The 121896-nt window shown below is 39.4% G+C and overlaps 1 protein-coding gene across 2 annotated transcripts; it reads right to left on the bottom strand.

Moving 5' to 3' along the window:
- Positions 1-327: 327 nt before the first annotated feature.
- DAB2 (DAB adaptor protein 2) lies at positions 328-50508 on the bottom strand. Of its 2 annotated transcripts, XM_058564184.1 has the most exons (15): positions 50227-50508; positions 21405-21594; positions 19971-20110; positions 19187-19285; positions 17370-17501; positions 16776-16856; positions 16301-16327; positions 15210-15263; positions 14750-14812; positions 9708-10361; positions 8566-8725; positions 4175-4795; positions 3511-3620; positions 2858-2928; positions 329-2083 (listed from the first exon to the last, which is right to left on the bottom strand). In XM_058564184.1, the coding sequence occupies exons 2-14, from the start codon at positions 21493-21495 to the stop codon at positions 2863-2865; spliced, it is 2298 nt and encodes a 765-aa protein (XP_058420167.1). In that variant the 5' UTR covers positions 21496-21594; positions 50227-50508; the 3' UTR covers positions 329-2083; positions 2858-2862. The 2 variants fall into 2 exon arrangements, with proteins under 2 accessions (XP_058420168.1, XP_058420167.1); XM_058564185.1 differs by lacking the exon at positions 14750-14812 and having other exon boundaries at positions 328-2083.
- Between the last annotated feature and the right edge of the window lie 71388 nt (positions 50509-121896).

The raw sequence follows: 121896 nt of genomic DNA, 5'->3' as shown, positions 1-121896 counted from the left end.
AAAATGGATGAACCAAGAGTTTACTAATAAATGTGTTTTATACTAGAGATCAGTTGAGGTTGTTCTGGTACAGGTCTTAACCACTGGACTCCCATTAAACTCCCAGGAAGGGAGTATGTGTAGGTCTGAGAAAGGAGACTAAGGCATTGAAAGATATGAGATAATAATTTAATCATGACCCTATTTCATAGATTTCCACTTTCTCTTCATCTTTGCGACAAAACAGAATGTATTATAAGTAACATTTGCTCACCTTAGACTGGTATATTTTATACCTTGACCCTAAAACATCAACCCAAAGCTGGGGTCAAATATTAGAATAAACTGAGGGTAAAACACGAGATTCTGTCATTCCAGTTTATTGAAATGAGTAAATTTATAGCTTTATTTGCATACAGAAAAGTGCACAAGAAAATAAGTATGTACAAAACAGTTGTGTGGCTGATCATTACTTTCAAAATTTTTTCTACTTTCAAAAATTCAACTACCTAGAAATAATTACCTCCAGTTTAGCACGTTTAGGTATTCAAACTTATAAAATACTACTTCAAGTCTGTGTTTATGATGACTGAGTAGGAAGTCTGATGGAAAATTATGCCATCCATGATCAGCTATTACCATGAAACATAAAACCACAGGAATTTAGCTAGGACTTCTTGGGGCTAATCAATAGAGGTTCATGAGGCCACCATCTTGTTTAGATCCTGAGCAGTAATCCTCTTCTACGTAAAGGTAACATTGTATGTGGTTGATTAACATCTACAAAAACCTGAGCATTAGGGGTCAAGAGACAACATTAAAAAACCCAACATAAAACAAAACAAAACTCATTTTGGCAAGAACAAACCCTTCAGAACTGTGCTAACAATAGGACTGAAAATGAACTGGGAAAGTTTCCAAGGTTATGAGGAGAAAAATATTGCAGATGATAGGTTTTCAATGGTAACACCAAATACTTGTTCTACAGCTTTTTTTTTTACATTGATCTTCCTACTAACTATGAGACTGGCTTCAAGAAAGTTTTCCAGTTACTTGATAAAGGTCTAGCATGACCTCAAATAAGCACCTAATATGTTTGGCACAATCACATTTAACTTTGTGATGTGTTGCTCTTCAGAATACAGTCCTTCATTGCTGAGTTGAGTTCCGTTTTTCTTCAACATGTACTGCTCTTCTGGAAGTTCAGCTCAAGAGGATGGCCTCCTAGTCCATAGAAAGGATAAAAGTTGTGCCCATTTGCAATTCTAGTTACTGGGATTAGCCATTACTGAGAAGGCGGAGAGGTTTCAGATCTGTGAATCATTAGAACTTTTTGCTCCATAAAACTCTGTTGCTTGTAAAAGGGAGGTCATGTAACATCAACCTGGGAGCAAAACTGACTGAAAAAAGAATCAGAGGGAGAAGGAGAGGAGAGACGAATAATGCTTTTCCTCATTTCAATAGCTAGCAAGAGATTGGAAAATGACAGTCTTGTCCTTAAGAGAAAACTAATCTTCAGAAAGAGAAGTTACATCTTTAAAAAGGTTCTTAAGTGTGTCAGATTCCAAAATGCCTAAGAAGAAGTTGGATTTGCTTCAGTTTTACTGTAAAAATTCTCTCTAAGTGATGGTCTGAAACAAGATTTAAGGAGGTGCCTTGTTCTACTAAATCTTCAGGTTTTATGCTCTAAAACAGAATCCCCAAACAATTTTGAACAGTAAGGATTTTAAAATTTATTCAGAACAGTATCATCTGAAGGGTTGTGGTGGCTGCATCTCCCAACCAGAGGGTACATGGTAGAGTGTTCTAGAAGGTTCTAGGGACACAATAGGCAAGGATTCAAGTAGGAAAACTACTTCATTTACATTTAAACTAGAGAGTTTAGGTTCTTAATTTATTTAAAGCCATAGATTCAGTTTAGCTTTAATCTAAACAGAAAGTGAAAGGCATTTTACAAGTAGAAGAAGCGGCAAGAAATAAGGCAACAGATAATATGTCAAAGCTATGACAAGGGCAGAGGTCAAGACTTGTCTGGCTATTAGCTTTGTCCTTGACTACTAAGGCCAACCTTTTTGTTCCTTTGGATAGTCAGCATGCCAAGTTCCTAGGGAAGTATGAAGAAGAAAAAATCCGTGGTTAGAATTTTTGGATTGAATATCAATGTATTAAATATTAAGTCATTATTTAAAATATCAGTAATAAGATCTCCTAGGGCTGATGCGAGAAAGCTGAATAAAATAATAAATGTAGACTCTGTATTAAAGTGATTAACACAAGTGCTCAATAATGTCGGCTATTTTCTCCTGTGAGAGCTCCCTTGCCCCACCCCAATCTATAAGTTTAGCAGATTGACGAAAATTATTCTTCCTTCATGATTTAAAGAAGAAAAGGCCTCCAAAGAGAACTCCAGTCAATTCAATTCAGTGCAAACAATCTTTCTAGGCTCCTAGCGTAGTTTATTCCTTTCTATTCCTTTGCATATGCCTCCCCTGGAGAGGAGGGTGACAATGAGTCTCTGTTAAGACTTCTAGCCCTTCAATAGATTACACTGCTTTATTAGCATTAGAAATCACCTGGGTGCTTGTTAAAATGAAGCTTTTCCTCAGCACCGAGGGGGATTCCTTATGGGCTGGAGTGGGGCCCAGGAATGTGCCCTTTCATTAATCTCACCCAGTTCTCTGAAGCAGAGTTATGTATAAGAATTCTATTCTTAAATGCTCAGCCTAGTCATTATTGAATTAAAGTATAGATTTCCATGTCTATTACTTCTAAATTACAGAGCTTTAACCTCTTCCCAATTCTAAAATTAAAATTTCACCCTCACCCACTGTGCTACCCTTTCTCACTAAAACTAAGCTTAATAGGATCTTCTACTCACAGAAGTTAGGCAAAAGGATTTCCAAAAGGATCCTTATAAACATCAGGAGGTATGGGTTGAGGAGAAGCCATCTACGGAAATAAAACCATCCAGTCAATAAGTATAATTACAGTTATAAGAAAAAAACCTATAATTAAGATTTCTCAAATTCCTTTAAAAATCACTTAGGTCACAGACGAATCAGATATTGTATGGGTCTATAATGATTTGTGTTTGCCTCCTTGTAATTGGTGATGTATATTTATTATTTACATCAAAACCAAGGTTCAGGTGAATTATGTTTGCCTCCCCAAAATGGGAAGTATTATTTTTATGAACTAAAGAATCATGGGTGGGAAATCAGGAACTTAAATCATTGAAAGATTTTTTAAGATAGTATTTCGGCTCAATTTTCTCCCAGACTGCTTTCACGAGCCAAGTTAGGTGAGACACAAAGGACTTTTTCTATATGACATTCATTTCTCAAGTTCAGGATAGCAGTCCTTGCAAAAATACTCTTGCCCCAGTTTGAGTTGATGTTTTACACTGTGATAGTTCTTAACGATAAATCTTATTCAAATGTTCTTTATTGTCAAAGAGTTATTATACAAACAAGGTTAATTCAGGAAGCGGCATGTACTTTGGAGCAACAGCATCTAGTAGGTGATACTTACAGAGGCCTGTGATGAACTGAAAGAATCTTTAGAGAAAGGATTCTCAAACGCATTGTCAGCAGATTTGGTAACTGGCAGGGCACCTTGTCTAGGAGCTGGCTTTGGTGGTTCTAGAAGGTGAAAAACCCCGCACAGTCAGTAGACAAGCTTCCCCCAAATATAGGCACACGTCCTCCAGTCAGGCTTATCTTAGATATTAAATGCCATACTTGTGAAATTTACATCAATGGAACAAAAATCACCACCAAATACTAGGACTTCCAATGATTATTACAGGAAATTCATCCCTTCTCAAAAGAGGAAGCCATGCATATTTACCTGAAGTGGAAGAGATTCAGAATTCCCTCACTTAAGGCCATGGAGTTTGGCTGAGGTTTTATCACACAGCCCTCCAGGGCCATGACCCATGGAATTCAATAGCTCTTGGCAGCCCTTTTAAGAATTGTCACAAGAGGGCAGCATTGGGCCAGCCCCTAGAAACAGCTAACGAAGATAAATAGCTCCATAGGGTAAATGGTTAAGTTGTCTCCATAACCTCTGATTATCAAAAAAAGCAGAGTAAGGCTATTGGTGGGTGGAAGAGGGTACTTCTGAGGGACTCTGTGGGCCCATATGATAGTGGAAATACTTGTTGATACAGTAGACAGAGGAGTGGGTAGCTTACCATTGATCTTTTTCAACAGTTGATTGGCATCAAAGTCATCATGGTCCGCATTCTCCTGAGGAATGCCAACTTTGCTGTTGAAATAACTGGAGAAGGCACTTGAAGTCCCAGAGGCAGTCTGCTCTCCCTTCCTAGCGGGCACAGCAGGTGGCTGCCGCAGTTGGAAGTCCTTAAACATTTCTTTCACTTCCTTGACTTCTTTATCCCCAAGTGGGTCCAAGGCAGTGAAGGCGTCACTGGAGATATCCTTTGGAGGGCCAGTTCTGGGAGGTGGTTGAGGAGGAGTGTCCAGGAGAGAGGAGAGCTGGCCAGAAGAAGCAGAAGCTGGAAAGATATTGCTCTGAAAAGGATTCCCCAAAGGGCTTGCTGATGACCAAGTATTGGGTGCTACAGATGCTGAGGGGCCCCAAACAACAGGAGCTGGAGGGGCAGTTGAGGCTGCAAAGGAGGAAGGCTGGTTCCAACTCGCAACAGGCGGGCTTGTGGTAAAAATGACTGGCGGACAGAATCCTGAAAGCTGACCACCCATGATGGCTCCCGGGACCATTGAAGTGGACTGATTGAAGACTAAAGATGTTGGGCTCCACGGTCCCGCCTGAGAGGGTGTAACTGATACACCACCTGAAGGAAGCAGGAGAGAGGACTTATCAGGTGACAAGCTTGAAGAAGATTCTTGAGTTTCAGAAAGCACAACTCTTTGGGGAGCATTTATAGAATATCTACTCACGTAGAGGCTTCATTAAGCCTTGAAGCTGACATGGAAATAAAGGCTCTGAGAGATCAAATCACTCTAAAGGTTAACTAGCTAACACAGTATAGCTAGCATTCCCATGCTAGTTGCATTTTGAAGCCCTTTCTTTCTACTATACCTTTTTTAACTTACCTCATTAGAAGGATAATACAGTCCATAAGTACCTAGTCATGGAAAAAATGAGCCCTTATCATACAAACCTGATGTATTTCAAACCGCTAGAACAGAGACTGTCAATAGCATGAACTTATTTGTTGAGTGAATACATTTACATGTACAAACCATGCTGATTATGAAGTAGTTAATTAAGATAATCCATTGGGCACTCTCAATCATTGATTTGATCTTTTCATTTGGCAGCTGGCTCACGTCTGGAGTCTTACGGAGACCAACTATTGCGCATGTGCATTAGCTCTCAACATGCTCGCATCATGAAGAAACCGTTTCAAAGTTTCCTTGCTTTTAAATGCTGCCAACGTTGACACAGCTATATAAAAGGATGATAAAATTTGGTCGATGCCAAGATAGTTTTAGACTTTTCTATATAAAAATGGAGGAAAGGCTGGTTATACTGGAGAGCTGTTTCAATAAAAGGGCTTCCTGCCATGTGTCACTCACTAAACCTTGCCAGAAGTTGGAACAGATTATTTAAGAAGAAGGGAAGGAGAGAAGACAACATCAAGCACAAAAACCTTCCAAGGTAACTAATTGCCTGTGTCCGGACATCTGATCTTTGTGGAGGAATGTCTGCATCTCCTGCATCTTTGCCATGTTGACTGGGAATTAGCTAAATCACTAAAATCAAGGTCCCTCCACTGTTTGCCCCTCTCTTCTTGAAGAAGCTCATTCCCTACATCTTGTTCTAATATGCAGGGCGTTGTCTCTCCTGCCTCTTCCCAAGTGTATTAATGATCCAGTCAAACTGTCACCACCGACAGAAAACCTCAATGCAGCCTCAAACCTATTCATGAATGATGCTCTGCTCTCAAAACCTACTTGCTTTGAGCTTTGCAGCAGAGCGTTCTTTAGTTATAAAAGTTTTCTAACCAACTGAAAATGGCCTTCAAACTTGGCTTAGGAATGTTTTTGTTTTCAGAGTGAGAAATATTTTGAAAACATTGTTCAGGGGCTGATGTAGCAAGATATTCTATCTTGAATTTTCTTTGTATTGGAGATTGATGTTATTTGCTTCAACTTTGTCATCGAGAATGATAGCCACCTGGCCAGAGTGGTAGGTTTCAGAAAAGGTCATCTTACTAAATTAACATGCTATTTTTGAGGTGAGGGAACTAGGTACAAGAATACTAATTATTAAAATTGGGGAGGTCACAGTCTGTGACAGTAGAGACTAAAACTCAGGCATACCGGCTCTGAATCTAGCACCCTATCCTCCTGTTCTACCTCCTTGGACAGAACTATTTTTTTTTTGTTGTTGTTGTTAATGGAATGTTAATTCAAATACTTATTTTACAGATACAGAAATCAGACTTCATTTACACTAAAAAATATACATATTCATTTCACAACTAATCAAGGGAAAAATTCTTTTAGATTCTATAATACAGGCTTCTAAAAGTGGGTTAGTCTGAACGAAGTTATTGCTAGCATTTTAAGACAAATTTATTTAAATTTTAACTGATGCCGGAGTCACTGACTAATAATTTACACCAACTGGATGTGCAAATTGGGTAGAATTTTATCATCTTTCGTGTTGGATGACTTGCCTTCTCTCAGGAAAATGTGTGGCTTTAGTCATAGATAGTATTAGCGGGAGTGGTGGTAAAAGAGAAAAATATATTTGCCAGGAGTTAAAGGCTTTCCCAGTATATACCTATGCCAGCCTGCATTCTCACCTACCAGATTCCATGCATTGTGTTTCCAAGATTTAAGGCCCCGCTGGAGAAAGTAGAGGCAAGAGGTAAGGAAAAAGAGAGCGTGGGTACAAAAAGTTAATTTTATTACCTTCTGATGCTACATTAAAACACAGGGTAGCTAGTCAAAGCTGAAGGTTCAGCTTTCTACAAACACCCTTTCCCCACCCCCAGTTCTCCAGAGGAGACAGTCTCCCAGCTGGGTCTAGCGGAAGCCAGACCTACAACCTTCCTTGGTTTGGCCGAGGATCCCTGCTAGTGGACAGGGGCTATACTGTAGGGCTCAATTTGAGTCCCATGTCCAAACTTGGAAGAATCATCAGTATTCTGCAGTTGTATAACCCAAGGCCTCAACAGGGGCACCTTGCCAAAAAGCTTCACTTCGTCTGAATAAATTAACAGTTATAGGGTCCAGCTGTATTTTCGGGCTGACTTGTTAAATATTGGCTGTAAAAATTCTTCGGGGCATTGATATTAGACTACAAAGCTCTGTAATGTGATCTAGTCACAGGCACTGCATGGAAGCTCTCTGCCCTTCTGCAAGGAAAAGCACCCACTAGCTCCACTTGGGAGAGCAGGAAAAAGGGCCAAGTGGAAAGGGCGAGCCCCCGAGTGACACAAAGTGCTCAAGAGAGTCTCTTGATGGTGTAGATGCAAGCAGAGACCTGGAACAACTTGGCTTCTCACACCCGCATGGATTTCAGTGACTCAGCAGTTGGGTAACAACCCCTCTCTTGCCACCATACTCCAGATCCGATTAATAGGACAGAACCAAAATATTTTCCTTTGCAGGATAACCGCAAAGAAAAAAAAAATAGAGTCCTGATAACTGACTCTGCAGGGGAGAGGGAAAGCCAAGATCCCTGGTTAAATTTTATAAAATGGGGAAGAGAGTCTCTCTTCATTTATAGCCCCACCCCCAACTTCCTCCCAAGACAGAGACTATTTGGAGCTTGTAGAGGTGCCAAGAAGCAGAAAAACAAAGAGACTCCCCAGCAGGACAGAAAGACCGTTTTCGGGGTTTCTGAAGACTATACCATGGAGGCAGAAAAGAAGTGGAGGCAGTGGGTGAGGAGTGGCAGGGCCAGCCCTCAGCCAGTGGCCTTGCCCACTGTCCTACCACAGAGTCGCTCAGTGGTCCACATGAGCTAATGACACATTTATGAATGACAGCACCAGCACATCCCAGGTATCTGATAAAATTTCTCTCTTCCCTTATCTCTCTACTCTTTTCAACTTCAGGTTTCTAGTTCTTATCTTCTAACCTATTAAGACACTCAGGTAGCCAAAATATTGGCAAGGAGCTGCTAAGGCTAAAACATTCAGAGACTGATCAGGATGCCTGTCCCACACCCACCACATGCCTAGGAACAGAGCTGGGCTCAGAACCTAGGACTTTCATTCTATGACTTACACTTGCTTCAGACTTAACTTATATCCCTTTTGGTGTATATATCCCTTCCAAGAGGGATATCAGTTTAAAAGAGGATAGAGCTTCAATCTGGTAATGGCAAATTACATGGAAGACCTGCATATTGCTACTTTCTCCAATAGAGATGATAGACAAGGCTCTCTCATCTCAACCCCGTTTCTCTAATAAAGCTGGTCTGAGCTTCAGAATTGCTTACAATTGTTTTCAGTAAGCCGTGACCAGTTGTTTCAGGTAAGTGCAATATTGAAAATGGACTTCAAGTGCCTTCCTCCTATGCATTAGCATCTTATGAGTGAAAGTAGCAGAACCAAACCTAACTTGATCTCTAGGTACCTACCTACACCCCCAAGGGGCCCCACTGGGGCAGAAGCACTTCTTTTGAAGAGATCCAGAGGATTGGTCTGGGTTGCAGATTGTCCAGTAGGTGATGTCTGGCCTGGAGGTTCTGAGACGGAAGGAGCAAAGATGTCTGATGCAAGCAAATCTTTTGCTGGAGACTGACAGGGCAGAGAGGGAGGCGGATCAGTTACTGAGGAACAGTGAAATCCAGCTTTATTCTGTGTCCTACTCTGTATCTCAAATTTGGGAACCACAGAAAGAAAGACTTTTTCCTATTACTGATAAACTACTACAAAAAAACAAAAACACACACCCAAAAAGATACAGATCCCTGCAATGGAAAGAACTTTGGGTCTTGATGACGGATGCAACAGAGGACTCACAAAATGAAATCTATTTTGCTTTTTTTGCACATTTGTATTTGTCTGGTCTCCTTATCAGCTAAAAGCTTGAAGCTGGGAAAGAAAGGACAGCTATAAATAAGTAGCCTAAATATTTTGTTCATTCTACTGGATTTAAATCAGTCTGCATAAAGAGGATATAGTAATCTAATCATTAGGTTAGCCTGCATATTCCAATGAGATTTTTAAAAAAGATACTTACAGAAACTACAGTTTAAATTACTTTCGAGCAAAGTGGTAATAGTAAATAGATAAGTTTCTTTTAAGACAATGGATTATTCAGTCAGCATTTAATAGAGGTGACAAACTCAAGAATTTTACACCACCACCTTGGACATTAACACAATATGAGGGGTGTGTGGGGGTGTGTGTTAGTGGGGGGAAGGTACAAAAGGAATCATAAGAACCCTTGCCCTCCCCTCCCAGAACATGACGATCAAACTTACCAGAGGTACAGAAGCATAGCAGCATTAAAAATGGAAAAACTTGGGTTTAGTTAATAGTAAGTGACAAGACATGCAAATGGAAAGCAGAGTGTGACAAACACTAATAAGCGAGAAGCTTAAAAAGAGTGGTGATCAGAGAAAAGTATTCCTGGAGGATGATGTGCCTTATCCCACCTTCTATTTTACAGCCACACGGGAAACTACAATAGCAGCAGGAAAGAGAGCTTGCATCACACCACCCTTTGGTACCGAACATGCATTCTGCCAATGGATATGTGGAGAAGACAATTCACCTTAGCAGTCCTTCTGCCTCTTCCTGGTTTGGTACTTTGTGGAGGTGGGATAATGGCTATGGAGTCATGTGGTGAGGACTGGACAGAGCTTTCCAAGTCCTGCTTTACGCCATTCGGTACGGACAGTCCTTTGGGAGGGCTCCCCACAAAAGGGTTCGGGGAGGATTTGATATGAAAGCCATTCTGTTCTCTTTCAGAAACCCCATTTTGAGTTCTCACTGCTGGCTGTGTTTGCGTACTTGAAAGGGGCCACGGGTCTGCCTGAGCTTCCTGTTTGCCAGTCCGGTTAGAGATTTGGTCAAACTGCTGACCAAAGTAATCAACATCCCCATTCAGGGACCCGTTACTCAGTGGAGTAGACATGCTACTCAAATTCTCTTTCTTCTGATCTGGAGATTTGAGAGAATCAAACGAAGAAGGTGTCGATTGGTCTGGCTGTGCAAAAGGATCATCACGGAAAGGATCAGGATTAGGGGTGGGAAAGAAGTTGAGATTGGCAGAAAAGGCATTTTCAGGCAAGAAAGATGCCTGAGGCTTTGGTCGAGGAAGAGAGCAGGAGGTGATGCCATTTGTTAAGAATGAATCATCTCTTAAAGATTTCTGATTGTTGTCGATTTCAGAGTTTAGATCCACTAACAGGATATCTTTGCTTTCCTATCACATTTGGAAAGAAAAAAAAAAAAGAAAGTGTTAGTCCATGTTGTGACTTCAAATGAGAAAGCTATATCAAATGACCAGGATAATCAAAATTCCCATCAGATTTTGGTCTTGGCAAACTGGTTGACCGTTACCTCCTCCCGTCACCTCCCTGAGTGCATTTACCAGTTGTAGAATAGGTCTTCCCTGCCCCTCCCCTACCCCACACCCTTTTGTTTAAGTGTCAACTTTATTGGCCCTTCATTAAATGAAATCTTACTGTCATTTACTGTTTACTGTATTCATGTGTCCACTCACACTTACAGACTGAGTTCATGATCTTCTTGTTTCACTTTATGCCTTTGAAAGTCTTAATGGGAATTGATTGTGAGTCATTAGAAGTGATTATCTAAGTATATTGAGCTCAAAAGTAAGAAATGACCTAACTCAGCTTCCTACCTAACTGATGTACAGTCCTTTCTGCTGTGCCCCAGAGTCACGCAGCATCACCTCTTTAAATAAGTGAATTCATTGGCTAATACTTTCATATTTTATAGTTCTGGTTGTAATGAAGTTTAAGGTCAGATATATTTCCCTATAACTGGTCTTCTCTCGGAGGGGGGTGGATTTTCCCCTTACATCACAGCCTGTCAGGTATGCCTCTTTAAATATTTAAGGACCTTGTTGAAGATGCTAGCCAAGTTGGATCTCTCAACCTCACCATCCTAGTCTCTCCTTTGGACATATCCTTTTGTCTATGTTCTTCTAAGAAAGTGATACTCAAAACACTGATATAACCTAACATGATATATCACATTAACCTCTCATTTTTGTACATTTTTTCATAACACAGCTTAGAGTTGTGTGTGTTGTGACAGTAATCTCATCTATTTAGAGGATAAAGTCAACTAATCTTTAATTTATATACAAATCTAATCTTTAATTTATGTGTAAGGTGAAGATGTGGATTTAAGAGTCAATTTGAAAGACATACCGAATGCATAACTCTACAAATTCTATTCCCTCTCTATCATTTTTCTGGTATGTTAATTATTTGGGTTCTTAATTGTTAAATAAGATTTCCTTCTCAGCATAAAAGCAGCAAATTTGATAAATCTGACATGTCTTTATTCAGGTCAATGACATAACTAACAAGGATTCCCCCTGGGATAGAGCTATCATACTGACAGACCTTCCTTCTGGCTGCTTTGATTCATTAATTACTTAACTATGCTAGCCATAAAAGAATAGAAACAATAAGAAATGCCTAGCTGAAATGGAAGTTTAGAGGTGTAGCATTATCTTGAGCAGATTGCTAAATATTTTGACCATTGGGAGGAAGCAACCTCAAGGGAATATGAAATTCTCAACCTAGTGAGTAAAAAAGAGGACTGAATAGGCCTCCTTGGCTTTAAGAAAAAAGAACAAATTTTTAGAAAATTTACGTTCTAAATCAGACCTAAATAGCATTCTATCTTTTGGCTTCCTTTACAATCAGGTATTGTACTTTTAATTTGTAGTTTTTAAAAGCTAGGTTTTCTCTTTATAACCAGAAGAATTTGTCAGAAGAAAGAGCTTGTAATTTAAACAAAAAAATTTTTTTAAATCAAAGAAACGGATTGGAAGATCTCTTAATGTATGGATCTTTAACAATCAAAAGGCAGGACAAAATGTATTACGAGAGCTTGTGATTTCAATATTTATTTATTATGAGCCACCTCTGGGTTAGAATAGTTGGGTGTTCACAGCTGGTAGTGTTCTCCTTTTCAAATACTTCAGAAGAAGTTCTTAAGACACGGAACAGGAGCCACAATGTTAGACTTCTGAATAGTCACCCTATAAGTAAAATGTATAAGGCTCTCCTCAGGTTGGGTTTGTTGTTAATCCAAAATTAAGAGTCTAGTTCATAGACTACAATCGAAAGATGTAAGACTCCTCATTCACCCCCTAGGTCAGAGCTTCATCAATTCTCTTTCGGACTCTCAACACTGCATCCACTCGATCATCATCTGAGCACCTGAGAGACAAAGCACTGGGGACTGGAAAGTGAAACACAGTCCCAGCTCTTAGGAGCTCCAGGAAGAGTGGCAGGTAGGCAACGAAAGAGATGTCTGTACAAAGGCGAGGTTTAAATACTGAGTCCCACAGCCTAGCTCTTCTCCAGGGAGCTAATCTCATCTGGCCATTCCAGCCTGCCAAATCCTGGACCCCCCATCCAAACCTTCCGGTGGCTTCCTGCTACTCCGTATATTAAAATAAGCTTCATTAGCCAGACTTTCAAAATGACCCACAACAGGACCCAGTTTATTTCTATCCTAACTACTCTGTATTTTCCTACACACTGCAAAGACCCAACTCAAGTTCAGATTCTTTACAAAGCCTTTTCTCAAAGATCCTTCTATTTCAGTCACCTGTGCCCACTCATGGCATCCTATGTATTCATGACACTGTGCTTTGTGCCCTGCTCCCATCCCTGTATCAGATATCACCTCCTTGAAGAGGGGCCACAGCTTATGTTCTTCTCATAATGACTGTGCTTTCAAGTGGTCAAGTTTTTAAAGTTAGAGGGCATGTCTTTTTGTTTGTTTTTTTCTTTTTTGGAGATACAGAATAGAAGAATATTGTTCAAGTGCTTTTCCAATAAAAATTCCATTCTAAGGGATGCCACTTAATTTGCAACATGAGCTTTATCTGAAATGCATAAAACTATTTTGTATAAATGTTGGGGAAGGGGCAGATACTTCAGGGAACCACTAATAAAGTCTAGATAATTTAGATTTCTTCCTCTCTTCATCTCTTCCAGAGCAGCTGTTGTAAGATTTGAATATTGTTAAACAAGTAGAAATAAATCTATTTTGTGACCTATGAATATAGAGTCAATATGTAAGAATACATTGGCAGTCTAACCAGCACAGGATTAGCACCATTAGCATTCTTTTACTTATCAGACATCATCTACTTTGATGGTATTTATTACTTTAGTTTACTGTTTAACTAAAACTTAGAATCCATGAAATCTAACATAAATGAGACTCAGGATTACTCATGTTGTTTTCATTTCCTTTTTCAGAGCTTTCTAGAAGTCTACAGAGCAGATTAAACAGTCAGTGCTTCCTTGCCTATCCCACTGGGAGTCTCCTTCATAGCTTGAGTGCTTTGATCTCTTTCAATATACTTGTTTGAATGTCAGTTAAAATTTTAAAGTAGGTGGTTCAGATATCAATTTGGGAAGGGGGCTAGTATGGAGGCAGGGCAAAGTTGTCTAGGAATCAAAAGGACCTCAGAGCTAGGATGGACATTTCAGGATTATACGGACTCGTACCCAGTCCTCGATCTGCTGCTGCTTCAATTCCTATGACCTTCTTGGTCCTATAGGCTTGCTTGATAATTCCTTGATACAAGAGACTCCTAGATAGACATTCTCCCCATTATTCTAGACTTATGCCTTTTTTGTCTAGTTATTGCCTTCTCATCTTTTATGTTCAAGTCCAGAAACTCACTTACTCAGAGGCATTATCTGAACCTCTAAATGAGATGAATATTCCATAATTAACATCAACTAATAGGCTTTGTGATTAGTTTTAAAGCTGGTCTCCCAGCTAGACAGTAAACTCCATGATGCCATTGACACTGTGCATCTCACTTGCTTCCGTGCCCTGCAGATAGTAGGTACTCAAGAAACTGTTAACCAAATAATAGAAGTTGTAAGAAGTCATTCAAAATTACATGGTTAATTTCACTTGTTTTGGAAGGTCTGAGACCTAGGCTTAAGCCTTGAATCTGGACCTCTTTCTTCGGTAAATGAGTTTTTTTTTCCGAATCACCATTTCCTTATCTGTAAAAGAAAATATTGCTCCATTCTCACAGAGTTGTTACAATCAACCAATATTAAGATGACTTGATATACTATAATATCCTGTAAAGAATAAGCAACTTTTTTAACAACAGGCCTTGGTTAAACATAACTGAGCCTCTTGTTTGTTTTAAGTCTTACTTCACACCAATCATGCTGGTAAATTGCAATAGAAAGACTAGGAAAAAAAAATGAAAAGGCCAGGAGGCTTTATAATTAATCTTCTAACAAACACACTTTCTTCAAGTAGGCCTATGCCAAGGATTATTTTTCAGCTCCTCCTGATCCTAAGTAATACCAAGAAGGACTACATTGCCTGACCCATTGCTCAGATTTAACCTCTAAGCAATGTTAATATACCTAAATTTGTGTCGACAGGTGCCCATGATGACTTAGAATGCAAATTTGCTCTAGTAGCCACTTACACTTTATGCAGAAAAATCAGCAGTCACCTTCCAAGTTTTAATGCGATGCTCAAGATTTCTGATTAATTGCCAATTTGATTTATAGATGTTATTTCCATTACATTGCAAATTTAAAAACAGACACTTACTGTTGGACTATTTAGGTCAGGAGGTGTAGACATGTCCCCAAACAAATCCATCTGGTCAACACCCTTAAAAAAGTATTTGAATTAGATTCAGATGTGTCTTCTAAAAAAGATCACTTTGTATATTGTTGTAATTGTTTCCTAAACTAAAGTTTAGGAAAACATTTGTCACAATTGGATTTTCATTTAACTAATACAGATCTGATATTAGGCTATTTAGGTCAGGAAGTGTAGACATATTCCCAAACAAATCCATCTGGTCCACACTCTTATAAAGAATTTGGATTGGAGTCAGATGTGTTTACTAAAAAGATCACTTTGTATATTGACATAAATGTTATACTAATGTTTAGGGACATAGTTGCTGCAATTGGATTTTCATACAGATTTAGTATTAGCAACATCTATAAGAAGTAAAACCCGTGTTTATATACGTAAGAATCATAACAAATCACATACATACCAATTTCAGTTTGTTAGCTTGGTCATCAAGACTCATTAGGGACTCGCTCCCATTCTGAAAAGATGGCAAATATTTGAGTTTAGTTGGTGAGTTGTTTTTTTTTAATCTAGTTTTATTTATTTATTTATTTATTTATTTGTGAGGAAGATCAGCCCTGAGCTAACATCCATGCTAATCCTCTTCTTTTTGCTGAGGACGACCGGCTCTGAGCTAACATCTATTGCCTATCCTCTTCTTTTTTTTTTTCCCCCCCCAAAGCCCCAGTAGATAGTTGTATGTCATAGTTGCACATCCTTCTAATTGCTGTATGTGGGACGCGGCCTCAGCATGGCTGGAGAAGTGGTGCTTTAGTGCGCCCCTGGGATCCGAACTTGGGCCGCCAGTAGCAGAGCACGTGCACTTAACCGCTAAGCCACGGGGCCGGCCCAAGTAGTTGATGAGTTTTCCCTACAGAATTTAATTTCCTAGTGTGTTGGTTGGCTCAGCAGTTATGATTTTGGCACAGATCATTCAACTGTACACTTTCTATGACCAGAGGGGTCATGAACACATAGTAATAAGTTAGGAGGGGAGTATGCTTGGGCAGGTAGCAAACAAGGGCTTATACACATCACGCATGCAATTCACGAGAAGTAAAGATACAGTTTTAGACAACCTAGATGTCCATCGACAGATGAACGGATAAAGAAGATGTGGTATATATACACAATGGAATACTACTTAGCCATAAAAAAGATGACATCCATTTGCAACAACATGGATGGACCTTGAGGGTATTATGCTAAGTGAAATAGATAGAGAAAGACAAATACCACATGATTTCACTCACATGGAAGATAAACAACCAACCAGACAAATACATAGATACAGAAAACGGATTGGTGGTTACCAGAGGGGAAGGGGGGCAAGGGGAGAGAGGGTTAATGGGGTACAGGTATACAGTGATGGATGGACACTAGACTCTTGGTGAGAAACACGCTGTAGCCTATACAGAAGTGAAATGTGATGACGTACACCCGAAACTTTTACAATGTTATAAATCAATGTTACTTCAATAAAAATAAATAATAATAAAAAAGATGCAGTTTTACCTCTACTGCTTTGTTGGCTTCTTCCATCTAAAAAGAAAGGCACAAATTCAGTAATCTTAGCAATTATACTTAAAAGGAGTTAAATGAAAGAACAAATATACCTACGGGTTCATAGGCATAAAGCAAGAGAGAGTCCTGTATATTATTTCTGCCCTACATTCCCCTCTCCTTTACATACTGATACTGGATTTGAATAGAGTTACTAGACTTAAATTGGTAGTCCTGTGTAGTCTTTGGAATCAACGTAAACTTTGTAGGGAGAAAAGACAAGAGTCAGGGACTAGAAATCAGAAGTGCCTAACGATAACATCCATCCATCGCCCACTGGGAAGAACAGACAATACATTTATCTACCTTCTGTACTTTGAAGAGCCACAAAGAAGTCAACTCCTCAGACCATATGTTTACATAATGTTCAAACATGGTGCTGAATATAGTCTTAAGTTGAATAGAGCCTGTATTGGGCAGTACTTGCCTTTTTCTTTTCTTCTTCCTTTTTCTTTACATTATAGATAACTTGAAAAAGGTCTTTAAGATCAATGACTAATGGCTCGGCCTGAAGCAAAAGAAAGCATCTTTATCAGTGTTCTAATCTTACTCTTTTCTTCCCTTTTTGCCCATCAGTTCTGATTAGTACCATTTTCCTCCTTTCTCTTAAAGCTCTTTACTATCCTCCCCTGGTTTACAGGGGATCACCACCAACTCTATCCCCACCCCCAGATACATAAAGGACAGTAGGGTTAATAAGTATTTAGACAAAACAAGAAATATCATGATAATTTTCCAAGTCTTTTCAGGATTTCTGGAAATAATTCAATATTGCTCTAAAATCAGCATTGACCTTATGAGAAAGTCCATTCTAACAATCCTTGCACCACATACTACATGGGTATGAGTGACACTTTAAAAAGCTTCCTTAGACCAATAAAGATAGTCATCTTTTGAATCATTGTATAGTCCTCCTACAACCAATTGTTTCCATCAAGCTCTCTAGTTGAGTAACAGATACTCCTATGCTCAACTCAGGACAAGTCCCCCCTCCAGGTATGGCTCAAGGCTTAGAGCTTACCTGTTGCCCTGTTTTTATGGCAAAAAACTGATGCTGGCCTTCTCCTCCACACACATAACCGAACGCCCGGTTGTCTGTCACATCACGGGCAATGAAAGAAATCTTATTTACTGGATGTTCATGCTCTATTACCTGCAAAATGAACATACAAAATGATTTATTGAGAAAACTGGAATCTATTTGTAGGCTAGCAAAACTAAGCATCGGATACCCCCACAAACACAAAAAGGCTAAAACATTTGAAGAAAGAATTTTTTGCCTCTGGTTGAAGGCTAGAGCTACATTTATTCTTGCTTCCTAGGAAGGGCTCCAAAAGGAACAAAGAGTAGATGACAAAATTATTAAAATATTCATACTTGATTCTCTCTATCCCAAAGATGAGATGCCACATAGCAAGGAAGGACTGAGGATTAGGAGACCAATAATTTCCAAAGCAAAGATGGGGCATACAACCCCTAAACCATTCCAAGTAGGTCTACTTTCCCAATTCAAAGACAAACTCAAGTGAACAGCATAACTAAGCTAGAGGAGTGTTCACAGGGATCCTTTGACAGTGGCTCAGAGTGGCCAGAGAACCGCCCAAAGTATTATTGGAACAAGTGTCCCCAGTACATTCTGGAAGTTTTTCACCAAATGTTGTCATCAGTCCTCCTCTGCCTCACATAGATGTCCACGTCATTATCAGGAGCTCCATGTGGCAGGGGGTTTACTGGTCTAGTCATGCCTTCCCTCTGCCTCTGCCCCTCTTCTCTTGGTCCTTTCAAGCAGATAGCAGGGCTCAACTCTTCATGGATATTTGTAGGTGGTCAAAATGTGTCTTGGCTTTTGTTTCCAAGTGCCTAAGTCCACTGAAAAGTTTATATCAGGTATCTTAGAAGGTTCGGGGAGTGAGAGCATGCTTGTGAGGGAAACTATCATTCTCTGGTGGGTTTGGGAAAATAAGACTTGAGAGATGAGGGAGAATGGAGATAGCAGTGCACGAGGACTAGCAGGGTGAGTGAGCATGTACCGGGGATCCAGGGCCCTAAGTTTGACCAATGGATGTTGCATATTAGATAATGGGTATGTCTAGGAAGGGGTGAATAGTAATGGAAGTCTCCCCACAGTACCTTGATAAAATAGAGTATTCAACAGCAACAAAAATGAGCTACAAACAACATTGCAAGTGGATGAACCTTATGATGTTATGTTGAGTAAAGAAAAAAACGTCCCAGAAGACTTGAAGTATGATAGCTTTTGATAAGGCTCAACCCACCCCCCCCCCCACCCTGTAAAAAAAACAAGCAAAACTGTTCATATGTGATAGAACAACAGCAAACACAAAAAATGAGCAAGATTACGTCTGTGGGGTGAGGAGGAAAGGAAAGAGAGAAGAAAAAAAAAGAGTAGATGTGTTACAGGTAATATTCTAGCTTTAGGTTAGCCAGTAAGTTTGCATATGACTAATACATTAAAATGAGACGAACAATAGCATCACGATGTGTGGACCTACAATAGCATCACAAGCCAGGGGTTAGGATTAATCTAGTTCTGTGTACCTGGGGTCCAAAAAGATACCCAAGTGATATTTATAGCATACTTGTGTTTATAGACTTGAGGTTCACATCTATCATAGGAAATGAATTTCAAAATGAAGTATCCTGACTCTTCACCTCCTACCCTATCTGATTTCTGCATGTTACTTCTGGAAAAGTAATATATACCCGTTTTTTTTCCTACAGAATTTTGAAAAAGAAAAAAGGGAGCTGAAATTTAAGTCACAAATTGTTTGTCAGACTCAGGTGGCCAGAAAGGTGTCAGTGAAAGGGAATTCTTACCCCAGTTTTCTCGTCAATTATTTTTATCCCAGAAAGGGAAATGTTGACCCAGATCCTTTGTTTGTGCTGTCCCTGAGACCGACCAGCTGCCGCCATTCCCTGATGATGTTAGGAAAACAAGAAAAATCGAGTTAAAAGTACCCTAAGATACTTCTAATACTAAAAATTTAAAAGACAGTCAGCTGCGTTTTCAGCTTGGTTTACCATCCCTGAAAGGATTAGGCACCTTGCAGAAGAGACAACAGGATGGACTAGAAGACACTGAGCCAGGACATCACTAGTCAGCTGTGAACTTGGACAAATTCTAATTCTCTTGGCCTCAGAATAGTCATTGGTAAACACAAGAAGACTAGACTAGAAGATCTTCAAAGACATTCGTTCTAGGCCTTGCCTTATTTAACAAGTATTATTTTTAAAATTAGTTTCACAGAGGCAGTGCTAGAATTTAAAAATTGAAAAAACCAAAGGGCCAACATTAAAGAACACCAGTTTCCAACTAGAGTCCTGAATTTTCCCTGAATACTTCCAGGGTCTAAAATTTCATCTGCTCCAAGGGAAAGGCTTCTAGAATCTTGCTATGCTTAACTAAATCAGGTCTCCAGAACAGCACTCAAAATACGCAACTCATGGCTTCTCATAAAACGAGGCACTGCTGGATCAATTATGTGATTAGAAAAGTTTTTCTTTCAAATAATTGAGAAATAGGGAAACACCAGCTTCTAATATAATTCCCTCTGTTGGACATTTGCCTAAGATACAGACAAAGTGTGCTGTCTCCTTTTACCTTTAGTTTCATCATGGAATCTTGGCTCATTTTATCCCCTCTTGCATCTGGCACATCATCAATGCCAATTAGCTTGGCCTTGTATTTTACACCATCACCTTTGAATCTGGCCAAGAGATACTCATCCGTCTTTTCAGAGCCTGAGAAAAGAAAGAAATATAGGATAAAGTTTATAAATGTATTTAAATATCAGCCCAAATGACCAAATATGCTCCAGAATCTCCAAATCTGAGTAGTATAAATCTTTTTTTTTTTTTTTTTTTGGTGAGGGAGATCAGCCCTGAGCTAACATCCGTGCTAATCCTCCTCTTTTTGCTGAGGAAGACCAGCTCTGAGCTAACATCTATTGCCAATCCTCCTCCTTATTTTCTTCCCCAAAGCCCCAGTAGATAGTTGTATGTCATAGTTGCACATCCTTCTAGTTGCTGTATGTGGGACGTGGCCTCAGCATGGCCGGAGAAGCGGTGCATCGGTGCGCGCCTGGGATCCGAACCCGGGCCGCCAGTAGCGGAGCGCGCACCCTTAACTGCTAAGCCACAGGGCCAGTCCTGAGTAGTATAAATCTTGATTATACTACAATTGATCAAACATGCAATATTCTACCTTTATTCTTACTTCCTTTGAGTAAAATCAGGCTCTGTACTACTGTGTATGCTGTTGGGTTGGAGAAAAAATGAACTCTTCAAAGTGCAAAATGGACTGAACTATTGGAAACTTATGCGAGATTTGGGGATATTCTTGATCATAGTTTTAAAAATATTTTTTAACAGAATATAAGGAGGATAATACTTTTTTTAATGAAAGAAAAATAAGCCACTGCACAATTTACTAACATTTTGAACTGTCAATAAGGCAGAAGAGAATTTCGAGTAAATTCTTTTGAAAACCATTAAGATAATTATCCCATCCTTGTAACTTCTTTTGCTTTGCTTAAAAAGCCTGTGCAGCCTCATTCTCATGGCTAAAATGTAGTAGTGAAAGACAAGCAAGGCATGGCATAGTCTCAATTATGAATGATTAAGGACTCTGGCACTTTCCAGTGGTACTTCAGGTCGAGAGAAGAGAGTCTAGTAAAATAAAGACCTTGATTTTTTGAAAAACAGCTACTTCAGTGAAGCAAAGTGGTAAATAGATTACTAAAATATAACCATATAGTAACTGATAGTTGCATTTATCAATTGCACAAGATGCTATGAAAGCTTCCCGGCAGGACCTGAGTTGGTGCGATCACAAGATTCAGAGACCTGTCTCATGATACATGCAGTGAACTCATCTCCTCTGCCAAAGTCCAACTTTCCTGTTTAGGAGAACTTGAGATTAGGCTGAGGTTAAAGCAAGGCAAGGGCCAGCTCTTCCATTATCCTGAACTTCACATTTCTTCAGAGGTAACCACCTCCAGCTCCCCTGCTTGGCCTCAAGAGGATTTCTCCATACCTTTCTTCTTCTCCTTCTTCGATGGTGCTTTTGGTGCGGCCTGTTGGTCAGGCTGACCATTAGTGGTGCTCGTTTCTACTTCGTTAGACATGGCAAGAGGGCAGACAGCAAACTCCACCACCAGCAGACACAGTACACCAGGCAATCACCGATGGAGAAGTCTCAAATGAACATAACCTACCACAGACACCTGTAGGCAGAGTTAGAGGCATAATGAGATCATAACACAGCAAACCCAGACTTTATGCTATAACAGACCTGCAACAACCGATTTGAGAGTGTAGTTCTTCAGACTCATTTTGTTCTTTCTCCTCTATTAGACTGAACTCTGAAAGCAGGGGAGTGAGTGGGTAGGACTGTTTCCTTTGTAGTTTCCAAAATGGACAGAGGGTGTTTACTAGATTTTTCTTCAAGCAATTGATATTGGGTGCATTTAATGATTATCTAGCTGAGTAGCTTGTGTTAGAAATTTGGCATAAAAATATAGTATTAGGGCTGGCCCCGTGGCTTAGTGGTTAAGTGCGTGCGCTCCGATGCTGGAGGGCCGGGTTCGGATCCCGGGCACACGCTGATGCACTGCTTCTCCAGCCATGCTGAGGCCACGTCCCACATACAGCAACTAGAAGGATGTGCAGTTATGACATACAACTATCTACTGGGGCTTTGGGGGAAAATAAATAAATAAATAAATAAAATTATAAAAAAATATATATAGTATTAAAGATGGGGATCAGAATATGTCACACATGGAAAAACAAGTTTTCGTTGCAAAATAGAAGTAAATTGAATGCTGAGCCTGAGAAGATTGCAACTGGCACCTGAAATTGGGCATTATAAATTTTGGTTCTTCAAAAAATCATTTAACTATAAAAGCAGTATTAAGAGTAGAGTTATAAATTTTATCTTATTCATATTTATAAATATTTTTTAAAATTTGAGGATTCTTCATATGCTCTCCATGGCTATCTTAGCACTATGCTTCAAAAGATGTCCATTTTTCACTTTAATGTGTTAGGGAAACAATGAATTTATGGAGTGTCTATTGTGCAATTCCTTGAGTGTAAATACTTTTATGACATTATTTAGCATTACTGTCCTCAAAACACTTGTGGTATGTGCTCTCATAAAGCTCCCCCATGTAACACAGTAGGTAAAACAGAAAAGCCCAGAGTCACTGTCAGCACACATAAGTAAACTAGCATTTCAAAAGGTTTTTTCATGTCCCAGGAGTCAAAGTTTCTACACAGCTCCTGAGAGAGCTAGAGAAAGGTTAACTTTCTACATGGACTGAAGACCAAAGGCAAAGAAAAGCTGTTCATAGTTTTGTAATCCTGTTAAGACCACCCACGGGCTGGTACTCTCTTCCTCCCCTAAAAAGCCCTCTTAATTCTGTGCCTACAGCACCCACTTAGCCAGCCCTGGTGGTCTAGTGGTTTAGATTTGGTGCTCTCACTGCTACGGCCTGGGTTCATTTCCCGGTCAGGGAACCACACCAACCATCTGTTGTTGTCATGTTGTGGCAGCTACGTGTTACTATGATGCTGAAAGCTATGCTACAGGTATTTCAAATACCAGCAGGGTCACCCATGGTAGACAGGTTTCAGCAGAGCTTCCAGACTAAGACAGGCCAGGAAGAAAGACCTGGTCACTCACTTCTGAAAAAATTGGCCATGAAAACCCTATGAATAGCAATGGAGCATTGTCTGATACAGCGCTGGAAGGTGAGAGGATGGAGCAAAAAGACCAGGCAGGGTTCTGCTCTGCTATTTACAGGGTCGCTAGGAGTTGGAATTGACTTGACAGCACTAACAAAGTGCCCATTTATTTGAGTTTATAATTCAAGGACCAAGTCCACCACATGGGAATATATGCTATTTGCTAGATACTTAAAGGAAAAAAAAGTAAGTCTCAAGGTTTTGCTCAGTCAGCTTAAATGGCACTTAGCTTGCTTCGTAAATGTCAACACGTTTTCCAGAAAGTCAGTACATAATCTCTTCCCCCATAAGTGTTTAAAGAGTCTTTATAGTCTTAATCGTCATAAAAAAAACCACATACATATATAAATACATAAAACTAGGTATGATTAATGTTTTCTGAATTATTTCATTTGGAAATTTAGTAGCTAATTTTGCTCAGACACTTGACTCATAGGCAACCAGGGAGACAGTCTCTTTACAAGTGAACATCTTACATAGTAGAAGATTCAAAGCCCTATTTACTCAAGACTTAGTTGGGGCCAGGCACTAGTAGCTTTTTACCTGTATTAACTCCAAAAAGTTCACAGTAACCCTCTGAGTGTTAAGATATAGTATTATTTCACTTTTCCAGAAGGAACGCCAAAGCACAGAGATTTTAAACTACACAGCTGCTAAGCGGTAGAACCTGGATCTAACCCAGGGTATCTGGGCCCAAGCCAGAGTTCTTCAAACATTATACTTATGGATCTCATCTGAGAAGCCTCATACTAGCTACAGAGATGCTCTGTTATACACCTGTAGTGGCCCCCAGAAAGATATGTCCAAGTTCTAAACCCCAAAACTTCGAATGTGGCCTTCTTTGGGAAACAGTATTTGCAGATGAAATTTAGGATCTTGAGTTGGGATCATCTTGAATTTAGGGAGAGCCTTAAATTTCATAACAAATGTCCGTATAAAAGAAAGGCAAAGGGAGATTTGAGACATAGGAGATTTGATGCAAATGAGAAGGTGACATGAAGACAGAGGAGGAGATTTGATCGATGCATCTACAAACCAGGAATATCAAGGATTGCCAATTTGCCTTGCTGACATCTTGATTTTGGGTTTCTGGACTCCAGGACTGTGAGAAAATAAATTTCGGTGGTTTTAAGCCACCCAGTTTTTGGTAATTTGTTGTGGCAGCCCTAGGAAACCAATACAATGCCTCTATTTTGTATGCCTTGATTGGTTTCAGTGGTTCCCAAGATTTGTTTCCTGGTGACATGACAAATCTCCTAGTCATAGGCACACTCTTCCAACTCCAGGAAGCCAGTAATCATTTTCTTAATTTCAGAGAATCTATTCCAATTCAGGAGGATATTTACCCACCTTAACAACATCAGGAGGTGAGACTAAGCTCTGATCTAAGGAGGTATATTGACAGTCATCCTCCTGCATCCTCACCTTCTCCCCAGTAGGCCCTTTCCTTTATAAGTTGCTCAGATCTCATCATAGAAATAAGGAAAACAATTCCCTGTGACCCTATAGTCCACTGATCATCATCTCACGATCTTTTCACGATTAAACTGGTCTCCTACTCTCTGCCTTTTCATATTCCCTTCCCTTCAAAGGACTGTTCATCTCAACTCTAGTCTTAGAAAGTCAATTTGAACTGCTAATGGGTCTCCTGACCAAATCCAATTACTTTGCTTTTCATCCTTTGGGGTATCTGACTGCATGCACTAGACACCTTCACCCTTTCCTGAGCCTTTTTTACCCCTGCTTTTTGCTCCTGTGACAACCTTGAAGCTCCAGTCCATGGTGTGTGTTTGCTGAATTGGGATGATCTAGATTTTTTTTTTTCAAACGATGAAGTTCCTCTAAATTTTAAGATAACGTTGGAAGCTTTCCTGCTTAGTCGTGTGGTGGCCCCCCTTGCTTTTAGAATAAAGATTTAGACTTTTTTTGTTGTGTTTGTGAGACTCAAATATTTTGCCCCTTCTTATCTTCAGTGTCCTTTCCTTTCACTCTTGTATACCAATCCCACATTCCTCATTTGCTTTAGAGCACCTTTTTTTTTTGACCCCTTACCTTTTCAAATTTGCCAAGCTCCTCTACCCCCACACCCTGCCCATCTCTATTACTCTTTGTCCCTGAAGACAGTTGGTAAGACATCTCCCTGAAGCTTCCCCCTCCTCCTCTCCAGTTCTAGTTGAAAAGTAACCTGAGTATAGGAGTACGTTGGCCATCTTTGAAGCCTGATATTGTACTTTTCTACAGAATATTATTTCTGACAAGACAAGATTTAGCTTATTAACTTTGGAAAATTTTATTCTAAAGAGAGAATATTTTAAAGAAATTTGAGAAGTGGCACAAGGCACTTTGAGGGGCTTGGGAGAAGGAATGGCAGTGTGTGGTTTAGCCACAAAAGCGACACAAGACATAACCTCACAACTCCAGACCAGGTATCAAATCTTGTGTTGGCAGACTGGGCCTAAATGGAAGGGTTCTATAGTGAGTTGTGCTATGTTGATTTTACAGCAAAAACTTTTCTTTTCAAACACTTAAGTACAACTTTTCACAGCAATGAAATTGTTTTAAAGGTATTTGGGATCCTCTGACTATTCTTTTCACTCTTTGGGGATGAGCAGATACAAGGGGCAAGGGAGAAAAAGTTACTTCAGGATAAATTCCCTGAAGAAAAGGTATGTGCATGTTGGGGTTGCAATAGCCAAGGGTAGGTCTCTGTTGTAGGCTATATGATTTAAAATATATCTATGCTCCTTGAAATGATCAGAAAGTAGAATAGGTTCATAGACCCATAGGCCCCAAGATACAAAGATAAACTCCTTTATAAAGAAATAAAGATTTCTTTAAACATTTTAACAAAAGTGTACATTCATATACCACAGTGATATGCATTCACCTATCTCCCAAGATTTAAAGAGAAAATCCCTCATCACGGACTTTCCAAATGCCCATATTACCATCCGACAGGTAGTAGATGGAAGAAGTCTTGCTTCCAGACTTACATCCCTCTGTAGAAAATAATCAACTTAAATTGAATATTTAAAATTCAAATGCATAATCCTTCCAACAATGTTACAGAGTGGTCACTTGTGCTCATAAAACTTTCAGCAGCTTTTATAATGAATTGATTTTTGGAAAGGATTTGGGCCTGGAAAAGTGATCTGAGGGCCAAAAGATGCCTTAGTTATTTCCTTTGATCACTTCCCCAAACTAGGGCATTGTTAAAAAAAATTATCTAGATTGTATTAAGCTATAGAGTCTGTTCCCAAGTTCTAGTAAGGTCAAAGGTTTTTTATAAAGACGAGCAAGTGGGTGTAGGACAACCAGGAAGAGTACAGTCTTCTCATTCACTGGGGTTAGTCCCAGGGACCCTTCTGACCAAAGAGCACAAAATTAATCAGGAAACACACACGAGGGGTATCGTCATAAGGCAGGGATTACAAATTAAAAGCTCAAAAACATATACACAGGGTCATATGAACAGCTCCCCATCTAAACCTAGCTGGCTCTAGTTCTTAGGGATGGGCTGTTTCCTTCATTAGAAGCTTGAGAAGAGAAATGAGAAGATATATCTGGAAACAGATGCAGATCCAAAGTTATTGTATATTCTTGACTCCTTCTTAAGGCCTAATATAGAACAGAAAGTTGTAAAGGAAACTTTCCTAAGTCAATAGAATTAGATTCCATTTGAGTGAAGATATCTAACTTGGATTGTGGACTTAATACAAACCTCCCTAAAAGAATGTGGGGATTTCCCCTTTCCATGGCACAAGAATCAGATGACGAGGAGAGATTCTGGAGCTTGCCACATCTTTTTTGGTTTCTGAGAAGGCTCTGAGAAACGTATACCAGAAGACTGTGTGAGTCATCTTAGGATGACTATGTCCTTTGCACTAGAAAAAAATCTGCTCTAGTTTGTTTAGCCCTTAAAGTGATTCATGCAAGACGTGTAGTATTTAGAACCCTGGAACACTCAGCGTAGGGACAAATTTGTGTAGGGAGAAATTTGGCTTGCACCGTCTTATTCTTGTTTACCCTTTCCATCAGTAGGAATGCATCGGTATCAGCAATGATACTACTTAATGATTCCAGGGTTCTAATGCAATATCATGACACAAGTTTGCCACCTTCCTCCCAGTCTACCTTCTTACCCGAATTATACAGAGCAGAGAGGAATTTGCTTGGTCAGTCACCAAATGCTGGTAAAAGGAATACCTTGAGTTAAGGATTTATTTAATGGTAGCTCCATTCCACAAATGGTAGAGAATCTGTTTTTAATGTTAAGGGGAATGGGACCAACATCTAACCCACCAAGCACTTAAAACATTTATCCTGACAGCCCTACGAAATAGAATGTGTCTCTATTTTATGAATCATGAAATGGATTCGGTAACACAAGATTAATCACTAATAAGTCGCTAGGCTCAAAATTGAATATGATCTGTGATCTCTTTTGTACTATACATGCTGCTATTTTTTTTTAAAATCCCACCGATTTTAACCTGTATTTCATAAGCTGCTTTCAAAGTCATAATCCCGTTGACTTTAACATGCCAGTTAACTTTTCAGAAAGAGTCACATAAAATAGACACAGGAAAGGGAGTTAAGGAGAGTCAAGAACAAAGCAATACAAACATCTTTGCTAGAGGGTCCGGTACTTTGTACTGGTCAGAGAATGTGCTTCCTTGTCCTTTGGAGCTTTATGCCTGTCTCAGCTGAGGGACTGAATTAGGACACGTGAAATATTAACCTCTAAGGCAGATCTTGGGGTCCAAGAGGGCAGCAAACAGTCTTCACCACTATCTTCAAAGTAGCCTTTTGAGAATAAGGTACATTGCCAGAAATAATGCAGTGAAGTTAGGCTATTGCTGATACTTAATGCAAAGCCTTTCTCCCTTAACTGCTTGGATTCTTATACTTTTAAGAAGGCTTACTCTACTCTGCAAAGGCCAAGTTGAGCAGACAGTACGATTTTTGCAGACTGTTTAATTGAGGAAATGAGACTATGTTAATGAACCCTGGAAAGGAGTCCTTAGAAGACTTTCTTGTCAATGCTGACATTGCTGTAGGAGCCTCAGTAACAAAACACGCCTGAGTCAAGGAGGTATACACAAGTTAAGCATTTACAGAGAGCATGTATCATTGCTTTTAACCCTTGGAAAGGATGCTGCACGACTTAGAGGACACATAAAGCCCTGAACCAAGAAGCTTTTCCCTGTTTTTGGAACCAAATCAGATCAGAGTGAAGAGTTCCCTGTTCAGTTAATTTTGGGTAGACGTGAGGCAGCACAGCAGCTAAGAGTTCAGGCTTCGGAGTCTTACACAGTTTCACCATTTCTAGCTCTGTGGCTCGAGGCAACTTATCTAATAGTCATTTCTTCACCTGTAGAATGGGAATATAGTTTGCAGAGTTGTTATGAGAAATCAGTAAGAACTTATGTAGAGACCACAATACCTAGTATGCAGAAAGTGCCCAACAAATGGTAGCTACGATTAAATCAAAGCTAGGTTTCACAGACACTATGTGTTGTGTAGTCTTGTGTTACATCTAGCACTGTTTTTCTGCAGGAAGTATTTAAACAATTTTAGAACAACTGGGACCAATAAGTAAACAGCTAGTAAGTAGAAACATGGAGGGATGTAGTGCTTTAATTAGTAAGGCCCAGGTGAAAAAATAAGAGAGTTTGCCAATGTTTGAGTCATCTCCTGTTCAGCTCTAGCTTCTGAGCCTACAGAAGGTAGGTTCTGATGGGAACAGGACTCTGGGAACAAAATCTACTCTAAGTTACCCAGAGAGGCCTGTTCTAATGGATCCTGAGTTAAATCCAAGTCTACACCATTACCACTGGCAGTTTTGAAGGTCTGCCTCACATCACCTGGGAAACTTTTACTGGGGAGCTCCTAAAACATCAATGTCCATGCCACAGCCAGATCAATTAAATCAGAATCTCTGAGGGAAGAGAGGCAGGTGCCAATATATTTTAAAGATTCCCAGATAATTCTAATATACTGACAAGTTTGAGATCCAATGGTCTATTTCTACAATTCTTTGTCCCCTTAAAGAGATACCAAGTGGGTTAGACTATTGAGCTAGAAGAAACCTAGGGAATAATTGGTCATACTCTTTCATTATTAAGAGTAGGAAAATGAGGGCAAGAAAGAGTGTATGATTTGTCTAATTATTAAACAGCTGGTTGGGGATAGAGCTGGAGAAATCTAGATCCTAACATGAGACATTACCGTCCTATTCCTAGAGATTATACGTGTCAGGTTTTTTTAAATTATTTTTTAAAAAGGCTGTACCAACCCATTACATAGTGACTGAACCAAGAATACCTTCCATTTAGTAGATATACCAAGGAAAGAACAAGAAGATAGCTTAGCAGAATAGTTTGAACATGGAATTTCATAGATGTTTTCCGAACCAAGTCAGAGAAAGGATTTTAGGTGGTCTAATTATACAAGGTTGCTGGATTTTTTTTTTTGCCTGGGTAGCTGGAGTCCTGCTTGCTCAAACTGGCTCATTAATGTTGATTTGGCTGCTTGGAAGAAAGTATTTGGCTAGGTTTGAGACGCAACTCGCAGATCAAAGAATTCAAATTTATTTCAGTACATTCTCTACTATTCAGTGCTTGGCCTTTTAGGTTTGTTTGTTTTTTAAAAGCATGATAAGAAGTTTGAGTTCTTGAGTTGGCAACTTTCAATATCCTTGACTCATTATGACCTCTGCTAATTTTGTACCCACTCCCACTCATTTTGTTTTTAAAATAAGTTTTTATTAGGAATATTTCCTACTAGATCCTAAAGAATAGTCATCATAACAAAGAATGTTTAGGAAAGTTTAAGCTTTAAAAAGGAGCTTAATACTTTCCAAATGAGGGCCCATTCTCTAGACTGGGCAATGCAATCAATTCACTAGAAATGTCTGAAAATTGTTGACAAGTTGAACGGAAGTATTAAGTTTATGATCAATTTTACAATCATATTTCTCAGTTGTTTCAGTCCAATGACTATTAGTTTGAATGCTTAACTCTACTTGGGTTAGAAAAAAGCAGAAAGTGTAGATTCACAATCAGAGTATGCTCTAGCCTGTTGGCAAAGCTGGGCACAAGTTAATAGGCTTATATGAACAAAGACATGCATAGAGCATTGAGTCTAGAATCCCTTCTTACACTTATTCAGACTCTAAGAAAGAAAGTGTTGGTGGAATATCCCTGTGGTCTTCTGACCAGGTGGGATTTTTGTGAAGACGGACACATGAGGCTTAGGGTTAGATTAATCGACATTAGAGAGTATAACTATCTCAGCTTGAACATCCCAGCCAATCATTCTCCCTCGGTTCTCGGGTATGACCTCCTCTAGCTTAGACTTACCAGAACAGGAAAACGGGAATCCAACCTTATCATTTGGCTCACTTCTACAAAGGGAAGGAAGTAACATTGAAATTTTGGAGGTTCAAAAATCATGTTTCCATCATTGCTTTACATTGCTGGCATTGGATCACTTGGGCTATGTTCTGCCATGGTACCCCGGACACCAGGGACCATCTGGATGTGGCTCAACCATCCTATGGCACGTGTGCTCTGTATATCTCAAGTGAGCTGGGCAGGGCAATGCAGCAGGCACAACTTAATATGGAAAAGAGAATGGGGGGTTTCTGGTCTAGCATACAGTGTGCTTCAACCAGACTTACCAGAGCTCTGCATGTGCGGGTTATTGGGCCCTGATCCCCCTAATGATGTGGTTTTTGTTTCCTTATCTGCTGCTGTCCCTTTTGTACTTGTCCCTCAGGAGTCATGTGGGGAAGAGAGATTGGCAAGGTAACGACTGCATCCTTGAGTGAAGTTCATAATATTAAGTACCGTCCTGAACCACCTTACTGATGCTTCTCTTTCTATTAGAGAGATATCAAGTCACCTGTGGAAGGAACCATGAGTGATTCCCATTAATTCTGAGGAAAGGCTACTAGGAACCATTGCTCTGGGAGAAAGGGTAATATGGCTTTTTGGGGGGTGGGAGGGGCTTGGCAAAGGCTACCGTTCCCCATACACGTTGGGTTTTAGACTCAAAGGTAGTTGGCAACGTGGGGGGTAAATTTGTATTGCAAGCCAAAACATTTCTGGGAAATGGCCAATGGACTGAAGTGGTCCAACACAGGGCAGGTCTGTGTGGAGAGGAGGGGGAACAAGGGAAAACTCCTCATGGCTGAAGAATAGGTAGATGATAAGAAATCTAGACTGAGGACCTGGGCTCAAATGTTAGGGTTCCCATCTAACCCAGGCAAGAAGACACTTTGGCATTTTGTGCAGGTCTCAGTGCAGAGGCTGGTGGGTGGTACATATGAGCACATTGAAAGAGCTGTGACTAAAAGAGAGCCTGTGGGGACATGACAGAATTCTCCTGAACACTTTTCCCCCAACCCTGAGACACTACTGCAGGACTAGTGATGGCACCACCTGCCTTAGTCACCGGAGCACTTGCTTCAGTGGATAAAACTCATCATGTTTTAGTGGTAGCACAATAGCACTGGGATGCTGTCATAAGTCTGGGGACACTGTGCTGCAGCAACAATGACAGAAAGGGGCCCTCACAGGGTTTGGTACTTCTAGTTACAAAGTGATATTAAGCAGAAAGTATACCAAAAAAGCATGAGGAAGGAATAAGATTTTAAAAAGTAAAGTCTTCACAGGTAACTGGAATGGGTGAATGGAATAAACCAGTTTCAAAATTTGCATTTAGAAGAACTCTATTCTGTGCTATTAGATGATAAAGTAGGATACTATACTTCATTCTGCTTCCCTCCCATCCTAAATCAAAGAGAATAAAGAATGAACAATTTACATGAACAATTTTAGGGTTTTAAATAAAAAAATACTACTTCTAACACGGAAGCCTCTAGAATTTTTATATTGGAGGGACTTTGGGGCAGTGATTTGAGAAGAAGCATAGGGAATTGATACAAAAACACAGTAACTATATGATTTTTACTTTGAATTTGACATCTACAATGGATATTATGTTTGAACCTTCCAAAAAAAGGTCAAAAGGCTAATGAATCAGGGTGAGAGAAAAGGAGCGTCCTTGTACCATTTGATTCCGAGGTCAATACGCTGACACTATTCATACCTTTTCAACAATCTTCCCTCATATCTACATATACTTACCCAAATTGACCAGCAAATATTTCATTGTTTTCATGTCCATCTTTCCCAAGTTGTGTTAGATACTTCTACCAAAACTAACTCCTCTTCCTAGTTCCAAGCTAGTTTTTAAATAAATCATATAAATGAATCTCCGCAGTTTGTTTCCTAGAACACACAAGATCAAGTTGTGCTTTCTCGTTCCCACATGAAATAATCTCTAACATGGACATGTAGCATATCTAGCTTGTGGACTTCAGGGTACAATAGTTTATTCATTTGAGCCCCTCTGTGATTTCATCTACTATGCTTGTGCACATAAATCTTAATTGTTAAACATGTCCCACTTCCTACTCACGAGCCATTACAATAGTCATCTTGAAATTCTATGTGAATGTTATGAAAGTTAAAGAAAGCACGATATTTAGAAGTGTCTGCATTTTAAACATTAAGCTATAAACAAAGAGCCACACACACTAGTAGAATTATTTTATGATATACCACATCAGAGTACTTTAAAAGCAGGCAGGTAATCTTAAACTTTTCCTCTTCCAAAAAACTAGTGCAAGAAACACTGCCTGATATTTGGTTTCTTTTTTAATAGCCTGGCTGAGTTATATTAAATCCCAATGTGGTTTCCCTTTCCAGGCAGAGCCCCACATTTATATAATCCTCAAAGCCATTGCTTGAGTGTTTCTGTACCTTTCTGCAACTCATGTTTCAGAGACATGCTGTGTTTTGAAGAGTTTAAAGGAAGAAGAATCCAGCTGCCTTGTAACATCAGCACAAAGTAGTCAAACTGAGGTGTATGTAGTAATTATATACAGACAGGTGGAACTTCTTTTTTGCTACATTTCTGTACATAGACCAAAACCATGAAAAAAAGTTCTTATAATTGTGTAGACTTAACACAAGATCAGTGTTTATCTGATTCTAGCACGTTGTCTCTGGGTTCTAGGTGGCCTTTTCAGTAGAGCATGCCCTGTGTTTTAGTGTTCAATATGAGAACACTAAACATGTAGCACACCCCTTAGAGTTGGCATGTCTTCCATGAGAGACTTGCCATTGGCTCACATTTTCACGTCTGATATGATCTATTCTAGTTGGGCAAGAAATTCACAGCCAACAGGGCATTTTGGCTTCCTCTCAAGAATCATGGTGGCCCTGTTAACCCCCATGGTTAAGAATAATTCTTTTTTTAAAACCACTACTGTTTACTATTATCTGTGTGCTTGATACATCGATTATCACTTTAAGGATGGTTCTTCACGATTTAGCTGATTTCCCTTAGAGAACAGTTGGTTGTTTTTAAATACGATGAAGGAAAAAGAAGTCACTTAAAAACAAAAAGGGATTTACTATTTATTTGTCAAATTTCAGGCTTGCAGAGAACCAGCAACCTGATAACCAGCCCTCTCCCCTTCCAATACCAGTATTCTACCATGCAGAAGGCTAGGAAGTATCCAGAATGCTATCTAAAAGGCCAGCGGGATGCTTCCAGAAGAATAAGAATATAGGGTCACTTGCTTAATTCTTGGTTGCTGGTCAAATTTTATAGGTTAACAGACAAGACATCCCTAGGTAATTTCTGGTTTTGGCATACAAGGAGAAAGGTGAATCTGCCAACTTGTTTTCCTGCTTCTTCAGGTGATGTATTAACAGTACTCAGGTGTTGAAAATTTAAGAGATGGGATCCAAAAAAGGTCCTGAAATAGCTAGCCTACCTGCTTTGAACTTGTGTGTGCACAAATACTCTAAGAAGCTGCTTCAGATGAGTACGAGATGGACAAAGCAGCAGAAATGTACAAGTATCCTGAGCTAAAGGTCACTTAGTCATTATTCTCTCATCTTTTGGGAAATGGTATTGGACCAAATAAGTACGTGGGAATAAATAAACGCATTTTTAAACTGAGGGATGAAAAATACTAAAGGGCAGCACATTAACCTATGCTAAATGAAACAGATTTGGGATTTTAGTTGGTACACAATTGAAGCAACTACATTGAATGATAAAGTGTCCTAATGTATCAAAATATCTGTACACAGTTCATTCACTGTAGAGATAGAGGAGCACAGGAAGTTCTAATTACAATAAAAAGCCTATCACTTAATATCAGAATTTTGCTTATAAAGTATAAGTAGGTGAGACAGGTTTTATTTCATGAATTCTACATATAAATCCAAGTTAACATAACCAGAATTATACGTGTTAGTATCATGTAAGTCATCACCATTAACAGGTCCCCCCCTTCCACAAACACTTCTAGACCTCCACCTTAGGGATCACGAAGCACAATAGGCAGGTTTGGAGGAGTAATTCAAGGAATCTTGGCTTTGAATTACTACTCAAAGGCTCCCATATTTACTAGAGCCTTCAGGAAGAAGCCACCTCCCTGTGATCCCAAACATTAAATATTGTTCCTAATCTAAAGAAGCTTTCAGGAAGTCAATTTCTATACCACCTTTGGCAAGTCATTTAAGTGACAAATAAGGTTAAAATAGATGGTGGTGTTTCGCAGAACTAAGTTAAGAGCTCCTAGAAAATGAAGATACAGCTTACTGGTCATCTTTCTTGGTTGTAATAAACAAAGAACACAAGGAAAGACCTCAAGTATCACCTCAATCTGTACAGATTTCAAAAAGTTTAGGGGGGGGTGACATCAGCATCATGGTGGAGTGAGTTGTTCCCCATGTTTCTCCCCTCTAACTTACAAAAAGTTTATTCTGGGATTTAAAGAGTGACTTTGAAGATTTCCTACTATATGTACTCCACTGGATTGTTTTCTTAAGTCATCTCTTCTAACACTAAAATCATTCTATGGCTGGGGGAAGGGAAAAAAAAAATCAAATTTGTACCAGTTGCATAAAAACAAGATATCTAAGAAAATTGTCCTGGTTATGTCATTAGACAATATTTTCAAAGGTTCAATCTTGAATATTTCATTCCCATTTTTTTTCTTTCTTTTAAGATAAGCTCCTGAAGCGGCATTAATTAACGACTGTGAGGAGCCTAGAAAAATGTTTTTTTCTTCCCCCAGTCCAACATAATTTTGTTTCTTTTTTTTTACTTTTGTCTAGATTTTATTCTACAAGATTGAAGAAGTAGTGTCTTAACTTTATATGAAGTAATGGTCAATGCAACATGCTGTTTCTTATAAACCTCTACTGCCAGTCCAAAAAACAACTCAGCGTGGATATTTTAAAAGGCAATAAATGCATTAATTAAAGAAATTATCAATTCATATGATACTAAAGGAAGTGCAGCTTTCCAAAGGGCTTAATTTATTTGAAATGATAAATCTATATACTAGGACAATCTAATTTTTCTGGTTTTCTAGTCTATAAAGACCGGTTTATTGGATCTATGTCTGTGTCTTTTAAGTGTTATTCAAAATCATCTCCAGCTGCAGACAGCTTTAGTATGAATCTAAGGCTGGGTGACCCTCTGCTCCTTCCGTGTTAAATGAGTTTGACTTAAGTTAAGAGTGAGGTTACTGTATTGTCTAACAGTTGTGTGAAAAACCTATGAAGTATATTCTGTTTTCTATTTCTCAAGACGTTGGCTAGAAGTTGGGTTGAGTATTTGTCCTTTGCATTGTTATTATTTACAAATCTGCCTAGCACTCAGAGTCAGAAAGTGTCACTTAATGGTCAAGGCTTGGCTTTGGGGCAAGAGGTTGGTCAAAAATGTGACTTACCACAGGGAGACTTTCCCAGAATAAGCAGATGGGATGAGAGTTGTTCCTTCTCCCAGGCCTGTTGAATACACACCATCTCTACTGGGTTTTATTACCTTTCTAAGATAACAAATCATGGGGATGCCACATGGGTGTATAGTCCTAGCATGAGATAAACTGGTAGAAATGATTCCTTATCTTATGTCACTTCGCTGGATTTCCACTGAGACCTCCTGGCCCATTATGACATATTCACATTTATAATGAACTACAAAAAAGGCTTCTGGTTAGACTACACAGGAATGTCAACATCAATGACTCACTATAAAGAAGTTTCCTTGGTTCATAAAAAATGTAATATTTAAGCAAGATGTTTCATTAGCTTTTAGAGCAATCTCATCTGTTCTCTGAACCATTAATGACCTGTTGCAAAATTCTGTGCCTGCTGAGTAATTGACACTTAAATACTTAAAAGAAATATGAGATGGATATAAGTGACTAGATAGGGGCTCCATTTGTAGTCTCTCTTTACCACCCCTATTATGGTCGTTAAGTAAAAGCAACTTGAGTTGGTCCTTGAAGCTTTAGACAGATTCACTCCATGGTGGCATCTGCCATTTTCTAGTCTCATTATATAAGCATTTTTAGCATCAAAGAATGCAGTTAGATCATTCATTTCCTTAGCTGAACTCTACAGCCCTGTGCAAAGACAAGTCTTCTCTGAAAGCCACTATTAAGTTCCTAATCCAATCTTTATTAAAAAGACTCAATATTGTAGACAAGGAGGTTAAGACAAATCCTCAAAAAAGTAATGATCGAGCCCTTCTATACCCTAGAGATGCCTTCTAGTGCAGCGAAATTTGAAATTAGGAATATGTTTATTGTTGTAATGTTTTTTAAAACTAGAATGTACTCCTTCACAAACTATAGAAGCATGTAGATAATGGTTCCAGCAAATAAAATAGTAAGGAAAATAACACTAACAAGTTTTCTTAGCCTCTCTAAAATAAGCAAAGTTGTACTCTTAGGGCTAATTATCAGAAGTGGGATGTGGATAAAATTTCTTTCACAGGATCAGTCTCTCCAGTGTCGAGGTTCCCTACCCTAAATTGCATTCTACTTTTGTACCTCCATCTAAGAAATTCCCTTAAGAGAGTAAAAACAAATGCCGTCCCTTTTGACTCTTAAGAGCATGTCATCTATTTCACAGTGTGCCTAGCCAGAGTGACTATGCCAATGGTAAGTCATTGGCTACCCGAGATTTTGCTCTGAATCCACGCTATTAGAAAATTTAAAAGGCCTTCAAATATTGATAGATTTTTTTTTTGTTCAGAGCATATGGGGTTTGGTGATTGATTGATCTCTGCTCAAAGCCATTACGACTTACAGACTGGAAACAAAGTTTGCCACTGAATGTCAGTGATCAGCCTCAGCAAGTTAACTTGTGTATTAAATCTATGTCCCTGTTATGTGCCAGGCACTCTTCTAGAGCTTGAGATATGTTAGTGAGCAAAATAAAGATCTATTCCCTTATAGGGAATATCCCCTAGCAGGGGGAACACATAAATGCATTACAGTCTTTCAGAAGATAATAAATGCCCTGGAAAAGAGAGACCAGAGTAAAGTGGATTGGGACTGTGTGGTTGGGGATGGCTTAAACAGGTTTCTTAGAAACACAGAAGGAACACCACATTTTTCCAAGTTAAATTTATTGAACGTTTGTTCTAGACCAGGTGTGATGCTAAGATCCTGGCATTTAATCCTGTGGGGAAGGTGTCATCATCCCTATTTGACGGGACAGAAGCTCAAGCACAGAAGTTAACCAACCCACTGAAAGTCACACAGATCTAACAGCACGCTCTTAACGTCTTTGTTTTAGAGCAATACAGGCAAAAAGAGAGAGTTAAGCTGGTTCTTCAGATAGGTGGAATGTGTTTTAGCCAGAAAATACTTTTGCGAAAGATGAATTGATAGCAATGCGTAAAGGATATTTATGTCAGCTTGGCTAGAATACAGGACCTATGCTGGGTTATCAGAGGGAAGAGGTTGAAAGGTGGGTCAAACAGGATTAGGGTGAGTTTACAGAACTATATTTTTGTCTAGAAACTATTGGGAAGACTTTGAGGTTTTGAGCAATGGTGTGGAGGTTGGGGTGGTGACAAATCCAAGTATGGAGCCATGGCATCAAAGAGTCAGATAGCTTTGTAGTATGATAGTTGCACGAACTTGCCACTTTGAGTGATTCAACACTGCTGGTTTCTTTCATTTAAATACTTGGCTAATCCTTCTGAAACAAAGCCTTTTAATCGAAAGGTTAAGGTCTAACAATCTCGAATGTCAGATTCAAGGTTATCCCATCTTGCCAAGCTATGATGCTTGGTGACCCTCAAACTTCAAATAAACAAAGTGTCCTAAAGGTGGCTTAAAAAAAAAAATCAAAGGCTATTATGTCTTACAACCTTCATTCTAAGATCCATTTCATCCTTTAAAAAAATTCCATAACATCAGTTTTATAAGCACTTATATAAAAGAAATCATATTTTAAAATATGAGCACCTAGAGGAACATCTTTTGAAAAAGGCAGCTATTGACTAAAATAGTCATGTCATTATAATTCCTCATTTAAAGCAGAATATATAGCATTTTCCCATTTTATATATGTTTCTCTATATAACTATTGAAAGACCAGAAAGATCAGAACGCCAAGGAAATGCTGGTTAAGAAGGGTGGTACTTAGTATGATGAGAGACAGACTTCCGCTTCTTATACATTTGGAATAATGATATTAGAGAGACACATGTCTTTTTGTATTTTTAAAACTAAATTCCTTAGAGACGTGCTAATTTGTCAGATAGCAATATTTAAAATGTAGGTAACTCTATAGTCTAACTTGGGCTAAAGGTAGACTCATGAAGATATCTAGGTTCAGTTACATGAAATTAAACTCAAAAGCTAGGAGAACCTACAAAGTGAACATGGGCACATCTGAAAGTATAAAGGGTGCCCACAGTAAGCTTCCGACACCATCATCTTAGACATCATTAACTGATACTCACCTGTTCAAAGTTGTTGAGAAAAGCTCCTGATATATTCAAAAAGGAACAATAAGTTTTGAATCAAATGTCACTAGGGTTTGAAAAAACTCTTTTATGCTATGATTTCGAAAGTTGGTTTCCAGACTGGTTTTCCTGGACCCACTGAGGTCTGCGTGGATAGTAATGAGTTGGCAATCTGATATAAACATTTTAAAGCGCCAAATGGATATCACGTCTTTACCCATAATACAGATGCACACAAATTAAAAAACCAGGTATTGAGCCAGCCCTGATGGCCTAGTGGTTAAAGTTCGGTGTGCTCCGCTTTGGCGGCCCGGTTCTGTTCCCGGGTGTGGAACCACACCACTGGCCTGTCAGTAGCCACGTGGTGGCGGTGGCTCACACAGAAGAACTAGATGCATTTACAACTAGAATATACAACTATGTACTAGGGCTTTGGGGAGGGGAGAAAAAAACAGATTTCTTTGATTTGAGCAGAAATTGTAAGTCAAAGGGATAACCTTAATGATCCAGTGCTGAGTCAAAGGTTTCATCTCTTTTCTCAACTTTTATTAGTTCTTTAGTAAACAGTGTGGTGGTCACTTTTAAAAAGAGAAACAGATGGAGAATAAGAAGTTGTCCTTGGTTGAAATATCAGGTTGAAAACTATCCACCACTACGATTACTATTATCCACGTGATTACATCTATCGGGTCAGAAAGACGTGTGCGCCATGATGAATACTCCACTGGTAGAAGTTAAACCAAGGACTTGAAAAGACCACACCATCTGGAGAATTTTAGTCACAGCTTTTCTGCCTTTCTCAGGCCCTGAGCAGATATGAACTAGAGGAACATATGGATATTGCTCATTATAAATAAACTTCAAGTTAAAAAAATGGGACTCAGAATTGTTATACTAACAGATGATAACGCAAGCTGAAGTTTCTCATTTTGCTCACTCTACAATAAATTACAACTAATGTTCCAGATGAGAGTGGCTTGACTCACTCATTCACCTGGCCATCTGGTTATTGTTTATGGAACACCTACTATGTGCCATGCACTGTATTATTCTGTATATACAATGACAAAAATAGACATGGTCTCTACTCTCAGGGGGTTTACAGGATAAGCTGGGGAAAGAGAATAAGCAAGAGTTACAACTGCTTTAGAGGAAATGTTTTTGATTAGGATAGAGAGCTTCACTGTTATTAATAATGTTTAGTGAGAGAAAGCAAAATTAGTACTACTTTAAGAAATTCTATATAAATTGCTTTCTTATTAATATCAACAATGCAAAGATGCAAATTTTGTCTTAGGGCTTAATTACCCTCTTCAACAGACAGTTTTAAAAGTATGACATTTACTTAAAACATTAATTAGATGAGGGATATTCACACTTAATGTTTGGGAATCTCCTATAACCATATTGCAATCTGGAAGAGTGTCTGCATGACAGAGTGAGTAGGAGGGAAGAATCTTGTGAATCACTAGGTTATTAAAGTATGTCAATGATGTTTCCGGCAAAGTTGTCTTAAAATCCAAAGTTCTGAATCAATACTATTTTCAGAAACATCAGAAAGAAACACATGCTCATATGGCATTCAGTTTTGTCACTTCAGAAGTGTAAGCAATTCAGAGATGACACAAACCTCTGTATTCTAGAACCAAACATGTTCTGTGGCACTCTTAATTACCCAATTCTCTTAGAGTACAGTAGTGTCACTTTCAGATCAGGCTAAACTACTGAATCACAGATTTAAAGGAAGCAATTATGAAAATGTAACCAGGGACCCTGACACGTGGCTTTGGTTATTTAAGGAGCACTACCTAGTTACAAGAGAATTAGCAAGTGAATATCAGCTAGCATTTGCTTAATGTCAGCCTTCATCAAGAAAACGGACTTTTTATCACCCCAAATAGTAAGCCCTCAACAAGTGTTGGCTGCATGAAATGAAGAGTCCAGATCCTAAGACAGAACACAGTTGTATCCACTGTTTCTATTAAAAAGTTCTGGTACAGAAAGCTGAACATTTGTATCTCTATACATTATCTGGAAACAGAGCTGCAGAATTTACTTTGTTCATGGACATACCTAAAAGACTCACAACGGTATTGTCTGTAGCTTAGCATGAAGCTAAGATTTTATCGTAGACTGTTCACATGTCTACTGGATATGGTAAAACTTTGACCCTCTGTTTTCCATAATTACCCTTTATTTCCATACCTCTCCTCTCTCCCCACTGAAAAAATTCTTTTTACTTAATTCTAGCATTTCTCCCCAACCTTGCCTCATCGCCACCCCAAGTTGCTGTTTCCAAAAAAGCTGTACTACCCTGTATCACATACCTTGTTCCTCACAATTAGTCAACTCATATTACAGTGTAATTTATTTATTTATTTATTTATGTATTTTGCTGTAGAAGATTCGCCCTGAACTAACATCTGTGGCCAATCTTCCTCTATTTTGTATGTGGGTCGCCACCACAGCATGGCTGATGAGTGGTGTAGGTCCATGCCTGGGATCCGAACATGCAAACCTGGGCTGCTGAAGTGCGGCATGCTAAACTTAACCACTATGCCACCAGGCCTGCCCCTACAGTGTTATTTTGATATTGTCTATACATATAGCATAGGTATTTTTTCATAATTTAGAAGTAAAGAAACTTTGTGGGATGAATTCTTCCTTCCCTCTCCTCAGAAGAGTCCAATGAGAATCTAGGTTGTAAGAGACTCTAGTTGACCTACTTTCATGGCTAAATTCTTGCAGTAGTGCCCTCTCAGACCTCATGACCTTCCTGATTTGTATTAATCAGGTATCAGTGTTCAAGTCCTCCATTCGCAGTCAACCTGAGATTCCAAGTCCTTCATAATTAGAATGCACAGTAGATATACACATAGCCACCTGTTCCCTGGAGAGGCTGATCTCTTCCATTTACCCTGGACACACACACACACACACACACACACACACACACACAGCACCTTCTCATGTTGCCTCGCTAGCCTATAATACTGCTTTCATCTACTAGAATTCCTACCTGTTATTCAAAGTCGGCTCAAGGTGTGTTGTCTCAGGGAAGTCTTCACTGAGCTCTTACCAGCCCTACATTTTCCTACACTTGCCATGACCTTTGTTGCCCTCTGACTCATGTAGGACTCTTCCCCTAACTCAGTGAAGTTCTGAGGTCAGGGAATCATTTGTCCTACTTTTCCAGGCACCACAGTCTGGTAAAGAGCAGTGCATTTAAAACATTAGAGGTAACACATATTTTCCATTTGCTCCTTAATATTTGATGAGGCAAATGTTTACTTTGCTGATTTTTCATGAAATATAGTTTTTTCTTCAACTGCTGACCAATCTCTACTCAAACTCATCCTACCAATATAGCCAGGTTAATTTATCTAAGTCAGCATTTTGTTTTCCTGATTTCATAAAGAGACCTACTGCTTAGCAAATAAAGATCTAAGTTCTTGGGGCTGGCCCAGTGGCACAAGTGGTTAGGTGCGCGCACTCTGCTGCGGCGGCCCGGGGTTCGCCGGTTCGGATCCCAGGGACCCATCGATGCACCGCTTGCTAAGCCATACTGTGGCAGCGTCCCATATAGAGTAGAGGAAGGTGGGCACGGATGTTAGCCCAGGGCCAGTCTTCCTCAGCAAAAAAGAGGAGGATTGGCATTGAATGTTAGCTCAGGGCTGGTCTTCCTCACAAAAAAAAAAAAAAAAAAAAAAACTAAGTTCTTGCCCTGACATCCAAAGCTCAGTGCAATCCATCTCTCCTTTCCAAACAATATCACCTCTTACCTCTCTGCCACCTATACTTTCTCTTGGCCAAACTGGCCGGTCAGTATTCTTTGGGCGTACATCTGCATGATTTGCTTATGAGCTTCTGCTTAGAATGCATTTTTCTTCCTACCGTTGCTGATCTGACTTCCACCATTCCTTTAAAGGCCAAGTCCATTATCACACTTGAGTCCTTTGCTTTCTCCGGACCCTACTCTATACCACTTAACTGTAATAAAACCATATGTTTGTTGAACAGCTGTCATTTTGCCTAAATTTTTTTTTAAAGCTTCAGTGCATAGTTGTGTATCCTAGTTGTTAGTTTTTAGTTCTCTGTGTGAGATGCCACCACAGTATGACAACTGACAGACTGGCGGTGTGGTTCCACGACTGGGAAATGAACCTGGGCCAGGGTGGCGAGCACCGAATCTTAACCACTAGACCACCAGGGCTGGCTCTGTCTCAATTTCTTGCAGGCAGCAATTGTTGACCTCTATGTATCCTTTAGTAGGTGTTAGGTAAATATTTTCATCCAACTTTCAATCACAACCAAATTTTAGTCATTGAGAACTTTAGACCAGCTGGCCAAATCAGAAACCCTAGAGAACAAGTTATCAGGCAGCTAAACAATCATCTGTGCATGAAGATATCCTTCAGAAGACAGCTTGGACATCGAATAAAATTATCATTTCAATTCAAGTACATGTATGTTTCTGAAAAGCCTCGGCTATAGTTGAATCTTGGTCCAGGCAGAAATCAACATTAAATCTCCTTATTAGCAATCAGCTATGGATAGAAGAGCCTGTTCTCTCTGTTACATATTTATTTTCTGCTTCAAAAATGAGATTGCATTTAAGATGTTTGACTTCACAGGCAAAGGTTAAAAAAAGAAACCCAAAACAAAAACAAAAAAGGGACATCACCACCCAATGCTGATGTAATTAAAGCACAGCTGAGACTTTCCTTTAAAATACAGATATTTGAGCACCTACTATGTGTACCGTTCTGACTTCTGATCCTCTGATCTAGACGTCAATTATATGTTTCCCATTTGGATTAACATTGTTCCTCAAAGTCAAACTGGCTCAGCATTCTTCATATGACTATGTCAGCCCTCTGACAAATGTTCAAACACATTTGGCTTATTTCTGTTGCACTAAATGGTAACAAAAAGCATGTTAGCATCTGTAGTACATATTATAGAAGATTAGAACAGGTCTTGGTCCCTTAATAGGACACTTAAAATATGAAAAGCGAAGTCATTTGGGTGAAATGTTTAGAAAAAGGAGGGCAGCTGTGTTCAATACAGACAGATTTAATGAAGTTATTCTTCACTTTCCAGTTATTTGGGTATGAATGAACTCTAGACCTCAGGGGGACTCAACTTTCCTGCCCAGAGGAGATTTAACTGGTACATTAAGAGTTAACATTTGTGTGCCTGTACTGGTTTATGAAGCATTTCCACATTGTCTTGCTTGACTCTCACATTGATAGTTTCAAGGTATGTAGGAAAGACGGTCTTCTAACTTTCAGCCCAAATGTGTTCATCTCTAGATTTTAGCTTGCCTAAAGCTCACAAGCAATGAGAACAAGACTATTTTCAATATCAGCTTAGTTATTGCATTGAAAGTTGTAGTTCTAGAACAGGTACATTTCTGAAGCAACAGCTCTGAGGAAGTATTTTTTATGGCTTCTCCTTTAATTTTAATTTCGAGGCAACTCATTTTACTGATGGAGAAAAAGAAGCTCAGATGTTATGTCTCTTGTCTTAAATGGCAAAACTGGGTTGTGGACACAGTCAGTTGTAGTTCAGAGCCCAAGCTCTTAACCACTAACCTATGTTGCCTCCTCAAAACCAGAGTTCCAATTCTCTACTTCTAGATCACGCTCTTGCATTTTTCAGTCTAAGGTGTGATCTTTGCTAAACGTCAGTCTTACATTAACATCAGTCATTCTTAGGACGTGTTTTGCAAAGTGGGTGAAGCAATTAAGGGTCAGAGACATTGAATAGCATGCCTAAGAAATGGCAGAGCTGCCATTCCACTGTAGAACTAGATTCTATGTTCTTTGCTGCACATGATGTAGACTTTCTTCTAGATTTCTACTCACTAGGAGTTCTCCCACTGCCAACCTAGCAACATACTTCACATACGAGGTACTTACCAAATATTCAGATAAACACCAAGATTCGAATCACAAAGATTCACCCTTGAATCCTGGCTCTACCATGTAATGATATGACCATGTGAAGCTGATATCTACTGATCATATTGGAGCTAAGAAATGAAGATTTTTTTCTATCTATCTTAAGTTATATAAAGTGAAAATCAAATGGGAGAATGGAACAGTACTTCATAAACCATAAAACTCAATAAATACTAAGTGCAGTGGGTTCATTTACCAGTATGGAGAAGGCTTCATCTGCACTCTGGGCATGGTATGAAAAACAAAATAAAAAGTTTATAGGTTAGAGAAAACCATCTGGTTCAAGGATAATGATCTAGTTTACCAGAATCTTTTTTAAAAGAAGTAACTGGGACAGTTTCCTAATAAATGGAGATTAATTACACTCTTTAAAACACCAAAAGAGGGGAAAGGATTTGGAAGCAAGGTGATTATGTAAAACTAAAGAGTATATCAGCTTTCCTAGGATCAAGAAAGCAATACCTGAGATAGTAGGAAAAATGTCAAGGTCTGTGCTTTTTCATCTGTCTGCATCCTCAGATTCAGTTGAATTGAGCTGTGTTTAAATGTTTTGCTTTATTATTTCCACGACTGTAGGAATTCAGACACTTTGCTATGCTTTCCACTGAGCAACTGAATTAGGAAAGTTACTCTGAGATCATGTGGAGGGCTTGTTGAAATACAGCTAGATGGGTCCTACTGCTAGAATTTGGTTCAGTGAATCTGGGATGGTGACCAAGAATTTGCATTTCTAACAAGTTCCCAGGTGATGCTGATGTTGCTGGTCTGGGGACCACACTCTGAGAACCACTATCTTAGATGAGTTCTCTCTAGCTGTAAAATACACATCAAGCTAACTAAGTGTCCAGTCTTGAAAGACTGAATGAATTTGATTGTGAAATGAGAACTTACGAAGGTTCACCTGTCACATAAAGATCTAAGTCTGTTTCAGAGTTACATTTTGCATCACAATGCTAAAGAGAAATAGGGTAGCTTTTTACCCAGAGAAAATGTTAAACCATGTATTCCTCACCCAAATTTCTTCCAGGCTGAACAGCGTTTCAAATTCCGCTTCTCCAGGATTATCGCCTCCTATTCTACCTGCTTCCTTTACTCTGTGTTACCTAAGTGACAGCCCCCTGTCACTTGCATTCTGTATAAGCATTCTGCCTCCTGCTAACTTCCCTACAGCTGAACACTGACTCAGCCTGCCCCATTCACTCAGAATTCTTACCAGTCTAAGGCAGTTAAAGGTTGCTTGCCTCTAGCCTACTTGTATAAGTTATGGTAGCAGAGAAATATTGCCAGGCTTCTTCTATATCAAGGCAACAGCTCTTATGTTCCTGAAATTTCATAAGCCTTAATATTTTGCTATCTTGATGATGTAAGAATTAGCAAGAGTTAGACAATCAAGTGTTAGGATTAAAATAGGTTTAGAAGAAGAGGAAAAGGATGAAGTAGGTAAAGAGGAGATTCTACCTCACTTAATAAAAAAGTAACTTCCATTTTTAGACCAGGAAGCAATTTGTTCAGGTTTTGCTTACCCTAGAGTGGCAGGCTTCCTTCCAGGGTAGGAGAAGGATGCGAGAAGGGGAGTAACCATGGCAACCCGCCCAGCAATGTCGGCAAGGATAGTATGGGGCTGCACGCACACGGAAGACTTTTTATTTCTAGCCTAGTCGCTCAGTTTAGTACGGGTGGTCCCTCCCTTCCCACTTCCTTCTGCTATAATGCTGACTTCAGGTCGAAGAATTGCTCCCTCTTGGTTGGGAGTCCGAGAGGGGGTGGAGAAGACTTCAATGACACCAGAGGAGGTCAGCATGACCAAACCAAACTGCAGGCTTCTAGGCGGAGAACAGAGAGTAACTCCCTGTCTGTTCTAGCGTGAGCACAGCACAGAAGCTGGCTTTGTTAATATGAAATGCTTGAATGATTAACATTTTTCAGGTAGACGAGTAGTGTCCAATTTTGACAAAGAAATTCTCCATTCCGACTTCAGTTTTCACAAAGATACACAATTCAGTTGTTCAGGGGGTAAAAACAAAACAAAACACAATTTTCTAAGTCAGACAGAAGAAAGTATTCTAAGCATATTAGATTAACAATCTTCCCAACAAACCTGAGGGTAGGTACTATTATTCTCTCCAGATAAGAAAGCTTAAGTACGGAGAGGTTAAACAGTTTGCCGGAGGTCACGTATGCAGCGGTGGTGTAGCTGCGATTTGAACCAAGGCAATGGAACTCCAGAACTCAGGCTCTCAACCACTACCTGACTGGGCTGGGGGCGGGGGAGCAGAAACTGGCAGGAAGGCTAGCCCTTTGTGTCCACACTCAGTATCATTTGTTCCCCTCATCAGAAATTAGCATGTTTTTTGTAGAAGAGGAGACTTGATGGCCCGCTTTCTTTCTGATTCACACAATTAATCCAGGCAGGATACATTACCATGAATTAGGTTTCCCTGAAACACACATATCTGATGTCACAGCTATTTCATCTAACTGTGATTTTGGCCTCCCTCTGTGCAAGTCGGTGGCACAGCTTCAACTTTAGAATTACTCAGCAGCACCAGGAAGAATTTTAAAATACCACATCCTGTTCCTTAGGTGCTTCATATTGCCAGTATAGTTCTTATTCTGGTTCTGTTTGGAGGACCAGAATAAGACTGAACTTTACGGGTTCAGTCAGTTATCAGAACCTCTCCAACCAGTCTGCTGTCAAGCCTTGCCACCTGGCGAGGCAGGTTCTGACGAACGTGAGGGCGACTTGACACCCTGGAGAGCTCAGTCTTTAGCAGCCTTCTCAAGTGTTTCAGCATCTTAGCTTTGTCTTTAAGAAAAGCGTTAATTAAATCCTCAACTCAGGAGAGACTGAGGAAGAGAAACACGGAGCCTTCAAAACTATCCAGGTAGAAATTATCCAGGTAGAAAAACAGACATATGAGGGTAGAATTAGAAATGAAGCAGCACGTACTCACTGCACCACCAAGAGCCCACGTTTCCACAAAGTCCCCTGCTAGCCAGGAGCCACTCAGCAAGGTGTATGTCTTCCTGCTCTCTTAATCTTCAGGTAATTGAGGCATGGCTGAGCAGGCCAATAAATATCACCCCCACCCAACTGGTCAGCAGCTTCCAGAGGCACCTGTACGACCTTCATGCCAATGAGTGTCTTAAAAGCAATTCCCTTCAACCCAAACGCGGTGACAAAAATCAATTCAATCTTTTGAGCAAGGCAACAAATAAGCCTAATACACAGGAATTTGGACTTTTCGTTGAATCTAAAACTATAAAAAGTCTTGAGTAAAAATGCAGACTCTGGTTTCTGTCCTTAACAAATTAGGCAAGGCTTTTAAAGTGCTGGGGCTCCCTTCCCTCTCTTACACACTCAAGTGAAGGTTGACTGTGCCCAAGATCACCAGAATGGCAACTACATGTGTGTCATAGCTCAAAGGTGGAAGACATTCCTCTACCATCTACTTGTTCTGGTCATACGTTAAAACGTAGGAGGGTATAGTTTAAGAAGAACTGGTTTCTAGTGTAGTCATTTGGATAAGAAGGGACAGACCTGGGAGTGGGAAGGGAAGGGGGAAGTTAAGTTATTCACCAACAACAGGCAAGAGAATCCAGTCTGCCTTAGGAGGAAACTGATCAGGAATTTAGAAGAAGTAATTTGTCCCAGAAATATAGTTTGGAAAGGACCACTAGGCCTCCTTTGTGCTCTCTCTAGGACACTGTCCACACTGCACACTCCGTGTTGTATAAGTGTGGCATTATTGCATATACCCAGCACTTCACCAAAAAGGTCCTTCCCCAAAGATTAAGGAGAGCTCCATCCCAAATACTCCTCAATTCTCAAGGCAATAAACTTTCTTACAGTGTCACTGAGGCCTATTTCCCTTCAATGAGGTAGAGACAGAATCTGGGGTGAGTGGGGCACCAGGCCCAGAGAAGAGCAGCCGAATCAAGATCTGGCTGCTGGTGTAAGAAGCACGCATGGAGGTGCCGTAGAGCATGGAGACATACCATTTGGTAGCTGCAGTGCTCCCACAATCCCAGGTAGTTCCTCCCTCCCCGCCAGTCAGTAGATGCTCCAGTGTGGGGAGCCAACCTCAAGCCTATAAGGAAGATCAACAATATACCCCATCAAAGGCATTCCAAGAGCCTTATCAGATGTCTTGAAGGCATTTTTGTAGCTGCCTTTTTCTCTCAGCCATTACTTCTGTTTGAATTAGCTCTATTTTACCTCCTTCTCCCCCACTCCCCTGCTTTGCCTGATTAGGGCCAGAAATTTTTTCATTAAGTCACTTTATAGTGCAATAACAACATTTACTATTCATGAAGTCGCCCCTCCATAATTTTTAAGTCTTTCCATGTGTCTGGAAGTTTATTTCTGCTCTTCTCGTTTTACAGAGTGCCTGTCTTCCTTCCAAACACAAACTAAAAAGAAAGAGGAAAAGGTGGGGGGGGGGGGGGCTGGCGGGGAATGGGGTGGAGATAATATCCAGATTCTTTAAGTGTTTTTAATCCAGCTAAATTTCCCTTTGGACTCAAACAGCTCCCTGCTGAAACTGACTGCGGACCTGAATTCCAGGCTGAGAATTAAGTCAAGAGGAAAGGAGGGCAGAAACAAATAACAGAGTCAGCTCTATGCTATGAAAACCGCGCTGTTGACTGGGGCTCCATGGTTTTAACCCATTCATTTTTTCCCCTTTTCTAGAATTCTTGCTTAATCTTTCCAGTCAGTTTCCAGCAAGGAGGCAGACACCATTTAAACGCTCAGTGCTTTGGGGTTTTAAAACAAGTTTGTTCAGTCTCTGGGGCAGATAACTTTCTTAAGAATGCGGGTGTGAGACAAAGTTCACATTTTAACGCCATACGTTGTCAGTCACCAGGAAAAAGCTTCTCCAGGGCACAGCCCAGGTCCCCAGCCTTTGTCACAGGCAAAAATAAACACCCTTGGAGGAGTTGATTAGGCGGTCAGCAGCCACACCAGCGTCCTGCCAGGGCTGCCCGCAGAGCTTTTAAACAAGCACACAGACTAACACACACAAAAGGGAGGCGCTGGTTAAATGTCACAAGCTGGACATCTGGAGGCCGACCCCAAAGGTAAAACGCACTCCGTGGACGCATTCCTCGGACGTCAGGCCACAAACTCGCTTGTTTCCCCAAGTACACTGGCTCATTTCTCAGATTCACCCACAGTCTCAGGTCTGCACCCCGAGGGGGGAGAAAGCAAAACAGGGAAGGAGGTCGCCAAAAAATGGAGCCAAAGGGAAGAAGGATTTGAAAGCTACTCACAGGCTGGCTAGCGCCTCTGCGGAGCGAGCATGACTCCCCGGTGCCCGAGCCTCCAGGCTGCCGCGCAGCCGACACGGCGGCCGCGCTTAAATAGCCGCCGGCCGGGAGCCTCGGAGCCGCGCGGCCACTCCCGGCGAGATATGGTTCTAATCAGATGCTGGCAGCTGAGGACTCCCCAGGAATGCGCCGGGATGTTTTTGCTGCCCGGGCTTGGTAACTCCCCCTCAACGTGTCTGCTGAGTCTTCCAAACTTAACTGTTTATTAACTCGAGCTCCAGTCACGCAGAGGACCCGGGTCCCCTCGGCTCGGCGAGCCCCGCCAGCGGGGGGCGATCGCAGGGAACCGGAGCGAAGGGGAGGAGAAACGAGCAAGGGCGCAGTCAACAGCCCCAGACTCGCGGGGCTGGGGACGCGGGACAGGGGAGGGTGCAAATAAGGACAGGAAAGGGAAACTCCGCAGGAAAGGGGTGGGATCCACCCAACCTTCATTTCACGAATTCCTTCTCTGGATTGCCACTGGAGTGATGTGGCACGCGAAGTCATCCTTACGCGTTGGGGCCCCTTTGAACAAAGGGCCGCCTTTACTCCTGACTTTCCTGGCAAGAGGCAGTGGATCCTAGCTCAGATCTGCTGTTTCTACAGTGGAACGTGTGATTGCCCCCTTTAAAGGAATTAGTGTCTCTTTCATTGCAGATGTGAATGCGCTTAAATTGGTGGGAAATCTGTGTGTGTATATGTAAAACATACTGTATTTATGTATGAAATATAATCCTGTATATACAGACATAAAAACAATTCTCTCTCTATGAAATTGATATAAACAAAAATGTGCACGTCTATATAACCTATCTAAATAAGCTATATATCTGATATAAACAAAGATTGTATACTGGCTTCCCTCACAGTGTGTCCATCCACGTGTAGGCACGTAATGTGACTTCATCTGCACTGATTTCCCTAGCGTTTCATATACCTCCATGAAAAATATAAACTATGAGAAATAAAATATTTGAAAATATTGATGTACAGTGCTCAGCAGTAGAAGGCATGCCACAGCAGATGTTAGTGGGCCTTAAGCTGGGAATTCATTTTCTCCATATTTTAAAATCATGAACAATTGTAAAACATCCCCAGAAGCTTGGTTGCTTTTTAAGAATTAGGAAATAATTTCCTTCTTTTCTTGTGGAAAGCATATCCATGTTCCCTTTTATTTATTTATTTGTTTTTAAGGGGGAGACAGTGTGTACTAACGGTGAAAACGCCAAATTATGACTCGGAGGGGAAGGGGTTATTGATTTTATCGAGTAAGCAACACACAGCGGATTTGCATTTTACCTCTGGAAACTGGGGGTTCAAACTGGGCGCATGGGACACCAAGGATGTATTTTGTGGTCCAAGCCTAGCCCTGACTGCAAAGCCACTGTGTAATTTGGGGCAATTCAATGTGAGTGGCAGTCCCTGCTCTCAAGTAGGTCAGGCTTGGAACACCCAGTGACCCAGAGGCACAGAGCAGCATAGCTGGTGACAATGAGAATACTACCTCTCCTGGCCTCTACTATTTCTGCCACCTGCCTCATCTCCTCACACCTGGAGGTGTCGGGGTGGGGAAGGTGGGCTGTGGTTTTCAATATTCCTCTGAGGTAATTTGCTATTATTAAAAAAAATGACTTCGTGTGAATGACGAGAGATATATAAACTTTAGTCTTAGGATGGTATTTATAATATTTGTGCAGAGAACTTTTACTCTGGTGCATCTTAGGACGTAGTGCTTTACTTCTGAGATCCTGAAGTCCAGAGGGATGGTTTCACTTCCAAAGGCTAAGTAGCTGGAAAAATGACAGCTGATTTCAGGCAAATGGAGGCTTTGACAATTAAAAAAAAAAATGGGTCTCTCTTTTCACCTCAATATGTAATACTTTCTCAACTCAGAAGTGACAACACAAATCCATTTTTTAAATCGAAAAACTCTGACCGAGAAAAGTTAATTTATGTTTGCTTTTCCCCACCAAATGGAAAGGATTTATCTAAGAAGCCAGAGGAAGAAAATGATTTCGTCTACAATAAGCTATAGTTACAAGAGAAGACTTTAGGAAAAGAGTTCATTTATGAGCAGAGGGCTCACACATACAGCTTAAAATGGACAGCTCTGTCATCTTACACCAAAATCTTAGGAGTCGACAGTGGAGAACTCTGATTTGAAGTGTATTTTTATATCTCTAGGGAGCTGATATTGCTTCTGGCAGTGATTCAGTGTCCTGCTCACATTCAGGGGAAAAAAAAGGAAGAATGAAAATAAATTTAACCCTTTTGATCCCTGGTGGAACGTAGTCTCCTGTCCCATCGAAGTTGTTCACTTTTCAGTGAGTCTAAAATGAACATCCTTGCAGCTGGAGTATCAGACCCAAGCCCACTCGGATGTTAACCCCCTGCCTAAACCATGAGCTTTTCTTATCACCACTGAAATTCATCTCTAGAAAATTAAGGTGAGGAAAATTCAATGCCATGTTTGAAAAACTATGATCCTTGCATGTCTCTTCTCCTTGTACAAAACCTGCCTGTGAGGAAGAAGGAAAAATAAAATAAAAAACTGACGACTGTGTTTCCAGCTGAGGAAAGGGGTAGTTAATCCCGTGATGGCTTGCTGAAGAATGCATGGTTTATTATTAAAGTAATCTCTTAAGATTTTCCTGGAATGTGCTTCCACAGCAACTCTGCCTGTGAGAGCTATCCTATGTGTCTGTCTTTTCTTCTATAATTAAGCTGGGTTTTTTCCCCCTTAACTCACAGACCTACTGCTTTCTCTCTCCTTTCGCCAGCCCTTCTTCTACCCCCTTCCCTATTGCTCTTGTCTCCCTTGAACATCCCGTTTTTGATTCCTGCCATTTCCCATGGACTGTAAGTGGCACTTGAGACTTGGCCAGAGGTTAACTGTCTGTGCACCTTGATGCCTTGCTGGACTCTTCCAGATGTTCTGATCAAACAAGGGATGGTTGAAGTCTGTGGATCAAGCAAGGTCACATCTCTTTTTTTTCCTCTTCAGTGTCACAAAAGAGTGAAGAGAATAACTATTGTTTCCAGACTCTGATCCTTGACCTTGACTGGTCCTCCATATTTATAGATGCAGAAAAACTGGCCCTATCAGATTTGGCTGTTGGCAAGGCAGGACAAATATTGGAGGCTTTTTCCTATCAGCCAACTCTATCCGTCTACCTACCTATCTATCGGTATCGGTATCTGTCTATCTATCTATCTAAAATATTTGGAAGGTAGTCTCATTGAAAGCAATCTGTTTTGTTTTGTTGGTTGCTTTTGTTTGTTTTCTTGATTACACCTGTTTGGCACTTCAGAGCTCAATACTTATTATTTGCTAAGGATGTGAAATAGTTGCAAAACTCAAATGGGATGTTGTAAAGTGAAGGATGTTTAAAAATTCAATATGATAAATTTGTATAACTAATTACATTTTGCTGCCAATATAAATTCTTATAGTGCGTTGTAAAGGGGAAAAAGAGTATTCATATGAATTACTGGTTAAATATTATCTTATTTGGGAAGCAAGTTGAAAAGAGTTATTAAAAATAAAAATACATATAATCCTGCGAAATACTAATATTAGTTATTATTGTAGCAAACACTTATACAGTTCTTTATCCTATGAATAAGAATCTATCCCCAAGAAATAAAGCATATATATAAAATACAAAGATGTTAATTGCTGCATTGTCCATAGCAGCAGGAACCAGGGAACAAATTACATCTGTTGATAGGGGAATGATTGAATAAGTTATGATTCATCTTCACTGTGAAATCATGTGCAATCATTTGAAAGAATAAGTTGGAGTTAAACCTTGTAATGTGGAAGGATTTCTACCAGGTATTGTTGAGTGAGAAAAGCAAGATACAGAAAAAATATCAAATACGTTTCTATTTTAGTAATACAAAAAGCAACACATATCCATATAGGTTTGAGTATATGTGTTTGTGTGTGTGTGTGTATGCATGATTATAAAGGATACTAGACACTGGATTGCAATATAGATTACTGGGGACCTGATGGAGATGAGAGTAGGCAGAGGAGAGAAACGGAGTAATAGGTGTGCAAAAGGGGAAAGAAATTAAGAAAGAAATAGCCTGTTTGCAGATAGAGATATAGATAACATTTGTGCATTTAACTGAAATAGTATATGCACAGATTTGCATAATTAAAAAAATACACCAAATGATTTTAAGATAAGGAAAGAGAAGAGTTGCGAAAGAAACCCCGTAAAAGAACCTTCATTGAGGTGCTCTCCTCAAGGTCTTTCAAAAGTGGTACAATCATGCGTCTCTTAATGACAGGGATACAGTCTGAGAAAAGCATCGTTAGACGATTTTGTCATTGTATGAACATCATAGAGTGTACTTACACAATCCTAGATGGTATAGCCTGCTACTTACCTAGGCTATCTGATACTAATCTTAGGGGACCGCCGTCATATATGTGGTCCATCGTTGACCAAAACCTTGTTATGCAGTGTGTGACTGTGTTCATCACTGTTCTCAAGATCTAATTTGGCCTCTAGAGCAATAGTTTCCAAACTTTAATGTTCACAACAGACATCCTGGGAGCTTGCTACAAGGGCAAATTCCTGTGTCCAGCCCCAGAGACCTGGACTGGAAAAGTGTGTGGGTGGGTTGGTGGGGGTGGGGTTGTGAAGTGCCTGGGAATCTGCATGTTTAGTCAGCACTTCTGGCTAATTAGGATGCTGTTGTTTTGGGGACCACACTTTGAGAAACACTGCATTTCTCCTGTGGTCAAAAAGATACCCATTTTGTTCTCTGAGCAACGAGAACTGTGTGGAGGGGGAGAACCGCAATGTTGAAAGGAGGCAGGTGCCATTGGTCTTTAGACACTGGTCTCTCTCTCTGCCCTTGGCTCTCTGCAGCCTCAGACAGTGTCCTGGTTCTGCTGGTGACATCTCTCCCTGTCCCCTCCCCTGTTTTCAGAGAAAGATATGATATCAGCCATTTGCATTGACTTATACACAGATATTTGCATTTCCAAGCCTGTGCCTTATGTGGAGTGAAAGACGCTGCTCATTGTTCAAGGGATCTCAGGCAACAGACAGAGGAGGGACAGATTTTTTTTTCCTAATCTGGAGGAGGTGGAGGCAATGTCAACTCCATCCGGCACCCAGCTTAAAGTTATCCACAAAGAGAGAAGATTATAGGACTTCCAACTCCTGGGATGACCCTCTACTAATCCTGAAGTCATACTACATGTTGGCTTCAGAGGGGCCATTTGAAAACTGAAACTGTATATTGGGTACATGATTGCCTTTATGATATAGCAAAGGAAAGTGGGATATAGGACCAGATCTGGGTTAAAGTCCTGGCTCCATCTCGTATCAACTGCAAGATTTAGGGCAAGTCACCTAACTTCTCAAGGATGCAATTTCCTTATCTATAAGATGGGCATTCTCTGTCTTCCTCTCCCATTTTGGCTTTTGGTGAGAAGCAAAGGAAGTCATATTCATGAGATGACTTTGGAAAGTTTGAGACTATACAAGCACTATAAATTATGTAAAAGTTGTGCAAAAAGTACATTATTACTAGAAAGGTGTACTTGTCCCAAATTATTTCCACCACCAATATCAGAAAGTCCATCATTAGTAAATCACGTGTTTGGATAACTATGCTCCTCTGGCTGTAGTGAATTTTCCCAAGGCTGACCCCTCACGTGGGATAGTTCCAGACCCTGATTTTCTAGCATATTAGTGAGGATTACTTTAATGGATCAATTTCATCCTGTCAGAGAGAGATGAGTGAATTTCTTAGGAAATGAGAATATTAAAAGGGGGCAAAAGCCAGAAAATGGACACTAGAGAAAAACCTCCTTTACTTTGGAGATTTGTTGCTACCGAGAAAAGTGCCTCACCATCCATAGATGCTCACTTCAATCCAAAAAGGTTTCCACTCCACACCAACTATGGCCACACCATGTGCTGGGGTTCCTGGACTGGCTTAATAGCCTCTGTTCTAAACTGGAACAGCCACTTGTGAATCAAGAAAGAATACTGTTTGCTGTACTCATTTAATGCTCAGGTTCCAAATCACTCCTTAGTTAGAGAATGGAGGGAAACCATGTCTGAACTCTAGGGTAATTTAAATCCTTAATAATTTTGAAGCTTATCTACCTGTGTGTGACCATGCTTACATGCATTTTCTGAGGAGGTGCACCATAGATTTCATTGGCTTATCAAAGGACCCTTTGATATAAAACAAGGTTACATTCCTTTGTATTATGAGTATATAGCCACATTCTTCCTAGGCATTCTTATCTGAGGATTTTATCTGAGTCTTTTGTACCAATCTGATATTTGTCCTCACAACATCATTGTCAAACAGGTTAGGGCAAGGATTCCTTTTTCTAAAGGTTAAGAAATGTAAGCGCCGAATTCTTGATTTACTTCTGTTTACAGAGTTACGGACAGAACTGGAACTATTATTCAACTCTCTTGAGTGACCTAGAACAAAAGGCTCATGCAGTCACGGCCAAGCCATAATTATAGTGGTCAATGACAACTCTTAGAGTTCACTGTATTGGTCTGTCCACACCTGGAAAAGAATATCTGTTGTGGATACCCCCTCAAGCGAAAGACACTGGTAAATGGAAGTGTGTCCTGAGCAGAGCTGCTTGGAGAGTGACAGAACTTTCCTGGGGACTGAGAACTACTGGAGACTCTGCTACAGGGTGGCCTGACTGAATTGGGTAAGTGTAGCCAGGGCGAGGGATGCCTTGGGCATATGAGGTGGGTAGAGAGCAGAGATCCGTGAATAGTAGAGCTCTTTCCAAATATCCGAAGCCTTGTCATGTGGAAAGTCAATTAGATTCCTTTCTTTGGTCACAGATGGTAGAAGACATGTACTAGGATTGGGTTGAATAATGTCCCCCCAAGATTCATGTCCATCTGGAACCTCAGAATGGGCCTCATTCGGAAATAAGATGAAGTCATACTGAATTATATGAAGTCTCGCTTCCTTCAATGAACCTTTTTATCTGCCTGGTGATACTTTTTGGTCAGAATAGCTTGACATCTTATTATATCCTATTTTGCATTTAGCACAACTCTGGAACCACTGTGTCTAGGTGTGAATCCCAGCTCTATAGCTTACCAGTTGTGTGATCTGAGGAAAATTGCTGAACTTCTCTTCTGTAAAGTGAGGGAAATAGTAGAACTTCCTTCATAGTGTTGTTATGAGGATTAAATAAGTTAATCCGTTGAAAGGACTTGCAGTAGTAGTCAGCACGTAGTAGAGTGCTGATGATAAGGTAAATTTGTCTGAATACCTTAAAAGAATAGTTTTAAAAATATTAAGCAAATTTGAAAATAAGCTTACTCTAAATCTCAGAAATTTCACTTCTAAATCAGCTTGGAGGAACTCAATTCATTTGTCAAGAAATATGCCTAAGAATGCTTAGAGTAGCAAAAAGTAGAAGCAAACTTATATGTTCATCAACAGGAGAGCAGACAAATAAATTGTGGTGCATGCATCCATTGGGAATACTCTAGCAGTAATAGGAGTGACGTGGGTGTGTGACCCAGAGCTGCTGGTATCAACACAGATGAATCGAGTAAACAGAACAAGTTACAGATGAATACATAAGGCACGATACCATTTATATACAGTTTAATATATAAAAAATAAAATTACTCATTACTTAGAGATATAGCTATTCATATAAATGAATATAATGATGCATAGGAATGATAAATCACAAATTCAAGATGGCGGTTTCCTTTGAAAGAAGGACAAGGGATAAATAAAAGGGAACTCCGACCATGCTGGTCATTTTTTTTCCTGAGGTTTCATGCGGGGTACCTGGGTGCATATTGTTTTATTTTTGTGTCTTTTTTTAATAGACACTCTTCTAAGCATTTTACAGATATTAATTTGTTTAATCCTCATAACAATCCTGTGAATGAAAACCTGTTATTCTCTCCATTTTACAGACGAAGAAACTGAGGAAACTCATTAAGGTCACAGAGCTAGTAAATGGCAGAGCCAGCCTTCAAAGCTAGGTAGTTTATTTCCAGAGTCTGTGACTTAACCCCTACACAACATTGACTTGTATTTAGTATTTTATAAAGAAATGAAAAGGCCATAAGTGACATTGACTTTCCAACACCACTTCGGAACACACGCTGATCACATTCACTTGCTTGTTGCTGTGACTGCTCCTCGCCCTCAGTTCTCCAGGCCCCTTGTCTTTCTCTGTCCCATTTTGGTTTTGTACCTCAGCTCCTGTTCTCTCCTTCCTGAATCAATGGCCTCATTTGGATTAATTTTTCTGGCTTTGATCATGACCTAAGCACCCTTTCCAGGCAGTCTGTGGTGTTTGGATTTTGACCATAAAAATAAACTTCTGTCCTGACCCTCTGCTGGAGTCTGGCCCTGACTGGACAACGGTCAGAGAGAGGGAGGCAAGAAGATGGGCAGTTATACATTACAGCTGAGCACAGCAATGGAGAGCCACTGATGCCATTCTTTGAGAAAGGTTTTAGGAGAGATTGGGTAAAAGTGGAGGTGGTAGCAGATGTGTGTTTGTGCGTGTGTATGTTGGTTCAAGATATAAGCTGCTGTTTTTTAGAAGAAATACTGGTGGAAGATACAAGTTGTGGAGATGATTCAAAATAATCAATAGCCCTCAAACAACTTCTACTTGACTTTCAGACGTAATCACTCCACCTAAATGGAGGTACCCTGAATTTTTCCCCATGGCAAGGAATCCTACTTATTTTGGTTAATATTCAGACTGATTCTCCTCCTCAACCTCTCCTGGGTGAAAGAAGCTTCCTCCAGGCCAGCCCAGGGAAGGAAACCTCATCACTTGCTTCTACTGGGAGAGAAGCCAAAGCTCCTGAAACCCATGCCACAGGCCTCTGCCCGGATTGCTGTTGCTTCAGTCTTCCGTGGAAGAACCGAGCTCACCAAAAGTGTATTTGCTAAAGAAAACACCACCTGTGAAGGCTAGGCTAGGTGTGGGTTTGGGCGGAGGGAAAACTGGTCTGGAACTCTGTAGTTACTGCTGAGAATGCATAAGTCCTATAGACACTTTGCTAAGGTCAACCAGGAAATGTGTAATCATAAACTTCATATGTGTTCATCTGTCAAGTGAACACTTTCTGTTATTTTGGTTTATATTGCTGCAGTTTTTAAACTAATATTAGACATTCACTACACCTAGGAATTTGAAAACGCTCTCTGTCTCTTCTGTCTCTTTCTCTCTCTCTCTCACTCTAACACACACACACACACCCTTTGTATTTTATTGTGATTGAATTTGAGTTATAGGCAACAGTATGTTGGTAAACCAGGTTTCTGGATGAAAAAGCTCTGATTTATTGTGTTTGCTGATTTCCATGGGGTCACTACCCCGACCAAGGCTTATTTCAAGGTATCATGTGACATCATTCAACGTAGAGATGGAAAGAGATGTGCACAATCTGCTCTTGGGAGCGTGGGTGCCGACTCTAGTACATCTGGTTACAAGCGATGTACTAGCTTCTTTCTCTCTCAATGTGTTGACTGCTGAAGGGTCTCTTTTTACAATATTCCTGGTAATAATCAGTCAAATTGATTAATCAACAACCTATAAATGAAGAATGTCAAGTGAAGTCTTTCTGGAACATGATGTCTAAAGATCTGGACCACAATGATTAGATATTTAAACAGAATAATGACTTTGTCTTCCTAATTCACACTGTGGTACAGTGAACATCACATGCGACTGAGATGAAGTGTACATAAATCTGAACCCGGGCTCTGTCATTAACTATCCATATGACTGCATAAATTGCTTACCTTCTCTGAACCTTAAATTTCTTACATATAAAGTAGAAAATAGTTCCTGTGGTACAGGTTTATTTTGAGAATTAAATGATGTAATAATGATGTAAAATAACAAATTCCTGGCAAATAAGAGTTCCCATGGTGGCTGTCATTATTAGTTGCAGGAAAAAGGAAATGCTCAGATTCTTCTCATTTTAAGATTTTCTCATAAAAAGAGTTCTTAAACTTTTGGTGCTTGCCTCCATTGTCTAAGAATGAATACTAACAGGTGACAAAACACTTTATAATATAGTAGGTAAGTACTGACGGAAAAAAAATTTGGAAAATTTTATTGTATTATTCTTATTATCTGATAGCTTCTAACTACCTCCACTGCTACTAGTGTGGTCCAAACCATCATCGTTTCTCACATGGGTTATTGAAATAACCTCTAACTACTTTGGCTCTTATCCCTCCCACAGTCTGCCATCAACATAGTAGCTGGTGATTCCCATGAAAAATGTCCAATAATATCACACTTTTTTTAGAATCCTTCAATAACTCCCATCTCCACCAGAGACACAGCCAAAGTCCTTAGAAACAGCCTCCAGGGCTGTATTGATCTGCCCTCCACCCCCAGTACCCTTTGTAAGTGCCACTCTTACCCATCATCCCTTCACAGGCTCCACACATCAGGCCCATTCACATCTCAGACCCTCACACTTGCCGTTCTTTGCCTGGATTATCTTTCTCCAGAATCATGACTGGTTAGCTCCCCATCTATTTTAGATAGTTACTCACACGTCATCTCCTCATGGAGAGTCGTTTTAACCATTGTACTGGGTTGAATGGTGTCCTCTAAAAATTCATGTCCACCTGGAACTTGGGAATGTGGCCTTATTTGGAAGTAGGATTTTTGTAGATGTAATCAAGTTAAGGTGAGGTCATACTGGATTAGGATGGGCCCCAAATCCAACAACTGGTGGCCTTATAAGAAAAGAGAAATTTGGACACAGACACGTAGGGAAGGTGAAGTGAAGACGGAGGTAGAGGTTGGAATGGTGCAGCTGCAAGGCAAGGTGCACCTAGGATCGAGGCTGTTAACAGAAGCTAGGAGAGAAATAAGAACTAGATTCTTCCCCAGAACCTTCAGAAGGAGCAGGGCCCTGATGCCTCCTTGATTTCAAACTTCCAAAACTGTGAGAGAGTATATTTGTCTTGTTTTAAACAAACTAGACCTTTATAATTTGTTACAGCAGCCCTAGAAAGCTAACAAAACCATGTGATTTCAAGTTGCTGCCCTACTATCTTATAACCTCTTCTCTGATTTACATTTTCTTCATAGCAATTATTACTAACTGACAGAGCCTGATGATTTCCACAGGTTCCTTAAGCAACATGTTTCACTGACTCTAACGATCAGCAAATCATTGGGGTCTCCAAACAAGATTTAGCTGCCCTTCTCACCTACCCTTCCAAACTGGAAATGTCTATCCTTACATGCATGACATTCTTTCTCTAGTAAGGGGGATGACCACTAAACTTGTCCGACTTCTTCTACTGTTCCTCTTGTCCCAGGTTCAAGAAAATAGCTGCACGTAGTGAGTTACTGCACCAATACAGACCCATTAAAACAAATGAAACCACGAAGAGAGAGCATGTATTGTTTAATTTGAGGATCCGATTTCCAGTAGGTCTGGAATATGGACTTGCTATATTCTATACTTGGCACATAGACAGGCCAAATAGATTCCTGCCATTTGGTGCTTATTAAAAGATCACTTCTGGGGGCCGGCCCCGTGGCTTAGTGGTTAAGTGCGTGCGCTCCGCTACTGGCAGCCCGGGTTGGGATCCAGGGCGCGCACCAACGCACCGCTTCCCCGGCCGCGTCCCACATACAGAAACTAGAAGAATGTGCAACTATGACATGCAACTATCTGCTGGGGCTTTGGGGAGAAAAAAGGAGGAGGATTGGCAATAGATGTTAGCTCAGAGCCGGTCTTCCTCAGCAAAAGGAGGAGGATTAGCACAAATGTTAGCTCAAGGCTGATCTTCCTCACAAAAAAAAAAGAAAAAAAAAGATCACTTCTGCGAGAGGCTGCAACAAGTACACAGCTAACTAGGAAGTTTATTTGTAGTAGCCTGAGTCTAATCAAGCCTCTAGATATATCTACCAGTTCACAGATAGAGGATCGAATTAAATGACACCACCACGCATGTCAGCCAAATCCAGAATGTGGCACATTCTACAGGACTAAGACCTGTTTTCTCCAACAGGTCAATGTTGTTAACAAAACAGAGTAGGGTGTGGGGGGTGATGGTGGGAAAGACTACTATAGATTTATGGAGACTTATAAGACAATAAAACTATGTAATTTTGTGACTCTTGTTTGGATTCTGAGTCTAACAGAAAACATTAAAAGATATTTTTGAGACAGAGAAATTGGAATTTAGAAGATATTTAGGAATTATTGTTAATTTTGCCAAGAGTGTGAATGCATTGTCCTTATGTGTTAGAGATGTGAAGTGTTTAGGGTGAAATGATATGATATCTTGGATTTTCTTTAAAATAACCTATTCCATCCCCCAAATTGAGAAGGAATAGACAAAACGAGATTGTTGAAGCAGAGTGATGGGTATATGGGGGTTCAACATACAGTTCTCTCTATTTTTGTTTATGTTTAAAAATTTCCATAATAAAAAAAATTATAGATCACTTCTACCCTTAGGTGTTCCATGAAGTTCATTCATTCATTCATTCACTCATTCATTCAACATTTTCCATGTGCTAGTTACTGCTGGGTTACCAGTTGGATGATGCAAATAAACAAGCCTTAGCTTCACTCTCTAGGATTTTCATGATTTACCTCATACAGCTTTCCATGTGGAGTTATTTCATAGGAAAACTAATATTCTGTCAGCATTTAGAAGCTCAGAATCCAGACTCTGAATATCACAGTACCCCTTGACAGAGAAAGTCGCTTTGTTTCCCTAGTTCCCCTCCAGAGGGGATCCAGACATCTGCGTGCTGGAGGAGTGCCCTCTGGGATCAAGGATCAATTGAGTCACATTAATCACTCTCCACTCAACATTAGGTCTTATCAGAGGGCCCAGGCCTGGCCCCCTCTTTGATTCCCCTATTCTCCCAAGTGCTTTTTCTCTGGGTTACTGATTTCAGGCTGGAGTCAGATGATTTGCAAAATGACCTCGTCTTTCCTGCCTGTTTCACACCACAGGGCGAGGAGGACAAATAGGTACAAAGTCTGTTTGGCTTCTGAGCCCTAGAAAGAGGCCTGTATTGCTGTCATGTGCTTGTCTGATGAGATGTTCCAGAGTTTGCTTTTTCTTTTTCCTGGTTTCATAAAGTCAGGATGTTAATCTACAAAGCTTCAAGTTGATTTTCTTTTGGGGTAGTCAGGATCTGGTTACAAAAGACAATTCTACGAAGATACTGTTAATATTTTCGGGGTGGGGGGCTTCACTTCTCTTCCTTATGGTTTGTTGTTCTGGCATTAATGGCACCTCTACCAGGGAACAAAAGAGGAATGGGATAGAACTTGGAAATTAGTTTGACCTTGATGATGATGATGCTGATTATGCATTTTTTGTATGCAACTTTATAGTTTAACAAACTTTCAAATATATTCTCATTTGATCCTCATATTCGTCTTGCAAGTTAGACTGGTATAATTGTCTCTATTTTAAAGATGATAAAACTGGGTTTCAGAGAGGTCAGGGAACTCCTTCAAGTGCGTGTAGATTGCTGGTGAAGGTGCCAAGATTCAAACCAATTCTTCTTACTCTTATTATCCTGCTCAGTGACCTTTCAACTACTCTGAATGACCTCTTAAACATTTGATGAAGAAGAAGGAAGCAGGATATAAATATCCATAATGTCTCTGCTGGCACAAATGCTGTGAACTTAGCTATGTTTTATTTATTTGTTTTTACTAAATGCATGCTGTTTTTAATCTCCAAGTATCTCTGGGCATTATAATGTAAAATCATAGTGTCTTCTATTTCTATTTTGCCTAAAATATATACACTTTTTTTGTGAGGAAGGTCAGCCTTGAGCTAACGTCCATGCTAATCCTCCTTTTTTTGCTGAGGAAGACTGGCTCTGAGCTAACATCTATTGCCAATCCTCCTCTTTTTTTTTTCCCCTAGAGCCCCAGTAGATAGTTGTATGTCATAGTTGCACATCCTTCTGGTTGCTGTATGTGGGACGCGGCCTCAGCATGGCCGGAGAAGCGGTGTGTCGGTGCGCGCCCTGGATCCAAAACCAGGCCGCCAGTAGTGGAGCACACGCACTTAACCGCTAAGCCACGGGGCAGGCCCTGCCTAAAATATTTTAATTGGATCAGAAAATTATTTTAGTACTATATGTGGTACAATTCAGGGCTTTCTCCAAACAAGTTGTTCTCCCAACAAATTGATTTCTTGCTCCATAAAGGTAGGATCCTTCTGGTTTATGCCTGCCATCAAGATAGGACAACTGTCCTTTGTTATTTGGATTAGGTGAGTCTGAGAGTAGTGGTAAGTCAGCACACTTGTCCCCTGTGAAGAAAGATTGCCCCGAGGACATGTGAGGAGAACATGAAGGGTTTTTCATGGCCATTTGGTTCTTCTTAGCTGAGGAATGCTCACCGGTTATGTCAGTCCTGAGCAAAGCTCATAGGAAGATATAGCCTTCAATCTAAGCAAGGAAAACAATGCGAGGGACTAGAGGTAGGGTTGGCAAGGAAGTGCTATTCACACAAAAAAGTAAAACCTGACACGAATCAGGTGGGAAACTTACTCTTTAGACTGGGAGATATTTTGGGCTGAAATCATCTTTTGAAAGAATTTGTCTTATTCAGTATTATTGAATAGTCTCCAAACTGAACTGCCATGTAAGTCTGGACATAATAAAAATTTAGGGATTTTAAAAAAAGCAACAAAGTATTATGTTAATTGAAGAAGTAAAGATATTTGTTATTTATCTGAGTGGATCTTCTTAAAATGTAATAGAAGATGCTTATTCTAAAGAACACAATGCATTAGCATTTCATTAGAAGACACAAAATCATAGGATAATTTATTAACAACAAGGAAGACTGAAGTTTGAGATTCCTCAGTAGAAGAGAGACTTTTTCCAGTCCAATAGAGGGTACACTGGGCTGGGGTATAGTTGACCTGGTGGCTAATACTGGGCCAACCACTACTTTGTGTCCTGTGGCAAATGACTAATCTCTATGTGTGTCATTCTTCAGTGGGAAAAATACCTGTTCTGCATATCATGATAAAAGAGCGAAAACCAATCATGACAGAAACGTTATATAAAATACTTCTATTGTTGAAAGAGCTATCATTACACATTTTTGTTGTGAAAAGAGAATTAAACATATCAAGTTTTTGTTTTCAGTTGATTTATGTAAATCATAAATAATTTTTAAATGCAAATAATTTGACAATGCTCTGAGTTAAAGATCATCTTGCTTTTTAGGAGAGTATGCAACTAAACATGCAACGTTCTTGGTTAGCAAGGTTCATTTTTATTAACCCTTCTCCAAATTACCGATGAAAGATCAGGCAGAGAAAGACGTTGTTATTTGCTTTGAGTATACGATATGTCTACAGAGTCTCAATAAATACACGTCCCAAAGTAACTGGTATTGTGAAATTGAAAGTGGATTTCGACCCGTTTAATAATAATAATGATATTAGATGATTCATTTGCCTCCTAACAACTAAATAATATGGATAGGGAAAGAAAATTTCTGAATATGCCTTTAATCATTATTATTATTATAACATATATAAATAGAGTATTTTAAAATGTATTCACATATATAATCTCTTTTGAGTTGTAACATGAATATTATGCAGACCCAACTGCTGGATTGTATGGTAACGAAGCCAGATATTCTAATTAAACCTTCTGGAAAGTAATTAAATGGAATAGATTTTCCTCTCATTAAGTCTATGGGCAGATATGGAATATTGAACAGACTTTTTAACTCTTCTAATAGCTGTAGAATTCCTCACAAAAAATTGACTCTGACATGAGTCCCAATTTTACTCTTTCATACTCCCCTCTCTCTGTGTCATAGAAGTTGAATTTTCTAATAACAAAAAACAGAATTTCTCTTAACATTGTTAGATTTTCTTGTACAACATTATATAACACTGATTTAATAGAATAAGAAACATTTTGCTTCTTGGGGATACTTTTTGGGACTTAATAAATACTAATAATCAGTGTGTCAGGAATTTTTATCTAAATACCAGGATTTATTTTCTCTTCAGCTTAATGTTTTTTGGAGAAGGAGTGGAGTGGGGTGGTGTTGAGAAAGAATATCCCTTTAAGAGTTACTATAGCAATACAATTTGCTATTGAAACTGTAAACATTGATGAAGGCTTGGAAGGTGACCTTGAAAAAATATTTCAGTCATTCTGAATAAGACTTGAAACAACATTTAACTCTGGGTAAAAGCAGGAGCCTTGGGCATCCAAACAATGCTCCCTCTTTTAGAAAGCAAGCTTCAAATGAAATGGAAATCATATTGACTTTCATTTGCCTCCCTCCACACTATCAGAAGAAAGAAAGAAAGAGAGAGGCAGAGAGAGGAAGGAAGGAAGGAAGGAAGGAAAGCGGGAGGGAGGAAAAGCAAGCTGAATCAAACAAAAGCTATCTGGACATATTCTAGGAATGTTGCATGCATATGTGTGTGTATTTATGATTGCGTGCGTATGCGTATGTTGAATTTCAGCTAGAGAGCATTTTCTACATCTCCACAGTTTCTACGCCAGCTTGAAACCAAATAATATTTAATCACTTCCATAAAAATGCCAAAATCAGAAAAACATGCATGAAAAAGGCAGCAATAAGAAGGAGGCATGCTATATATGTTATAGCTGACCGCAAACGTCATTCACAAAACAAGCAAGTGGCCTAACCAGGAATTTTCCAAAGGCTTTTTTGGGAGAAGTTAACTCCCGTACAGAGAGCTTCAAAATAGAAGAGGAAAATGACAGGTTAGTGCAGACCCTTTTTACTAATTTATCCCTAAAATAAAGACCGCATCTTGAATTAAAATGCAAGTCCCCAGAGGGTGCTTTTGAGAAAGCATCATAAATACAAATAATAATTTAGCATGCCAACTCTTTTCACAGAAATGAAAACCCAGTCCCAACCAGGAGGAAACCTCTGTGTACAAGGCTGACCCTGCTCTTCCAACCTGGCCTAGCCTCTCCCGGTTTTGTAAGCTTTTCCACTTCTGATTCTGCTCACTTCTCCTTTTGGTGTTTTTAGAGAACGACAGAGTGTATCCAACAGGAAATACTGGAATAGTTTTTGCAAAACATCCATTTCTCCACCACTGGCTTCTACAAGAATAAGGACTACCATGTGGTGTTGCTGAACTTTGCTAAGAGAGCTATGAGACATCACGCATAACATCAGTTTAACTTTAGTTACACTTGGGGAAATTGAAATGATCTGAGTCTGCATAGCTCCTAGAACCATAGGCTCTCAGGATCTTAAAGAGCCTCAAGGGTCCTCCAGTCCAGCCTTCCATCCAGTACTTAATTCCTTCTCTGATACCGCTTCTCCCTGCCCCAAGAGGTTATTCAACTTCACCTGAGAACACTTTCAGCAAAGGGGATTTCCCGAGGCATTCTATTTTGTCCTTACTTGGGTTAAATACCTTCTCTATCTGGTCCTCATCAAAAGCAGATACAGTGTAATATTCAGCTATTTTTAGCAAGCTACAGGTTTTGCTTGCATTTTTTTAAGGCTCAGAGACGTTGCATAAAACTAACCCAGATGTCAACTGATGGATTATGAACTTAGAGTGGGAACCTTGAGTCCCTGTCTGTGTCTGGCTTCTTGAGCAGAGATGATTTACAGTTTTCTTGGTCACTGCTGGCTTGGAGCTCTTGCTTCTGCTCCTTTCTTGTCGGTTCCTGGTTCACTCTGCTGCTCCTCGTCTGCCATCTCTGTTTTGCACCACATCAAACTCAACATCCTTCCTTGACTGGTTCACCCTACCCTTGATACGAAACCTGCCTAAATCAAGACCTTTGTGCATGCAGCAGGCTTTGCAGAAGTTGTGTGGAAAAGAATGGGATTTATTTTGACATGTATATGTATTTATTTTGACATACACATATGTAAATTAAATATATATTACATATTTTAATATATATTAAAATAGATATATATTTATTTTGACATATACACATATGTATTTGAATATTAGACATCCCTATGGTTAAAAGTCTTATTCTTTGCTCCTTTGCAGAGCCATACTCTTTTCCCTTCCTCAAATTCCCATTCTTTCCATATGAAAAGTGATTTAGAAATCCCTTTTGTTTGCTCCCTCCTGTCTTTGCAGGCTTCTAAATTCTTGTTGGTGACATGCTGATATACTTTATCTCGCCTGGAGCCTTTTCATGCCCTCAGGTTCCTATCATCCACCCCAAAGGTTTATCAAGACATTTTAAATAAAACCTGTTCCCTCCTTGAGGAGACTACATATGTATATATTTAAAAATTTTTGGTGTTTGAGAATCTTTCCAGGTTTTGCCCCATTTACAGTGCATTTGTTGAGAAAGGTTACAAGGGAAAGGCAGATTTCAAGCAACTGAACAAAAGAGGAATGAAGACTGAATTTAAGTAACCGAGCCGACTGCAAAGTGCAGATTTTTTAAACCTTAGCTGTTGGCTCAGTTGTGCTGTGCCAAATACGAAAAAGTAAAATGATATGTCCTTTTGGGCTAAGAGTGAAAAATTTGGCCCTTATCTAGATTAAAAATTTGTCTAAGTCTTAAAATGTGTGTATAAATTCTTTGAAGTAGTGGTGAAAGTTCTTTGCGGGAACAGAGCGAGAAAGTCGGGATTGGGGGTGAGAGTTGCCTGAGTTCAAGTTTTTCTGACATATTACTATCCCACTGTGACTTATGACTTTAGAAAATTTAATTAAGCCCATAAATCATATGAAAATAGAAGAAAGCGGAGAGTAGGTGTTAGCTAAGAACTATGACCACACTCATGATTTTTCAGGATAGCTCTGACTTCAAATGTTCTGTCTTTATGTCTCACATAATGTTCATATCATGCTTATTAATTTATGGTTCAGACAATATGTTTATTCCATATATGAGCCTAACGAATTATTTGAGCAAAAACATTGCAAATCTAAAGTGCAAACATAGTGTTCAGCTAAAGAAGGCAGATTGAATTCACATGTTTACCCTTCCTCTCTTCTAAGCCCCCACTGAACTATTTTTAAATGAATAGAAGGCTATAAACCCAGAAGGACAAAGAGAACAGAAGAGGGCTTCGGCAGGCAAGCTATTTGAACAAATCATCAAATGATGGAAAGTGGATGAAGGTGTAGATATTGACTAATTTGGGCAGAGGACTCCAGATCTCATGTACATGCAGGTAGCGCAATAACTATAGTAGCAGCAGTTCACACTGCCGAATCCTGGAGAGGTTCAGCTCACAGCAGCAGCTGGTATGGTAGATGGAGAGTTGAGGCGTGGGGCTGGACCAGGGAGTAGATGGTAAGGTTATATAAATTAATCCTCTCCCCAAGGAATGGAACACTAACAATCAGGTCCTTCCAACTGCCCATTGCCCACCATGAACAGAACACTAATGCCTACAACACCCCCCACATTGCCCATCATTACCACAGGAGACCAGAGCTTTATTTATGAACAGGAGAAATTGAATGAGAGTGGCCGTTGATTCAAAGACACCAGGTGTGGTGAAGGGTGAGTGAAGGTGAGAGTCACGGCTCAACACAAGGAAACTAGTAAAAGTCTGCTCTTATTAGAAACTTTGAGAATAGTTTGATCCCCCTTTTCCTTCCTATGCACACAGTACTACAATCAAGAAGGTACCTCCAAGACAAGAGATTAGAATGTTATTTTTCTAGAAAAATTGAATCACCCAGAAGAAAGACCCCCACAGACTTAGTGGATTGGCCAGCTCCCTACAAGGTCTTTCTGAAAGGAAGTCAGCTAACCCTGTCCATGTGTTCTGAGCTTCCACTCAGCTTCTAAAGCTCCTCTCTTAAATATGAATGAGCAACCTTGGATCACAGAAAGTTAAGGGAAACACTCACCATGGAGAGAGGGACCAAAGCAAACAAGGTGAAAACAGGACAAGAGAAGACTGGAGATAAAGCAGGAGTCATACACATACTAAAACTGTTATTAATATTCCTGGAGAGATTTTAAAAGTTATTAAATCCATAAACAATAACAAATTTCTGTAAAAATAAAAAACAATAGAGATCTTAGAAATTAAAATTATGATAGTGTTGTTCCTCCCCCCAAAAATGAGCAGTAGACTTGGAAGATCAATTCTATGAATGCTTCCAGAAATGGAACCATGATGAAGAGATGGAAAATTTCAATAAGGTAAGAATCACAGAAGATTAATCTAGGGAGCTGAGTATGTGACTAGTGGGAATTTCAGAAAGAGATATTAGAGGGATAAAATTATAAAGTACCAAAGAAAATTTATCGAAATGGATATAGGTAGGCATCTTCAGAAGGAGAAGACAAAACTGAGTATCCAGTACAATCATAGAGCAACTTCAGAAACCAATGGTACAGAGAAGATCCAAATTATGATTCATGATTAATTTGATTCTTACAAAGTAAAGTAAGGCAAATTAAAACAAAGGGTTAAACCAATCTTGTCACTTTATGCTTAAGTCCTTCATTGGTTCCCCAATTTCCTCAGAATCAATTTTCATCTCCTCTGCACAGTAGGTGAGGCCATTCACGAGCTGGTCCTAGTTCACCTCACTTCTTCCTGTCCCACAGTCCTAGGGAACCCTTTGTATTTGCCAGAATACAATGCTAAAATTTCTCTTGCTGTCTACTATTTCCTATATCTGAATATCTATCCTTCTTTTCCTCATCTGGCTTGTCTCTTTGAATGGCTAACTCTTCTTATTCATCTTTGAGATCTTGGCTCAAACACTGCCTTTCTGGAGTGTTCTCCATAACCTCTGCAAGACTTAGTTAAGTCACCTTTCACTTCTGTCCTGAGCTTCTGTCTAGTATAGCAATAGTCACTGTACTGTACTGTAATTCTCCAGCTGCCTTTTATATCCACTCCCCAAATGAAAAGCATCTTAAACACAAAGACTGTCTCTTGTTTATTGTGTGCCCCCAGCACCTGCTACAGGACCTGCACATAGTAGGCATCAAATATTTTTTTATAATGAAGAAATCAAGGGAAGGAAGAGATAGGCAGGGCTATTGAAAATCAGTAAATCAAAATGGGAGGAAGTCGGTGGTTCTATTAATGCCTTTACAGGATATTTAAAGGTATTCTCTTTTCTTCTTGCCTTAAATTACCAAAGTTCACCAATTCTAAGATAAATATTTTTTCACACTTTAATATTTCTGAAATTAGAATATGTCATACATTTGATTGCATGCATAGATTTTTACATTGGCAGCATTTTTCATTCTTTTTAATAATAAATAATGGTGCATCTTGCAATCAAAGGATTAATTATAAATATTAATTAAAATTATTAAATTTAATAAAAATGTTAAAAATAATGGTGCAGCTTACAATCAAAGGAGTTGTAGAGTTACTGAATTATGGTAAATATAGTTAAGTATATATACAACATGTAGACCAAGTTTATGAAGGTGTAGAATGGAATTGGAATCCTGAGTTAGACATATAGAGCGGGAGGGACAAGGACTGTAAGAATTTAGGTCTAGCAAAGTTTCTCGACATGGAAAGAAAAGAGGGAACAGAGCCATGGGAGAAGAATGGAGAGCAGTACAGGAGAGTTGTGGGGGGTTTTTCCAGGTAAACAAGAGAGGCTACAGGTTGATAAAGCTCCTTTCCCCAATACACTTACCCAGGTCTATGACCAAGTAAGTTGTAAAGGCAAAAGGCTCATTTGACTTATTGTTTGGAAGTGTTGAAATAACATGTTTTCATTAGGTTTCACAGGCCACCCAGCCAGAAAGGGGAAAAAATTATTGAAAAGAAAAACAGGGATTCTTGTTTCGGGATGCATCACCAGTCAGTTAAAAAAACTTGGAAAGTAGAAACCCTCCATGTTCTTATAGGCCACGATGCCAAAACCAAAACCCAAATTAGTCATTGTTGGGTAAAACCCCTGATTTTGCAAAACCCAGTCCCAAACCAACCCTGGCTGGGTACAATTAAGTGAGGGAAAATATTTAGAAAGCATTTTTTAAAAGAATAGCAGAATGTTTGGTCCAAGAGGGAAAAGACCCTACCATTGAACCACTAGTGAAAATTAGTGAGGGCAGGTTACAATAATGTTAAAGACTTGATTGTGCTAAAAAATAGTTGTTTTGGCAATTTGTGAGCAACTTAATCGCATATGTCTCCAGAGAAGCAGCCTTTCTATCAGTGAGCTTTTGCAGTGTACTATGTGGGACATATCGACTAATTTGACTCGAAATAGAATTTAATTGATATCCTAACTCATATCCACCCTCCTTTCTGCACTACCTTGTTAAGGTTTCTAATCTTTTACATTTTCACTGTACTTTATTTATTTCTAAGTGTACAACCATGAATAATTCTATAAAAATCATCATTAAAGGGAAAACAAGTAATCAACAAACCATTTTTAAAATATAAATTCTAGAAAGGGCTATATCATAATGTCTCTCATTTTTTTGTGTTTTTTTGTTTTTTTTTTTGGTGAGGAAGATTGGCCCTGAGCTAACATCTGTTGCCAATCCTCCTCTTTTTCACTTGAGGAAGATGGTTCCTGAGCTAACATCCGTGCCCACCTTCCTCTACTTTGTATATGGGACACTGCCATAGCATGGTTTGATGAATGGTGCGTAGGTCCATGCCCGGGATCCAAACCTGCAAACCCCGGGCCGCTGAAGTAGAGCGGAGCGCACAAACTTAACCACTACACCACTGGACCAGCCCCTAATGTCTCTTTTTAATGCTGAGTAAATTGATCTTTGGCAATAAACTGCTCACCCCTAGGAACTGAATCAACTGTTCCTGGTAGGAAAATCCTATATAAGTGCACCCTAAGAAGCCCATGACAGGGTGTTGCTTATCCAGAGAGATACACCATTAATGTGCTCACAGATTGTCTAACTATTAGTTAGTATCACAAGTCAGTCATAGATACACTGAAGAATTAAGGTAGAATTTTTATATTTTAAGTGATCTATTTTTTCCTCTGTAAAATTATTTCCAGGCCTTAATTATCACGGGAATTTTTCTTTAAATTGCAGGAGCAATGAAGAAATGATATCATTTACGCTTAATGAAAGAAAGAGGATACATTTGGACCCTCACTTTTCTGAGCTACGTCACTGCACAATTGGGTGGCAAAATGACTTTGATATTGAGCTCAATTTGTCTTATTAGAACTTCATCTTTGTAATACATTAGGTTTGATTTCCTGACAGTTGCTGAAAGTCCAAGAGACTTATGACTGCACTTTCCTGCAGCACTTCTGGGAGCTCTAGAGATATTTCATATTTCCAAAGAGGCATCATTGTTGTTTTTGCCCAGGTATAAAGAATTTTGTGTGATGTGGTGCTCCAAGCAAACAGCTCGTATCTACAAATTGAGTGAGTGTTTCTTAGACAAAGATGACCATTGTAGCCTCAAACAAGCCTATTTATTTGGGTGAAGGGAGTATTTTGTGAAGGAATGACAGGCTGACATATATTTATTAATGTCTCTCATAGTGTGTGACAAAATCTGGCAAAGTAGCGTTGAATGGAACAATTTGTTACAATTTTATAGAACCCTTTCACACACAGAATTCATGCCTTTGTTCAAGCTGCCTAAAGTATTTAAGTTTTCTAAAAGATTTCTTGGGCGAAATTCCCACAAAATTGCCCCTATTATTTTCAAGGATTTCAGGTCTTCCTTATACACATGAAAAAACTTTCTTGTTTTTAACATTCTCTCCAGGAGAATATACTTCCTTAGGAACATTCTGGAAATAAGACTTGAGTCTTCAAAGAAAAGCTGTAGAAGTTATATTTATATTGGGTATTTTCTTATAAAAATGTTAATCTAATTACATGATGAGCTTCTTCCGCAGGCAAATGTATTTGAAAGAATCAATGTCAATGAAAATGTGGCCACTTATTGTCTTTTAGATAGCTGATTGCTGTTGTTTCTTAACGCTTGTGCTATGCAGTGCTTTTGTTTTGGCTTCTGCCGGCCTTAGTACTTTTCCCTTATCTGGTTATTACTTCTGTGATTTTGATTTTTGATATTTACCTTTAAGAAGTTGGGTTACAATTGCCACTCAGATAAGACATGGAATAGAGCCCAAAGATGTCCCCAAATATTTTAGTAGTTGTAATGTAAATATATTTTAAATATATTTTAAAATACATTTTATAAAATATATATTTACACATATATATAATTTAAACTATAAAATATACAGTATATGTAATTTTGCGACGCTCAGATGGCTGACCAAAGACAAAATGGTGAAAATTTTAGGGAGGCAGAATTTGGCCCAGTATCTGCTTTCTAACCATCAGGACTTTCCTGCCACAGAAAGAGCTGCTTCAGGGAACACCTCGTTCTTAGAGGGGTTCAAGCCGGGACTGGGCGTCTTGCTGGAGACACTGTCAAGCACTGCAGGCATATTCGAAAAGGTCTCTAAAGCCCCTTTCACCACTGAGACTCTATGAAATAAAAATATCATTTGAGAGGGCCAGCCCCGTGGCTTAGCAGTTAAGCCGCGCTCCGCTGCTGGCGGCCCGGGTTCGGATGTCGGGCGCGCACCAACGCACCACTTCTCCGGCCATGCTGAGGCCGCGTCCCACATACAGCAACTAGAAGGATGTGCAACTATGACATACAACTATCTACTGGGGCTTGCGGCGGGGGGGGGGGGGGGGGGGGAATAAATAAATAAATAAAATCTTTAAAAAAAAAATATCATTTGAGAAAAATTGAGTTTTAACTTCATCCTCTTTTCAACCAAAAGGAAGACTTCTGAGTGGCGGAGAGAAACATCGTTAAAATTAAGGGAATGCCAAATGTTGGGATTTGGACAATAAGTTTATATAGCATGGTATTTGTTGTCCAAATGTTTATCTTAGAAGGGATCAGGACTCTAAATAGCACTTAATTCTGCCTGCATCACTTAACTAGTAGTCCTTTCTTATTGACTAATTTTTAGGTTTTTCTCTAAGCCCAGATGGCCATATCCTTCTGTTATGGGTTGAATTGTGTCTCCCCAAAAAGATATGTTGAAGTCCTAACCCCCCGTACCTCAGAAGGTGACCTTATTTGAGAACAGCGATGTTGCTGACATGATTAGTTAAGATGAAATCATATTGAAGTAGCATGGGCCCCTACTCCAATGCAACCACTGTCCTTATAAGAAAGAGGCCATGTGAAGACATGGAAACACAAGGAGAATGTCATGTGAAGACAGAGGAAGAGATGGGAGTGGCACTTCTACAGGCTGAGGAACATCAAGGATTCCAAGCCTTCACCAGAAGCTAAGAGAAAGGCATAGAACAAATTCTCCTTCACAGCACTCAGAAGGAGCCAACTCGGCTGACACCTTGATTTCCGACTTCTGGACTCCGGAACTGTGAGAGAATAAATTTCTGTTGTTTTAAACCACCCAGTTTGTGGTACTTTGTTACAGCAGCCCCTGGAAACTAATATATTTTCCTTATAGTCAATCACCTTTAAAAACCATCTACAGGGCCAGCCCCGTGGCTTAGCAGTTAAGTGTGCGCGCTGCGCTGCCAGCGACCCGGGTTCGGATCCCGGGTGCACACCGACACACCGCTTCTCCGGCCATGCTGAGGCCATGTCCCACATACAGCAACTAGAAGGATGTGCAGCTGTGACATACAACTATCTACTGGGGCTTTGGGGGAAAAAAAAAAAAAAAGAGCCATCTACGTATTTATGTTCTTCCAGAAACTGTCTATGCATGTGCACACACATCTATCTCTTTTCTTTCCAGTATATCTTGGAAATATATCATAAAACTGCTCTGCTCTTTGCTTTATTATTTATTTTTTGATGAACATAATTGAAGCTTTTTCTATATCAACACACGAAGAGCTACTTTGTTCTTTTGAATGGCTGTATCCTAAGCCACTGCATGGGTTTAATATGATATTTAACCTGTCCTCTATTGACGGTCATTCCAATTTTTTAAATACAAACAATGCTGCAGTGGACATTCTTGGATAAATGCCTTTGTGAACACATTCAAATATGTGTACATGACAAATTCCTCCACGTGAAATATCAAGACCAAAGATGTAGGCATTTTAAAACACGATAGTTTTTGGAAAATTATCTTTCAAAGCGTAGTTCTAGTTTACGTTCTTAGTTATGAGAACGCCTGTCTCAGCTCTCTCACCAACACTATACAGGACTACATTTTGGATTTTTTCCCTGTCTTTGAGTGAGGTTAAGTACGTTTTTATATTTTTTTGGTTGGCTGTATTTCATTTCCTTAAAAATTAGCCAATTTTTCTAATAAGTTGTTTGTATTTATGTGTAAGAGCTCCTTTAAAAAAAATTATTTCTGGGCCGGCCCCGTGGCTTAGTGGTTAAGTGTGTGTGCTCCGCTGCTGGCGGCCCAGGTTCGGATCCCAGGCACGCACCAACGCACCATTTCTCCCGCCACGCTGAGGCCGCGTCCCATGTACAGCAACTAGAAGGATGTGCAGCTATGACGTACAACTATCTACTGGGGCTTTGGGGGAAAAATAAATAAAATAAAATTATAAGAAAAATATAAATAAAATAAAATAAAATAAATTATTTCTTAGCCCTATTGAATTGGTATGAGGAAGATAATGCAGGTGGTAATTATTAAATATGAATATTTTTGTCCTAAAATTGGCTTTTATGTAGAAAAGATTGTTCAGACATTTACTTTTCTTAAAAATTTAGCATTCAATTTATTAAAGTTAAAAATCCAAAACTGTTTCTTAAGCTTTTTAAAATTCAGTTTACAGATTTATTATTCTATTTGTAAATCTAGATAATTTTAGTAACTATTTTTAGGAGAATTTTGACTATGTATAATCACATTCCTCCACACATTTTTAAACTAATTTTGTAAATTTAATCCGCTCGACTTCTTTTCTAAGTATGTCAATTGTCTATCTGAAAAACTTTTCCAAGTACTTAATGTTTTCTAATCTTAAAAAAAAAAAGAACATAAACATAGTGAAGTTTAATCCTCTTTCATATTCCAAAGCCTTTATAAACATTGTATGTGAGTTAAAATCACAAGTCTATATCAACTATTTCATAATACTTTTTAAATTGGAGTTACCTATCTTATCTCTCATTTTAATATGCCACGTTCCCTTAAACATCACTAATATATTACAGGTACCAAACATGGATATATCACTGAAGGGAAAACATTAATAAGATTGTTTTGATTTCTCTTAAACATTTCCATACTTAATTCTAAATTTTTCTAGGGTTGAAGGATACTTAGCTACTAAAGGAATTATGTCATCGAATATTGTTTTTGGAGTTGCCTTCTCAGCTTGCTTGAGGTTGCATAACAACCAGAAATTTAGGTCAAGACATTCACTGAATTCTGATAGGACATACTGAGCCCTACTTAAGAATTTATAAGAGACTTCATAATTTGAAGGCTGGTATTTTAGTCCTCTTACCTCAGGTAGCAGAGGTCCATAGTCTGTTGAAAGGACCCCTTATCTCCCATCTAATTGATTACCTGAGAGGTTTAGCATTTTTTGGAGTTTTAAGATAGAAATTGTTTTTCCTATCTAACTCTACAGGTCGCAAAACTTGATAGGAATCTGCATTCTTTAAATATACTTCGAAACAAAATAATATCAACTGAATTTGGATATTTTCTTATGGCTTTCCCTTACAATTCAGTTGCTGTCAAGAAGAGTGGCTGGGTGTTGGTTGTAATCCATGTGAATCTCAACTGTGTTTGGCTGATCACTTGTGAATTGCTTAAAAGGCTTCACACATTTTGATAATATGGTCACCAAATGAAGGTCATATACATATCATATACACATATTCAAATGTATCCACAATGTCCACGGCAGAATTGTTTGTATTAAAAAGATTGGAATCAACCTAAAGGCCTGTTAATAGAGGACAGGTTATGTCACCTATTAAAAGGCACTTAGGATTCTGCTTCATGTTTCATAAGACTGAAGATGACATCTTTTTGAGCTCTAATGCTTTAGTTTCTGGCAAGCTCAGCACCAAACCCTCCTGACTGCTGACTCCACGATATTTGTCTTGCAAGGGAACAAGCTGCACTGCTGATGCCATAGTGCAGAGAAGGTGGGGAATGCATCTGGATGGAAACAGTCATCCTGATAATTCACTGCACTGCTACCAGTACAGTCATCTGATCTACGTTTCCATAGTGTGATGTTTGTGATGAAAGTGTATACAGTGTTTGAAAAGGAGTAGATTTTAACATCCTTTTCCAGCAATGAGTAATGTCTGGGACTATAGTCACTAGAATCCACTTTACTGAATATATACTTTAAAACAGAGACTACTGAGGCACTAGGCATGGCTTTTGCCTTTAGAAATTTATGATTAGAAGGAGGAATATTTATCTATTTTGATGACACTTTATATTATGGAGAATAAAATGTCAGAGCCAGAAGAAATCTTAAAGTTAACTGTTGAACTTCCTCATTGAGTAAATAAGGTAGAACCAGAGAGGCTAAATGATGTGCTCCAGGCTCCACAAATGGTGGTAGAATTCTGAGAGGCTGGACCTGAGAATTTCGGAATCTAAGTAAGACTAGTCCATCCATTGTTATGTCATTCTCAGACTGAGGATGAAGATAAATTCCAAAATTTTCTAAACCATAGGTCAGAATTCAACCAAACTGACTTTCATTAATGCCAGAGATGTTTGAACGAAAATCTAGACCCTATAGCAAAATGATTTTAAAAAAGCAATATTTTTTCCTGTTTAAAAATCACTTTGTGAAGTTGGTATGGATGGATTAGGGAGGATTTCAGGAGTTAACAGATAAGAACACCGTGGCTTGGTAGCATGGTTTAGGGTAGGCAAGCCAGAGTGCCATATTTCCCAAGTTTTTAAAAGTACACACAGTACTTTTCTTAGATATAGGGGAGTAAATAAAGCCCTGAAATTTTTTGCAAACCTTTGCATTTAAATGAATATCTTTAATCTGGATAAAAGATCTATGTTTAAAAAGATTCTCAGAAGTCCATGGAACTAGAAAAAGGCATCAGTAATTATTTCCTTCCAGGCACTATGACTAAGATTCTCTGCTTAATGAAGAGTGTTCCAGCAAGAGGTACCTCTTTCTGAGACGGGGATTGCTAAATCCATGAACATTTAGTCCACAATGCAGTCAATGCTGTATTTCTTTTCATATAGAGATTGTAGCTCTTTAATAAAAAATCAGGATTTTTATAAAGATAATTATACCTTACTGCTTTTGCAAGCTATAAACATACAGATATAATACCAGACATGAAAAGAGCCCCACTGGAAATTAAATAATTTCTCCCAATGAATTTGACTATGGCTAATCAATGCTTCTGTAATCCAAATGTCAGAGGGGTCATCTTCTCTTTAAGATTTAAGCAAAAATTGATTCTATCCCTCGTTCCACACTCTTATTGTTCCTCCAAATATATCCAGGAATTGGTGGTATGGTGAGGGGAGGCTTTTGTTTCCCCTCCTGTCTCATCAACTTTATAAACTTCCTCTTTTCTATCTGCTCCAGGCCATTCTAAGCTTGAATAAGGCCTGTTAACTTTTATTTTCAAAAACCTTTGGCAACGTGTGTAGCGGACTATGCTGAAGGTTTAAGGCAGTGCAGGAGATTTCCATCACAGCACTACAGATACCTTGAAGCTGAGCGCATATTGACGCCTCTGTTCACAGACGACCCCCAGCCCCCCACCCCTGGGCTTTCTCATGGAGCCCTGCTTCTACATGCTCTGTGGCCGGCCATGTTTCTTAGCTCCTCTTTTCCTCTCTTAACTATTTCGCTTTTTTCTCTTTTTCCTCACCCAATCACTGAATAATTGTTAGCCGTTTGTGAAGAACAGCTTATCTAATCTTTTAAAAAAACTGTCATTTTACACACCGTGTTTTTGGAGGGGTCTCATTTTTTCTACCCTGAGCAACATTTCAAGGCATTTTCCTAGACAAAGACAGTTCGTCCCCTTAAGAGAAATTCTGGTGCCAACTATTAAAATTATTTATGTGTATATATAATATGTATATGTAATTTTAATATTAAATACAATAACTAATAGAGTTATTTTAAATTTTTCCATCATGCTACAGTTAACTTCCCTTTTTATGACCAGGAATCTCTTGTTTCTTCTCACCTAGTGTTTATCCAGCTGCACTGGATGGGGTGTAAACATTTCCTTGCTTTTTTCTGATATTTGTTTTGAGAACCCTTGATGACTCCTCCTACTCATTCTCAGTTCTCAAAATTTATATTTCTCTTTCAGAAATAGAGTTGTCTGATGATGTTTGGGAAGGCTTATATTGATCTCTTCTCCATGCTTAGAATGCCTTTATTTTTTTCCTTTTACTTATCATGATCAGAAAAGTAGAGGGAAAAAAATCCCACTCCTTGTATTGCTAAAGGCATCTTCCAACCCTGACATGCTTTCTTTTCAATTAGGAGAAAGCAGCCAATAAACACAGGGCTAACTCATTGACTAACTCATTCAGTTTACTTTCCTCTCCCTCCACTTTATCAACACACAATTTGCAATGCAGCCTCTTTTATAATGCTAAATCTTTAAAATAAACTTTAGCCTTTATTTAGGGACTACATCTTTTATTCTCAGAATGTTTAAAAACACATTTTAAACAAAGCATAGCAAACGTATTTTATACTGAATCATACGGTACCCTATTGACACAAGCACAAGCAATGTTTAGGAGATGTCCAAGAGGTTGTGTTGTCAGGTAAGGCAGTTTGGATGCTCTTTTGGAGGACTGGAGACACCGAAGATGTAATTAGGAATGGATTAGAAAGCCATTCTCAGATTTCCAGGTAATAGGACAGGATGCTACTTTGGGGATGGCAGTGAGAGCACACTTGAAGGGGATGGTGTTGGAAAGGGGTTGCCCAGGAGAAGAGTGGTCCAGATGAGAGATGTTGAGCATCATAAGATTGGCAGTGTAGCACTAGGACTAAAGAAGAGCATACAAGCTACATAAAGTAAACATTATGTTTGGTCACCTGACTGAACATGGAATGTCAAAGACAATAAGAAGCTGAAGGTTTCTCAGTGTCTAAACTCAGAATAGCCGCAAGATGATACATTACTTGCTCTGGTAGGAATATACAAATGAAAGATAAATTGTTAAAGCTATCTTTCATTTGTTAATATTCAGGGTCGGTTGATATTTGTGTACTCATTTCAGACAGTGCATCAAATATGACTGATTTCCTGGGAAAATTTATGTCTCTGAAGGAAAAGAGCTTCTAGTCAACATCTGCTTCACTTAGACCAAGTAAATGACAAAGACCGCTCAGGCCATCTGTCTCTCATCCTAAATTATTTGAAAAGCTGTCTACGTTAATCAATTAATTGTGTAGAGCTAGCCTTCGGGTTCTCAGACTATTTTTTAACATACATACAAAATGTTTCTACTTGTTCTTTAAAAAGTCTATTTTTTTAAACATGGTTATGTCTAATGACTTTTTTCCCTTCAAAACCCTGTGTTTGGAACAATCACTGATGGCTTGTAATAAATCGCTATGAATTTCACTCTCTCAGGCAATATTATCCAAATCTGTGGTTTTACAAACCATTTAAATGGCACAGTTCCTAAATTTATATCTCCAACTCGAACCTCTCCCCCGAACTCCAGACAAATATACCCACTGCCTCTTGTACATCTCTACTTGGAGGTCTAAGAGGCATTTCAATCTAACAGAACCAAAACGGAACTCTTAATTCTCTCTGTTTCCCCTCCTTCAACCCGCTTCTTCCTCATTCTTCCCTCTCAGTGGATGATGCCAGCATCTACTTAGTTGCTCAGATAAAAATTTACAAAGTCTCCCTTGGTTCTTCTCTTTCTCTCATCCTCAACCTTGACACCACTAGCAAGTTGGGCCAACTCCATCTATAATCTGCCCACTTTTCCCCACCTCCTCAACTACTACACTAGACTGTCTTCCCTTCTAACATTGCATCCATTATGCACAAAGGAGCCAGAGTAATCTTTGAAAAATTGAAATCAAAGCATGTCTGTCCATCTCATACTTAGAATAAGAACCTACATGATCCTGTATCCATCTACCCCTCTGGTTTTAACTGATCACTCTCCCTTCTCCCATGATGGTGTAGCCACATTGGTTTGCTTTACGCTCCTTGAAGAGTCCCAGGTTATTTGTGTTTTATGGACTTTCATGTTTATCAGTCTGGACATCATCCTTCTAGAACATCATATGTCTGGTTCCTTTCAGTTTTGTGGTTCTTATCTTAAATCTCACTTCCTTAGTTTAAGTTTACCTGATACCCTGTCAGAGTCAGAGTCCACTCAGGAAAATGAAACCACTCTTAAGTATTTACAACAGGAAATTTAGCACATAGTATTGGTTACATATGTGACGGAAGAGCTGAGAAGCCAAACAGGATGGTAAAACAACCTGGAGGTTAGCAACAGCAGAAAGCCACTACTAACTTTAAGCTGAAGGGACAAAAAGAGGAGGTAAGTTTACTAAGTCCAGGACCACAGCAGAAGCTAGAACCACATCAGGTGTGACTGGTGAGAGCCAGGGAGAAGATGTAGCCTCTGCTGAAGACATCACCCAAGGGAGAGAGGGGAGAAACACACTGGTTTCTGCCTTCTTCCAGCTCTCCAACCTCACAGCAGTGGTTCCATTGGTTAAACCCAGCCATAAATTACCTAACACAGGAGCCTGTGGATTATAACCTGCCGAGGCAAGCCCCACTGTGGTACAGAGCAGAGAAGGACATGGGGGAGAAATTAATCTGAATGGAATCAGATCAAGGACAGGCATATTACCCAACATAAAGTAGTCTCCCTTGCCCAGACACATCCTAGCCCATCATTCTATGTTCATCATAGCACATATCATTATCACGTAGTTTCTTATTTGTTTATTTCATATTATGTGTCTCTCTCTAGGTCATGTCCAACACAGCATCTGGCATATTTTGTGTGCTCAATAAATGATTGTCAAATGAATACATACAGGAGAAATTTTGTCTATAAACTCACAATAGAAAAGATACATACAGAATTCCTTTAATAATTTTCCAGGTTTGTGTACAGTATAACTAGAAATCAAAGCTGAGTTATTCATTAAATCAGTAGTAGATATCTATTCCTTATCGATTCTCTACCTTAGTGGGGAGGGCCGTGTCTCTACTATTACATTTTTCTGAAGAGATGATTATAATGCTTTTTAAAATAAATACCTGTTGATTCATTCTTAGAATTTAGTTTGTTTTCCTTAGCTAACATTTTTCTTTAAGAAAAACTAATGAAATAGTTATAACATGTTTTGAAAATGTTATAGAATGTTTTTGGTTATGGGTAAATGTTTCTAAAATTAAGAGATGCTAAGAGACTTAAATATCTAAAAATTTCAGAGTGGCTTCTTTTTCTTCAAGTCACCAATTTCCCCAATGAGTAATAAATACATTGAGTCAATGCTGTTTATAACACCTTTAGCACAAAATCTCAGAGCAATATAGAAGAAGTTTAGCACTACCATTCTCTTATTTTTAGTTGAGAAACATGAGATTTAGGAATACCAAGAGATTTCTCTCAGAATTATAGCATCAGAGGAGCAAAGGAACCTTAACAAGATAATCAAATCCACTCTCTTTGCCTCCAAGGTATACATTGAATTGTTGAGCTAAAACAGGATTACATCTAAATCAACATTTGTTAAGGGTTCTTGGGGAAGGAGATTGTAACAACCCCATTTTAATAGCATTTACTGTCATAAATGTTTCCTGATATTTATTCTATATCCCTTACACTGCAATTTAAGCCTATTTGATTTCGTTCCTTCCTGACCTCCCATAATACCTTCAATTTTGTATTGCTTTTTTATTTTTTCACACACAAAAATCTCATCTGAATAACAAAATCATCAATAAGAATTGCATTGCTTTACATTGTTTCAGTTTGCCCCGGAGCACATCAACTAGCTGATGGACGAGTTGATGGATCTTTTGTAAATTTAGAAGGTTTGTAAAGGCGGAGCAGCAAAAGCACTTAAGAATATCAGATTTCATTCACTTTGAAACTTCAGGTTTGTCGATTGCATCACGTACTAAAAGACTTCTATCATTTCTCAATTCTCAGCAAGATTTTTTTCCAAATAGAAAGGTTAAGACTGAATGGTAATGTAGTACTCTCTTATGCTTGGTATTACCATTCATACTGATACAAAAGTAAATATGCAAAAGATACTTCGTCAAATGATAATAATAAAGATTGTAATGTTAGAATCTATTTTGAGTAGAGAAGCTTGACTGAGTGATGAGTGCATGTAATCTACATGATACTGAGACATAAAGAGATATATGTCTATATATCTAGAATATATATATTATATAAATAATAACAACAGACCAACCTTTATTGAGTACTTGTTATATGTCAAGCACTCTTCTAAATCCCTTTGCATGTATTAACTTAGTTAATCTTCACAGTAACTCTATGGGTTGGTACTATTATTATTTCATTCTAAAAAAAGGAAATTGATGTATAGAAATGTTAAATGTCCAAGAGTATGCAGTTGGTAAGTTGCAATGCTGACCTTCAATTCCAAGAACCTATGCCCCTAACCACTAAACTACAGCTTTTGTGGGTAAGGGGAAGGGGACTTTAAAGGAAGTGTTCAGGAAATGGCATTTGGTGGTTCTGGTTTCAGTTCTCACTACAAGAAGAAGTGACTGTTGCTTGCCACAGCAGACATAAGACCATTGTTCTCCCAGAGGAAACACAGCTGCCAGGGAGAAGGCACATACCGACACAGAGTGTAGTGCAGCAAAGCCATGGTCAGCATTTGAGAAACTATTGGAGGGAAGCAGAACTTTATGAAGAACTCAATCGATAAAGATGATGCTTTGAGCTAGTCATGGCACGAGTAGTGACCTAGACAGAAATAAGGACCCTAAAGCAAGAAATGGACATTCCAGCCCAAATCCGACGTGATATTGTGCAGGTCACTGCATACACACAGAAGAGCGTCAGACAGGACCAGATCTGTTCCATAGCCCCTAGCCACACAGATAAAAAGTCTTATGACTGGCCGCTTAGTAGAACACACTGATGGTCTTCTATAGACCATTGTTTATAATTAGAAAATTAAAGTGCATAAAATTTTGATTTAAGAGTGTGGATGTAATCATTCTCAGTAAATCCTTTCATCATCTTACAAAAGTTCCAAGTCAAAAGAGTCCTTCTATATATTGCTAAATATTATGTTCCTGGATGGAACGGTAGGGTAAATACACTCTGACTCCAGAATTTTGTCAGTGTTGACAAGGTCTAGGTGCTACATGCTACAGATACAATGTATATACGTTAGCATTATCACCTGATGTTACATTGAAAATGGAAGTTTCAGCAATTTCCCCAGCTATTAAATACGCATATACATACACACATGTAACCATACATACATTCACACACTTATTCCTCCAATGCATTGCCCTTTCCCATTTCAGTCTCCTCAATTGGTTGTCAAAATCTTCCCATCATCCTGCCCCACCATACTGAATGGATATTATTTTCCAATTTTCCATTATTTTTTGCAGACACAAAATCATGCCATGTCTCTTGATCCCCTCCCCCACCCCCAAGCTTGTCCTTGCTTCTGCCAGGAATGACCTTCCAACTTGTAGATTTATCCAAACCCAGTTAATCTTCAAGGCCCAAATCAAGTGCTATTTCCTCAGATGATCATTCCCATCTCTATCCTTCTTTGGTACCTCCTGTGAATGCCTCTTTGGCAATCAGTCACATCGCTGTGCCACATGGTGTCCTGCACATCGCTGTGTTTCATGTGTGTATGACTCATCTGACAAATCAATCTTATATTTCTTGGGCTGAGGAACTGACTCTTAAACTTCTTGCCCTTGCACAACTCCTAAGACAGTGACAGCCATATAGCTGACTCTCAATGCACAATTGTTTGCAATAAAGTGAATTGAAAGCACTTAATTGTTTTACTTCGGGCTTACTGACGTCAATTAGTAAATTATTTTTGAAGAATTTTTTCCACCCTTGGCTTCCAGAAGGACCTGTGGGGCACACTGTATATCAGAAAGAGTCAGAGTTCCCTTTAAATCCACTGCATGACATCAGTTGAGTATATTCTCTTCTCTCCTTGTGCTTTTTAATCTGGATAATTTATGCATCTCTAATATAGCACAAAAAAGCATTTCATTGGGAGAGAAATGGAGGGGAAAAGTCTTATTATTATAGAAGCATGCAATTATTTGAGTATAAACATATTTTATGATAGTCCTGGAGATGAATTTTCTCACATGAAGCTGATGCCTATGTCAGCTTAAGTAAGTCCTCTAGATCCAGAAATTGGTACAAATCAGTTTTATTGGCATTAGTATTTGGGCAGGCAGCTGTTGAATGGACTAAAGAGAAGTAATACACATAAAATATAAGATTTACCTAATGGGTTAAACTCAATAATCATATACCATAGTGATATGCCTCAGCCTCAAACATTCTAATCCATCTTGATAACTATAATACTTGTGGATCCATCAACTATGAAATTACCCAAAACCTTCTCCAACAAATTTGTGCTTTTAGTCTCAACCATCTCCTGGAATGATGACTTTAATAATACTAATAATACTAGCAGCTAACATTTAGAAAATCCTTATTATAGGCCCATAATTATCTCAATGAATCCTCACAACAACCCTGTGAAAAAGGTACTATTATTACTCTCTACCAGAGATGAGGAAATTGAGGTTTAGTGAGGGCGAGTTGCTTCACTAAGGATACACAGTGAAATAATCAGTGGTGGATAATAAGTAGTGGGACCAGGGCTCTGTGTTCTTCTGACTCTCTGAGGCCCTTGCTGTGCTCAGCACCTGTTTCCCTTGAGAGCTTGTTAGAGGAGCACGATTTCAGCCTCCACTCAGACCTACCGAACTACCATCTGCATTTAACAATTTCCCCCCGGCTGATTCAAATGCACATTCAAGTTTGAGAAGCACTGCTCTAACCCACCAGGTTACAATGCCTCCCTTCTTACTCCCTTTCTGCCCAGTCTTCTTCTCTTATTTGTCGTAAATTTATCTCTCCAAACTTCAGGGGGTGTCACAGTCTAATTTATAAATATATCTTTAGTTGTTCCTTGGACTTGATCTTTCCTCTCCTCAGCTTTCAGTATTTTGAGTGAACTTTTAGGGAATTTCCTCTACAGTATATTACAGCATATTATTTCAGTTGCATTTCTATGGTCATTTTCCAGTTCTTTACGGGCTTCTTAAAAACGGATGATGCTAAAAGGAGAATGATGCTAAAAACACATTATGTTTAGATAGGGATACAGTTTGTCTTTGTACAGGGAAGGTATAATGACTCCTAAAACCATTTCTCACTCGCCTAGCATTATGTTGGCTCCCTCCCAATCCAGTTTTATTGAGATACAATTGACATATAACTTTGTATTAGTTTAAGGTGTACAACATAATGATTTGATATATGTATATATTGCAAAATAATTACCACAATAAGTTTACTTAACATCTATAACACACATAGTTACAGATTCGTTTTTCCTTGTGGCTTTTTTTTTTTTTTAGATTCGGAGACACACACTGACCAGTGTCCTTAGGGAGCAATGACTACCACAACCTTGGCTAAAATAGATGTTCACTAATTACATATGAAATGAGAAAGAATAAGGCAAATATTTTCTGATTCTCCTTCCTAAGCCTGAATTATTCCTTCGCAACCATTCATTCCATATGTCTAACTAAATTCATAAGACCCTGCGCCACGTGGACCTCACATTATTTCCTAACTCAGCAAATGACACAACATCCTTTCAGTTACGCAAGCCAGAAATCCAGAAGCCCTCCTTGATACCTCTCTTTTCTTCATCTCTCTGTCTTTCTATTTATGATTTCACCTTCTACATTTCTCTAGAATCTCCCCCATGATTGCAATAATCTCAGTCACTATCACCTCTTACTTACACTATTGCAGTAGCTTCCCAGGTAGTCCACCTGTATCTCCTTTTACTCCTCCCTTGCCTCACCAATTCAATATGCGGAATAATAACTTTAAACACAAATCTGATTGTTACCCTTCCCTCTGGCTTAAAGTACTCAGTGGTTTCCTTTCGACCTTAAGATAAAAACAAAACTCCTTAACTGATCTTGGAAGACCTGTCTCCCCCTGCTTAGCTGCCTGTCTCATCTTGCAGAGATGACTCCATTCTCTCTTTATGACAGCCACACCAGCCTTCCTGCCTTTCCTCACGCGTGCCATACTTCTTCCTTTGACACGTATTCCCTGACATAGTCTTCCCTCCTTTCTTTACTCAGTGAACATCCTTTAGAAGTCAGCTTCATTTAGGGATCCTCTTCCCTGACAACTCTGAATATGTCCTATCCTCCTACTGTACACTCTTGTTCATTCATTCACTTATTCATTGGTTCAAATAATTCAACAAATATCTATTGAACAGCTCCTCTGTGCCAGGTGCTGGGATGCAACAGTCAACAAAGCATGAATGGTTCCTGACCTCATGGTCCAAAGTAGAAATCAGAACACAAGTCCCTCTCCTTTTACAGGACTTATTGCATGCAGTTTGACACATTTTTATGATTATTAGGTTTGCATCTGTTTCCTATACAGACCATAATTCCATGCAGGCAAGGGCTTTTTCCCACTTTTTTGTTTCTAGAGCCCAGTACCCTACCTGGCATATAATATGTGCTCAATAAATAAATGTTAGTTGAATGAATTTTAGATATTTAGACCTAAACACTCACATTAAAATTTATCTGCCATATACAGATTTATTAGATCTTAAAGATTATATAAAGATCTTATTAGATCTTTATTTTCTTCTTAGTCTTGTCATTTCATGAATCATAGTTTAATGTCGGTCACAAATGTGGATTGTTTATTAATGTATTCCATAATATTTATGTATTGCTTACTGATCAATGCTAGCTCATTCCTCTCTCTAATCTCTCCAGTGTTTGGAGGGAGTCCTGAAGTCTCTAGGAACATCATTTCCTGCATAGCAGTGCCCACTTATTACCTCAGTGAGTTTTCTATTTTTAAGCCTTATTCAAAGTTTCTTATTCACATCTAAACATTGTGCCCAATCCCACAGTGGCTAAAGTTCTAAAACAGATTTTATAATGTTTTTCAAAATCTAAATATATTACACATATTCGTTACTTCCTTTCCCTTTCTTGAAAAAATAGCATTTCTCAGTTTATGTTCAAAGGGTCCCATGGTCAAATACCCCTGGGAAATAATGGCTTAAGAGTAGCAAAACAAGTTTCTTGCTGCAGCCTTTTTTAGAGCCCTTAACTTGTTATTTCATACTGTGAATCTCCAGGTGTGTGTGTGTGTGTGGGGATATTGCATATTCAGAATGTCAGCTTTTTCAAACACATTTGATAGCGGGACTCTTTTCTCCAAGAGCACTTGTCAGAACGCTTTTGGAAATATTGGTTTTAAACCAGCCTGACTCTAGATGTGGGATAAAATGTCAATAGATCACAGTTTTGGTTATTATTTAAAAAATGAACTGTTTTAATCTCTGGAAGTCAACTGACTTCTGAAAGAACATGTGTCCAATTCAACTCAACAAATGGTTATTGAACGTCTGTTGTCTGACCATCTAGTGCTGGCAGCTCTCTTGACCAGGAAGACGACAGTGACATCCCCGCTCCTGAGGAGTGGAGAAGAGAAGACAGTTGGAATTAAGTCCCTTTTATGTTCCAGGGCTGCTGCAATGTCAGTGCACAGCATACATAAATGTAGAAACTATTATTCCTGATGATAAGACAGGGGATGCTCGGGGTCACACAGTTAGCAGGTGGGAGAGCTGGGAATCAAAGCAAGGCCTGTTTGCTTCCATAGCCTATCTCCCTTTCACTGGCCATGTCATCTCTAATTTACATACAATCCTGTGTGAGAAACTCATGAAAATAATGTGAATATTGTATAAATAAATGAGTAAAGTCCTATGGAAACCATCAGGGCTGTTTTGCTGTTTCCAAAGGATGATATTCCTTTCATTCCCTAAACTGGGTCTTCACCCAGAACCCAGTTTGGGGAGGGTGTTTTGGAGAATATGTAACTAGCAAACTCTCTGCTTCCACTGCTCTGTCGCCTTTAAGTAAGTTGTGAAATTTCCATGAATGCAGAAGTAGAACTACTTCTCAGCAGAAATTCATAACTTGTGTTTGTGGTTTATGTTGGTGGCAGACATGATTTCCTTCATAAAATCTTAGAACTGGAAGGAAGTGAGGAGATTGTCATAAGGTCCCACTCATGCACAGTCAGGGTAGTTGAAGCCTGGAAAGAGTTAATGATTTGTCCAGAATCACATCAGAAATAATAATACAAGTAAATATTAATGATGATGCCAAAACCATAACTCCTATGTATTGACAATCTACCAGACAATATGGCCTTTACGATGTACTTGTTGTATATTGTATACTATCCCTATTTTCAGATGGGGTGTCTGAGGCTCAGACAGGTTAAGTAACTTATCCAAGGCCACACAGCTAATAGGTGGTAGATCTTGGGTTCAAACAGTCGTCTGACTCCAAGGCCCCTTTCCACCATGCTGCTCCTTGTCGCTCTACTGTGGTCTCATCAAGATAAGCAGTAAGGAGTGATTCAGTCTAATCTCCCTCAACTCCAAATCAGATGAAAAATTTGGGGGCCCCAAAAATCCTTGAAATCATATCATTTACATGAGGTATGATTGAAGAACCTGGACCTGGATTTTTAAAAATTATGTCAGAGGTCATTGATCCACAGTGAGGGGTATTCCCCTCATGTACCCATCCTAAGTGGATGAATTTATTTCGGTGGTGATGCCACAGCCTGAAACCATTTTGGAATTCCTTTTTATGCAATTACTTTTGTAACCTGCAGTACACTTTTTTTTTTAATAATCTTATTAGCAGCAGAACATTTTCCATTGAGAATAGATTTAAATGTCCCACAGTTTGGAATCTAGCTTGGTGAATGAGTGGGGATCAGGCTCAGTGATAATGGTCAATATATAATGAGGCCAGTTTTCTTGAGTGACTTGATAAACAGACTCAGAAGGTCTTGTCTGGAGTTAAGGTTGGTCCTTGGGATCAAGAGCGGTGTCAATGGAATCCAACACACTTTCAGATCTGCAGGGAATCTGAGAGACATATATGTGCTGTATGGAGATAAAGTAATTCAAACCAGCTACATTTGAATAAACAACTTCCTTATTATTCTTTATTTCAAGTGAGTGTGAAATTATAATGATAGTTATAATCACTTCATTATTTTTCGTGGTACAATTAGTTCCCTATTTCGAAATCTTACCCAATCTTGAAGGCCCAGCTGAAACCTACTTGGTTGAAGACAACATCCTACCAAAAAGAGTCTCTGAACATGACAACATTTGCTCTTTGCTCCAATTTCTTAGAATCTAAACAAGTACTAGACTGTACTTTTGTCTCACCTTTTATGGTGTCTGTGTTACCTTCCTACAAATACTACAATATTTTTAAGGAAATTAAAAAAAATCCTCAATTTTTAAAGTTCTTCTTTATTATTTTTTTATTTTGTGTGTTTTTTTCCTTAGCCCCATGATGGATGCACCGTAAAATGAATGCTTTTAAGATGCAATGCTTCCTTCAGTCACTTCCTCATTTTTGTATATCTGGTCTCTATGAGTATAAACTGATTTCCTGGAAGATGGTCAGTATTTAATGTCTTCTTCCCTTTGACCTTATTCACTCTGATCTCCTTTTTTCCTGAAATGCTCCATTTACCAACATTTCTTTTTTATATGAGGAAACTGCATTGACTATGGCTATGTTCAGTGGTTGATTGAAGGATAAAATTGAGCTATTTTCAAATGCTTTTGGTCAATGTAAGCAGCCTTCATCACTAATTTAGGCCCAATCTTCTATAGAAAGTTTGGATATTCAGAACTAGAAAAGATGTATACTTTTCTGGGATAAATAAAATTTCTATTCTCCTGGGTAAGAGGCAAGCCTTTCTTGAATTTACAGCCTAAGAACTGTCTGCCACAAAGTTCTGTTGATACTGTTTGATAAGACTGAGGTCAAGTCAAAGGTATTCACTGCAGTGTTTATAAAACACCTACTCTCTGCCCAGCCCTTGCAGGGTTTCTACTTTCAGCAGTGGTAGGTTGACTCATAGCTATAATTCCATTCTGAGAAGCCTCCGAACAAAACCAGGCAGCATGGGTCAGAACCCAAATCCTAGAGTTTAAAAGGATCATCAGCTCTAAGAAGTCAGCGGTGAGTAGGAAGTGGACTTTTCTGTCATTGGATTTCTCCTTACTGAAAAGGAAGTGTGCTTGATCTCAGAAGGACTGGAGAAAAATGCAGAGGGGGTGCCTTTCTGCTTTTTCCATCATAGAGGAAGAGTGAATCGAGAGGCCTGCAAAACCACAAAGAATAAAATATTGCTGGCCAATGGAAACAGACACATTTGGAAATCAGGAAGTCGACCTGCTGCTTCAGAAGTGGTGTCAGTGAACAGCACCCCAACATTGGAGGTCCTTTGGGAAAGGGGGGTGGTTTTTAATGCTTGCTAATGGGAAACCTTCAGTGTTAGTCCATGGGAAGAAACTAGAAAGGTGGAGTGATAAATTATGGTAGGAGCTTGAGAATTCCATCTATAATGGAGCTAAGTTTTTAAAAACCTGATATTTTTGTATTCTTCCTGGTTCACAGTAACACATGGCATGAGCATTCACAGAGCATATCCAGCACGGAATTCCAAAATCCCAACACACAGATTTATCAGTGCAGTGGCATTATGTTGTAAATTTGACAGACAAAAGCCATCTGGAAAATAAACTTGAATTGTTTTGCATCAAGCAAAGTCAAGGTAACGTTCTCAGTAAGAATGAAAACAGTCTGAACAAAGCAGTATGACCTAGTAGATTACCCATCCTAGCAACCAAACCATGAAGTATCAGAACTGTTCCTAGGAGTTTGCATGGCAAATGAAGTGATTTCTCATAAGGTGCTCTGAAAATATAGATTTCTACTCCTCTCACCACCACCACTAACCCCCTCCTTCACCAACTCCCACCCGTAAACACTCTGATTCAATCCCTTTGTATTTAGGAATCTGTTTTCTACAGCAGTTAAACAGCTATATTTGGAAAACTCTGGTCAAGGGAACCAACCAATCAGGATAATTTCTGCCAGTGGTTTTCCAATCTGACTGCACACTGAATCACTTGGGGGGCTTTTAACAATATCAGTGTTGAGGGTTCCTCTCCCAGATATTCTGATTTAACTTATCAGAGGTGTAAATTTATAAAAACGTCCTCCAGTCAATTCTATTGTTTAGCCAAGATGGTGAATCACTGACTTAAGCCAAACCAGACTGAAAATTTTCCGTTCTCAGACTTTCTGACTTGTATTCATTTGATTTTTGAAATAGTGACATCCAAATTTTAAAAATTTCATATATCATTATTTTTACTCTTGATCAAAAATATCAAACTATTATAAAGCATACATTTATCTTTTAACATTAAAATTAATTTTGTTTTCATGATTGTTGACCTTTCTCAGGGTATTTCTTGGCTGCAATAGCAGCAGAAATGGGAGAGTCTGTGATACAAAGGCCCTATTCCCCCAAAAGTTGGAATTTCTCTTGTAAATCCTGTGTTTTTTAAGAGAGTGCACCTGCCAAAAGATAGAGACAGGGAGGAGGTCTCTTCAGAGTGATGGAAGATTCTCCAAACCTAGAAGTCTGGCCAGCAGGGATGTCTCCGTTGTCCTAAGAGGAAAGGCAGCAGAAGACTTCTGGAAGCCACAATACAATTCTCGCCTGGAGCCATCCTGCTGCTCCAAGTCAGGCTCTGCCTCCTGACACATTTGACTGAAATCCGCTACCCTCGCTGTAGAGTATCCAGGGACCATGTCCCAATTATAACTGCATTTAAATTTAATCTGCAATTAAAGTATTTGCATCTCTGTATTCTACCGGAGCCCTCGAGATCCTGGGTACTACCCAATTTCTCATCATTATATTGAACTTATCAGAATTCATGTTGATAACCTGAAGAGTGTAACCTCTGCCTACACCACAGGCCAGTGGACCAAGACCCAACATAGTACGATGAACATTCTAAACTGTCCCTGGATGGGTATGCCGTTCTCTTTACTGACTTGGGCCATGGTAATGACTAGATGGGAACTCGAAAAAGTTAACTATCACACAGTAAAGCCTTTTTGCTAAGAGTTTCAGGACACAACTATTTTAGAGTCCATGAGGGAATTCTTGTTGTCAGAAGCTTATAGAACACATGTTGTGAATGAAGTAGTAAGAATAGACTTTTTTTGACAAACAAAACCTCCAAAAGTGTTTTAGGAAAGGGAGGGTGTGGGAAGGGAAGACAATATTCAACCATCCCAAAATAGCTGGTTTATTACTACAGGAAAAAGATAAGACGGAGGCGGATTAGTCACATTTCCTTATTTGTTATGGTACCAAAATTATCCAGTGAATTGCAATGTCAGTTTGCATTGCTGTTGAGGCTTCTTGAATGCAGCAAACCACTGAGGCTGGAGCAGAAGGAAAAAAATCACCTAAATCAAAGCACAGGTCTTCATAATAGTAGGTGACTAGGGTCATTAATTAATTTGTATTTGCTTTTTGTTTTGGCAAGAAGTCCAGTACTATCTGGTTCACTCCAGGGGTGCAAAGGTGACAATCGAACCAAATCTTGGCCATCTTACTTAGCTTCAACCGTCTTTGCCATTCACATACACATGCAGATTTGCTTTAGATCTTGGCCTACAATTGGGACTCTCACTCATTAATATAGTCACTCAACATATATTTATTAATCATCTATCTTTTGCCATGCCCCACTCTCTGATTTTATCACCTTGGCTTATGTCACCTCATATCATAGGAGTGACTCATATCCAATAGTGATATCTCCAGCTCCCATTTTGTTTCTCTATTCACCTATGACGATAAAAATAACAATAGCCAATACTATATGACACTTACCTTGTGCATGGCACTGTTCCAAGTGCTTTATATGTAAACTTTTTTATTTTTTGCTGGGAAAGATTTGCCCTGAGCTAACATCTGTTGCCAATCTTCCTCTCTTTTTTTTTTCTTTTCCTCCCCAGAGCCCCAGTACATAGTTGTACGTTTAGTTGTAAGTCCTTCTAGGTCTTCTACATGCCTACTGACAGATGAGTGATGTGGTTTCGCGCCCAGGAACCGAATCTGGGCCACCGAAGTGAAGTGTGCTGAACTTTAATAGCTAGGCCCTCAAGGCTGGCTGTATATGTTCAACTTTTTGATCCTCATGAGAACCCCATGAAGAAAGTTTCATTTTTATCTCCAATTGCTAGAAGAGAAAACTGAGGTATAATTTAGATGTTAAATAATTAAATAATTTCTCTGAGGATAGCACAATTGGTAAGTGGTAGAACTTGGTTTTGAACCTGGGCAGTCTGGAATTAGAGGCTGTGCTCTTAATCACTATGGAATGGCTGTTTGGGTCTGTAAGTCCCCATTAGCGGGCAAATCTCTGGCCTCTATTTTGACCTAGCCCTCCATGGAAATGCTTCCATCTGACTCATTCCAGACTCTCAAGCCAGACTCAGAAAGGACATCTGGAACTGAAGACCTGCCCGCTGCATACTTTGAGCCTTAGTTACAAAGAGAGTTCCTGTAGATATAGCAGAATTTTTTCTAAGCCGATCATTTTTTTTCAATAGTGTTGATTAGAACATATGCTTATCCCTAAATGGAGGCTATGTTTTCTTTATTATAAAGATATCATATATTCTCATCCCAGTTAATGCAAGATTATTTGTTTCTCTAGTGTCAAGTGTTTTTTAAAGACAAGGTCTTTCTGTGTACTTGGTTTCCCTTGGCTAATGTTTAGTATAATCATTTACACATTAAAAGAGGTAAAAGTTTTAATTCAAGGTCAAAGCCTTCAGATACACATTACAGTTAGACAGCTTCCTTTGTGGCAGAGGTCGTGTTGTTCAGCTCATAATCTAAAGATGACACATGGGCCAGTATCAAGTGACACATGAGCCGTTTGTCACCACCACTCTCTTCTTTCCCGACACTTCCTTGATTTTCCATGGACGTTTCCTTAGGTTCATCAAGATTCCTCATCTTCCACTCATGAAATTATACTCTTTCACAGTCTCTGTTTTCTATCTTTTGACTTGAGAGATTTACTGGGATATGAATTTACTGGGATTGAAAAATTCCATATAGAAAAATATGTTAAATAGAGAGACAGTCCTTTCCAACATCTTACAGCAACAAATAGTTTCACAATATCCAGAAAATGGTCACACAAACCATCTATAAAGAGAGAGAAAACAAAGACTTCAGACTTAATGAAGGTATCAATGATTGCTTTTGTGGTGCATGTTTTAGAAGAGAAAGTTTTTGAAGACCATAAGAATTCCTGAGACCTTGTTGGGAAATAACAGAATGGGAGGAACTAGGATCCCGCATATAACTCCTCCTCCCATTACACTTACCCAGTCTTGACACGCCACGAGTTGCCAGGGAAGTGTTATACATACACACACACGCAGCACACACACTCCACCCCACCCCACATATGTCTGCCTCAACGGTCTTCTTTGTCTTCAGCAAGCTCTGCCACCTCCTTCCCTTTCCAAAATAAGCAGAGGAACAGGCATTCAATTGCAGAGGACAGACTTACTAAAGACACTTCTTGATGTGCTAATTTGACAAAATGCCTTCACTTGGAAATAAATTATGGTCCAGACAGGAAGTCAGGAGGTAACATTGTGGTCTCAGCTTCAGTTCATTCGTCTCTGGAGACAGATAAGTTGAATAATTCCAACTGAAAAAAAAATCACTCTGAGAGCTGAGTCATCCAGTTTGTATCTCTCATTGATCCCATTAACAGGACAAATGCCAAATCCTATTTTATTTTATGCTGCGAATGCCTTTTTGTTGGTATGTATGGTGAAAGTACGTGGTGGTTCCTGGGGCACAGGTACCCTGTGGTACTATCAGCAGTTTTTCTCCTCTGACTTGTTATGATAACAACTTTTGTTTTTACAGTCAACACTTAGAAGTTCAGGGTAATGTGAAACACTCTAAGCTTATGACCCAATTTTTCTAGAACTATCCTAATTTGAAATATTTCATCTTACCACCCCCATAAACCACTGTTTTAGAAAAGTGAAGCTGTTACAAATGCTGTTTTTGGATTTGGTTGGACTGAAATTTGAATCACAGCTCTGCCTCCTCCTTGGCTATGTAAACTTTGGTAAGATGTCTTACACTTTGAAGCCTCAATTTTTTTATATGTTCCTCCTTCTTAAAGTTTAACTGAGAGTAAAATAAGATTATGCATGCAAAGCTGTAACATAATAGCTGATATCTAGAAAGTGCTGATAAATACTAGCCATTATTATTAGTTAATTCAAATATTTTTGTGTCATACTACTTATTCTAGACTGTTTTTCATATCCAGAAACTTCCCCCCAAATTATTTTTTAATTCCAATATATTTCATTTGTAAAATATGATGGTTCTATCTAAAGAGAGCAGAGAGTATATTAAGCAGATAATCTCCATCTTAAAACGTGCCTCCATGTTTTAAGTTAATATTTCGAACTTTCTTCTCCTCAGTTACAAAGAAATGAATAAGTAACAGAATGGACTTATTTGAAATTTACTTTTGCTCCTTTTTTGGCTATTGATGTTTTATGAAATAAGTGAAAATACTGTAGGGAAAGAAAGAGAGAGGCAAATGACATAAATTGCAAATTGCATAATTGTTCCCTGAATCTTTAGATAAGACAGAACATTTCATCCAAAGTGTTAAACTAAATCCCTATTTGTTTTCATTGCACACTTGTGACCTGGTGAAAGGGAAGAATGGAGGGGGAAACTGAATATGGAAGCTTAGGGAGTAAATTTCCAGAAAACCTTGGCCCAATTGTTCATTGTTTATTAATGTTGCTTCCTCCAATCATTGAATCATACTGTCTGTGGGCTGATTCGTTCATTTATTTCTATTGACTAAATATCTATTGAGCATCTGCTATGTGCTAGTCATTGTTCTAGATGTTGAGGATAGAAAAGTGTGCAAAGCAGACCAAAATCCCTGCCCTCGTGGAACTGACAAAATAAATAATTAAACTACATATTATATTATATGGTGATATATACTACGGAACAAATTAAAGAAGGATGGGGAGTTGGGTTACAATTTTAACGAAAGTGTGATTAGCAAGGTGTTCACTGATAAAGTGACATTCAAGTCAAGATTTGAAGGAGGTGATGGAGAAAGCCATGTGGGGATCTGCGAGATTTGCATTCCAGGCAGAGGGGACAGCATGTGCAAAGACTCTAGGCAGGAGGATGCATGCAAAATGAGGATACATGCAAATTGGGAGGGGTGGCAGGAAGTGTAGGGTCTTGCAGGCCATTCTGATGACTTTAACTTTGACTGGGACTCAGTTGCAAGAGTACTTGGAGGTTTCTAAACAGAAGAATGGCATGATCCAACTTAAGTTTTATTGGGCTCACTCTGTGCTGTGTGGAGAATAGATGATGGAGATCAAGATTTGAAGCAGGAAACCAGCTAGGACGCGATTGGGATCATCAGCTCAGACTTTAGCAGAGGAGATGGTGAGAAGCGGTCATTGCTGAAGCAAGAGCCAACAGAATTGGCTGAACTTACTGGATGAGGTTTACAAGAGAAAGAGAAGAGCTGAGAATGACTCCAAGGCTTTTGGCTTGAGAAACTGGAAGGGTTGAGTGGACACCATTATGTGGTTATCTGAAAAATGCAATGTTTTGGTTCCAGAAGTAAAGTTGCAAATTCAATCAATAGTAAAATCATTTTATTTGCATTGTACTCATTTAAAATGTGTCAATTTAATTTACCGGGGGCTGAGATGACATCTACCATTGCTTTTTCTGGCAATAATCGATTGTCTAAAGAAATAAATCATATAAGCAAGACCAGAAAAAGATCTGTGGAGAAAATTTACCAATTAAATTTTTAAGCAAGCATACTCTCCTGGCTCCATTGCAGACTTAAGCAAAGATAATGGGCAGGGTGGGTCCCAGGTTTGGGTATTTTAATAATTTAGATATTTAGGTGATTCCAATGCACAGGTCCTTAACCCCCAGCCCCATCTTTCTCACTGGTACCCCTTCCCCTCAGTCTGGTGAGAACTACCATATTTGATGAAGATAGCCAATGTTTTAATTACATGAAAACAACTTGGAAATGGTTTGTGTAGTATTAACCATACCCTGGTTACATTTTTCATTCCTTAAAGTGGGTTCCTTCAGGATCTCTATCAGCATATTGGAATTACAGTGCTCCAAGAAACTTTGAAATCGTCTAATCCCATAAACAGACTTAATAGTGTGTGCTGAGGCTGACAAATGGATGAATGTTGATTGGAGCTCTGTGTTAAGAAACATACATTCTGAGTCTGCTTCTGGGGCTAATAGAAAGGTTACTGCGACAGATTAGCAAATTTGGCAGTGAGAGCAGGATGGAAAGTGCCTTCGCACATACCGTGTAGCTGCCATCCTGTTCTAGTTGCAACTTTTCATTTCAGGGAACTTTGCTCGAGGCGCCATAGATTGTCAGTGGTCCCAGTGCTCTTTCCAGCACACTACATGCTCTAGGCCAACAGTGTTACCCTAGAAAATAAACACTGCCAATACAGACATGCACACATATTTCTACATATGATAAGAACTTGAATATTGAGACTCCATAGACCATAATCCAGACTTTTCACTGATCTAGCCAGATTTGTATTACTGAGCTTTTATGGTATATGAAAGGCAATTTCCTTAAAGGAGCCTTTCTGTTGTTTTTATTTGTTTCTTCCTTTCATTTTATTTTATTTTTAAAAGTGTTATAATTTGGCATGACATGGAAACAATGAAATAAAAACTCTAATTTATAGACTACAGTGCAGTGGATTTATAGCTAACACTAGGATCCACAAAAACTGGCATAAAGAATTTTTTCTTTCTGTCTCCAGGGCTGTAGAATGTAAAGGAAATGGCTGAGCAGCAGCTGCAAACAATTACTAAGCATTTTCAACGGTCTTGTGAAATGCCGTGAATTCAGAGCATCACCTCAGAAGCCCAGATTGCACCCCTCTGAAGAAATGCATCACCGTCGGCCAAACCCCTATTCTGTCCCTCCTTGGCAAGATTTACAGATCAGACTTTTGTTGAGGCTCTGTCTTCTGACACCTTAAAATAAAGAGCCTCTCTGTCTTTTTCGTCTTGACCTCTCTTTCCTTGCCTTGCTTTCCTTCTATCTTCCAGAATGTATTTCTTATGATTCCTTTAGTTTTAGCACATCACGATTTGTAAATACAGAAACTGACTGCTAGAGAACCACAGCTCCGTTCCACACACGCAGGAGGAAATTTTCCTTTAGTCCCGTCCAACACAAGTGAGCTGATCATGAAATACTGCCCGTATGAACTTTCCTACTATTGCGCTGGGGATTCCTGAGTTTTAGTCAACTAGAAGAGAGATTTTTCTGAAGAAACTTAACTCTTTAGACTAACTTGTGAAATCCACAACATAAAAGGCAACTAAAATATGCGTAATAAACTACGGTTGTCATAGTCAACTAACCTGTGTTCAGGGAGAAAATGCTCCATGGGTGTTAGTAGCAGTGATAGGAGTTGGAGGCCTGAAAGGAACTTCAGTGACTTAACTGAAGATTGGATGGAAGACTGGATGGATTGATGGCATTCCAGACCTCTTCATAACTATCACACCAAGCTCTTGATTACACAGTGGCCCCAAGTCACATCGTAGATATCTGAGAAGGTCAGCAGTTATGGACTCACATAGTCTTTTGTTAACAATTTACCTTTCTGTCATTGCCACAGTGAAAGAATAACTTTGCACTGTAATTATTCAACCGAATGCAGCCAGGATCTGGATGAGCTTAAAAGTGGCAGAGGTCTTAGACAAGACACTTTGATCTCTCGTCTTCTATATTTTAAGGTAGTAAATAATTGGATGAAATATAAAATTGTTCTGACTGCATATATTCAGGTGTCCTACGAGCAGAAAATAGGCCCCATAAGGGCCAGCTATGTTGGTTTCTAGAAGAAAGGGACTGGCTTTCTGTGTCAGGTCATACTAACAGGGCCCCACTCCAAAGTTACAGCATGAGGAGTGGGAGAAGGAAGAGAGCAGAACATCTTCCTCTACTGTCTTCCTCCCCACCTCCCTGCTCTCTGCCCAACATCTTGCCCACTTGGCATTAGATGCTCAGACCCAACTTCAGGAACAGGCTGAAGAGGAGGAGAGTAGAGAGCTCTGGAATCCTTGTCACTTCAACCCTGGGTGTTTTCAGATCTCAGGGTGAATTCTACGTTAAGGGAAATGATCTTTGTGCATTTCCTTCTTTTTGTGAGTCCAAAGCAGAATAAAATTTCTGATGGTCTGTCTTCAAGCATGAAAAATATCCATGAGAATCTCATATATTAAGCGTGAGCAAAGGAGTGTTTGATTGTAAAATGTCAAAGTTGAACTTCGGAATACAACTGAGAAAGCGGAATGAAAGTATTTAAGTCAGATAATGAAAAACATGTAGTTATGAGTCTAGATTTAGGATCAGAAAAAAAGGACCCCTATAACTTTGGGATGAATTATTAGGAAACATAAACATTTTAAATTGCAAACATCTGAAGCAAGGTTTTAGTTGCTGTTTGTCCTCTCTTTCAGCTCCCCCCAAATTTTTACTAAAGAAAAGATGCTTTTGTCTACATGTGGTGTCACTTTGCAACAGGCCACACGATGGGATCATCACCTTTAAATGCTGGGTGAGCAGCAGTCTGCACAAAAAGACGAATCCATTCTCATGTCAAGATTTTTGGTAATGAATGATCTCTGGATTTATTTTTTCAAGTAGTTCACATTTTTAAATTTAATAGGCCATCTTTGTAAGGAGAAAATAAACATCTGCCCTATGGATGTAGATGTTAAAAAGATTGGCAGAAAATGAACAAAAAAATAATTGGAGAAGTACAAGAAGTCATACAACTGCTGAGATTTAAAGGGAACCTGCCAAACGCTAGAACTGTTTATGCTCAAGTAGCTAAAGCTGAGGACGCCGCATTATGATCGAAAGAAACTGAAGTCATACGTATGTCTAAGTCTTGTCCATTTTGATCCTCTGTAGAGATAGATTAGACGAAATAGAAACACAGAGGAATTAGATTGCTGACAAAAATAAGAAAAAAAGTAATGAACTGTAGTTGTACATAAGTATTCAGATGAGTGAATCACGTGTAGAAATTGAAGAGCGTGAGTCCTTCACTATTCAAAGACTCATTTGATAGATTATCTGGCATTATTACCGGCTTTATAGACATTTTCAGAGAAGTTACTTATTACTTAAATATTTATAACTTGTTTAACCATTTTAACCAAGGTGACTAGTTACTCTCAATATAGTGTTACACGTAGAGCCAGTTTAGATCTCTGAATTCCTTCCCAAAGAAAGTAACAGTAAAAGTAAATAAGAGGAACATTTTTGGCTCAGAGTTTGACTTGTTCTGGGAAATAATTATGCTCCTAATCTTAGTAGTAAGTTTCCTAATTTTGGAATTTTCCTACATCAGATCTTTGACTCCCAAATGTCTTTCATTCCCATTCAATCACCAAGAGTTTGATTCCTCCATATAGATTCCAATTTTCACAGATCAACCTCTAGTCTTTTTTTTTTTTAATTTCCTTCTTTTAAATTTTAAAATTGTAAAATATAATGTACATTCAGAAAAGAACAGAAAATCTAAAACTAGGGTTTAACAAAGTGATTATAAAGAGAACATCCATGCCACTATCACCCAGATCAGCAATACAAAACATAACCCACCCAGAAACCCCTTTCCTCATCACACATCCTCTCTCTCCAACTATAAGAACTTTTATAACATTCATCTCTTTGCTTTTCTTTATAGTTTTACTACCATTATACGCATCCTCAAGTAATATAGTTTTATTTGGTCTATTTTTGAACTTTATATCAAGGGAACCATACTATAAGTATTTATTTGTGTCTGGCTTCTTTTACTCAATATTGTGACTCACGTTGTTGGTTAGCTGTAGCCTTTCCATTTGCTTTGCTATATAGTATTCCAGTATATAAAGACAACCTGTGCTACTGCTGGTTAACATTTGTGTTGTTTCCAGATTGGGGCTATTATGAACTTGCTATGAACATTCTCATTCATGTGCCCTGGAACACATGTCATGCATTTTTCTAAGGTCTATCCTTGGAGTGTAAGTGCTGGGTCATAGTGCTGTATTATAGGCTTCAACTTTACTATACGACATCGGACTGTTTTCCAGAATCATACAAATTTATCTTCCTACTTACAGTGTGTGAATGTTTCTCCTGCTCCACATCCTCATCATCACTTGACATTGTGACACATTTCAGCTTTGCTCGTCTATGTATTACCTCATCATGGTTTTAATTTGCGTTTTCCTGATTATCAAAGAGGTTGAGCATCTTTTCATATGTTTATTGGCCATTTCATGGCCCTTTTTTTGTGATATGCCTCTTCAAGTCTTTTTACAATTTTTTGGTAAGATTGTCTTTTTTCCTTATTAGTTTGTAGGAGTTCTTTACACATTTTGAAATCTAGTGCTTTTTTCAAATATATATATTTATATACAAATATATAGGTTGGAGATTGTATATACATAATTGGAGATATACATATATATGTAATAGGAGATCTATCTATGTATCTATCTATGTATCTATCTATCTATCTACATACCTATTTCTCTTTGTATATAAAATCTCCAATCTTGGGGCCGGCCCGGTGGCGCAAGCGGTTAAGTGCGCGCGCTCCGCTGTGGCGGCCCGGGGTTCGCTGGTTCGGATCCCGGGCGCGCACCGACGCACTGCTTGGCAAGCCATGCTGTGGCGGCGTCCCATATAAAGTGGAGGAAGATGGGCACAGATGTTAGCCCAGGGCCGTCTTCCTCAGCAAAAAAAGAGGAGGATTGGCGGATGTTAGCACAGGGCTGATCTCCTCACAAAAAAAAAAAAAAAAAATCTCCAATCTTTTCTTCAGAGAGGTTTAAGAATGGGAGGGTGGGTTTTGTACCAGTGCAATGATTGATATGGATTTAGAAGAAAAAAGAGTGTTAAGATCAACACTGGCTTGATGTTAATGTTGTCCGCCTTCTTATTTACTATTGTGCTGTCAAGTTCAGAGCATATGAAATCATTAGCAGAATAGTATTGTGCCTCAGGAGAACAAAAGAAGATTCTAAATCTAGAAGGGACCCTAAAGGTAAATATATCCCATCAAAAAATTCACGTTGTTGATTTAAAAATGCGGCTCAGCTGTGGTTCACAATGTGCCCAAGGATTCACAGTAGTGAAACACAAGTCTTGACTCCTTCCAGTGCTCTTAAGAGTTGTTAAGTGTTAGGAAGAAATCTTCCTCCTACAGTTGCAGTTAGCATGGGTCTCCTCTTTGAGGCTTGCTCCCTAGAAACTGTTTTTAATATTAAAAAAAAAAAAAATCAGAGGCTCGAAGAGATGGCAGTAAATTTAGTTGTTCTGTTACTTCTTCTTTAAAACAGGAAATACTTGGGGAGAAAATGTCCCTTATTTATTTCCTACAGAATGCTGGTTTTTCAAGCTTTCCGGATCAGGCTTCCTGCCTAGAGGGCTGGGGATCTCAATTCCAGAAATCTGCATTGTCGCTCAGATCCAGAATCCATCTGTGGTCAATGGCTGCTGAGAGACCTGGTGCCCCTGCGCTATACGAGCATCTTCGCTCCTTGACTCCCAGGGCTCCAGGCGGTGTGTTTCTTCAGGGCTTTGGCATTCATATTTGCTCGGCACATTGAGTCAGACGGAATCTTTAATGGCCACTCTGACTGCTCAGTGCCAGTTTCAAAGCTGGGCCCCAGAGGAGGAAAATAGGAAAGGAATAGAACTTGGTAGGGAGGAAGAAAGCTTAGAGAAACTGCAATGTTTAATTTTTCTTTTCATTTCAGTCTTTCAGGAGTTATTCTGCTTTCCTGATGGCAATGATAGAAGCATTTGTTGTCTTATGCTTGAGTCTTCATAAACTATATTTTATATGTTGTTGAAAATGAAATAGACTAGTAAAATTAATTTTAAACTTGCTGTATCTTCCTAGAGCTTTGGATATGGTAGTGTATAAGTGAAGCCCAAACTGCCCATGATAAAATAATAAAGCAGCGTCATTTTAAAAAGCAAGCTCGCTGTTGGGACGTATAAATAGACAGGAATTGGCAGTTCTCTAAGTGTGGTCTGATGACCGCTGGTGGGCCGTAAGGATCCTCCAGGTGGCATTTGGGCTGGTCTCTTGTAAGTTTAGCATTTAAATAAACCACATTTATACTTTCTTTGTAGTCTAGAATAAATCAGTTTCTACCCCTCATTAATGTCTCTGTAAAAACAACACGTCTCAATAATTTTGGTCAGGATATGTAGTCTATGATGCCCTGTGTAGTACGGAAATGATCTGTGGGCCGGAAATATATCAGAAGCCCTAGAATCACATGGATAGACCCTTTAAGTATAAGTTAACATCCATTACATGCACAATATGTGCTAGGAATTGCACCAGGGAGTCCTAGAAAAGGATTTATTGTCCTATCCTAACTTATGATGGAAGGGGAGGAGTTCTAGAAGGGTTAGAAATGTAGACTTTAATTCTTTTACTTTATAATCTTCTGAGTGTTTTGTATTTTTTTTCCAGAAAGCATGCATTCGTTTATCAGTTGTAAAACTCTTTTAAAAATAGAATGCTATCTAAAATTGAGTATTTAGCTAGTGTCAAGCACCATTCTAAAGCCTTCCATATATTAACTCATTTATTCCAATTTTAAAAAATTCTAAGTTTGGTGCTATCTCCTCCCATTTTATAGCTGAGGGAACTGAGGCACACGGACATTTCTTAGGGTCACACAATTAGTAAGTGATAGAGTCAGGATTTAATCTCAAATGTTCTGACTCCAGAGCCCTGGGCTCAACTGGGGCTTGTACTGACCTGATTCTCTAAGGATTTTATATTTAGGTGCAAAAAATCAGCAAGACAGAAATTTAAAAAACAACAACAAATGTAACTTTACCGTAATCAACGTTGGGTTCAGGAATGTTTTTGCAGACTCCAGTTGGGAATAGAGAACAATGATCTTACACTCTCACAGGTCCATTGGGACACAGGACTCTCTTATATCTCAATGTCACCCTGACATGGTTACATCAAAATGTCTTACTTGGGCAAGCACACTGCTGGGACTCCATTTCACTACCTGGAGCTTAGCAGCATTTTAGGACCTCTGGGAGGCCTTGGATTCATGTCATGAGCACAGGGAGCAATGAGTAGCAGGTGCAGCAGAAGTGGGAGCAGAACCTCTGAGGAAACAGGCAGCCGCAGCGGGTAGAAGGTTGGCCAGTCAAGGCTGCCCCTGATGCGAAGGTCCATGAGGCAGCAAGGCCTCCAGTCAAGCACTGTGGCTTCGCCAGAGAAGGCTGCTGCGGGTGTAGAGTTTATCAGGGGGATTGCTCATTCCTTGGGGTTCTCCTCTCTCCCCATCACTTCTCAGGTGGCTAGTAATCCACACATGTCAGTCCTCTAGCTTAATATCTGAGAAAGAATTTTTAAGAGTAACCTAGGAACTAGAAGCGTCTACCTGCCCTGCGTAGAGGAATTCCCTACTGTACATTTTCTCATTCATACACGTATAACAGAGCAAAAGAGCATGGGGGCGGTTAAAAGCTTTCATAATGTGGTAGAAGAGCATTGAAATCAAGGTAGTGTGGGAACAACATGCATTTGCAGAAATGAGAACTAATTTTACAAGTACCTGTTTTGATTCTTAACGAAAATCAAGAACATATAGACTCTATGAACTAAGAGATTAAATATGAGATGCTATGACAGCAGACTGGGATTTCAAAACAAAACTTTTCTGGCTGGGAGGCAGGAAGGAATAAATAGGGAACTGTAAATGTGAGAGGGAAAGAGTGAGAGAAAACCATACTGTGATCACAGGGTTACGTTTACATTAGCAGATAAACCAGCACAATGGAAATTGTAGGAAATAAATGGGGTGAGTTGGAGGACACAGTTGAAAATGTGTTCCAGAATCCAAAGGGGCAAAGAGACAAAAATGATTTCAGAAGAGGTTAGATATGAAAGATACAGAAAAAAATCTCCAAATATGAATAATGGGTGTCCCAGAGGAAAAGATCCGAGTAGATGAGAGGCAGCAATGACAAACAGAGCAGAAGAAAAAATGTGCTAAAGAAAAAATCTGACCCTGTAGGTTGACTGTCTTTTCCTGTTTCTGGTAAAATTAGTTCAGACACCAACACATTAAAGGGTTTCTCTTGGGCCCGCCCCGTGGCTTAGCGCTTAAGTGCGCGCGCTCCGCTACTGGCGGCGCGGGTTCAGATCCCGGGCGTGCACTGATGCACTGCTTCTCCAGCCATGCTGAGGCCGCGTCCCACATACAGCAACTAGAAGGATGTGCAACTATGCCATAAAACTATCTACTGGGGCTTTGGGGAAAAAAAAAGGAGGAGGACTGGCAATAGATGTTAGCTCAGAGCCGGTCTTCTGCAGCAAAAAGAGGAGGGTTAGCCTAGATGTTAGCTCAGGGCTGATCTTCCTCACAAAAATAAATAAATAAATAAATAAAATAAGGAGTTTCTCTTGTTCCTGCTGCTCAGGATCCATTTGCCTCCTTGAATTCTTCTGAAACTGGGAGGACCTCTTAGAAGGATTAAGGGAGTGGAAATTAGATAAAAATAGAAAGATAGCGGTGACCTCTCAGGCACGGCTTGTGCTCCAGGAAAATAAAGAGGGATATAATTAACATATAAAATAGCTGGAACTCCGTGTGTTTGTGGATAATGCTAATAATCTAAGCACAAAAATTAATCGGAATCTTCCAGTTAGCTAAAAGAAGAACACAGGCCACACACTCAGAGGATTAGAGTGTGTAGTCCTGAGTCCACTACAGACTAAATGCATAGCCATACATTTCCATTCATCCTCTCTTCTCCTCACTTTCCTCCCCTGTGAAACTAGAAGGCAACTAATAACTGTCTCACTGAAAAACATGGTTATGAGCATGTGAATGAAACCGCACGCATAAAAATTTCCCACAAATGTAGATGTCTTAGGAGCAGGGACCATTATGTCAAACCCGGTGACTGGACTGTACCCCTCAAGTTGAAGGAGCCACTTGCTGATTTTCTAAGAGTAATCTAAGTTTAAAAGCAAGATCTCTGCTTTGTGGATAAAACAATCTTCACTTGCTAAGAAAGAAGCATATACCAACCTAAATAATTGCATTTCCACAGTTCCCGCCACATCAGATAAAAGTCATTAAACACACATCTATCATGTAGAGTAATAGAAACAGTCACAATAGTGAAAAGTTATTATAGGAGCCACGTCTCCTCCTTTGAAAATAAACGTCAGCTTTGCCTCATCACTTATTTTCCCTAATGTTTTCACTTAGCTTGATCAGCATTCATGTACCAGCAGGAGACTATTATCTCAGAATAAATAACAATATGTCCCTCAAGATAGTCTCTTCATGGTACTTTACAATTTTATTTATTATAGGAGCACCTCATAGCAAACTCATTACAAGCACAAAGAAATAGTGTTATAGAGAATGTGTCTTTAGGCTATACTTAAATGTTTCCTACAACATTCCTAGAAGAATCCCACAGGAATACAGCTGCAAGAAGAGAGGTGGCATATGCTATTGTCTTTCTGCGTTCCAGCACTACTGACTCTGGGACCAGGGAGTTTATTATTGGAAGCCCATGTCTTCACGGATAAATTAATACTTTCAAAGAGCTTTGACTCATGGGGCCATGGCTGAGGGATGGCAGAGGGTGTCCAACCCCTGAAAGTAACCCTGCTGATCAGGGCCAGAACTAGGGCAAGGCCAGGGAGCCACCTGCCTCAGGAGAAAAATTTACCGGGTGCCAAAAAAAACTCAGTTATCAAGATAAATAATATTTGAATGCAACATTTAAAAAAAATAAAAATTAATGCAAAAAACCCATAATCAACAAAATCGGGAGGGAATCACTGTATCAGCATTTCAAATAAAGACAAGATCAGAACATCATTTTATGGAACAGAAATCAGATTACAATGAATACGAGGTCTGTCTTGCTGGGAGGATAAAGTTAGGCGAGGAGAGATCTAGGAGAACGTGTGCAGAGGTCAGGAAAACACTTCTGACTGAGTGAGAGGGAATGGGGTTTTCACATTGATTACTGGCCTATGCACCTCAGGACTTTTTTTTTTATCGCTGGTTAAACAGAGCCACTGCCCAGTTACCAACCAGTCTCTTTCAAAGCCTAGAATTTAGGAGGAGGAGGAGGGGGCCCCTAGTTTCCTCTGCCTTCAAAGCAATTTAAACAGATTTGTTTGGAATGAGCAATGGCCTTCATGTCTGAGAGACTGGGGTTGATGTTTAAGTGGATGCTAACCCAAGAGGATAAACATTTATTCAAAAAGAAGAAACTGCCCTTGGCCACACTTTTCCAGTCCCTGATATGTAGATGCTGGCCATTGAGCGTGGGTGGAGCAATGTTCCTCTCCAGAGAGTACAGTGAGCTCTTCTGGGGGTCGCTCCGCCCGCCCCCATGCGTGGTTGCTGGCTGTGCCACAGGCCATTTAGATAATATATGGGTGGCACGCTGCCATAGCCCAGCAGGTCAGCTGCCAGGGCAGAGAGAAGAAGCCATTCTCCCACCCACTCCCAACCTAAAACAGTTGTGATTCCTCTGGGCATTCGCTCCATCTCCTTCCCTCAGCAAAGATGAGGGAGGATGAGAGGAATATGGTTAGTAAAAAACTACATTTCAAGCTGAGAAGTGAATAGATGATTCAACAGTCTTCCACATTCTTTCTACTGCCCTGTTCAAAGTAACTGGCAGGGGTTTATTTTTCTTCTCCTGTTAAATTCGAGCTTGGGTTATATGGCTTTCTGGGTGGGCAGTTTATTCTTCAGTCCAGGTTCAGCTTTAGTTCATATCTTAGCACTGGAACGCATATGTGTGCTCCTAAATTAACATCTATTCCAAATATCCGCTCAGACCAAAAGGTTTAGGATCAAACTTAGTGACAAGACCCACAGTGATATGCAAATCACTCTTAGCAGATGAAGGAGGAATGGTGGAATTTGGAGCTTGTACTTGGGCCCTCAGCCAGAGGGAAGTCTGTGCTGGCCTTCCCATCTGCTGAAGCCCCACTGCCTCCAAGCCTTAGATGAGGCAGCAACCTTGAACCTACGTACAGTCACCAAAGCTCATTCTATCACTCTTTCTTTTCCTTCAACATGATGAAATGGATCTGTAAGAATTGAATGACCCTCTAAAGTAGATTGGGAAAAATAATTTTTATAATCTTAGGTTAGGAAGGATTTATGGCTACCATTCCTCACTCTCTGTGGGGGACTCTTCTCTTCAAAGAAGCTCTCCCTGTCATAGTTGATGGATATTACATGTGACATTTTATATTGCCTTGTATTCCAATTACTTGTGAATATGTCAACTACAAAAATACATGTACATGAATTTCTGGAGGGAATCACTGTATCCTGTTCATCCTGGAATTCCTTGCATAGTGCCTTGAACATAGAGTTTGCTAAAAGTGTGTTAAATGAATGAATGAAACTATAAAGTTTCATAAATTCAAGTTGGTCAACATGTCATTAGGCAAATACATTTTTAAAAAATTGAGGTTTGCAGATTGTACTACTCCTCAAATTGATTTACATATTCAATGAAATCCCTATCAAAATCCCAGATAGCTTTTGCAGAAACTGACAAAGTGGTCATAAAATTTATATTGAAACGCAAGAGAGCTAGATAGCTAAAATAATCTTGAAAAGGAACAAAGTTAAGGGACTCACAGTTCCCAATTTCATAACTCACCATAAAACTACAGCAACCAAGACTGTGTGGTACTGCCAAAAATATCGACAAATAGATCAATGGAATAGAACTCCAGGTTGATATTCCAGAAATAAACATTCACATTTATAGTCAACTGATTTTCGACAAAGGTGTCAGACAATTCAATGGAGGAAAGAATAGTCTTTTCAAAAATGGAGTTGGGACAACTGGATATCCACTTGTAAAAGAATGAAGTTGGACTCCCACCTCACACCATATACAAAATGGATCAACGGCCTAAATGTAAGAGCTAAAACTATAAAATTCTTGAATAGCGATAAATCTTTCTGACCTTGGATTAAGAAACAGTTTCTCAGATATAATACCAACATCACAAGCAACAAAAGAAAAAAGATAAATTAGACTTCTGCAGAATTAAAAACTTCTGTGCTTGATGTGCTTCCCCATCAAGAAAGTGAAAAGGCAAACCACAGATTGGTTTTTCAAATCCTCTCACAAAGAAATGACTCTTGAAGCAAAACACCCCTTTCCAACCAGAATGAAAGTATTTCAACAGTGATACAATTCAGATTTGATGACGGTGTGGGGATATAAGTGCTCTCATTCTTTGTTGCCTTTTAACAGAGTGGTTTGGCAGTACCTATCAAAACTCTAAATGTTCCTTCCTTTTTATTCAGAAAGTCTACTCCTATGAATTTATACTACTAAAATGCCCACAAAAATACACAAAGATTAATGTCCAAGGATGCCTAATGAAGGATCATTTATGACACAAATAAATGGAAACAACCCAAAGCCTGTCCATAGAGGAGAGACTTAATAAATCATGGTACAGTCATCATTTATAGGATGACTGTTTTCCTATTTCCATAGAAATGAAGTAAATTTGTATCAACTGGCATGCAAAGTTGTTTAAATGAATAAAGATAAGTGAAAAAATCCATGATACATGTCAATATGTACAATGCTTCATTTTATAATAAACATGAAACAAAGCTATGGTGTCCTTTATTTCTCAAGAGATGCCGAAATATTATTAATTAAATAAGTACCTGCTGCAACTTATCTTGACTCAACCTACAGATCAGTCCTCACATGAGAAGCAGCTTAATCCTAAACAAAAATACATGGAATTCAAATATTTGCCCTATTCTTGCTTGATTTGGGGCACATATCTGAAGCTCCTCTTTGCTTATTCTATCTAAGATGTCTTCAAATTTATACTCCAAATCTGGAGAATATTCACCCAGCCCATTTCATGGGATATGATAACAGATTAATAGGCAGAAATATGATTCAAATTTATAGATATGCATCTATAATAGCCTGGAAATATCTATACCGAGTCATTTTCAGTGGCTGCCTCTTGGATTATGGATAGAAAAAAACAGAAATGAATGCGAGGGGGGCAAATTTTTCCTTTTACTCTCTCCTCTTCTATATTTGAATTTAATACTGGCATTTAACACTATACTTTCATAATTAAAAAGTAAAACAATGTGTGGTTAATTATACATATATTAAAATAACTGAAGGACAAAACTGCAGCTACATTTGAAAGATACATTTTTTCAAAACTAGTGTTGTGTGCTTTTTAAAACAATTTTAGTTTTTTTCTCTTTCTGTTCCTGAAGTGCTCAAAAATTGCCCACTTCCTTGAACCCAGTTTTTGTCTCTATAGATCTCTTTCTTCCTGGTTAGGCAGCATTGAGACAGACTAGTTTAAACTTCTCATATTTAAAAGCCCCCCATCTTGATGTCTCTTATGTGCCTCATATTCTGTCTCTCTACAAGGATAACATCTCATTTGTGCTCAACTCTTAGTACTCACTTTTCATTATTCTGTTGGTTGGCCTGACTTCGTTTAAAATTACATGAAAAGATGTGCCAAATGGCGTGACCCACTGTTGAAAGTCTAGAACGCTCCAAGTTTAGAGATTTGCACCAAGTGTTTTCAGTATCACTTACTGTGTTATGTGTGTGCTTGTCAAAAGCAATTACTCCTGATTCAGCAAAATTCAATGCTTTCTAACAAATGATCAGGAGGGTAAACAACTCATTTACATGGGGAGGTTTATATTTTCAGAAATGCCTCAAGGGAACCTTTCCAAGAGGCCAGAAAGGAATTCAGCAGAAAGGAAACAGCAGGAGGATCCTGTATTTCTCTGCAATTCAGCAGGACTGGTTGCCAATACCAACATCATAACACTTCAGAGTTCAATTTTCCATATTTTGAAACTTCCTACAGAGATTCCATCAAGCAAGTCAATCTGCTATCAAACTCGACTTTGTCTGTTAGTTGCTGATCTTTCTTCTTCATGGCACCTGAGCTCAGCTGCAAGTTTATATCCTGATAATAAATCAGAAATGATGGGGACTTGCATTAACTCAGTGGTTCTCAGGCTTTGGCTTGTCAGACTTGTCTGGAGGGTCTGTTAAAATGCAGATTGCTGGGACCAACCACAGAGCTACTGATTCAGTGAGTCTGGGAGAGAGCCTGAGAATTTGCATTTCCAGTAAGTTTTTAGGTGATGCTGCTTTGATTCTGGGCACCACACTTTGAGAACCTTTGTATTAACTCTTTAGGCTAGTAGGGTCGCAATTAATAACTAGATGCTTCATCTTACTAAAAGTTATCCCCCTGGCTCTCAAATATTAAGGAACACAAATATTAGTGACACAGTCTCTGAATCTGATTATTCTAAGAAAAGTGGAGAATGGTATACGTGGCTGCTGTTTTTCTAAAAGAACATGTCTGGGTGCTGATGCAAAGTGATTCATCAGTGCTGAGATGCAGATTCTCTTTTATAGGGGTGCTGATGATTTCAGTGTAAACAACTTCTCTGACCTTTCTTTGACACTGCTGGATTAACTAGGGGGAGTGGAGACTCTGGGCTTAAATGTAGGCACAGTGCTTTAAGATTTCATGATTCTAACATTCCAAAACTAGTGGCCTCTAACCCCGTGCCAATCTTTACTGGAATTGTCCATGGCCCCCAGGGATAGCGTATTGATTAGAGGCAGATGCTCCTAAATCATATCATTAAGCTTCTGATCGTATAGACAGTTTTTTGGTCTTCAAAGCAAAATCTATCTAGTTCTGATTTATAATTCAGCAAAACTATCATACTCCAGATCGGTTTCTTCTGGTTTGGCAACTCTGCTAGTTAATTAATAATTCTATTATTAATTAAAAGTGAAAACTCTTCTCATTGTAGCATAAACTGGATCTGCACCAGAAAAATCGGGACCATATGAATATCCAACTTAGTCAGCAAATCCAATGCCCCAGAGGCAGTGTTAATTTTACATACACTTAAATGTTTTCTTGAAATAGGCAGAACTTGTATTTCGTCACCAGTTTTAGTCAAATTGATTTTCAACTGAATCATCCTCGTTGGCATAGTTTTCCAGAAAGCTGAGGTTTGCCTTATGAGAAGCCAAGGGCAACTCCAATTTTTGCTTAAAACATCACTTAGAGTAGGAGGAGGCTGTATGAGCCTTCTCTGCACACATACTTAGGTTACAAGAGCAATACTAATTCACCCTAACCAGAAATTTGGGGGAATTATAAAATCAGAGCACATTATTAAATAAATAATGATATTTAGTATTTATAAATGTTTTCATAGTATTTAAAAGATTTTTGATCATTTAAGCATTCCTGTAAAAGTGCGATTATCATTCCCATTTTACATTTAAGATAGATGAAACATGAAGAAGTCAAGGGGTTTCCTTAGGCCCTAAAACAGCTACCTTGTAATAAAGAGAGCGAGAGAGAGAAAGGGAGAGAAGGAGAGGGGGGAGGGAGGGACGGTTGTGACTGGAGTTGAGGTTCCCTCACTCTTATTTTACTGGTAATAACATGATGGAAAGAATGGACTTTCTAGTCAAACACAGCTGGTTTGAATTCCAGCTCTTGTCCTTACTAGCCACACACACTGAACAAATTACTTAACCTTTCTGAGCCTCAGTTTAGCTATCTGTAAAATGGGGCTATTGTCGTCTCCTTACTTCACACAATTGTAAAGATTAGAGCTAATTTAGGTAAAGCACCAAGTACATAAGTACTCAAAGAATATGGTTATTATTAGTGCACGTCGAGCATTGCGATTGTAAACTGTAGGTTCTGTGGGCCAAGAAACACATCTCCCTTGCTGATTGTATCCCCAGAACCTAGCACGGTGCCTGGCACAGTGCAGATATTCATTGAATATGTGTTGAATGACTAATACACTACGAAGAGTAACTACTTGTCACTTACTTAGTCATATGGCTTGACGTGGCCATCCTTATCTGGATTTTAAAGTGCAGGACAGGCCACTCCTGTGGCCTGATTGCATCTGCTTGGAAGTGAAACTAGGGGATCCTGATAGATATTGTTTAACAGTTGTGATGCTCTCTCCCTCAGAAAGAGAATAATAAATCGCAAATTTTACTTGGAAACCTGGTGGAGATGGGAGTAGAAAAGTTTGTGGGCGTGATCCTGAGCTATTACAGAAAACCCAAATAGATTCCCAATTCTGGGATGAGAATGCATGGCCCAGGGTTAACTGGTATGGAACCGACCCTGTGTCAAGATTTATGAAGCCCAGCCCAGTAAGGGCAAGTCATGTCTTCAGCTTGTGCACAAATGCGTGTATTCACACATAGATGCACACAAAGTATTCAGTGTACTATGTGGGGAGGAATCTCTCTGTAGGATAGATTTTGGAATGTGCCTGGTGGCCACCCCTCAACTGGTAGTGAAAATTGATCAAATATGATGTAAGTGTATGGGCTTTAATGCCAGACAAGTCTGGATTTGAAACCTAGCTCTTGTACATTCTGTCTCTTTTCCCTGTGCAAGTTACCTAACCATCCTGAGCCTCAATGTACTCATCCGTTAAATGGGGATAATAAAAGAATCTGGACACCTAATAGGGTTGTGGGTGTTAAATGTGATAAAGCATGTAAAACATCTGGCACTGATGAAACACTCGATAGGTACTGGCTATTATTATTATTATGTAGGCAGTTAGAAATGGTCCTGAGCATGATACACTGGTCAGGGAGGCCCGAGTAGAGCTCAGGATAGAGGATCTTCAAGTGGGTGGACAAAGGGGAATTGATGGGTGTCAAAAGCAGAGATAAGGGCAACCCAAACCCATTGTCATCTCTTTAACAATATTCCTTAGGGTAACCCTGAAGGTGGTGAATATCAGTGAAAACTGCCGTAGTTACTCAACTTGACCAGTTGGTATTATCTAGTTTTCTACTGCTCTGCAAAATCAGGATTGGCTTAAAGTGTGTGTTTCTTTGCATACCTTTGCAATGACAACATGAGAAAAATGCCAGAATATGTTCAGCATTTCTGGGTTCTTGCTGACCAAGTTTACCATCACCATCCATCTCACTGACGATGTTGCAACTTGTGTTTTTTTACTTTCTCTCTCTTGACCACAGACAAACTTAGAGTTTATCAGTTCTGATCCCTCTCACTTCCAGACATCTAGTGATCCCAACATGGCATTCTTTCCCCTCATCCAGGAAAAGTGGGCTGATAGCCTCACCCACAAAAGTTGTTAGTGACGCGTATATTATCTCTCTCAAAGGATTTTCAATTTGGGAAAAAAAGAAAAATCCCTGGGGAAGCTAATCTTATCTCAAAGGGATTAATATTTAATGATGAAATCTCAGAGTTTTTAGTTCATGGGAATGAGCATGCATTGAGGTAGGAACAGGATATGAGCTGGGGAAAAAAACTAGGATGGTTTCTTTTCATCCGTACTATATTCCCCCATCTCTACACGCCTCTGTTATTCCCTATTCTAGATGTCACATTCAACTATTGGAGGGAAAATTTACAAATGTGCAGAGTTTGGAATGGTGTGTGGACAAATATATTTAAGAAACTCTGACATGTAATTGTTCATTCCAATGTATTAAAATTAAAGGACTAATGTAAAGCACAGGCAGGATCATTTTATACAGTTGCGATGAATTTCTGTGCAGATTCTAATAAGTAAATGACAACACACTTAACTCCAAAATAGATACTTTGAATTAAGTTCTGCAAATAGTCACTTTCTTAACCATTAGACGTGGGCAACATGTCTTTAGCCTGGGAGAAGCTCAATTCTCAGGCAGTACTTTCAAGGGAATTAATGTGCTATACATATAATCTATGAGGGTGGAGACCTTGCTTGTTTCCTGTAGAGCCTACAATACTGGACATGGTGCCTGACACATGGTAAAGGCTCAATAAATATTTGTTCAATAAATGAACGAACAAATGCCTTCCACAAACTTTGGTTATGATGACGCTTATATTGACAGAGAGTGGTGGACTTTAAAATGTGTTGCTCATGTCACCTGCTGAAGGGAGCATAACTGACTCAGGGTCTCAGGTGCTGTCCCTCTGGATCCATCGCTGTGTTCGTGCTGAGGTCATGCTTCCCAAGAGCTGCTCCTAGACAATGACCGAGCACAGGGTATGGGTGGGGATGGAGGAAACTAATACAGGCCAGTTGCTGTGACGTACAGGACTTTCCACCAGGCCCGGGGAGTTCCTATCGGCGGGGCCAAATCTTTCTTGGAATTGCATTGCCATCTGCAACTCTTCTATCCAAACTTCCTTCTTTTCCTCTCTCTTTCCACCAGTAGCACACCCGCATCCCCATCTCCTTGCCTTTTTCTCCTTCCTCCCCCAGTAAATCTCTTGCACATCTAATTCTGTCTTGGCATCTGCTTCTAAACAATCCTGAAATCACATGAAGATATATAGTGGCTAAGCCACAGAGAGACATGGAAATGTCTACTCTAAGGACAGTTCAAATTTAACCTGTGTAAATCCAGCCCTGCAATTTGTTTTTTAAAAATGAATAAGTAAATACATTTTCATCATATCAAAATTATCATTAGTGTCACTCAAGTGTACTTAAAGACAACCTTTTTTCTTAGAAACATCCTCTCTCCATTATCATACGAAGGCCACTCAATAGATACAAAATGAGAAAACTATTGATCTGAATATACATTGGGAAGCAACAAATGCATTTATAGCACCCCTACAATTTCAGATTTAAATGAAAATCCATCCACTGTGGGTTAAAAAAAGTGGGAACAGAATTACTTACGTGTTAAGCTTATTGCCTAATTTCCCTTCACAGAATCCAGTATCATCTGAAGTCTTGGGCGTGTGAACCAAAGCTTAGTTTTACAGCTGGGCTTAACATCCCCACTTTGGGTGGTTCTGACATAGTGACTATGTCTAATACACTATAAAAATGGGACGATCATTTGCAATTTGAATGTCTACCTAATTTTGACAGTTATTCATATAACTAATCTTACACGAACCAAGAATTGTTGGCTGTGTATAGGTCTTATGTATCCTATAGAATGCGTATTTCCAGATAAGGTTTGTGCAGTGCAGAGCACAAGGTAGGTGTTCAATATCTGCTTGTGGATGAATATATGAAAAAATCGATTACTAGGATATAGAAACAGATTCAAATGGACATTTTAGTATTTAGGTCAAGATGTCTTCAGCAGATACAGTTGGTTAGTAAAAACCAACAACTGAAATGCAAAAGATGATATTTTCTCTTGAACTTAAAAATGATTCTTTCCAGCAGTCAGAGAGGGCCATTACCCCGAGGGCCTGTCCTGCCAAGTCCAAATCGTTCCCGGGGATCTTGCAGCAGCCAGCTAGCACAGTCATGAACTGGAATAACATTTCCTGGAATGGGATGGAGAGGCCTCCCTTTGGATGACTGGAGGGTGATTCACAGGAACAATTTATAAAATTTTCACAGGATCTCAAACTCTTCCTTGTTTTGAAAAACATATGTATTTCTACACACAGGGCAAAAGAAGGCAAAGGGGGAACGTGGATGATTCCAGTTGCCCTTGGTGGTTTCAATGCAGACCCTGTGGTTGCTCTTTTTTTTTTTTTTTAATATAGTCCAAATGGCTAAAGGAAACACAATCCATCAGCTGTGAAAATGACTAAGTGCTCACTGTGTGCAAAGGTATTACCCATGTGACTCCTACACTTTGATAGTTAAGAAAAAACAACGTGAGTTCCCTTTTCACGTAAGTGTGTGTGCGCGCGCGCCCATGTGTGTCTCGGGCTCGATCAGGTTTGCTCTTGGCCTAGGTCTGCACAGCTCCAGTTTCATTTCCAGGCAGCCATGGACAATTTGCCTTTTTATTCTGCTTGGAAGCTCTGCTGATAAAGCGGTTTAAAGGGCTCAGGTGCTGACAAGCTGGGCGCTGTCAGTATCTGGGATTACAGGAAATCCATCAAATTACAGAGCTGCTTTCACTCCACAACGTGTAGCAAGGAAATGAACGTAAGTCATTGTCCTTCCTGGTCTCCCTGTCACTGGCAGTCCAAGCCCCTTCTTCAAATTCTGATTCAGTATTAATTCTATATGCTAATGTTTTAGCAAATACTTAATGCAGTTATTATAAATAAGAATCCGTTGAATTTTTTTCCTTTAAATTTTACAAGTTTAAGGTCTTATTTTTAAAATTATGTACTCCCTTTCCCCTATATCCTGACTCCAGCACAAATATATATCCTCTCCCTGGCTACAAAAGCCTGGGATATAACCTGGGTCTTTATTATGCTCCCATGGGTAACGAATCTCACATTTTGGTGTATATCAGAATCATGGGATGAGGTAGGTGTTGTTAAAAATATAGACTTCTAGGTCCCTACTCCCAAAGCCCTAAATCAGGATGTTTAGGAGTGGATATCTGTATCTTCTACACCAAAGTCTGAGAACAATCGACATATTAATTCTCTAATGTGGTCTCTACTCAATACAATAAGACTTTCACTTCTCTTTTAAAGCCCTTTCTCCTCTCACTCTACCCTCTGCCACCAGCTATTTTGTGAGCGCAGTCATCTTAGCTATCCTGTGGCTCCATGGTGTTTCTCCTGCTTCCCTCAGCTCCCTTTGGACATATCTTGTTGAGGCCTCTGTTGTAAACACATTCTATGGCTGGTATCTGTACTCATACCTGTGCCCAGAGCACTCATTCACTCTCCTATCGCTGATTCCCATTGCTGTCGAAGCCTCTGCTGCAGGTTCCTCTCTCTGTAGAACCTGCTGCCACCCAAGTCCAGAAAAGTCCTACCAGGTAAAGCGCTAACTGCTGTGCCCGTCTGCTGGCTCTTCAAATTGCCAGCTCAGCGACGATGATGAAATTGCTGATCTGTTTCCCTATCTATATAATACATACATTTCTAAAATCCTTTCCTACTCTAAAATTCTGTGCTTCTAGACAGCTAATAAATGTCTGTACTTTGCTATGTTGGATTATCAGACTATCCTACAGCAGCTGTTTGGACTCATATGATTTCCCAATCTGTCTGTTGGCCGCCTGTTTGGGAGGTGTCCCCGTCCCACAGGACAAAACTCAGCAGAAATAGTGTCTGGGGGTGTGGCTAGTTAGCCGCAGGAGGTCAGAGAGAAGGATATACTACCCAGAGACGGGAGGGCAAAGACCAAATGACAAATGGGATGATGGAGTGAACATTTGGGTAGTCTAGGCTAGAGGAGGTATAGACAGGTCTAAATCCAGAGAGCAAACACCATTTAAGAACCAAAAGAACTTCAAGTATTTAAACAAATATTGGGGGTGGTGTTTATAAGAGAGATGTTTGGCGAGTCTAGGCCACTGGTAGGTACACTCAGATTGAAACCCCAAAAGCCAAGCCCGTTTAAGAACCAAAGGGATGTTAGATATCATAAACAAAATTTGAGGGGTGGTTGCAAGAGAGTATTAGGAAAAGAAATGCAAACTCAGAGTTGGCTGGCAGTGACCTCTGATTCAGCCTTCCCCCTAAGACACCAACTGTGCTTGCTACCTTTCCCTACAGGCAAAGGGGAGTTCAGCCTATATTCTTAGCCCACTCAGGCCTTGGACTAGTCTGGCCAAAGCATTCAGTGTAATAGGAGGTTTGGACCCACCAGTGGGTAGTGTGTGAGATCAGGCTTGCTCTATTTCCAGTGTCTGGGGTTTGTGGGGTGGGGACTGAGCTGGCTTGGATGAGTTGCAGCCTTCCCCTCCTTACTTCTGCTGGATCTGCTTAGTCCCCATGACTGCCCTTCTGTCTTGGTGCCTGATTTTTACCTCAATTCCCTGGAGCTTTGCCACTTGACTTGATTAGGGGTTTATATTAATTACCTAAGGTGGCCCTAACAATGTAGCACAAAACTAGTGGCTTCAACAATGGAAATTGGGTGTCTTACTGTTCTGCATGCTGGAAGTCTGAGATCAAAGTGTCAGTAGGGTTGTTTCTTTCTGTGGACTATGAGAGAAAAATCTGTTCCATGCCTCTCTGCTAGCTTCTGGTGATGTGCTGGCAATCTTGGGTGTTCCTTGGCTTCTGCTTCATTACTCCAATCTCTGCCTTTGTCTTCACATAGCATTGTCCCTGTGTGCATGTATCTGTGTCCAAGTTTCCCCTTTTCATAAGGAGATCAGTCATATTGGATTAGAGGCCCACCCTACTACAGTAGCGCTCATTTTAACTTTGCAATTACATCAGCAATGACCTTATTTCAAAATAAGGCCACAGTCTC

Source organism: Diceros bicornis, chromosome 20 (assembly GCF_020826845.1).
Source record: "Diceros bicornis minor isolate mBicDic1 chromosome 20, mDicBic1.mat.cur, whole genome shotgun sequence".
In the NCBI taxonomy this organism is placed as follows: domain Eukaryota; kingdom Metazoa; phylum Chordata; class Mammalia; order Perissodactyla; family Rhinocerotidae; genus Diceros; species Diceros bicornis.
The sequence above is the reverse complement of the archived record's forward strand: the minus strand, read 5'-3'. Positions and strand labels throughout refer to the sequence as shown.

Bases quoted from the DNA above. Each gene is read 5' to 3' on its own strand.
- DAB2 (XM_058564184.1), bottom strand. From the start codon at position 21,495: ATGTCTAACGAAGTAGAAACGAGCACCACTAATGGTCAGCCTGACCAA. The intron at 17,502-19,186 runs GTAAGAATTCCC...TTCATTTTGCAG, and splicing joins TAATTGACGAGAAAACTGGG to GTAATAGAGCATGAACATCC. The intron at 2,929-3,510 runs GTAAGTATCACC...TTATTTCCGTAG, and splicing joins TCAGTTCATCACAGGCCTCT to ATGGCTTCTCCTCAACCCAT.